The sequence below is a fragment of the Cryptomeria japonica genome, chromosome 9 (genome assembly GCF_030272615.1).
Source record: "Cryptomeria japonica chromosome 9, Sugi_1.0, whole genome shotgun sequence".
Taxonomy (NCBI): Eukaryota; Viridiplantae; Streptophyta; class Pinopsida; order Cupressales; family Cupressaceae; genus Cryptomeria; species Cryptomeria japonica.
The window spans coordinates 278,221,041-278,365,219 of NC_081413.1; the positions used below are offsets into that span (position 1 = coordinate 278,221,041).

The window sequence follows — 144,179 nt, forward strand, 5'->3', positions numbered from 1 at the left end:
AAATAAAAAATAAATATCAATTTGATATGAAGCGATGAAACTAATATGCCCCTAGAAATTGATTTGATTCAGATAAAAGACAATATCAGTTTGATATGAAGCAATGAAACTGATATGCCCCTAGAAATTGATTTGATTCAGATGATTGAGAAATCTCAACTTGATATAAAGCGATGAAGTTGAGATGCCCCTAGTGATGAGGATTTGATTCATTTTCTTTAGTTGAAAAAGATTTTTTCTTGTCTTTCGTTGAAGATTTAAAATATTTCTCGACATTTGAAGATGTGAGGTCATAAGGTCACAAGTATGCCCCCTCGGGAGCGAAATCGAAAGACAGCGAGGGTACATAATGATTATAGGCAATTTTGAGTGATGATAATAATTTTGAGCACAAATGGATTTAGAGGATTTTTTGAAAATTTTGCGTTGAGTGATAAGATTAAGCGCCAAGTTGATCGTAAAGTTGATGTGTAGAATGAAATTGATATTCAGCGTTGAAATTGAGCGCAATCTGAAGAAAGAATGAGCTTTTGATGAAAAGAGCACTAAGTGGTCAACATCGTGAAATTTCAATTAGAGAATCGACATCAGATTTCGATTTCGATCCCGAAAATGGACTCAGGACAGCCGATTTACAAGCTCGTGATTTGATTTCATCGTACTTGTGTTGAATCGCTTATGAGATGTCTTTTATATGCTTTATTCTATTTGTATGCATTTCTTTTCAGTATAGATGAATGAATGCAAATGGAATATGGGTTTTTATTTTTCTTTCTTTTCATATGCAAATAAATGAATGTGAATGAGTAATAAGAATGAGTAATGCAATTTTTTTTGTTTTTCTATGCAATAAGATGAATGCAAATGAATGATAGTGAATGTATGAATCTATATAATATGCTTATATATGCAGCTAAACATCTCAAAACACAAGTACTTGATCAAAGAAATGATGAAAAGAGACCACTTAGCAAATAAATGATGACGCTCCAACTCTCATTCAGCAGACAAAGAGGAAGCATTATTACTATACCGAAATCATTTGAAATGTATGAGATGTAGAATGAAATGCAAGAATGATATGCAAAATGAGATGCAACCCTAAACCTAGTCACTGGACTTTGAAAAGCTTAATTTTCATCATTGAGTGTTTTACAATTATAGCAGGCAGAGTAGAGTTCCTTGCTTTTCATGTGCAATATTAATGATCTTGTCCGCAATGACCCTTTTTTCTTGTTCATATCCTTGGACAGATTACACATGGACGTGGGTTGCACAATGAAGAAATTCCCTCAAAACAAACAAAGAAATGATGGGAACCTCCCTGTAGCATTCAAATAAGTGGAGTCGAGGTATGTGAGGCTATTCCACCTGGATGTGAAGGCTCTTATCACAAACACCTAGCTAATTTAGATGTTTCCAGATCATTGGGATCATTCCTACAAGCAGAAAACAAGAAAATATTATGCCCCCAATCCTTGCTCCTCTTAGTCAAGATAGACTTCCTCGAGTTACTCAGAGGGATAATAATCGAAAACCAATATAAAAGACAACACACAAATAAAATTTTCATGCATAGCTCAAACTGTTTAGTGATTGTTTTCAGTTTTGTTGTTTTGTTTGTTAGCTCAGTGATAAAACTCTTTAGTAGTCAGGAGACAGGTAACTGACTCGGAGTGGATGACCAGGTTTCACTAACGTAAGATTGACTTGGTTGACACTGCTTAGGACATGTAATGTGCTCTTGTCGATTACCTAAGACTAGGACATTGATCAGTTTCAAGCCATGAGGGTTCCAATGAACTAGGATGTCACCAAAGTGACTGAAATATGTACAAGCAAAAGGAAAGATGCATGAAAGTGGGAATGTCAACGTTACGTTGATAAATGGAGCGCTTGAGTACAAGAGGCGCCTGTTTGCCAGGTTTTCACCTGCTTGGCAGAAATTCATATATATATTTTTTTTACCAAGGTGCCTGTTTACCAAGTTTTCACCAAGGCATTTTCTCTCTTTTTTCCTTTTTTTTTTTTTTGTTCTTTGAATTTCTTCAGGACTTTTTCTGATTTTTAGGATTTTTTGAGGATTTTTTCCGATTTTTTAGGATTTTTTGAGGACTTTTTCTGATTTTTAGGATTTCTTCAGGACGTTTTCTAATTTTTAGGATTTCTTCAAGACATTTTATGATTCTTATGATTTTTTTTTTCAAGACATTTTTCGATGTATAAGCTACTGGAGTAGAGAATATTTAGGTGAAGAATTTCTTCAAATGGATGGTGTTAATCGGTTCACGGAGCTATTCTCCTTCCGATGTTGAGAGTTGATAAGCACCAAAGCCAAAAGCTGTAGTAACGATATAGGGACCCAGCCAGTTGGGTTCAAACTTCCCTTTGTTGTCTCGAAACTGTTGATTTTTAGGATTCTCTCTTAAAACTAAGTCACCTATTTGAAATTCTCGGTGTCAAACTTTCTTGTTATATCCTCTATACATTCTCTTTTGATACACTCTAATATGATCAAACGCCACTTGGCAATGCTCATCCAACAATTCGAGCTCTTCCAACCTAGATATTCTATAGTCTTCCTCAGTAATAAGACCTTGCAAGGAAACTCTTAGAGATGGTATTTCTACCTCAATAGGTAATACTGCTTTGGACCCATACACCAAAGAGAAAGGTGTAGCCTCAGTAGGTGTTCTGATACTTGTCTTATAAGCCCATAATGCAGGATTGAGCTGCAGATGCCAATCCTTCCCGGATTTGTTCACTGTTTTGTGCAAGATAGTTGGTAGGTTTTTGTTAGATGCCTCTACTTGTCCATTACCTTGGGGGTAATATATTGAGGACCAGTGTTGCTTGATTTTAAATTTCTCACAAAGTTCATCCAGATCTTTGTTCTTAAATTGTCCTCCATTGTCAGTTATAATGGACGAAGGTATACCATACCTACAGATGATATAATTAAGAATAAAGAGAGCCACTTGTTTTCTTGAAGCCTTGATGAGCGGAACTGCTTCTACCCACTTAGTGAAGTACTCAGTGACGGTGATAATAAATTTATGTCCATTAGATGACGTGGGATATATTTGGCCTATTAGATCGAATGCCCACTGTTGGAAGGGCCAATGCATTACAAATGGTATAAGATCCCTTGCAAGAGCGTGGATAAGGTGCCCATGTAACTGACACTTTTCACAAGTTTTAGCAAATTTTATGGCTTCCTTCTCCATGTCTGGCCAGTAGTAGTCAGCCCTTAGTAGTTTTCGCACTAAATTTAGACCATTCAAATGAGATCCACAAACACCTCCATGAACTTTGGATAATGCGCATTGGGACTCCTCATTTTCTAGACATCTAAGCAAAGTATTATATAAACCTCACCTGAATAAGTCGTTAGCAATGATGATATACCGTGACACATTTTGGATTAGGTTTCTTTTTTCATTTCAGGAAAGATCGGCAGGGACAACTTGGTCACGTAGGTAAGAGTAAATGTGGCTATAACGAGATGAGTCATGTCCAATAATAGAACAGACTACCTGGGACTCGAGAGAATCATAGGCAGGGTAATGTAACTCTTCCACCAGGAATTCAAAGTGAAAATTAGACTCTTGTAGCTGTGGTATAGATGCCAAAGTAGCCATCGCATCCGCTGCTCTATTTGTTGTTCTAGGTATCTGCTGAAATGATACAAAAGTAAAATATTGTTTGAGGTCATCCATCATCCTCTTATAAGGCATTAGTTTCTCATCTCTTGTCTGATATAGATCATTGATCTGGTTGATAATGAGTTGAGAATCTCCATAGATGTGTATTTCCATGATCTTCCACTCGATGGCCAACTTGATCCCGTTTACCAAAGCTTCATATTCTGCAATGTTGTTTGTGCAAGGGAAGAGAATCTTGTAATATTTTGGAATTGAGTATTTCTGGGGAGTAATAAATAGTATCCCGACACCAGAGCCATGTTGAGTAAAAGACCTATTAAAGAAAATCTTCCATGATTGTTCAGTAAGGTGCATGATTGATTCATCTGGGAATTCTATATGCAGGGGTTGATCATCTTCAAGTGGAGCTTCAACAAGTTGGTCTGCGATAACTTGTCCTTTGATAGTTGTACATTCTACATATTCAATGTCAAATTCTGTAAGGACCATGACCCATTTGTCCAGTCTTCCTATAAGTGTTGCTTTACTGAGAAGGTACTTAAGTGGATCAATCTTGGCTACCAGCTTAATAGAATGTACCAACATATAGTGCCTTAATTTTTGTGATGCAAAGACTAATGCTAAGCATGCTTTTTCTATTATAGTGTAATTCATTTCATATGACACCAATGTTCGGTTGATGTAATAGATAGCTTGTTCCTTTTTATTGCCATCCTACTGTGCCAGAAGTGCCCCCAGTGAAGTATCTATAGCTGATATGTACAGAATCAGTGGCTTACCTTGAATCGGTGGCATTAATATGGGTGGATTAGAAAGATATTCTTTGATTTGTTGTAAATGTAGTTCACAATCTTTATCCCAGTTGTATTGAATCCCTTTCCTTAATACCTTCGTGAAGGGTTGAGCTTTGTTAGCTAGCTGAGATATAAAACGCCTTTTGGACTGAAGATGACCTTGTAGACTTCTCATCTGATTGATATTCTTTGGTGGAGGCATCTCCATTATAGCTTGGACCTTTTCAGGGTCAACCTCAATTCCTTTCTTGGATATTATGTACCCAAGCAATTTTCCTGAGGTTGCCCCAAATGCACATTTCTTCGAGTTTAAGCAAAGCTTGAATCTTTCCATTCGATCTAATATGAGGCCTAGCTCTTGAATGTGTGTAGATCTCTTCATAGTCTTTACCAAGTGTCATCAACATAATCTTCCATGTTTTTATGCATCATATCATGGAAAATCGTGGTTACTGCTCTTTGGTAGGTTGCTCCTGCGTTCTTTAGACCAAACGGCATAACATTCCAACAGAAGGTTCCCCATGCACATGTGAAAGTTGTTTTCTCTTGATCTTCAGGTGCTATCTTGATCTAATTGTAATAAGAGAATCCATCCATTAATGAATAAATCTTGTATCCAGCAGTCATATCTACTATCATGTCAATGTTGGGCAATGGAAAATCATCTTTTGGACATGCCTTGTTGAGATCCCTGAAATCTGTGCAAAATCTAATAGATTTGTCTGCTTTTGATACAGGTACTATGTTGGATATCGATTTGCATAGTCTATAGCTCTGATAAATCCAGCTTTTAGCAATTTCTCTAGTTCAGCCTTGACTAGTAGTGCCACATGAGGATGGATTTTTTGGAGTTTTTGTTTGACTGGTTTAACTCCTGGCATAATGGAGAGATGATGCATGATGAGATTAGGATCTAGTCCTGGCATATCTGAGTATGTCCATGCAAAGTTAATCTTCTTTTCTAAAAATAGATTGTTGAAATCTTTTCTCTTCTGCTGACAGTGATTGGGCTAAATGAATGACATGCGGTATCTCTTGACTCCCAATGTTCATTGGTTGAGTTGGTTCGATCAATATGGAAGATCTCTCCTGGAAGTGGTTCGACAGTATATCAAGTACCTCACCTTCAGGCGCCTCATAGAGGTTTTCACCTTTGGGTACGTCCTTTATTTTCTCTTTTTTAGAGTTTGACACCACCACAATGTGGTTTTCGCTATCAGATCTTTTATTCTTATTTTTCTTGTTTTTGCGACTAAGATACTTGATATCCTCTTTAGTCATGTTTTCATTTTGTTTGTTGGTGGAAGAGTACATGGGTTCAACTACATTGAGATAGTAGGCTAGTGTATAGTCATTGGCAAAAGTAGGCACGTTCAAGGGTTGGTTATAAAGAGTATTATCAATCGGTTCTGGATGTATTAAGGATAAGGTTGGAACAGGCTCAAGGGAGTTCACGATACTATCATCATTGTTTCAGACCGACCAGTCGAGTTCTAGAATACTACCTTGCGTATGTGTCTCGACACCAGGAAGAGTTACGACATGATTATCGTCATTCATGTTAGTATTTATTGGAACTAACTCAACCGACCTACTTCTAGCATCGTCACCTACTTCAAATTGGACTCCATACCGTGGTATAACAGTAGACAGTATCTCATCATTCATGATAGAGTAGTCATAATGCGTTGTTGAATAGTTGTTGTCATAGATAGAGCTCCTGTCCGAGTCATCAGAGTCATAGGATGGATTTGCTAACCCATATTCAAGTGGTTTAGTGAAGGCATATATAGTATCAACACCCACATCCTTGATGCTGCAAGTTCCTTCGTGATTTAGTTCATTGATTGCTTGTACTTGACAGACTTGTGGATATGACTTAGACAGTTCTGTTAATCCCTGTCGTCTATTCCATTCAGCTTCTTCTAGACTGATAACTGGTTCGTTTGTTGTAGCTTCTAGTTCTTCCTGTGTAATTCCATACCTGATTTGTCCTATCTCATTAGGAGGGTTGGTAGGTGAAGGACTTGCTTGTGTCTTTTCTTTCTCTAGCTGTCAGTCATAATCTTCTTGTCGTTTTAATCTGATTTCCTCTATTTCCTTTTGCATTCTTAGGCGTATCAGCCCTTGTGTGTCATCTACAGTGTCCCTGAGTTATTCAAGAGTGTCTGTAGTAGATGTATCTGAGATGTGATCTGGACCCCATTCATACTCATTTGAATCAGTTTATGAGTCATCTACTTGCTATCTGTCAGTATATGTGACTGGAATGTTTAGCGGTGCAAACAATTCTCTGATTCTGTATACCTCATCTCTCATATCCTCTAGGATTTCTACTTCCTGTGGTATGATAGTTGATAGGATTGGAACTTGATTTCCATCTGTTCCCTTTCTCTGGGTAGGCAATTCTTGTTGTTCAGCGTCACCCTCTTCCTGAGTTTGGTGAGCATTAATCTCTTGTATGGTTAAAGGTAGTACCTTTTTCTTCCACTTACATTGATAGTGAGGTGTGCATTTCTGATCTAAGTGCTTGTTTGGATCATATCCCAGTCCAGCTTTATCATTGACAGACTTAGTTTGCAGTTGAATGGGTTCAACGATACCTTGTTGACGCTTACCTAGGAGACCAACACCTGAATATCACATGCGTTGAAGCATCTTATAGCCTGGACCATATTGTGTCAGACAAATCGCACAATGTCATACTTCTTTATCTGCACTGTCTTCTTTGAAAAGTGATTTAAGGACATCATCTCCTTCTATCTCACCTACAAGAGAAGTAGAGGACTGTATAAAGGTGCCATCATAAATGACCTTTGGGGTTGAAATTTGTGGCTTCATACCCGCTGAAGGTTTTCCCAACTATCTTGATGATTGAGGAAGTGACATCAGTGAGAGTATAGGTTCTATCTTGTAGCCATGCATGCCAGTGTTTGTGATTTTCAGTTTCTTTTCCAAATCTTTTAGCAGAGATTCTAAACTTTCAGCTGCAGAAGTTTCTCTATTATTAGGAACAAAAGCATCAGCACCTTGCGTTAATGCATTGCAAGCATAGCTTGTATCAACAGGAATACTAACCTCTACTCCATTATAAGGAAACTTCAGACATTGATGGCACGTAGATGGTACTGCTTTCATTTCATGAATCCGTGGCCTACCCAGTAAGATGTATGAAAGATGAAGATCCAGGACTTGAAAAATGATATCTCTCTCCGCAGGTCCTACTCTGATTGGTAAAGATACTAGTCCCTTAGAAGTTCTTTTTTCTTCATCATAAGCCTTGATTGTTATCTTCTTTGTTGGATCAATAACATTTTCAGAGAATCCCAGCTGTGTTAATAGATTGTAAGTACAAATATTCAACCCAGTGCCTCCATCTATCAAAACACGTTTAACGCGATGTTTATGGATCATGGCTTCAATGTGTAATGGTTGGTTATGTGGATGAGTCAGTGAGTTATCATCTTCTTTAGAGAACATGAGGTAATGAGGGGAGGTCAGGTGACCTACCATAGATTGAAACCGATCTACGTCTAAATCTTTAGGAACACTGGTGGTAAGTAGAGCCTTGTCTAGGACTTCTTTATGAGTAGAAGAGATCTTAAGCAGTTCTAGAATGGAGATCTGAGCATTGGTTCTCTTTAATTGTTCAACAATACTATAGCTAGGAGAAGACGATGAAACTGGTTGCTTTGATTTGGCCATGATTGTGTCTGTTTGTTTATTTGGCAGTTTTGATGTTGTTTGATCAAAAGTGGAGGAACTAGCTCCTGAGAGAGAAATCTTCCTTTGAGTGCGAGTCACAACATTAGCAGGTTGTGCTTGACTTTGGTGATCTTGGACGATGATCACGTTGCAATATTCAGGTTACACAGATTCAATCATGTTGATCACATTATCGTGATTAGTGTAGGTATAATTGACTCTAGCTCCTCCCTTGGATTTGGAAGATTCCCCTTGTTCATAATTGGGTAAGGGATCTTTAAAAGCCTTATGAACAGCATTACTTGCATGACTTCCAACAATGATCTTGCCTGCGTCAATGAGATCTTGAATTTCATGTCGGAGTTTCATGCAATTGCTTATGTTATGTCCCTTGTTCTGATGATAGTCACAGTATTCGTTTTCTCTCCACCATCTGGGTCTAATTTATGGATCGTATGGTCTAGAATTGTCTGGCAATGCTATCAAATTGTTTGCCAATAAAGTTTTAAAAGCCGACTCATATGACTCATCTAGAGGAGTAAAATCACATTTAGGTTTTGAGACCCAAGGTTTGTCTTTGAACCACTCTCTTGTCTTCTTTGGAGGATTTTCCATTGTAGTTTCAATTGCCTTGAGCGCTTGTGTGCTGCTAGCCAAGTTAAATATTGTGGATTTCGCTTTCGTTTGGACGGTATCTACCACTCCGTCATTGATGACGTTCTTGTCGCTATCTTTGCCATATTTCCAGTATTTACTCTTTTCTTTAGAGCTAGAACCTGACTGTGTTTCCTTCCAAAGTGAGATATCCCCTTTTTTTATGAGCACATCTTCCATTCTGAGGGCGTTATCTACCATTTTGTTGAATGAAGGATGCACTTGCATCTAGACGTTGTACTTCAATTCAGGGACTAAGTTGTTGACAAAGATATCCATTTTCTCAAGGTATGGGATAGTCCGTGAATATCTAGAGAACATCTTTCTCCATCGTTGGAGGAAAGTGAGAAAGGGTTCTCCCGTCTTTTGTCTAGTATTGCAAAGCTCTATCATAGTGACTGGGTGACAAATTTTGTAGGAGTATTGTTGTAAAAATAGTTGGATTAGTTCTTCAAATGTTTTTATCCCTTTGGGTAGACTTGCGAACCATTCCATTGCTTGACCCCCTAAACTCCTTAGGAAAAGGTGCATGAGGTATGTTTGATCATGCATAAACTCCATACAAGCGCCACAAAACTCTCTGACGTGATCTTGAGGATCTGAGGTTCCATCATACTTGTCAAATTTTGGTATCTCAACTCGTGAAGGAAATGGAGACATGTAAAGATTTTTGTCAAATGGAAATGGGCATATTGTGTCTAGAGAATATTGTTTTGGCGTCTTATCCTTGTTTTCTATTTTTGTGACCGCCGTTTGCAATGCTTGCATTTGTTTGCTTATTTTTCCCCATGGTGTCTCTTCCTCTTTAGCAACCAGGGCCTCCACATTATAACCAATAGGGAGTTTGGCACCTTGTTTTGCTAATTCTAGGAAATAGTCTTCTTTTTCCCTAGCCATGATGACCACCATCATTTTCTGGAATTCTTTATTATTTTGACATCTATGTACTTCGTCTTCAGGAGGTTCAGGGAGCTCAGATTCAGTTGATGAATCATTGTCAGTGGCCTAATTGCTGAGATCTTCATGGCTGTTTCGTTTACTGGCTTCTTTTTCTTGTCTTTCCCCAGACATGGTGGGAGATAGGGGTTGGCCAAAGATGGGATTGAAGTAAACTGGTATCTGTGAAGAGGATGGTTTATTGTAAAAGGGATCTCCCACAAAGAATGGATTCTCTTTAGTCGAAAAGGGTGTCTCTTTTGCTTTGTTTGTTTTGCTGCGAGAGCTTCTGGTTTCAACAGGCATTTCTAACCGAAAGGACCAAGAGCGAGATGTGTTGCAAAAGTCGAGATCAAATTGTAGATAGTAGTTCGTTTAACGTAGTAATTAAGAGAAGTAACTTAAGATCTGGTCTGGTTTTAGGAACGATCTATCCTGTGTAAGACGTTATCTAAGTTAACTTAGGTTTGATAAGATGTTTGTTTGAACTAGCTTAAAGATGATCGACAAAATCATGCAATGCAATGGCAGAGGTACACTATCAAGGTTGTTTATGCTTTGAATTACGATAACCAATTTTATGCTCGTTGTAGACTGATCTGGGAAACTTTGACTGTTTTGACTAACAAGATCAAGAATTCATATGACAAAGGATTGGACAGAGATGAGATTCTGACAGACAGAGTTTCAATGACTGACGACTACTAGTTTTTTATAAGGATTGATGTTTCAATGACTGACAGAGACCAGTTTGGACATAGACAGAGTTTATCACTGATTTTGTTTGTTGTTTTCTCCAGTTTTGGTATTCCAGTTTTAGTTTTAGGGATGAAAACATAGAAAACACACAAGATATATAATAATTCAATCACAGCACGCTAACCCTATGGAAGTTGGCTTAGAGAAGAAAACCTTTGCTTGCTGACTTAGGTACACACCCAATAGCTAATCAAAATACGACCGTTGAGTCTCACGCAATGGATTCTCGACGCCGCATTAGCCGACTCCAAATGCTAATGGGGGCACGATATGGCAAGTGTCTTGGGAGATTTACTATCTCTCTTGCACAAAGATTATCAACCTTTCGAAGGTGAATTGGGTAACTTCTATTTTATAGTTCTTAGTCAAGAATTTCGTTTAAAATTACCCCTTGAAGTCATGCAAGCATGATTGAGGCCTATAGCCCAACAAGGTACCGAAACAAGATGTAGTCACGTAAACGTGATTGAGACCACGAGGCCCTACAAAATGCTCGATATGAGAGATCTCAAAGAGAAAACTCAAATAATCCCATCATCTGAGACTTTAATCACCAGAGGCCTATTTATTATAATGAGTTGGAATGCTCAGGTCCAGTTGTACTTACTTGGGTCGTTCTCACAGGGTGATTACTTTTTCCCACTGTGATAGGCCCGCTAAAGGTACACAAATCTCAAAACTTAGAAAAAAGCTTCGAGAGTCTAGATTTCTGATTGTCTATAAAAGACAAGAGCATACTCTCCTACCTTTTAGATTTTTTTGAAAACACGAAAGACAGATTTGTTCTTTAACCAGATAGAAATTTAAGTGCCTAAGAAAATACTAAATCAATACACAATGTTTAGTCGATTCTCCTTAGGCAACCTACAAAACCAATATGTCAACAGTCATTTTCTTCTTGATTCTTTGGCAGGCGTATGTTTGATTGATAGATTCTTTGACAAGCGTCCTGAAAAAATTAAAATCCCAAAATTAGTTTCCAAAATAACATAAAAAATAAATATCAAAAGAAAATTCTAGTATGCAAACTATAAATTAAACTAATCTAACAAGAATTTCCATTTTTTACGACTATCCTAGTTATGACAGTTTTGATAGTACTGCACTCTGTCATTTATAAATTTTGAACTAGAAATAATTTGGAAAATCTCTTCGGTGAAAATGTGGAAAACTTTTATTTAAAAATCATATTAAAATTTGGGTTAGATCCAACGGTTCAATAAAAAGTTATGCCTTCTGAACCGAGACCATTTTTGACTGTCACAAAAGAATAAGTAAAATGATAGTCCTGCACTATGTCAATCATAACTTTCAAACCCAAAATATTTAGGAAAATCCGTTCAGTGAACCTATAGAAAACTTGGTTTTCAACAACATATAAGAAATTGGTTTAGATACAACGATTCAATAAAAAGTTATGCTCTCCAAAACGAGACCATTTTTTACTGTCATAGAAGAACAAACAAAAAGAAAGATTTTTATCTGCAAATTTAACACATGTTTATTGGTTATAAAAAACAAACATTAAATTTCTTCAAGAAATATTAGAAATCTTATAGTTGTGGGTTCGAGCCCCACGATGGGTGCCAGAAATGTGTGTGTGAAAAGTGAACCTGTATCTGTAAGCACAACACTTCAATTAAGTCATTACATGCATGGTTAATTAGATATAATCAATGAATAATAAACCATAACAAATCGACCCATTGCCTTCTAAAAAATGCGAGTATAAGATTGCTCTCAGATTATAGGAAATACCAGTGACTAGACAACATCAAGACGAAGGATTTTATCTATATGAACATGATGAATGCTAGATGGATGCAATATTAATCTAACAATATTTTTGCAATATTAAACTAAATGATTTAATCAATATGAAACAATTAATATGCAATATCTCAATGAAATCCTAGAGCAAAAACAATATAATAACAATATATTCTCCAGCCTCCTTTTGAATGAGAGATGAACCTGAATTTATAGAAAATTCAGAAAGAAACCAACGGCTAAGATCAACTGATGATGAGCGGTCAAGATTTTCCAAGAGGAAGCACAATCTAGGTGAATTGATATAGTTGGATGCTTTTCTCAGTTTTAAAGAAAATTGAACTAAAATTAAGATAAAATCAAGAAAAAACTGATTTATTCTCTATTTCATTCAATTTTGAGATTTAATTGTTTTAATTGCTTTCTTTGAGATTATTTATCAATTTTTAATTTGTTTTTTTCAAGATTATCTCCAATTGATTTCTTTTCTCAAATTTTTAAAAACTTTTATTTGTCAATTAATTCCTTTTTTGATTTATTTCCATTTTTGAAGATTTGTGCTCATAATTTCTAATTCCTCTTTCTTGATTTGTTTCCTTTTTTGAAGATTTGATGGAAAATTGATTTATTTAATTAAATTAATTCCTCTTTTTGATGATTTAATGACAAATTGATTTATTTATTTAAATATGCTAAGATATTTAATAAAATAAATAAGATAATTGTTTAAAATGATTTACTTAGAATGATTTAATTAATTAATTAAATATTTAATTAATATTGAGTGATTGATTTTGCCATGTGACATTTGATGCTTAAAGAATTAATTGTGTGCTCAAGATTCATTTAATTGCCTTTGGTTAAGGCTTTGGTGACGTTGTCGAGATTAGGGGCTCATGTTTTAGATGACCATTTTTAGGGTATTACACCTGCATCTTAGATTGTTGATGTTGTCTCTGCCTCTCTAGATGTTGGCTTTGTTCCTCCTGATGAGGGGAGGTCCTCTATTTTGGACCCATCCTCTTGGCAAAAGGTTGCTGCTAGGGTTGAGGAGGGATGGATTACTATTAAAAGTAAAAAATCTAAATTATCTTAGTCCTCTTTTGATATGACCCTTTGATCCCATAAGGGCAGGTCAAATTCTTGATCCTTCTTGGTTGGGTTAGGGCTGCTGGTTTTTTGCAACATGTAGGTTTTTGGTGGGGGTTAATGTTGTTCCCCTTCTTTTGATTGGCTGGGCCAAATCTCTTTTGTGTTCTATTTCTTTGAGTGGTCTTTCAAGTTTATCTTTCGGTTCAGGTTGCAGGTCCTTCTAAAACATGTCTTATAAACGGTTTCTGGTCCCTTAAAAACTTGTTTTTCCTTAATAAAAAACAAACAAACCCCAAAACACCATTCAGTATACTACCGGTTCACATATCACATCAAACCTACCGGTTTGATCACAAAATCACTTCACAATATCATAATGCATCAAGATATGCAGATTTATCTTACCGCACACCATATAGGGGGGTCCGGAAATGGATCTGACATTAAGCTCCCCCTAAGCCTTTTAACAACTTAGTTTGTTAGTGATGAGTTCTCCACAATAGGTGAAGAATTAGGATCTTCTGATGGTTTGTCTTCAGTTTTCTCATCACTCTTCTTTTTCCAAATCGTGTTCATCTTTGCTTTGGTCTCTTCCACATCAACTTTCTTCTTCCCTTTCTGGTCAACAGATTGATTTATCGGTTGACTCGTTTTAGCTCTACAAAACTTTGCAAGATGTCTCAGTTGGTGAAAATGAAAACATGCCATACCAGATGCTCTCCACAGTCCAGCATTGCCACTACCATTCCTTCTGCATTTTAGTGCTACATGACCGTAGTTATGACAGATTGTGCAAATCACAGTCATTCTCTTTTCCATCTCATAGGGACTAGACGGGATAGCATAAGGTCTCTGCCAATTTGCATTTCTCTGGTCATTAAAAGTTCTAGGCCAATCTCCACCAGATGTATGATTCATTTGGGGTGTCGGATTATTTGCTCCATACCTGCATTCAATAGCTCTATGCCAATAGATGTTGCAAGTGTAACAATATCCATTAAAGGTTCTAGGTTTGTATCCTTGATAGGTATTAGGTCTATAATCATCAAAAGAATTAGATCTACAAACATTAGCAGTATGTACTGGCTTATGACAATTAAAGAATACTGGTTTGTAGGGTTTCTTACCGGTGGATTTTTGGATTTTAAGTGTAGATTTACCTTATTCAATATTGTCCTTTGTACTGGAAGGCTCACCTTTCTCAAAAGTAGTGTATCTTAAGCCATGCGTATCTCCATTCTGCCTTTGTGACTGATTTGCTCATCAAGCATAGTAGAGCTCTTGTTAAACTTTGCAAGTGTTTCATTATCATCAGCAAGTTCCTTTGTAAGATCTTCATTCTTTTTCATACAGGGTTTTCATGTCTAGATCAGCCTTTATTTATTCTTTTTCTTATTGTTCCTCACGAAGATGAGCATACAGGGTTCCAACCTCCTAGTTCAACTTAAAGATCTCATGTTCTTTTTCTCTAATCTTGTCTTTAGTTGTCCTCCTTGCTTCAAGCTCTTGACTCATCCTGATGGTTAGGGCTTCCAACTCTCTCTTCAAGTTTTCCTTCTCATCATTCACTTTTTCAACTTTAGTAACCAATGCATCCATGTTTGCTTCATCTAAAGAATGATTTTCAATAAACTCCATCAATTGTTCTGCAAGCTCTCTTCTCTTAGCAAGTGAGGCTTTATACTTGTCTTTCAATGTATCTAGGGCTTCTTCATCTTTTGCAAGCCGGTTGGACATCTCTCTATAACTCATATCCCCCATGATAGTCTTAGGGATCTTTCCCAAGCAGTTAAGCCTTAAGGGAATTAGGCTCTGATAGGGGGCGTGAATCAGTGCAAGCAAAAACAATAACACAAATCTGATCACAACTTTAAATAACTTAAAGGTTAATAAACATTAAAGAAAATATCACCACATAAGCTAACACCCAATATATCAAGCTCCACGTAACACAAAGATTTATATGTGGAAACTCAAAAGGGAAAAACCATGTTGGGAGTTAATACCCACAAGATTCACTATCTGTAGAATACAAATCTTTGACCGGATAAGGTCTTACAAATATGCTCGGTTAGGAGCAGACCATGTTAGGAGTCACCCGGTTAAGGGATTTACCTCAACCCTGTTAAAAGCTTTGCCCTGTTAGGAGCAACCTCGCAAGAGGAATTAGACTCAAGTTAATGAGCTACCTTGTTAGGGGATTTACAATTTCAGGCATGTTAGCACCTACCCGGTTAGGGGATTTGACTGTTGCAGCTGTTAGGAAAACAATAGTAAAATGATCTGCATGTAGCACCTCTGTGCTTGATAGGATCCGCTTCAGTTTCACTCAATACATCAACAACACATCAATACAGATCTTCTCATATTACCGCACAATCAAACTCTCAATATTCGCTCACGATCTCATAGTCCATCTCATAACTCATCACACTTTTTATAAACATCAACTTAGTCAGCTACTAACCTTGGAACAATTTCCTAGGTTCAATGAATCTGGACAATCTTGCACTACACACTTTACTTATGTTGGCCATTGGCATAACAACTCAAAAATAAAATATTATGTGTATCTGTTTACCGATCTTAGTGACTTTGTTCTACCGGTTAGTTGTTCTTCATGATCGATTGCTTTGTACATCATAACTCGCTCATCTTGTTGAATCTGCCGCTGCGGTGTGAAACATAGCTACCTGATACAATCTCCAACACTCTTGTAAAATCACATCACCTAACTCTTCATTGATCACTCATATCAGTTGTTTGAATACAACTTTGTTCATGTTTACCGATTGAAGTCTTATTTGCAGGTTCACTGGTAAACTGTCTCCTCTACCGATTATGATTTACCAGTTGGCCTAAAAGACTCAGATAACTATCAAAACATAGTTGTCATCAATGACAATATAAAACAAGTCATCAATCACCATATTACATCAAAACATCATCATCAAGCCAACAGGATAAGTCTCTCTCAAAGAACACAACAATTAAATAGAAGTAAGCCATTTCTTAAAAACAAAGAGTACAGATGAGAATAAGATTTACACTTAAATCCAATCCAAGAAGTAAACTAACAAGTCTAAATGATAGCTAGGAATCATGTTGAGTTGAATTCGTCATAGGATTAGTCAATCAATAAGGAGGTTTCTTTTTAGTTGAGATTCATCATAGAAAAAAGAATGGTGTAAAAATTCTTGTATTTGTTTTATATATAATTGTTTAGTAGCCATTTAAAACATCCTATCTAGTAGTTTGAAATAACAATGTGACTTTAACATCTTTGTCATGCTAATCAGATTAATTTGTTTAATGTAAGCTACAGTGGGTTACATCACCCACAAATCTCAAGATTATTTTTACACTTAAAATAAGGTAATACATTGATCAAAATTACACTTTTTTTTAATAGGCTTTGAGTTAGGACATGACAAAATTTTACACGGGGAGAGACAACCTCTAAATATTTTTTATAAAGAAATAAATATTAGTGTAAAAATGTTATACATGAACTTAAGTGTTCAAAAATTGTATGTGTGAATAGTTTCCTATTCTCAAGATGTTAAATAATATTACCATGGTTTGTTTTATTATACTTTGTTAATGGATCTAATAAACCCAATAACTTTGTATATGTTTTATAAAGTAGTGTATTAAAAAAATATCATTGGATGTGGTATCATGACATTAATTACCCGAGTCTATGACAAGGTGATATATGTTGAAAGATGTTTTGCTTAGATTAGGTGTTACAAATACCCTATTGATACTAATGAACTATTTAATATTTCTTTCTTATTAGATTTGAACTTGCCTCAAAACTTTGTCTGATAAGTATGTGAAATGGTATAAACTTTATATAAGGGTAATTGTATACCTCTTTCTATAGACACATAAATATGACCAACAAATTAAATAAATATTTAATGTTTATTTGATGGATCTGTTTCTACCCTCCCTTGTTGTTGGATCTGTTTTTGCTATTGTTGTTCTGTCACAAATTGTTGATGTTGTTGTTTTGTAGCCCCCTATGGCCCTCTTCCAACCCTCTGCTGCCACCAGTGTTCTTGACCCTACGGGGGCCCTTCCGGTGGATCTTAGCATTGCCTGGTTTGTCGTTGTTCGTAGATGTAAGGGGAAATCTTCTCCCCTACCCCATACCCCCCCTCATGGGGGTTTGGGTGGCCCGTTGCCCACTTGAGTGGGGTTTGTTCCCTGGTTGGTTAAGTTCCTGTGTTTGTTCCTTTCGACCTTTGGGTTGTGGTTCTCTTCCAACATCATCTCTCTTGATGTTGTTTTTTGTTAAAGGTCATCGTAATGCTGGTTTTTGATAAAAAAAACAATTCTTCTATTAATTAAATTAATATTTTAATTCACCCCCTTCCTCTATTGATTAAATAAATTATTTAATTTATTTGATTTAATTCATTTAGCCAAATTCTAGCCTTTAATTAAATAAATCATTTTTATTTAATTAAATCCCCTTTTTGACATTTAAATAAATCAATATTTATTTAAATATATCCAATGCAAGTTGCACCAATAAATTGAAATAAATTAATTTTATTTCAATTAAATCCTAAAAATCCCTCCCACTTGCATTCTCCTACAAACCCACCCGCATGCCTAAAACCCTTCTAGATCCTTCTAATCACTTCCAATTTAGCCTAGTCCCCTTTTAATCATTTACACATTCCTTAAGAAAAAGGTCACTTCTCAAAAACTCCCAAAGTCTTCATAAAGCATTAAAATTTTTATTTCTTCAACAAGATAACCTCCAAAGTCTTCCAAACTTTAAGGCTCTTACATAACCATTAATGATTAACTCAACCTTGACCCTTGGTTAGAGACTTTCTCTCTAATTTAACCATCATTTTAACTCATGGGTCTCTTCAAGCATTCATTGCTTTGACTATGCTTATCCCTTTAACTCTTGCACAAGAATTTATCCTTTGGATAAAAGCTTTATCCACTAACTCAACCCTAACCCAACCCCCTAGGGTAATCATCATGTCCCTTTAGGCATTTAATGCCTCTTTTATCTCCTCTCAAGCCTTCTCATGGTGACACTTGTCAACATGAGATTGGGTTGAAAGTATCACGTGGATTGAAGATCCTTCAATCCTAACCCTTGTTAAGATTACTCAATTTTAACCATCCATTTGCCCATTTCTTCTATAAATAGGCCTCATTTCTCTCATTATCCATCATCCAAGTTTTTATGCATCCAGGTTATTGTCTATCAAGAATCCACATTTGCTTTCTTTGCAAGCTTAATCATTCAAGAACATTTTAGCATCTTAACATCCCATCGAACTCTTTGGTGGAATATTTGTACAAGCAAGAACCCTAGCTGATAAAATAGAGGACAAGGATGTCCTCAATTGGCTCTACAAAGATGAGGAGCAATCTAAACAATTGTTCTTAACATCAAAGTACCCACATAACAATATGGTAAAGGTTTCAAAATCATGCAAAACATGGGATATGATGGTTATCGTCCTATTGGCAAAAGAAAAGAAGGTATTCTAGAACCCATACACCTTCCTACTCAAAGTGTTAAAGACAAATCATGACTAGGCTTTGGTCAAGACATTCCAATTCGCAGACAAGAAACAAAAATAGTGCACAAACATCAAGAACAAGAAGCAACTCGACAACAACAAAATGAGGAAACAATTCACAAATAGCAAGAAGAAGCGGTTTGTAAACAACAAGAGGAATATGAACATAAACAAGAAGAACTTGCCATCAAAAAGGAGGAAGCTACTCAAAATCTCTATGAACAAATCCATAAACTACAAGCCAATTCTGAAACAGACTCAAATGAGTGGGAATGGGATTCTTATTCTGAGGAAACTTATGACATTGATATAGATGTGGTTCATACATATGCCCCGGTACCTTATGAAGGACAAAGCTCGAGATCTAGACCGTTTGAATTTGGATCACAACCTATCGATGGCTCTAGTGAGGACAATCAGACTCCAAGCAAGATAGACAATACTAAGGAGAGTATTATCATAGACCTTGACTTTTCAATCACAAACCTTGATAATACATCTATCATGACCCTCGCTACTTTAGATCTTAACCCACCTAACGATTCCTTACCATTAATACATCCTGAACTCGTTGACTAAAAACAAGCAAAACCACTTAGTATCTCTACCTTTCAAGATGATGAAGCCATTATCCATTACCTTTGTTTAATAAACCCAGAAACACGTTCCGCTAGTGAATCTCATAACAAAGCTCTCAACCAAGGGAGTGCCAAGTCTCTTTAGTCGCAAAATGAATAAAGCGAAAAATTGATCTAATGGTGAAAACCATTCAATGGTAGTATTAGATCATAAAAAAGTTATAAAAAAAAAAAAAAGCTGTATCCAACGGTGAAAACATCTCTAAGGCACTAACGAATGAAAGACTTGATACTCTTCTGAAACATTATCAGGAGAGATCACCAATATTGATTGAACCAACTCAATCAATCAACATTGGCACTGAAGAGGCAATAAAGACCATACACTTGGCCGAATCATTGACAAAACAAGAACAACCTCATTTCATCAAGTTATTCAAAGAAAATCAAATCAATTTCGCTCAGTCCTACGTAGTAATGTCAGGGATAGATCCAAATTTGATCATGCACCACCTATCCATAGCTCTCAAAGCTAAGCCAGTAAAGCAGAAACTAAGAAAGATGAATCCACATGTTGCGCTTCTGGTAAAAGCAAAACTAAAGAAGCTGCTAGATGTAGGATTCATCAGACCAATCAACTATGCAGAATGGATTTCAAACATTGTACCTACATCCAAACCGGATAAAAGCATCAAAATATGCACAAATTTCAAAGATCTTAACAAGGCTTGTCCGAAGAATGATTTTCCTTTACCTAGCATAGACACCATTATGGATTTAATAGCGAGACATGCCATGTTATCACTCATGGATGGTTTTTCAAGCTACAATCAGATCAAGATAGCACCAAAAGATCAAGACAAAACAACCTTTCACCTACCCATGAGGTACATATTGTTGGAACGTCATGCCTTTTAGATTAAAGAATGCAGGAGAAACTATCAACTTGCAATGACTACAATTTTTCATGATATGATTCACACATTCATGGAAGACTATGTAAATGATCTACTAGCCAAACCATTCAAAAAGGAAGGACATTTGGAGATCCTAGATAAAATATTTCAATGGCTGGAACACTTCAATGTGCGATTGAATCCAAAGAAGTGTGTATTCGGAGTCACATCAGGAAAAAATAATCTCTTAATATTTTTTTTAAAAGAACTAGATATTAATGTAAAAATGTTATAAATGAATTTAAAAGTATTCAAAAATGGTATATGAGTGATAATAGTTTACTATGATGCTCGATAATATTATCATGTTTTGTTTTGTTGTACTTTGTTATTGAATTTAAACCCATAAACTTTGTACTTGCAATAATAATTCCAAGCAATACAATTATGCATTTACGTAACAACTCCAAACAATGAAATAAAATATATTAAATTGAAATATACAAAATCAAGAGGGATGTATAAGTGTCGTTTAGGGCAAACTTGAACTGTACACAAAGAAGGCATTTTTGATTGCGGTCAAAAGAATCAGCCATACACATTGGTGATTAAAATAGTCAAAAGTTATGTTCTATCATATTGACCTTCCTGTACAGATAGATTACATGGAACTGCACTTCTGTGCATAGTTCCGAAATTTATTCTTGAAAGTTTATTTGTACAATAAATGGAGATGAATTCTCGCAGTGAATAAGATACATATGGATATGCCCACTCTAATTTCTGATTTCCACTGAATTTTCTTTAACTTAAAAAGGGCAGATCATATATGAAAATCAACCCCTTCATTGAAAGTGATGTCCTCCTTTAGCTACAATAGGACAGCTAGGGTGGTAATTAGTGCTCCCACGGTGCATATTAAAGCCTGCATTAATTTGAACACATGCATTACTTATCTCTGGTAATAAGTGCTATTAAAGACAAGCATGCCCATATAATTATCTTGCAATATGAATGCAAAACAATTAGGAAGAAAATTACTAGAGAAAACAATAAAGCAACAATTAAACAAAGATTACAAAACAATATAGACTATATACCACATACAGTAACCATGAAAGTATAAATGAAAACTATATTTACAAGATTAAAATCTATGGAGGATATTTAATGTTTCTCAATCTTACCTACAAACTTCCAACAATACAACTCCTTTATAACTAATTTCATTTACAACAGCGACTTGCAAAAATCCATTAACACACAATACTATATGTTTATTTGATGGTCAGAGTTACTAACTTGGAACTTTAATTTATAGTTGCAGGTAAATCAATATAAACTAAGCCAATCTTTGCAGCAACGCAAAACAATACAGCTACTGTAAACATGCAATTAAAAATTTAATCAGAAGCATATTTGTTGGATTGCTTAGGAAAATAGAAGCGTGAGAAACTTTTTGGTTTATTTTTTTCTTGGATGAATCAAGACCACAATACAATTAATGCATTTCACATATAATTCCAGGTAAGCAACAACAAACTTATAATGAGAATGATATATCCTAGAATTTGAAGTTCTTTGTCAATGCCAAGAGGATTCTCATAGTGAGATTCAAGCTCCAAAACTTAAGGATCTATAAAGCAAATTATCTTTGTATTAAGGAAACAGTAATGTAAAGGAAAGTAAGTTGGATCTAAGGAGTCAAACTCCATAATAGGATTAGTTAAAATCGAGTTGTTGGGTGTCCTTGCTTAAGAATGGACCGTATGGGAGGAACTGAATCAAGAAGAGAAAATTACAACATTAAGCTGTGAAAATTCCTTCTTGGAACCATGGGGAAACTCATTCAATATCAGAACCCATTAACAAGTAAAGAAATGAATAAGCAATATGGAATTTATCATTGGTTTGCTGATTTTCAAATTACCACAAGGAAAAATATTGAACTATGGTTAAAGAGATATGGACATGCTTGGTGTGGTATTGATGGTCATATCCTATGGATGCAATAATTAATGGAGGTCGCAGAATGGTAAAGTGATAGTCAAAAAATGTACAATATATTAACATTCCAAAAATATACCCTGCAAAGATAAAAAGTTCACGTAAAGACTAACCCTAAAGGAACAAAGTCAGAATGGATACTTTAATCATTAATGAAGCTCATGATCAAACACAAGTGGTTCAGGCCAACTAATAGGAGTATGCATCTCCCCTACACTTCTGGCTTTATTATGCCAAGGACAACATTCCAAAAGATCTCACAGGACAATTAAAAAAACATTAAAAGAACAGAAAGTGATAGTCAAAAAATGTACAATATATTAACATTCCAAAAATATACCCTGCAAAGATAAAAAGTTCACGTAAAGACTAACCCTAAAGGAACAAAGTCAGAATGGATACTTTAATCATTAATGAAGCTCATGATCAAACACAAGTGGTTCAGGCCAACTAATAGAAGTATGCATCTCCCCTACACTTCTGGCTTTATTATGCCAAGGACAACATTCCAAAAGATCTCACAGGACAATTAAAAAAACATTAAAAGAACAGTACAATAGTATGGTCACACAACTTAGCCATACCCTGTGCACAAGAGTAATCCAAAACATTTCCACTAATCACCCCTGATTCTAGCTTAATTGACTTTAATACCAAGGATCTTTTAAAATAGCAAATTAAAACTAGGTTACAATACAAATGAAAATGCAAAATCAAATTTATTTCCCCAACTATGATGCAATCAGAGTTTCTTACTTCATATGCAACCTGTGAAAACCCATAATATGCACAGCAATCTAAAGATATGGCAAATAAGTGTAATCTCTCTAAACATTTGGTAGAGGTGAGTTTCTATGAGCTTATACAAATTGGTTGAGACTCAACTTGTAATAATATCTCTGAAAGAACAATATTTGAAAGATTACCAGTGGACCATTTGTGACAGATGCCTACTCCAATGGGAAACAAAGTCAAGAAGCCAAGAAAAGGGGTAAAACATTTATGCAAAGTCCATTTTAGGTAAACTAGAATTTAATTCTAGAATCTAGTCAATCTAGCCAAAAACTCATCCAAAATAAAACTCATTGAAATCAAAATACATCAGCCGAACTGGGACTCATGATCAACAATATCCCTTATGCGTGTACGGAAATAAACATTTACAACTAGCATTCAAGCATCCTGTCACTACTCAGCAGTAGAGAATAATCACAATCATAAAATAAATCAACAAATATCACCCCAAAAACATTACAGAAGTACCTACTCCCAGAAATACTACACTAACTGTAGTAAATCTGCTCCTAATGAGTGGATCTGACTACAAATCCGTCACCAAACACCACAACAACATTTACAACACCCTTTCACAGCTTTGACATGCCTTATTTAATCACCCAAGAGCACTCTGAAAACTCCCTGTACACAAATACAAGCCAAAGATGCATTCCTCTCTAAAGAGAAATATATTTATACCCAAGATCCATGCCCAAATTTCCTAGATAGATGACACATGTTCATTTCTCCACCATTGCACATGCTAGACACCATTGAGAGAATAAATTTTGTTCATACACAGCTCTTTTTTGTTTATCTCAAACAGCAAGAATATTTGTTTCGGGAAACTTTAAATTGCCTACACAAACGTTAGGCTCCAAAAAGTTAGTGGCACAAACTTTAATTTGTAAGAGCAAATTTTAGTCTCAAACATTTACTTTAGCATATAAGAGGTTTATGTTATGTTCATGCCAAAAAAGTAATTTGAGTAACACACTTAATCCCTCTCGTAATATTCCACAAGCTAACCAACGTGATAAAATTACATGGCAAACTACCATTTGACCTCCCAAAAACATCCATGGTCACTTAAATCCACATTATAACAAATGTAAATATTTTATTGAGGTTCACTTGAAAACATTATTAATAACTGCCAAACATTACCTAGAGGCCCAATAGTCAATAATATACCCACCATTCATAACAAACTCACTACATACTATATGATATCACTACCTGAAATTTAAAATTTGAAATTACCAACTTTAAATTTCATGTTGCCAAATAATAGATGAACATGACTTGTATGGTAATTTTATGTCTAGAGCACAAAGAATGTTGACCTGCTCAAGATATTTATGGTGCAAAATAACTAATGTTGAGGCTATGTCCAAGGGGTTGAGCTCAATTGGTTAAATTATTGGGTTGTCATTGTTGAGACCCAAGTTCAAACTCCATAAGACATCTAATGTGGAATTATAAGCCAACTCTTGGTCTTCCATAGTTGGCTTCTAATGTGCATGTAGTTTCTAAATAAGTGGATTTTTATGTAGTGACTTCCATAAGTGATTTCTAGCATGTTTGCTTGTAAGGAGCTTGTTTCATCTCTAAAAGTCCTCAAAAGAGCTTGTATTGGCCTCACATTGCTGCTCATGTGAGCAAAATATTTGTGAAATATTTAATATAAAAAAGAATTTGAGGGTATCACTAGATAACTAGGTAGCATAAATGTGTTGTACCCATTCAAAATTTTTGTATTGTGTCAAGTTTTCAAACTGAAGCATTTTCATTGTTTTCTTGCTAGTCATGTTTCAAGTCTTGTCTAGTTTGCTTGTTTTGTTGCGTCTTTCTGTTGTTTTCTTCTTGCAAGATCATGAAACAAAGTCTTCAAGTCATTCATCATGGTGGGAAGAAGAGGTTCTTGTTGGAGAAGTTTATAAATATGACCTCAAGAGTGCACCTGAAGGAAGGATTAGTAAATATAAACAGCGATCAGCATAACAATATAAATCAATTGGTAAAACATACACCAATCGGTATTAGTAGTATACGATTCTATGCATAATTAATTAACAATGAAAATGTTATTATTAATTATGCATAGAATCAGTAATACTTAATTAACCGATTCAATGTTTATATGATACAATATTAATTTGTACAATGATCAGAAAATTGAATTTACTGATCTGTAGTGTAAGAACAATAAAGGATAGAGATAATAGTTATTTATACAAATGTCTAAGGCCAAAGGCCAATTTGACATTTGCATAATTAAATGATTATCCGACCGAAGCTATATATATTTTTTCAACATAAAAATACAAACCATAATGCACAAATGTGCACCAAGGTCCAAGGGTGCACCTCACAAAAGAAAGGGATTTTGAAAAGAGATATCACATACATGAGAATGCACGGACCTTTACAAGATATCACCAAGGAATTTGTAAAAAGATTGCCAAGGACTTAAAGAGGTAACTATTCAATTTTTGTTGTTGTTGATAGGATGTTGAAGATGACAAATTTTATTGCTTATCAAACGACTTATGATGCTTCTCGTCGGTAATTTGTTCTTCAAGAAGATAGTCAAGCTACATGGGTTACCCAGGGGCATAGATTTTGATAGAGATTCCAAGTTTGTGGGTCATTTCTGGAGAACCCTATGGAAGAGTTTGAGAACCAAGTTAAACTTTAGTAAAGCTTAACATCCACAAACTAATTGAACTATTTAGGTGGTGAACCAACGTTTCAGTAACTTACTAAGATGCCTAGTCAGTGATATGCCTGGGTGGTGGAACTTGGTGCAAGCACTAGTTGAATTTTCTTAAAAAAACTTTGTAAACATGAGCAATGGTCAGAATGGTGACTAAGTTGGACTTTAGCAAAGCTATATCATCCATAGACTAAGGGAAATATTTAGGTGGTGAGCTGAAATTTCGGTAATTTGCTAAGAAGCTAAATTAGTGATATATTTGAGCAATGGAACTTAGTGCTAGCACAAGCTGAATTTTCTTAAAACAATTTTGTAAACAAGTGCATAGTTGTGTGGAAAAGTTGAGGTACGTGCTTGAGGTGAAGCAAGCAAATGACTTGGCCAAGCACATGCATGGTGTGTATAAACAAGTGAGGGAAGTTTCAAATGAAGAAACTTAGAATACAAGGACAGTGCAAATCAAAGGAGAGAGGAGTTTCAAAAAGGTGATTAAGTTTTAACTCACCTAGTAAGCGAGACATTCCCAAGGGATCAACACAATAAAGTTTATTGGAAAAATATTGAACCATGCCCAGTGTTCAAGAAATTTTCTACTGATGCTTATCAGATTGAGTTTCCAGGAGACATTGACATTATACAAATTTTTAATGTGTCGGATTCTTATAATTGTCAAGAGACAAAAGAAGGGGAAAGCACTAAGACAAAAACCCAAATTGAAAGGTGTAGATGCCAAAATGAAAAAAGGAAGAGTGCATTTTTGAGATAGAGGAGAAGAGAATATATTGAAAAGCAGGTAAAATGGAAGAATTGGGTTAAGGAAGATGCAACTAGGTAACTCTTATAGAAATAATTAGGTATGGTTACACCATTAAAGATCTTCAAACTTATACATGAGTGGGGTCTTATTCCTTTACTTACTTAAAGTGTTTGGTGCAAAAGAATCTCAGCATTAAACAAAAAATGTTTTTTTCTTTTATTTGTTTGTTTGCTAAATAATAACCCTTAACTTCCCGTGGATTAGAAATTCTATAGATTTTCATTATGGGTTTTGATGCTTGAATCTTCTTGTAAAATGGGACATTCCATTTGGTAGGAATATTGGATTTCACCTCCTGCCACTTGTTACACAGTTCATGACAAGTTATGATACCTCCTCCTATGTGAGATTACCTATGACAGCATCAAAGACATGTCAGAAATAATAAGTTACATTAAAAAGCATCTTTGACTTGCCTATTTTGATTCTAGAAGGTGAAGAGCTCCAGCTAGCTATTATTAGCCAGTTCCAAGAGAGTAAGTGGAGGAGCACCATTTCCCACGAGAAGTGATGCCTTACCTGGCTATTTTTAGCCAATGGATACGATTATCTTGGGTGTGAGCAATTCATTTGACTTGGCAGACATTCTTGTATTTGTGCATGCTATTGGGGAGGAGGAAAACTTGAAATAGGTAAGGAAGATTGAGGAGAGGTGGCTTCCAAAGGTGAATGTTACCAAGAAAGAAGCAAGGAGGTCTTGTTTTGGAGGCTCAAACTTGGAGATAGTTGTGTTCTATGTTGATGATATTTTGTGATTCTTCTCTCTTGGGGAGACTGCCAAAATTTCTGTAGATCTCTTGTATTGCAGCCTTTTAGTCCAAGATTGGAGATGTACACTGTTGCAGATTTTTGTTGCGATTTTTCTCTTTCTTGGGAAACTCTGGTAAAATTTCCCCAAAATCAAGTGCATGTACATCTATCTTGTATCCTGAATAAAATCAGATATATTGTGGAGTAAATCCCTACGACAAATTTAATCAGTATTGTAGTAACGATTGTGAAATCCTGTGAGAGTTGTATTTTCATTTCTGCATAGTTGATAATTCTGTGCGTATCTATTTGATGTTGGCTGCAAGGACACGTCCACTTCATTTGCCTCTCTATCCTTGATTTCATCATGATTGAACTGTGGAAAAATTGAACAAATTTCTAAACATGAACATTTAACAAGTATACAAGAATTGGATCAATAATTGTCATATCTTCAATAAGCATATACATCTCATATCAATTTGATTTAAAAATATGATCTGCTTGTACATGATGAATACACATACTGATCTGTGTAGTTATGAAATCTTGTATATAGAGATACGTAGATGGCTATGTTTGTTATCACTTATATGATATATCCCCCATATAAACCAACAAAAGAAAGAACCATAACTAAGTATTATATTCGGATTCTCTAAAATTTAAATGATACTCTCAAAACTAGAACATCTGAGCTGTGATATTTCTTGTATAGAATACTTAAGACGATATCTAATCTTCTATTGAATATTCAGAATGTTTTAATGTTGGTTAATGGTAAGAACTGGAATCGAACTTAATAACATAATAGCATATTCAATTCATAGGCATGTCAAGGGATCATTATTGCAATCAGATAGATACTAGCATACCTATCTTTAAAGGAATATAGTTAGAGTAAGCCGAAAGATCTCATATTTGTTCATTATAACATGCAAAAATTAATTATATTATTATATTGTAACTAATAAAATAACTATTAGGATATGATTATATTATTACGTTTTAATAATTCTTATTTTTATATTTCCATTAAAGGCTTTACTAAAATAAAAAGCTTTCAGTACCATATTATTATTACTATATTATTATATTTTTATATTTCTATTAAACTTTTGACCAAAGCAAAAAAATCTATTAAGACTACATTATTATTATTATATTATTCATATTATTATTATATTATCATATCATTATAAAGTGGATTTTATATAGGGACACTTTCAATCCGCCATCATTGATAATTAGATTGAGATGAATACAAAGTAAATGATTGCATGATGGAGATAGACAGAGTGGATCGATCAGTTTACCTCAGAGTGAGTGGTAGTTGAGAGATGGAAGTAAGATATAATTAGCATTATATAATTACAATTTATTTAATTGAATGCGTGAGAGGAGAGAATAGATTAAATTAAATTAAAAAATTATATTAAAATGTATTTTTGCTTTTCATGCATTTAAGTGTCACAAACATGTCAAATTAAATGCTTCTAGTTTTTATTGACAGACGTTTTTGCATCCATATATGAGTGTAATACGCCTTCAGTGTAATAAAGGACTATTGTATAAAAATTACTAAGTTGTACTTGGTTTTATAGATTTGGTTGTGTGGCTTTTAAACCAGACTACTTAGATTCAATCGGAATATTAATAAAGAGATTTTGGTCTCTGCCAAAATAAAAACCTAAAGATGACAAGATCACTTGTAGGTACCGTATAATCTTATAACAGCCTGAAATCTGAATTCTTGTCAAAACAATGTATAGTTACATCAGTCAACTTATCTGCTTGAATAGAACGATTTTCATTTAAGATTGTGAAATAGAGTTTGATTGTACAGTAAATAAACTTGTTATGTTATAGTGGAATCAACTTATAGAGAGCTGTCAAATAGATCATCTAAGTGATGAAAGTATAGTATCAAGCAAATGAGAGTGTGTGTGTGTAATCCTAATCTTTTGAATTGTAGATATTTCTAACATAATGTTATGATGATCCCAAAATCTATTTGCTGGAGAAAGTATATGTTACCTCATTATTTTGTCAACAGTTAAAGTCTTTGTCTTGAGCAAAATAATGTGTCATTAATGTTGTTTTTCCCTTTTCGGCTTAATTCGTCCTTGGCTTTGTATCTTCTCTTTGCAATTCACTTTTTCTATCCCAATGAACCTGAAGGTTGAACCTGCGTCATGGTTCAAGGTTCAAGGTTCAACCGGTGCCTTCGTGTGTGTCGCGGCTTTGTTTTGTTGTTAAGCGGGTGAGCGTTAATGTGTTAAGTCGGTTTTGAACTTGAACTTTTGAACCATTCTTCAAGCGGTTCAAGGTTCAAGGTTCAAGGCCCTCCTTTATGTTTGTTAAAAGTCTTCGCTCGTTCCCAGTGTTGTGTTGAGCCGCAAGGTGGTAGTCCTTTTATTTTCTCAGGATTGAACTTGAACCATTGAACTTCTTGTTAAATGGTTCAAAGTTCAAAAGTTCATTTCAAGTTGGCCTCGAGGACATTAATAAAGCAAAGGTGGCACAACAAAAGGAATATTCTGAGCATATCATATTTTAAAATTCTAATTATGGAAAGAAATCATGAAAACTCAAGTGGTTTGTGTGGAGTTGATATGTAATAAAGAAGGTTGTCAGAATCCCATCAAATCATGGGTTATCTCACACACTCGAATGAATTATCATGAGGCGTGCGTAGGTATTACTTAGTTTCTTCCGCCTCTTAATATGTGAATTCTCAAATTGTGAAATCGGTAGCTATTGTTGTTGAAGAAGTGAAGGGCGCCGAAGGTAATTTCAACTCCATACTTTTGAGGGTTTCACAAATTTGATGGAGATAACAGGTGAGTTTTGATCATTTCTTCTCCACTGTGTTACTAGCTCAAAAAGTCAGTATAAAAAATTCTTTGTTTTGGAATAAAATTATGTTCTTTCTAGAAGTTGTTTGGTAAATGCAAAAGTGGCCATTATGAGGCCGACTCTTCCAAAGCTTGGTCGCACATCATGCTTAGTCAATACACTTCCAGAACTAGGTGACACTTCTTTAGCCCAAGCTGACTTAGGAGATTTTTTAGAAAGAGCTAGAAACCTTGTGGCTAACTCAATGATGGAAAGAATAGTTAAAAGAGGCTTGATTGAAGCTGCTGCATTCCCAACTGCCACCCCTTGCCCAGAATTGGTGATAGCATGTATGAACAGGTATGATGCCGATAACAGGTGTTTTAGGACCAGCAATGGTGAATTGTTAGTAGAAATTAACAAGGAAACAGTGATGGCTGCAATTGGAATTCCTCATAAGGATCCGTATGAAGATTGGTCCATTGGTACTTCATACACATTCTTCTCTGAGAAGAAAAGCACTAATAAGAGCGTCATTGCTAGGAATTGGCTCCTAAAGGTTCAGAAAGGGGGTACCCGGCTACCCAAACCTCTTACAAGAGAACATTTCATAACGGGGGTGAGGGAAATTATGATTTTGTTAAATAGACTTAAAGGGAATTCACACGCCTTCTACTAGGAAGACTGGATGTATTTCTACATTCAAGTATTGTTAGCTGGTGAGAAATATCTTGATTGGGCACAGGTTATTGCTGAAAGGCTTCATAAGGGTTTGAGTAATTTTGTTGGAATGTCTAGTTTTTATATGTCCTCATATTTATTTTATATACTGGCTTGTACCAGAGAGTGGCAAGGGTTACATCATGAGCCTTGGGGGGATGACATGAAGGTCTACAATTATTATCCACACATGCAACAACAAAGATATGCTGAAAATTTTACAAGATGGAATGATGTTTTCACAGGCAGACTTGTCTTTGAACTGTAGGGAGATACAAATAAAAGAATATCAGCCGAAGCCATGGAGCTGGTCAGTATATATGGAAGCTATTTTATCCAATTTCCCAGGTTTACTTACATTAGAGTGGGGGGCTTTGAAGGTGAACCATTCAAACTGCCCAGGTATGCCTTTGATAGTTATGTACTTATTGAAGTTTGCCGACAGCTTGCCGGCATTGATAAATTCTTAGGGGCGAAGAATAAATCTGGAGTTGCCTTCCCAATTGAACTTGGATATTATAGTTGCAAATCCGTTTCTGATGCTTTGAACCTAGAATTAGAGTTCAAGAAACTGAATTTACAGCCCTACATTGCCCGACGTAAGTTTGATAGCGGAGGCTATGTTGTAGAACATCTAAATGTTGATGTCAATTTCTTTCATGAACCCCAATTAGAAGATTATTGGGAAAATTGTTGTGATGAATTTGAAGTAAGAAAGACATTGTGGTCAAGGTTCACTCTGCAGCAGATTGTTACAATGAGGTTGTCGATAAATGTGGCAGGAATACAAGAAGAGGAGGGGGAAGATGTGTTAGATCCTGAATTCAATGTAAGGGTTCAAGGGCAACCCATCTCTGAAATTGACTAGGATAGAAGAGAAGAAGAAAGTATCCAAGCCAAGTCCTTCAATGTTATAAGGAGAACCAAGAAGTGGTTAAGGGACTACAAATTCAGAAAGGAGTCAATTATTACTCCTAAAGAGTTAACAAATGGTCCACTTCATGCTACAACACAGATTCCTACTTCCTCCTCTAATGTAATTGTTGATATTGCAGGTGCCACAAGGTCAAAAATCGAAGAGGTTCAAACCAAGAGGTCAAAGAAATCTCCATTGAGTTCCTCAACAGTTCGAGTCACTCGTTCTAGGAGCAGAAAGAAAAACAGGGAACCAGTGACGGATCAGATTGTTGTGAACTTAGATTCAAGTGAAGAAACCCAAGTAGATATGGATGAACATGTTGGTTGAAAATTTTGTACACTTGGGGAAATATACAAAATTGTGGTTTCAACCACAACACATGAGTAAAAACTCTCCTAATTAAGGGAAGGCTCCCCCTATCTAACTTCAACTTTGAAAATAAAATAGGATGGGACAGAAATCTTTCTTCTTCCTTCAAGAAAGACAATATCCTTTTCTCTTCACAAAAAAGGATAGCAATTGAATATAAACAGCAATAACCACTTTCAAATGAAATGAGAGAAAGGAAATGAAGTTTCCTTTCTGCGCAAAGACTTCCATCACTTCCTTTGGGATGGGACAGCAATATCAAGCTCAAAGACTCGATTATGTGAAGTCCTATCTACCCTTTTCTATACTAATGCTATAAAGAACAAATTATAACAGCTCAAAGACTGAGATATCTTATTCTTTCCTACTTTAAACAATGGGAAGTAGTGTAAGTGCAAAGACTTACTGCTATTTCTCACAGAATCTATTCCTAAATTCTCTTAAGAACAAGTGAAAGCACAAAGACTTGCAGCTTCTCTCAACAAAATATTTATTTTAATCTATATTAAACTCAACTACTTGCAGCACAAAGACTGCAAATCAAATGTGATTAAGCTCTTTAGGAACACTTGCAAGAAAGATAATATAGAATGCTAACTCAAGAATTTAGCACAAAGACTCAAAGCTTGAGCAATTTCCTTCTATTCCTTTCAATTCTTGAATTTACACATATAAGCTCAAAGACTTCTTTGCTATAAATTTGGCAGAGTTTTTGCTTGCTTTCCAAAAAGATGAAGATTACAATAAACCCCTCAAGTATTTATAGAAGAGGAACCATGAGAAAAAGGTGGGAGGATCCCAACTAACTTGAAAAATTCTCTCAACCACTTTTATTCAATAACTAAGACTTCAATAACTAAATAAGACTTATTCCAACTACAGTCCTAATTGGACACAACTTGTAGTTGTCTTACATGTAATTACAAAAGTGCAAGTAATGTGTAACTTGCATTTTACAAAAAATACGTTTACATGTAAGTTGTCAAAACAAAATTACAACTAAAGATTACAAAAGTGGAAAAATACAACTAAGTGTTGAAAAACACTTAAGTTGCATTACGTGAAGACACGAATCCTTTAAATTTCTAGATGCTCATTTGTAGTTCCTCGGGATTCGGTTCATGGGTGTTCTTGGCAACAACCATGGTCTTCACAATAGTGTCATGACACCGGAGGAGCGCAAAGTTGTTTTTATCCAGGATGGACTGGATTTCATACAAAAAGGCTTGGTGTTTCATCAATATTTGAATGGAAGCGGCAGAGAATTGTTCGCTCCTCCATTCATTATGAATCCTCATCTGTAAATCAGCAAGAACTTCTTCTTCTGGAATCAGCTCTCCATCCTGACTTACTATGTTGCAAGAAGCCTTTTCACAATGTGAGACAATATCTCGAAAAACTTCACCCTGGAATCTCTTTGCATCATCGATCTCCTCAATGAGGGATTTAAGAACAAGGGCCTTGTTTTCCAGGAGCTCTTCAAATTCCAAGTACATAACCCTGGAAGAGATGATGGCATGCTCATGTAGAACACTCAGCTGTTGTTGGGGCATGGTACGCCAGATTGTCAAACTTTCTTCAACACTTTCTAGATTCTTTTTGAAAGTATCAAAAGTTTGATCCAGTTTCTCCTCAATGGTCTCTAACTTAGACATCATCTGGAAAATGTCTTTCATTACCCATGCACATAGATCATGAAGCTGATCAACCCAAGAATCCAGTGCTTGTACTTTCTGAGCAGCTCTTTCCACTCCACGAATTGATTCTTGGGAACCAGAAGAACCTATGGAGTTACTCCCTTCAGTAGCAGGTTTTGTGATTTTATGAACAATTGCCATAAGTTGTCGGTTTTCATCTTCTAGCTTGTCTTTCTTTGCTAGAACCTCATCACACCTTTGCACCAGCGAAGCAACAGAAAACTGAGCATCATGTTTAATGACCTCATGCGTCTATTTGCCCAACTCTATCCTTGTAACCTTATAATCGGCAGCTGACATTTCCTTAAGTGGCTTATCTGCAATAGGTTCCACAATTTTAGCTACCTTCATCTTGTTGTTGTCAACGGTTACTCTGCAGATAGTCTTGGCCTTCTTAGCAACTTTGGATCTGGACTGTTTCAATTGCTGATAATCAAAGGCATCAGGTGAGATTTCTTGCTTCTTCCTTTTCGGAGTAAAAGAGCTGAACCATGGAGGCAAAGTCATCAACTCCCCTTCAGTAGCAGTTGTAGGCAAAGGAGAAGCAGTTTCCGTTTGAATTTTTGTGGTCATCCTGGGGAGGAATATTTGTTTGGACAGCGACCACGATTTGCTCAATTACCAACGGGTAGGCAGAATGCCTCATAAATTCTTCAAAATCAAGAGTGGAAGTATCAATTTCTGATAACTGGATGCAAGTAGGAATATCCTCAGGAACTTCCAACACACTCTCTTGTTGATGATCAGGAGGTGGCTCGTATGCTGAAATGGGAATGGCATTCTGAGGAGATTCGTCCACAAGCAAATCAGGAGGAGAAAGAGGCGTCTCAATGGAAACTGGGGGAATGATCTCATGAGGTGAGTCTGAAACTGGAGACTTAGGAGCATCATCAGATTGCAGCCCCTCTTCTGAATCATCTAGATCAACCACTTGAACATGAAATCGTGATTTTTCCTTCCCACGAACTGTCATCTCCTCAGGCGGAAGCACTACTACACGACTAACTCGCAACTTGATCCTTGTGCCCGAAGATGATGCACCTTCCTTGTTGTCAACTTGAATCTCAGACTTACGTCCAAGAGGCCCAATAGAATCATCTTCTTTTCCAACCTTGATTTTTATGAGTCTAACAACATTATTTTTCACCCATGTGTTAGTGTTAGCCAAGATAGGCTGAAATCTCTCAAGGATGGATATGCACTCTTTGTGCGACCATTGGATCAAAGGAAGTGGAGCTTCCTCAACCCTCTGAGAAATGTATTCAGGATCAAGTATGTGCCCATCATCAATCATCCCTTGTGGGATATCCACCAAGTTCAAATCAACAATTTGCTCAACAGTGAGCCTACAGTAATCCATCTTTAGAACTTCGGCCTCTGTGCGGAGATCTACCCAAATGTCTTCAATGCGATGCACATGCACAAAAGATTTCTTGATCTTCTCCTTCATACCCCTGTAATCAAAAGATTTCTTGATCTTCTGCTTCATACCCCTGTAATCAAAATCAGCTCTGGGTTTAAACCTTTTGAGCTTGATTTCCTGCAATTCAGTCTCCATGGCCTTAGCTTTCACAGATATGACAAGATAATACCGGCCAATTTTCAATGGATTTGTGGTAGAGATCCCCATTCCAACCTTGTGTCTAGCAGACTGAAAAGTGTGGACAGCCATGATCTGTCTTCCCAACTCCATAAGAATGATCTTATCAGTTGGGTATCTGGGAAGCATATATGGCTGACCACCATAGCATCCGATTCTCATATAGGTGAAGGTGGGAAACTGTAGAAACAAACATCCATATTCGCACACCCTTTCCCATGCCTCATCTGATACTCTTTTGTTCTTCAGAGTTCAGTCAAACTAACACATGAAATATCTGAAGATTGCATCTTGAATTCTTCTGAAATGCAATTTGCTGGGTCTCAATGGCAACTGGTCATAATATTCCCAAACTGGTATAAGTGAGCGATCACCCTTGGTAGAAAGACCTGGAAAGTGTCTAAGTGATGCTGCCAAGTATACCAAATACGAATTCATGAAGAAAGTCATGGTGGTAGGGACTGCTGCAAGTTGTTCACACAAGGCATCGTTGATGACTTCTCCCCATGAAATGTGATGAGACTGCCTTATGAACATGATGAACTGATACATCCATGGCTCAAAGACATTAGAATGCTCGAGGCCCATTATCCTACTAAGAAGGGTTATGGTGTCTCCTATCTCCCATTTGAAATCGCAGCGGTACAACTTAGCCCACCTTGAGAAGGAGGCTCGTGGCTCTTGGATCCACCTGTCGATATGTTGCTTGCAATCTTTTTCCCTCTTTACGTAATACTCTGCTGCACTTTCTTTGGAGATTTCCATGTAAACAGGTGAAGGAGGTATTTTGAAGGCCTTCTTGATCGTATCTGCATCAAGACGGATTATAGCTTCGCCATCATCATTTTTGATGACTCTTGTCTCCTTATCAAAATGATGGGCGCAAGCAAGAACAAACTCAAGTTCTAGGGCAGCCACCGGGAAAGAAGATGCATGATGGATATGGCTGTCCAACAGCCGCTGCAAGTTATTATCCTGTGGATCTTCTACCCTCTTGACAAATTTTGACATATCCACGTGCCCTATTTCCCTATCTCTGATACGATCCAAAGGGGAAGAAACTTGGGAAGGTGCTACCTCGTTCTGATATTTGTCATATTTGTACTTCATCTTTTTTGAAACTGGAGATGCTGGCAAATCTGACATTGATTAAGAACCTGGAATACTGTGATGAAGACTTAAAACAGTTAAGGCAACATTATAGTCAGCTGCGAATATCATTCTTCCTTCTTCAAATGGGAATTCAAATAGGAAAAACTTCGATTCTTGAACTTCACGATTTTGTGAGAGGAAGTGGGGAAATATATAGAAATGGGAAAATCTTGACTTTGACCAATTTCGGATCTTGGGGAAATTTTTGCAAGTATACAAGTTGGAAAGAACATACATGCAATCGGGGTTTTAAAACCCGAATGTAGGTACACTTATAAATTTGCAAATGGAGAAATGGATGGAAAATGAGAATTTGACTTGCGGAAAATGATGGAAATGGAAAGTACAGATATGGGAAACATGAATAGATAGAAATGGGAAAATCTGGGAATGTCATTTTCATGAAAATGGGAAGAACTTTTCAACATGTAATCCAGTTTTTAAAACCTGAATTTGAAAGGGGGGGGGGGTATTTCACATCTTTTCAACTTGGAATTTCAACCATAAATGGTTAAATTCATTAACCGTAAGGGAATAACAAAAATTTCCAGCCAACTTGTAATCGGGATTTAAAATCCCAAATACAAGTGAAGAGGGAAAAAGGGGGAAGAACAATGCACTTCAAAAATTGCATACCAAGGGGAAGATCTCTCTCACAAAAACCGATTTTTGGGGGAAGAAGAACGTTTACAAAAATGCAACTAGAAAGGAAAACTAAGAAAACAAGAAAATAATAAAATGAAACAAAGAAAGAAAAGAGAACATACCTTGCTTCAAACTGAAAATGGTTCTCCAAAAATGCAATCAAACTTGGAATGAAGAAGAATATCCAATAAATAGAAGCAAACCGCAATCCCCAAACCTTTGCCACATTTTTGGAAAAACGTTTTTAGTTGCAAAAATGTGGTTATAGATGCAAGAAAATAGGGCCAAATCCTTGGGAAATACCATGTATGAAAGTGTCAAAGCCAAACGCCCAAGGAGGAGATGAAGAAATGGCATTAAATCCTTCCAATACGCAACCAAAGGTAGGTCACGTGGAAAAAACGTGGCAACAAATGCTTCTTGAATGGCTCATTAAATGACTGAAAACTTATCACAAACTCCACGCCTAGGTAAGAGAGGTAAAAATGAACTAAGAGATTGCAGCTTAATGAAGTCTTGATCCCCCAAAATGTGGCATTTTGGAAACACGTGGTTGTTGATTTGGACCAAAAAACCAGTAAATGCAAACCCCAAATGGCGTGATAAGTGTTTTCAAATGCATAAGAATAGGGTGAAATCCAAAACGCCTCTCCTTCCTAGAAGATCTCCACAAAAATCGCTTGAAAACTTCAACAAATTTGCTTCCAACTGAAAATCGGGTTTTTTGGAGACAAGAACAAGTTTGAATTTGCACATACATGTGAAAATCGGGTTTTAGAGAAGATATGACAAGTTCGAATTTGCACTTTTTCACTTACAAAGCCAAATTCGGGTTTTTGGGAATGAATTGCAAGTTTAAAATTGTCAAAAATGCACTTTGTGTAAAATCGGGTTTTTTAAACCAAAGTGCAAGTTTAAAATTGTCACTTTTTCAGTTGCAAGGCAAAATCGGGATTTTTGGAGAGAGGTGCAAGTTTTACTCACTTGTAAAGGGGAAATAAAACCCCTACAACAAGTTATAACTTGCACATATGTAATAGGGGTTTAAAATCCCTTTTACATGTAAAAACCATTAAAGTAGGGGTTTTTGGAGAGAACTACAAGTTTACTTGTAACTTAACCAAAAAATCCCTATTTTAACTAAAAAAGCCAAAAAACAATAAAAATAATAAAAACAAAAAAGGGGAAATTTAAAACAAATTACAAGTATTCATCTTTTAATAAAAGTGCACATGTAATAAGCTAAAAATTCCCCTACAAAGACCAAAACAATGGACATCATTAAAACTTGCAGTTTGAAGCAAATTCTCAACCTGCAGTCGGGATTTTAAAACCCGAAATTGAAGGAAAGACATAGCAAACGAACCCAAAATTTGACAAAATTCGAAACGCAGTTCGAGGATGGACTGAGGATTAAGCCAGTCCAAGGATTAGTCGAAATTATGCCTTGGGAAGCGTGCCATAGAGTAAAAATTTTCATTTTTTCACAAAAATTTCATGTAATGGTCCTTCATTTTTTATTTCAAAAATGAGGACAACAGAACAGGTGTCAAATAGGCCTTCAGTATAGGATGCGGATACAGAGAAAGAATCTGAAGAAAATCCAAATCCAATGAGCACCATGAGTGTTGCCAATCCAGCTGATTATCAGACACCTCCGCCCAAAGAAACTTCCAACATTTCTCGATGGCTTGGAGCTTCAATTGGTAAGAAACGCAATGTGATTCCCATTACCATTCCCATGGAGGATATGGTTAGTAAGTGCCTTGGAAAAATATCCAAACCCAAAAGGCTTAAAACAAAGGCTATGAGGAGGTTGATGATGAAACAGGGCACTGGGTAGCAAATGTAGGAAAGCCTATCTCAGATAAAGACCCAGAAAATGCCATTGAAAAGGATTTTATTGTTGAGAAAATTGACATGGGAGTTGCTTCAAGAGTTGTGGATGCCAAACATTTAGAATCTTCCACCAAAAGAATGATATCTAGAACCTGAAAAGATGAGAAGGACAAGCAGGAATTGAAACAGGTCGTTACACAGATGGCAGAATATATAAATGCCATACATCACCCGAGTCCTCAGCCTCTGACACAGATGTCATTGTCCTTCAACCCTAAATCACCAGTAAACCAAAAGCTATTGGATCAAGTTCAAAGAAGCCATATGATAGCTGAGATTTTTTATGAATGGCTGGACTCCATAGTGCAGCAAGGTACAGATTACATTGCTAGCTTAATCAAGGTGTATGATAATGCTATAACAGTGAGTAAAGAGCTGGAGATGGAAGCTACAACATGGGACAAAGAAAGAAAGAAATGGGTAGCAGTCTTAGCATAGATGAATGATGTGCAGAAATTTGGGATCATGAAATTTCTTGCCAAGAAGACTGTGGATAATTTGGATGACAATGTATTGTATGTGTCAAGGAAAAACGTTGAATGCAGAAACTCAATCATTAAACAGGGTAACGAAGAATCCATCAAATTGTTAAAAAGATGAAAAGAGTTCATTGATACGATGCAGAAAGATTTGAAATGCATCAATATACAACTCCTGAAGAACGATGGACAGACGATCGAGCTCGCAGCAGACATGGTCAAAAATTTTAAGGAAAGAGTGCAACTCGTTAAAGAAACAAAGTCACTAACTACGGATGACTTCTCCAAGGTGGCTAGGATAGAGTCAATATTAGCAATTTGCTTTGATCATTTGGAAGCGCATAAAATTAAGGTGATGCAGGTAAACATGGATAAAGAAGTCTGGAAACAACGCATTTTGCATATTGGGCTCCCACACTATCAGGTCATCCTCAACTTCTCAACGGCACAATTGGAGTGGCAGAATGTACGTGGTACTGTGGTGAAACAGGATAAACCAGTCGTTTCCTCTACAACGTCAGAGTCTTGATCGGGTTACGAATGAGCTGTTATTCTATCCGTGGCTCTTGGTCATTTAAGTTTTATACAGTTTTAAGTAACAGTTTCTTTAAACCCTAGGATAGAGTTTAAAAAAACTCGGGTTATTTCAAAAATTATTAGCCTGGAGGCTATATATGTAATGAAGCAAGCTTTTATTAAGGTCCGAAAAACTTTTATTGGGATTAGCAAACTTAATTCCCTTTGGAATTTTTAGGGAAGATATTTTATCTATGAATGGAATGATATATTTTGCATGGCTTTTCTGTGTGTTTGAATGAAAGAACAAATCTTTGTTGGGATATATGTTTGTGTGCAGAATATTTTACTTCTTTGATTATCCGCTTGCTATAAGTCTATGAATTCATTTGATTAAAGAAATTAGCTCTTTATTGTTGTTTGAATGATTTTGATCCCCCTTGTCCTTTGAGGCATGAGTGAATATCAATCAGCATTCATACTACATTGAGCATACTTTGTGAAATAAGTTTTATATAAGAGTGAAAAATTCAAAGTTAAAGTCTGTGAACTTTACATTTATGAATTATTATTTTGTAGCATTCATAGTGTATTGACAAATGGATGTGAAAGCCTTTCTTGCTTTTTGGTAAAAAGTGCATTTCTTTGTGATTAATTTGCATAAAAATTTGTTGAATATCATATGGGGAGCTGCACTCTTATGCAGAGGGTAAGCCAATAATTGGTTCACCCAACTGTTGGTTTCTTTTGCTTTTCAGCAGGGGTATGCATGAGTCATTATAAAAAAAAATATTAAAGAAAGGCAAATCTGTTAACCAACACTATAGATTGACTATAATATGTTTGGTGAGGTTGAATTTTTATTTGGGTTGCAACATGTAGGATGTCAAATGATTTGAGTTGCCATGAAGAAAAAGAAAAAGAAAAAAATACTAGCTAGTGCTGTTATAATTTGACTTGAAATGGAAATGTGGATTTTCTGCATGTGATAGGTTATTTAACCAAAATCCCGTTGCACTAATAAACAACCATATGTACCAGTTGAGAAAAAAATACGCAAAGGGGCAACTATTACTTGGTTGTCCTAACTTGACAAAAGGTAGCGTTAGCCTTGACTTACCTCATCTTGATAAGCAAGAGAGCTTGAAATTGGAAAAATAGATTATCAATGGAAAAGTGTAATTGTATCCAGGTTTTTAAATGTTGCAAGATGTACCAGTAAGAATAAAACTATACGGGAGGATCTGATGTATTAATTGTTATTGACTTAAAATTACCAAATTGATTTGGAAAAAATAAATAATAGCAGCTCAAACTCCCTTATGGTCTAATAAGTGAACCGTGGACTAAATAAAAAATGTTATGAATTAGGTTCTGTGTATGGACTCTAAAGAAAAGTTTGATTATATGATTAGGTACTCTCAAACTATAATTGACTTGTAGATTTAAATCATTATTATTGATTTGAGATCAATATTGAAATACAATGAGTTTCTAGACCCAATTACTAAATTATGAATTTGCTAGAAATTGGATAATATATGTTTCTGCCAATGAAAAGAACATTAGTGGTGACAGGCATAACACACAGAAAATACAATTATTAATCTCTCAAAAAACTGCAGTTACACAGATTCATTCTACCAGGGTCCAGAACCAAACAAATCAAATATGCTAATTATGTTCAAAACACCAAAAATCATATGTTCACTCTGACTTAAAGTTGCTAGCGATCCTATTTGTCAATTAAGGCTAAGCTAGTTACTAGCAATTCACTTCAGGTTTGGACCACATGTGTGCACGTATAGAGAGAGAGAGAGAGAGAGAGAGAGAGAGAGATGCAAGTCTCAAGGTGATTTCCTTAGAATATCCATGTATTGTTAACCAACCACAGGGCATAATTACAAATCACCATGTTTAGCTTTACAAGCACTACAGTGCAAATGACCAATGTCTTTTTCAACAATAACTAACTATATTACAAGAAGTGTGTCAAAAATTGAAATTAATCTTCATCATTGTATCAACCACTGAACAAATGATAATCAGTCATTTTAGAAAACTAAACAAGAACAAGAAAGATCATTAATGTAAAAGATTAGATAAACAGACAACCTACGAGATATAAACACCAAGCATCAATGCTTTGTATTCTGGAAGGGAAAGTTTAACTTACAGCAATTGCACATGCTGCAAGACCAGGTCGCTCTCGTGGCTGCTTGCGAGAGTACCTTCGCAAGTATAGGAAGGTAGCGTAGTACCAAAGTAGCGGAAAAACAAATCCCAAAAGAAAGCTGCCAATAATATCCAGCATGATTTTCAATACTCTTATAAAAGATAAATGAAGACAATTCTCAAAATACTTACAAAAATGCATCTTTCAAAACTTCTGACAATTTGTTGAAATAAAGGAATGAAACCAGAACAAAATTAATTAAAACTCATAACATACTACCATGTTATGTTAAATGACAGAGATAATTATAATTTAAGATTAAGAAAAAAATTAAGGTGATCTTAAAATATCCACACACTAATGCGTACCTTTCCTAATGTGTTGAGAATCTTTAAATGATTTATAGTCAGTTGCCTATGATAAGTTTCTGGAGGTTGATTCTCAGAAAGGGCGATGGAGTCAGAATTGTACTTTGTCAACTTGCTGACTTCTTTCATGTTTTAGTGCATGTCTTCTATTGTTTTGACTTCTTTACATATCTTATGAATTCAAAGTTATGTGTCATCTATTTTTTTTTTAAATTTCAAGCTCGTGTAACTAGCTAGGTAAAGTAAAAATGAAGCAACAGAAGAGATACATTGTTTATAACAATGCTTCTAGGAAAAAATGTGTTGAAATTTTTTGTCTCAAAAAGCAACATAAGAAAATTTCGACAAAGTTTTTCCCAGAAGCTTGCTATCATAATTTCATGGCCTGTGGAAACATCATGCCTTTAATAGATATATTTGTACATGTGATTAGTTTGTGATATTGACTGTGGAACTTGTCTTCAAAGGCCTGGGGACTTGAATGCAAATCCTGCTCTATGCATAACCCAAGGGTTGTGATATTTAAATTTGATGAAAGCAGATTGTTTTTTGGAAACATATATAAAATTCATAATGACAAAACTGTGTTGCTTCTTCAAAAACTTGAACCTTTAAAACTGTAACCAGTTTATCAAATAATATCAATCTCAAAATATAAAACAAAGCCAGCCAACTATATAACAGCTGGCAAGGAATCAAAATCTAAGTTACTGGGTTCAGGTTCGGGCACCAGTTCAGGTTCGAAGAACCGGTACGCCGGTATGGCAAATTTTAGAAAAGGGGTTTGGGTTCGTTAGTACAAAAATAATAGAAAATATATATATATATATACATATATATATATATATATAATATAATATTATTATATTATATAATATATAATATAATATAATAATATATTCTATAATAACATATATTTTTAAAATGTGTATAAAATCATAAATCAGTGAATTATGCATTTACAGAAAAGCTTTTAAAGTCTAAAATAATAAACCGAAAGCCAATTAATTATCGAAGGCTTCACTGTTCGAAGCCCACCCTTCTTCGTCGAATCCCTCCCTTCATCGACAGCAACTCTATCTCTCCCTCCATCGACAATCAACTGCAAACTAGTGTCAGCAACTGCAAATGGGTGTTTTCATCGACGGCAACCTGCAAACAAGTGTTTTCGTCGACAACAACTGCAACGGGGGGTGTATTGACTTCACTGACTGTTGTCGAACTGAACCAGACGCAAACCGAACTCGAACCAGGACTAGTATTTGGGCTCTGAGTGCTGAACCCGGTAACTTAGATCAAAATTATAGAGGAAATGCCAATCAAGCAATAAGACATCAAAAACTGAGGAAATATAGACTCCAACATCGAGGGGTTGCTGGAACTTGAACTCAGATAGGGCATCTAATGGAAACCAGGGACTACCATGTATGCAGGAAGGCAAACCAACAATATGACCAAATATCTAAGCATGACAAAATGCCCATGAGATATCTTTTATGACACTTTATTTGGACGTGAGTTTATGCTGGCATGTGTGTTGAAACAAGATCTGAATTGTATGGCTTAATCACTTTGTTTTATTATAAAAAATATTATACCCATCAAATGGGATGAAGTCAGATGGTAAAAGCATCGAAGCTTTAATAGTTTATGCCCAGGTTAAATTCCTCAAGAGACATTATCAAAAGAGATCTAGAAAATCAAATTGTTAACCCTAATAAAAAAGGTCCAGTGAAAGTCACATGGGAATTTGGTGGAAGAAACACCCCTCAGTCATAGTATAATCTGCAGGTTACCTGCAAAGAAATTATTATATTATACCAAATCAATAAGAATGAATACCCATATTTAGTTTACTAATGATTTCATTCATAGATAATCATAAGAGAAACTTGATTCATTTTGGCCATAACTACCAAATCCTATTGTATCTGTCACAGATCCTGTCCAGTCTGGATTATTGAGACATCTGCATTGACCAGACCTGATCTGGACTTTTTTCCTATTTTTGCTTTCCTGTTCTTGAAGAAATTTCAGCTCTTTACAATTCCATGTCCCAGACCATTCAGTCTAACAATTAAACATATTTTAGTAGCGTAATGGAGGTAAATGATGAATGTAGATGACATATAATTGACTTCCATCATTTGCCAGCAGGCCTTTATATTTTAATCCCTTTCTCAGCGAGTAAAGCTTCCCTCTTTTCAATGTAATATGTTAAAAAATTCTCTCTTCAAAATTTCATCATTTTTTAATGATTCTTTGAAGATTACTGACATTAGTAATGAATCTTTTTAATTGCCTGCACTTGGCACAAGCTTATTACCTTACATGTGGCTTTTGTGAAGTAAATTTGTTGTTTCTTCACAATCCTTGGTATCTCTTTGCTTCCGTTGTACTTGTGCTTGAGATCTAGAGAGATGTCAATACACAGAAACACAGATTTTGTGCATATTTTGTGGCAATATACCTCGATATTGGAACTGTAAGCTAACTGGAATAGAAGTGTTGTTTTGGGCAGACTTTCTGTTTAAATTGCAATCACCTAAAGGCTAAAACCACATATCAGACTAAAGGACGGAGGGAAACCTATGTCTATTTAAAGTCTTTCATAGCAGGATTGAGGTACAAACGTACACCTGACAATTGGAAAATATGAGTGAAGCATTAAAGTCAATACAGAAATGTTTTCAAAAAGAAAAGTCCGTATGTCAATGGTTGAACATGGACCATATAGCATAAGAGAGCAGACAAATTGAAAATTAACAAAATTTTGCAAGTTTATAGAGGCACGCCCCTTGTTAAAAGAGGAACATAGAAGTTTAAATGAACAAAGCACCATAGTTCATCTGCATGCACTAGGTGACACCCTCTATAAAGTGCACACCATGTAGTATAGAGGGTGATTTTTTAAAAGCAAAAACATGCAAGTGTCTGTATGGGTGCACTCCATTTATCGTGTGGACCAAATTCACAGTAGTTAAAACCAACAGGACTGCAGTAAGGCATGTACCTAAAGCTAGGAATACAGTTTTAAGACAAATAAATCTGCACCCGTCTTGAATGGAGCACACCTTACTAAGTGATACCAAATTTTGATTTTTATACAGTCAAAATTGCAAGTTGTGCTAGAAGTAGTCCAAGGGGATGAGCTTGATTGGTTAAAGCCTTGAGTTCTCAATGTGCGGACCCGAATTGAAATCCCAAAGGGATAAGTTGTGACTCTTGGTCTTCCATAGTTCACTTCTAACATGTGGCGGTTTCTAAATAAGTGGATTTCTAAGTTGTGACTCATGGTCTTCCATAGGTGGTTTCTAGTGTGATTGCTCAAAAGGAGATATTATTGATCTCATGGTTGTGCATGCAAGAGCTTGTATTCTTCTCATGTTAAAATATTCGTAAATGATTAGCAATATAAAAAAAATGTTGTGCTAGAAGTATGTGCCAGACATAGGATAAACAGAGTTCTGAAACAAAAATTGCAGTAATGTTGTGAAGCACACACCAATATGAAGGAAAGAATAAATTTGGAATTCAAAAATCTGCACAGACCTATGAAGCCACATGCCTCATTATATAGGAACATTTTTTCACAAACACAAATTACATATACAAGTTAAAAAGAATGCCCCCCATAATGTGTTTGTGAACCTTTCAAAAAAATCAGACAAAACAGTGTGCAATCATATAGCCAAATGTGTGTACGATGGTGCATGGGCACACGACAGTCAATGGTTAATAAAGTTTGTTTCATTAAAACGTTGTGAGAGCATGTAGTGTTGTGCTCCATGCAAACGGATTCAAATTTTGATTTCGAAACAATGTATGATATGAAAGGATGATCAGTTCAAAGAGTAGGTTATAGTTTTAAATAGAAATAAAAAGACCAAAAGGCAGGAAAAATCACTCGAAACGTAGGTGTGAGAGGTGCTGAAAATAGCAGAGTATCACAGGGTTTTTACAGCAGTTTTCAGTCACCTAGAGCAAGGCTTAATGTCAGATTTCATCAAGTCCCAACAGGGGCATCTGATTTAAGAAGTTATTGAAGTAATTTCCATTGATTTTCAGTAATTGATTGGTATGATCTTCATCAAAAGTGCCTGATTGCAAACAATTTCCATAATATGTCTTTATCCCCTTCTTTTAAACAGTTTAACTGGTAAACATGAACTCAGGAGCAAATCAATTGGAGATGAAATAACAGAATTATAATGTTGCAACTTTTATCCCTGCTGTTGTTTGATTATTTTTGGTAAGCATACTTGTTTTGTGTGTGGGAGAGATGTCATCACTTTTGTATTAGTATAGAAACCGGAGAAATAATAACATAAGGTTTATCTTCCAAGTAAATGTAAATTATATGACGATAAGAGAAGGTAAATTGTATTGTCGTAGCTATTAGAAGCATGCTTCTCCTGTTTGAAGTACTTCCTTATGGTTTATATGAGATTTGTAGATAGGAGTTCACCTTATAAATGCAGATTTTATTTATAGTTTTCTAGCTATGGTTTTAATGCCCCTTTATTAGCTTCAGGTTGAGGTATCCTGATTTCCTACAGGTAATTAGCATGCAGGATTCAACACCACACTTAGATTTCCTTTTACAGAAGGCATGGATCATTAAAGCATGTGAACAAGCTTATATCAATTTTGTAATTATACAATGTCAAATGCCAAGTACAATGATGCAAGGCATCTTCTAATCATTAATGATTCTCAAGATCTCTTTGGCATTTCACAACTTCATGCTAAAGTTCTCTTCTGTGTGGACTTCAGCTGCTTATGCTGATTGCTATCTTTTCTGATGTTCTATTTAATAGCTAGACAGTCAGGCCAAACAGGGAAGAAGCATCAGCTGTCAGGATACATGGTTCAAAGAGATGTGACTTCAAGAATGTCTCTGGTTTTAATTGGAATGAAGTAGCTGTGTCATAGAAGTGAAATTATAGGAGGGAACTCAAAAAATTGACAAAGATACTGAAGAGTTGACCTGTAAAGATCCATGGAGTGAGCCTCATTAATCCCCACAATGCCAAAGGCTATCTTTCAATAAACTGTAATGTTTATCTTACTTCCATAAATTTAGCTCTTGCTCTAGGGCCTGTTCTACTGGAAAATGCATATGCAAAGCAACCAATTTCTCAAGCCAATTTCACTTGCTTGAAAAGAAAATTTGATGACTTCCAGAGATATTTGTTGGAACTCGTAGAAACAGTAAGTTGTTTGTGGAAACCCCACTGGTTGATAATCCCGAGTCTTAAAATGCTTTCTCCGAAGGGTAAATCTGCTGGTGCTTCGGGATAGAACCAAAGGTGCAGGCTGTTGATTTTGTTTGTTGACATCAGATTATGGAGGATGGTTTTCATTGCATTATTTGTTGGATCCAGGGTGAATGCATGATATGTAAAAAAAGTGATAATTGAGATGCAAAAATCAGCTATGGAAAGAAGGACACAACTGTTGTGGACTATAACCCCCATTCAAACAACCACTTGGCCTTTGAATTCCTGAAGGATAGGACTGTTACTCATAACAGCCATGAAGCTTGATAGCCTTGTGTGCTTCTTTCGCTGGTTGTTTTATGTATCTGTATATTGTTACCATGTATTCTTCAGACTGTCAACAGTTTATCTACTTGGTGGGCATCACTCTTGGAATAAAGTAAGTGCAGCCATAAGCAATGTGTGCAATGTCTTTAGCCTCCATTTCCTAACCTTTAATGAATGTCAAAACTAAAACTACTAGTTTTATTAGATATTTAATGCTTCCACAGTCCATAATATTTAAAGAAAATAGCTTTTGGAAATTTTCTGGACCACTCAAGTGATCTATCATCACGACAGTATATTTATACTTAACATTTATTAGTTTCATTAAGAGTTGTCCTCAGAAGCCTAAGTTGTCAATGAATGAGTGAAAACCGAACAATTTGGTACATTACACACGAATAGATAAAAAAAACTACCTAAAATAACTAGATTGAATGTCTGAATTAAAAAAAAGTTAAAAACTTGTATTTTCCTCACTTTGAACAAAAATTATTATAAAAAGTACTATAAAATGCACTGCAGTATTTGTGACCCTAAAAGAATTTTGATTAATTTTATGAAGCAGACCAATTATACAGCTACACCTTGCTTTGAGAGTTAACATCTATCAATCCAATTCCAAAGACAACTATCTCACTACCACTCTATACTATGTTTCAAAAACAATAAAATAGACAGTTTTGCCCACTAAACCCAACGTCAAATGCAATTACGTCAAGTTTCTGAAGTCATCTCTATAAAAAAATAAACTAAGGAAAATCTAACAAGAGCTATTTTTTTAATTCAAACTTTACTTTATGTGCAGCTAAATGAACAAACACGTGAAAGTTTTTCTTCAATTTACTCAAGGTCAGAAGGAATTAGCTTACCAGAGCCAGCCAATTCCACAACCAAAGCAAGGAAGTGGTTCATCATATAGTTCATAAAGATGCGGCTCTGGTATATATCCATCACTATCTTGTCTAAGCAACTTCTCTTCCTCTGGCTTCATTTGTTTTGCATTCTCCAGATCTGCTCCTGAACAATATTCAAATCAGGGAATGCATCTTTCATTTTTCTATCTAATGCATAGTCATCGGGTGACAAGGATGAGGATGCAAACAGAAGACAGGCAGGGACAGAAACAGTGACGTGGACTCCAATTTTCAATCACTAGGTATATAGATGGAGATGCCAAAGAATTAACAGTGTATACTTATGTATTCAAATTTCAGAAAATTAAATACATCAAATTCTGAATTCATACAACATAAGCATTGAAAAATAAAATAAAATTCAGAAAGATACAAAATGCACAAAAGGTTTTAGCACACCACATAATATGCTGAAGAAAGTACAAATCAATTTCATCTAAAATATTAATTTCATAAAAAGTAGTGTCAAAGGTACCTACTGATATGTGTCAACAAATTGGCATGCAAACAAAAAAGGTGAAACCTACTAAATGCACAAAATTCAGAAAGATACAAAATGAAAAAAAGGTTTTAGCACACCACATAATATGCTGAAGAAAGTACAAATCATTTTCATCATAAATTTAAGTTCATAAAACAGTAGTGTCAAAGGTACATGCTGATATGTGTCAACAAGTCGGCATGCTGTTGTCCTCATTTTTGGATTCTCAAAAATGTGACAACCCCTACAATTTTCTGCCTAAAAAGTGTCATTTTTGTCTCCAAGGCACGTTTTACGAGGTACAAAACTCACATTTGATAGTGTCAAATCATTGGGGGGTGTCTTTGCCATCATTGTCCAAGTTTTGGGGAGTTTTGGTCTTCCTTTTCCTAGCTTTCTGTGCAATTTCGGGTTTCAGAACAGTCACTGCAGGTTGAAGATTTTACTCTATGGCACGCTTCCCGAGGCAAAATTTGCTTCGCCCTTGGACTGACATAATCCTCAGTCCATCCTCGAACCACGTTTCAAATTTCATCGCATTTTGGGTTCGTTTTCTATGTCTTTCCTTCAATTTCAGGTTTTTTCTCCCTGACTGCAGGTGGGAAATTTTCCTTGAATTGCAAGTTTTAATGATTTTCTTTGTTTTAGTCTTCGTAGGGAAATTTTTGGCTAATTACAAGTGCACTTTATTGAAAAAAGAACTTGTAACTTACTTTTTATTTCCCCCTTGATACTTTTTGGCTTTTTGGCTTTTTAAGTCATAATAGGGATTTTTTGGATAAGTTACAAGTTAATTTTAAATTGTATATTTAAAAGTCACTTGTAATTCTTTTGTAAAACCCCTATTTTAATGTCTTTTGCTTGTAATGGGAATTTTATTCCCCTATTACATGTGTTGAGTTATTAAAATTTCTTGTAGGGATTTTATTTTCCCTTTACAAGTTATTTATAACTTGCATCTCTTTCTAAAACCCAATTTTGCTTAGAAATGGAATAAAGTGACAATTTTAAACTTGCTATTGTGCCCAAAAAACCCGATTTTCTCCATAGAGTGTAAATTGAGGAATTTTAAACTTGCAATTGGATTTCTAAGACCTGATTTTGCCTTGTTGAGAGAAAAGTAACATTTTAAACTTGTAATATGGAAATTAAAACCCGATTTTCACTATTACACGTAAAATGAAACTTGTTGTTCTTTCCCAAAAACCCAACCAGCAATATTGGAGGATTTTGTTGTCAATTTCCACCAATTTTTGTGGAGAAATCTTACGAGAAGGAAGGCGTTTTGGATTCCTTGCTATTTTTATGCATTTTCCAACTCTCTTCATGCCATTTGTTAGACATTATCGCTGGTTTTATGGTGTTTTAATAGCAAAAACGTTTTTGAAAAATGCCACGATTTTCTTATTCAAGTGCCACGAATCTTGTCTTTCCTAAATCGTTTTGGCTTGTCTTGCCTAGGCATGGAAGTTGGGTGCTTTACTTGACCGATTCTTCATGCTTTTAAGGGGCATTTCGATACATATGGCATTTTTTCAAAAACGTGGCTAGGGTTTGAATCTTCTTCTTTTTTCTATAAGAGATTCTTTCTCTTCATGATAGTTGTTAGTTTTGTTTTGCTCTTTCCTAAAATCGGTTTTTGTGAGAGATTTTCCCCTTTGTTCCAAGTTTGCAAAGCAATTTGTGAATTGCATTGATCTTCCCCATTTTCCCTCTTTACTTGTATTCGGGATTTTAAATCCCGATTACAAGTAGGATGAAAATAATTGATCTTCCCTTATGGTTGTAATATTTTAACCATCTTTTGTTGAAATTCCAAGTTTCAAAGATGAAAAATACCCATTCTTTCAAAATCGGGTTTTTAGAACTGGATTACAAGTAAAAGTTCTTCCCATTTTTCATATGATCAACAAGGAAAAGTTCTTCAAAAATCCATTCATAACCATCCGCACTTGTTGTTTTTGGTCATAAGCTTCATTTCCATCATATCAAGATCCCTATTCCCACCATTGCGTCCACTCATTTCACACCTTCATTCATTTTCCCCATTTAAAGTCTACCTGCGGTCAGCCATCCAGAACCCGAAATTGATCCAAAATGCACTCAAAAACACTTGAAAATGAGTTTTAAAGGTCCAATTACAAGTGCAAACTTGTGTTTACCCATTACACATATGAAGTTGCATGTTTGTTCTCCACAATTGCAAGTTAATGCTCTTGTTTTCTCCACACATGTAATGCAGCTTCCAGAACCCGAAATTCACCTATCCGGTTTGCACACACAATCTACCAAATCAATGGATTAAGGCATGGGCCTTATTTTGCAAGCAGATTTCAAGAATGGAGGATGATACAAAGAAGAGATACAACAACAATTCATGGTTGAGAGCATAAAATGCTTTCAAGACAAAGACGGTCATGACATGAAAAGAGGAAGGCAACCCTTTCCCTCCTGAAAAGATAGTACTACCCCAAGCAAGAAGACAAGGATGTAGGTTCCCGTTCCGATTCAAGATGTCTTTACCAATCCAGAATACTTCAAGTTCTAGCATCCTAAAGCAACATGAAAATCATCACAGACAAAGGATGATGCAGTTAGAGTCGTGTCTTTAAACACATGGAATAGTTTTTGTTATGCATTTGTAATTTTGTTTTGATAAGTTACATGTTACAAAAAAAAAAACTTTGTAATTGCAAGTTAACTCATTACTTGCACTTTTGTAATTACATGTAAAGCAACTACAAGTTGTGTTCAATTAGGACTATAGTTGGAATAAGTCATAGTTAGTTATTGAATAAATCTTGGTCGTTGAGAGAATTTCTCAAGTTAGTTGGGATCCTCCCACCTTTTTCTCATGACTCCTCTCCTATAAATACTTGAAGGGGTCTATTGTAATCTTTATCTTTTGGAAAGCAAGCAAAAACTCTTTCAAATTTACAGCAAAGAAGTTTTTGAGCTTTCATGTGTGAATTCAAGAATTGAAGGAATAGAAGGAAATTGCTCAAGCTTTGAGTCTTTGTGCTACATTCTTGAGTTTGTGTTCTGTATTATCTTTCTTGCAAGTGTTTATTAAAGAGCTTAATCGCATTTGATTTGCAGTCTTTGTGCTGCAAGTATTTGAGGTTAATATAAATTAGAATAAATATTCTTTTGAGAGGAGCTATAAGTCTTTGTGCTTGCACTTATTCTTAAGAGAGTTTAGAAGCAGATTTTGTGAGAAATAGCTGTGAGTCTTTGAGCTTATACTACTTCCCATTGTTTTAAGTAGAAAAGAATAAGATATTTCAGTCTTTGAGCTGATATAATTTGTTCTTGATAGCATTAGTATAGAAAAGGGTAGATAGGACTTCATATAATCAAGACTTTGAGCTTGATATTGTTGTCTCGTCCCGAAAGAAGTGACGGAAGTCTTTAAGCTTTCACGAAACTTCATTTCTTTTCTCTCATTTCATTTCAAAAGTTGTTACTGCTGTTTTATGTTAAATTGCTATCACTTTTTTGTGAAGAGAAAAGGATATTGGCTTTCTTGAAAGAAGAAGAAAGACTGTTGTCCCATCCTATTTTATTTTTAAAGTTGTAGTTAGATAGGGGGAGCCTTCCCTTAATTAGGAGAGTTTTACTCACACACTGTAGTCGAAACCACAATTTTTCTATATTTCCCCAAGTGTACAAAATTTTCAACCAACACATGCAAACAAAAAAGGTGAAACCTACTAAAAGCATGAACAATTCTGAATTCATTCATCTACAAAATGAATGCCTTCAACAACTCTCTTCTCCAACTCCATGTCTTCTGCTAAGATACTCTTCAAATAAAAATTGCTCTTAAGCTCTAGCTCCTCTATAGGTAATCAAACTATGGGTAAATCATTAAAGCCATCTGGTTGAACTACCCATCCTCCAAACCCAGCTCATCTCCATCAAACTGAAGATGGTCTATTTGTTATTGTTTTTTGATAAAGTAGGGTAGGAAACATGGACTTTCCTAGGAAGCACCCGTAGGAGATGCTAAAGACTACAAATCAGGCCATCATACCTTAAGGCTTAGAGATGTCTCCAACTCCAACTCCATCTCCATCTTGCATCTTCAAGATGCATCCTTGCACCTAAGATGCATTATAGGCATGCAGAAACACATCTTACTATTTCCATAGCCTGATTGATCATAATTTTAATTTTTTTTGATATTGTGAAAAGGTTAAAAATATAGTGCAATTGAGAAACAAATATATCTTGTCACCTGATAAACAAAGAGTCACAAAACAAAAAACCAAGTATCAACCTAAAGGTTAAATACAAAAGAGGGGATAACCAACAATCATAGGATCAAATTATGTACATAGACATTTATACCAATATATCACTAGTGGGAAGGGAGATGTGGAATAGAGCCCAATATACCAATATCCAAAGAACCATACCAAGATAAAAAGCTAGCATTATGAAGAAGGGCACATAGCAAAAGCTATCCAAATCTAGTGGGCAAAGGACAATAACCTCTAAGTCATTGCATGAGGATCTAGCATGTGTGACCAAATGCTAAAAGATAAAAAAGGTAAAGCATGTCGGTGTCATTACCCAAGCTGGGATATTAACTAACTTTGCAAATTTTCTAAAGTAGAACACAAAACCTAGCTTGTCAATGATGATGATGATTTTAATTTTGACGAAGACCCATAAGCACTGATTAACCATTGTATTATTTAAATACTAAACAAAGAATATCTATCATGACATTTGAGTTTGCCAAATTGATATCAAACTAGTATGTTGTATTTTTAAATATTTGGTGGTTTTATTTAGCATATGCATAATATGTGGTGTTCTGAAACTTAATAGTACTTGTACTTGTTGATGTGTCTTTTATACACGATCAAACACAGAATAAAATACCCAAAGGTACCTTATCCTCTCTTGAACAAAGCTTCCCCAAATGCTGAAGATTTCACCTAGGGATCAATCGAGGCAACTCCAAGGTTCTAATATGTAGGTTCTCTACTTGCAGATAAGCACCACTGTTCGTTGTGTTTGCTGTTTCATCAAGGGGCCTTACGTACTTTCTATGAAAGTTGGTTCTTGCAACTACTTTACCAATGAGGAACTGGATTTTCTTAATACCATCCGATGTTTCAAAAAAGGCAAAAGATAAGGGATTCGAGAGGGCTATGCTAAACTAAGCCTAAGAATGACTAAATGGAGGGTGATCTTAGTGAAACTCCACCAATCTCAGTATTGCCATAGAACAACAACTCTACTGGAATCGGTGCGATCTTCTAAGGGAATTCAAAGATTTCCGAATCATGAATGAACATAGATACTATCAATAGAATACATATCAGTATTCAAGTAATGATTGAACCCTAAACAATTTCAATATCTCCAGTTGACCACACAGGGCACACTTACAATCAGTAAGAGGCTAGTGGTTTGGACTATGAGCTTCACTAAAAGATCAAACACAACATTTATCACTCAATCTAACTCTAACATCTAAATGCTATCTTCAATAAGAGTGATTCAAGAAGATGAACAACCATGTAAAAAGCCACAAAGATTGCAATAAAACACCATAACTTTAATATTTCATTGATCTCATAGCAAAATATAACAACAATTGTTCAACTTTCTCTCTTCACCAAATTTGTATTCTCTATGAATAACTACTCCTCTTCTCTGCTGCTAATAAACTTATTCCTCTTAACCTTAACCTTCCAAAATGAAATGAGTGACAGCTTATATAGCATTTTCAAATACTATGAATGGCCCAGATTTAAAGAAGATCGAGGGCTGAGATTTTGACACCTACACCCTAGTTAGGGTTTGTTACAAAAATACCCCTAATTAGATAAGCATTATCATAACATAGCCAATAGAAATTGGCACAAATAACAAGGAAGCATCATCCACCAGGGATTGAATCGCCACATCATTTCATAACAACTTCTCATCTAGAATTTTGTTCCCTTTTCCTTGTTCCTTTCTGGCATATTCAATGAATATGGACGTAATACCTTCAACCTCTGCAATAGGAATCTCAGGCAAGTTCTTCATTCGCTCTTCCAAGTGAAGGACCTCATCAAAGGCCACAAGAAGAGTCATCTCCCATCCGTGCTCCAACTCTTTTGTTTTCTCAATCAGGAACATAGTAGTATACATCTGATCTTGCTGCTCTTCTGTGATTACGTCTTCCTCTCTACAAAAGATGACCTTGATCTGTCCTCCAATTCTTGGGCGTCCGCATCTGTTTCAATCTCTATCCTTCTATCAAGGATTGTACACGATACATCAAACACCTTATCCTGAATAGGATGGATAGTGTCCTCAACTTGGCTGCACCTACTACTTATGTCCTTGAATAGAGCTTCCTTCATTTGGAGCAAAGTTGACCATTGTAGGAGATTATGAGTTCCTCCATCAATTATCCTTTCTTGTGCTAAAAACTGTCTTGATGTCCTTACGACTTGCAATACTGGGATGACAATGTCTCTAGTGTGAGTGAATGCATCGACAGCTACCACTAGATTATGAATGATCTCAAGGACTTGGATGGCCCTGTGGACTGTTTTCATCATTCTTCCAAAAAATTCCTTAGCTACCATGTAGGATCTATCAATCCATGTATCCATGAGTCAGGCTAAGTTCTTCATCTTTTCTGCCTAATTTATTGACTCTAAGAGGGAGTGTCTGCAAGGGTGAGACTACTGGATCCTGTCGCCTTAATGGCTGATTAAGGTGGCTAAAATAATTCCTCCAAGCATTAATCTCCTTTTCCAACCTTTTATTCTTTTCTATTTCTTCTTTTAGTTTATCATTAACTGCCCTCACTGAATCAGTCGCATCTTCCATGGCTTGCTCGGAGGTAAGTGGGCCAAGATCAAATGTCTCTAAATCATATTCTTCTGCCATGATCTCATCATCGTACTTGTCCACTGCTGGTGTAGCTATCTGTATCTTTCTAGATCCTATATCATCTCTGATTACCTTTGACATCTTTGTAGCTTTCTTCCTTTCAATCTCCTCTTGAGAATTGCCTAGAAGGCTTTCCAAATCAAATACTTGCTCCTCATCTTCAACCACAACTACCCTCATAAGTCTTTCTCTAAGCCAATCTAGAATGGAAGATTTTCCTTCTCTTACTTGCACTTCCTCAGGCAATGGCTTCTCGCCTCTAAAAGGAGATGTCGCTTCATCATCATTTCTTTCTCTTTGTTGCTCATTAACATCAACTTGGAGAGGAAGAGATTGACTTGATGAGTGCTGAGGTGTCCTTCCTTTGTCTTGTTTGTCATTTTGTACTGTGGATTCCATAGACTCATCTATCTCATACACCTTCTCTCGTTGATCCTCTCCTTGACTTATCTCCTTTTCATGTTTAGAAGAAGCACTCGAGGGATGATCAGGATTTACCTTTTGTTTCTTCTTGGACGATTCTCTCTTTTCAAGTCCTTTTCTCTTCGACCCCCTAGAATGAGAAGTGTTCTCGCTTGCACTCACCTCTCCTTCTTCTGTTCTTGTTTCTAAGCTGAATGTCATAGCTATGTTTTGTTCCTTCAACTTTTGATGTTGGACATCCACCCATCTGCGAGTACAACTCAAGACTGGATCCATCAATGCTCTTAAGTCTGTGACCTCTTGCTCATCCCAATCAACTTTCATTTCTTTGTCTTCTTTCTCATAGGAAGATTGAAGATATCTGCCACTGTCTTGTGCTTGATCTACTACTCTATAAACTTTGCATTTCCTGATAAGATCTAAGGGCAATCGAGGGTGCATCTTTCTTTTTACCTCTACATCATCCTGAACATTCATCTAGAAGTCCTCTACTTGAAATACATGCTTGTACTTCCCAACCGCTTCTTCCATATGCCCATTAGGATCAAAATTTTCTCTCGAGGCAAAAGATGTGAATGAGTAGAGAGATAGCTCCTTTTCTGCATCTTCAACTGCTTGAGAATTAGGACATACTTCAATTAAATTTCCAAGTGAAATAGGTATAGGGATACCATTCCCATGCTTATGTCTTGATGCCTTAGCACAAGCTACCAGTTGTCTAGTCACTTCAAGTAGTACTACTCTATCCGTAGGATACCTCGGCAACATATAAGGAGGTGAAGGACATCCATGGATCCTGATGTAGGTAAATTTAGGAATTTGAATGAACCACGCACCATGTTTCTTCACAAGCTCTTGTTCTTCTGGAGACAATCTTTGGTGAATTCCTCCTTGTAGTGTCCTGGTGATATGCATTGTGAAAGTATCGTTGACTAGCTTGTAGTAATTCTTAGACGAATGATGCAATTGAGCATAAGAATCACATACTCTTATCTCTCCAGGCCCTCCCCCAACAACTCCTCTGTGTGGTAGTCCTACATACTCAAAGCATCTGGCTAAAGAATATATAACATATGAACTCATGTGGAATGACTTAGTAGGGACTAGCCTCCTCAACTGCACATCTAGGTTGTTACTGATAATCCTGGCCCAGTTGAACATTCCTTTCCCTTGAACGATCACTTGTATAAACAAGAACATCCACCTGTCGAAAAAGAAGGCTTGAGAGGCACCCACAATTCGATTAAGCATGGTTATCAAGTCTCTGAAATGTTCTTGGAAATCAATTCCGTGAGGTGTATTGGGTATCTTTTTTAGGAGAGGCCTACTCTTGAGTAACCAATTCTTATTGATGAAATTTAGACAGGTATCAGGATCATCTTCGTAGATAGACTTGGCTCCTTCTAGGCTCTTGTAGATCATATCCCTCTGTTCTGGAAGATGAAAAGCTTCACTTATAGCTCCTTCTGAGAGATATGCAAGGATAGTCCCATCTTTGGCCACAATTGTCCTTGAATGTGAATCATAGTGCCTGGCACATTCAATCATTAGCTCATGGCATCTGACTGCAGGAGGGAAACCTGCCGCCTTGACGATTCCACTCTCAATTATCTTCTTGGCTATGGGTGATGTCTTGCCGATGTAGGGTGCTTCTTGAAACTTCTTCACATTGAAGTTTCCTAAGTTGGTGTCTCCAATATTGCTCCATTTGGATACGATCCTCATCTCCAAGTCACTCTTTTGATCTTCTTTAATGAGGGCTTGTCGGGTAGAGGATCCACTTGCCTTGGGGGCCGCCTTTTGTTACCTATAAAAAGGGGTTAAGTTAGGTTTTAGGTATGGTCACAAAGATAGGCAATTGAAGACCTTAAAAAGAACAATTGAACTTCAATTTGAACTTAAATGAATAAGCATTGAAATTTACAAATTGAAATTACAAATGAATTAATCCAAATCATGAAGACTTAACTCCAAAAATAATTGATATTGAACTGAATCAGATCTTCAAAACTCCTTCAAATAAATCAGATTGCACATACCTTAATCTTGATCTTTGAGCCTTAAAAGGAATGAACCTGAAAAGAGGGGGAAAATAATGCCTTGCTATTGAATTCACCTCTTTCCAAAATGCTGTTCAAAGAAGTTTGTTCTGCTAAAAGCTTCAGGTCTGCACCTTAAATTCACCTTCGAAGGATTGCTGATCTTCTAATTTGTCCTTGAGAGGATCAGGTCTGAGATTAAGAATGTTGAATCTGCCTTTATATGATATGATTTTTGCCTTCTTAAACCTGAAATTCACCTTCTATCTGCTGGAATTCGCTTCTCCAAGTCTGCTCTTTAAATTCGCTCCAATGAAGAATGTTTGATTGAATGACTAATGATTTTAAAATCCACCTTCCTTTATAGGCGCTTTCACCCCTCCTCTAAAAGGCCGACTTTGTAAAAAAAATTTAAAAATGCTTTGGCACCAAAGGGTAAATTTTATGAAGTTTTGAATTTAATAAGTGCTTGAATTAGGCGAATTTTCCCTAGTTGCTCAAAATAAGGTTTGATGAGCGATTTGGGTGAGGAATAAAGTGTTTTGAAGAAATTCGCTCTTGTATCTTTGAAAGGGTCAAGAGCAAACTAGGGGTATTAGCCTTGGACAAGCATTAAAACACTTTATATCACCTTCATCCATGTTGTTTCACCCTTGAAGCTAGCTAGGAAGACATCTTGGAGATCTCCTTGCACAAATCTTAATGTTAAAAGGCAACTATAAGCAAACTTGTTTGTGTATCTTGGGAAGGACAGGCCCTATTGGGAAATTTCACTTTGGACCCTTTGGAAGGGTCAGGAGCGAAAAAGTTATTTGCACTCAAACCTTCACCATTTCTTTCAACTCTGCTTCTAGGCTTGGCTTTTGGGTCCTCTCCCCATCTCAATCTAGCCCATATGCCTTCAAAGTGATGTCCACTCAATGCATTTGGTGGGAAATTAGGCTATCTTAGGATTTCACTCTGGACCCTTTGGAAGGGTCAGGAGCGAAATGAAATTCGCTTTGGACCCTTTGAGAGGGTTAGAAGCGATTTTTGCTCTTTTGCTCAAATCTTCCACTTTCTCATCCTCCATTTGCTTCCAAGGCATGATAACGTCTTAGCTAAGGCTCCAAGGCACAAAATTGTCCAAATTTGAAGCAAAAGGGAGGATTCTATGAAAATTCGCTCTGGACCCTTTGGAAGGGTCAGGAGCGAATTTGCTATTTAGCCTCAATTCTATCATTTTCTTTGCTCCAAATCACTTCTCAAGGCAAGACTTAACAATTCTCTCCAAACAATGCCTTAGGAATCAAGATCTTGATCTCAAACATGAGCAAAATAGAGGTTTTAGGAATTTCACTCTGGACCCTTTGGAAGGCGAAATTCTTCCTTAGGCTCAATTCACACTTCTTGTCCTCTCAACTCACCTCAAACTTGACTTATCAAATCTCTTCTTACCATAATCAAGTCAATTCGCCATCTATTTAGCTCAAAACAAGGTCTTTTTAGTGCATTAGGCAAAATAGAGAGTCTAGTTAAGGATTTCACTCTGGACCCCTTGAGAGGGTCAGAAGTTTGGAAGAATTTTGCTCTGGACCCTTTGTAATGGTCAGGAGCGAATTTTTTCTTTCTTGACTCAATTTACACTCAACTTGCCTTGGACTCGCCCCTTTGACTTTTACCTCATCATACTCAAGCCAACTTGCTCTAAGGTGATGTTCTTTTCAACGTTTTTGGTGAGGAAATAAGCTATCTTAAGGATTTCGCTCTAGACCCTCTCCAAGGGTCAGGAGCGAAATTCATGTTTTAGGCTCAATCCACATCCAATTTGCCTTAGCTTTGCTTTAAACTTGATTTTTTTGACCCTTTTCCTTCCATATTCTTGCAAATTTGCCCAACCATTCGATGACTTTGGTGAAGAATGAGGTCTTTTAGGGAAATTTTGCTTTGGACCCTTTGGAAGGGTCAAGAGCGAAATTTGCAATTATGCTCAATTTCTTGACCTTTTCATCACTTTACTTTGTTGTACACATCAATTCTCTCTTAATCATGCCATAAGGACAAGTTTTATGATGTAAATTTGGACCAAGAAGGGAGTTACAAGGAAATTCGCTCTAGAGCCTTTGGAAGGGTCCAGAGCAAAATTGAGGTTTTAGGCTCAATTTTCTCATTTTCCCCTCAACTTTGCTCTCAGACTTGGTTTTTAAGGTCCTTCCTTCATCTTAATGAAGTCTATTTGCCTACAAGGTGGTGTCAATTCAATGCTTTTGATGACAAATTAGGTCTTTCCAAGGATTTCGCTCTGGACCCTTTGAGAGGGTCAGGAGCGAAATTGATGTTTAGACTCAATTTCTTCATCCCCTCTCGTTCCAAGTGTATTTATCCCCTTCAAAGATGCCATGGGAGCAAGGTTTGTGATGCAAATTAGGACTAAGAAAGTAGGTATGAGGAAATTCGCTCTAGACCCTTTGGAAGGGTCAGGAGCAAATTTGCTCCTTTTGGCTCAATTTCCTTCTCCAATATGGTTGCAACTCATTCCAATGGCAAGGATCAATCATTCTTCATTCAATTGAAGCTTGGGAGGAAAATCTATAGCCCAAGTTAGGACCAAGGGAGGTTCTTAGTAGAATTCGCTCTGGACCCTTTGAAAGGGTCAAGAGCGAAATTTTTCTTTGAGCTCACATCCTTAACTTTTTCTCAAATTTTCAAGCCAATTTCTTATAATTACATCCTTCCAAGCTTGCCCATGCTAGCATTCGTCTTTCGTGCCTACACTTCGATCACTTGCTTCTTCATAACAACTCAGACACTACAGAAGACAAGACTCTGGCCTAATAACTCACAACCTTGATTCATCTTGACTCAAACTCCTCAAGACTTCCTTGCAAAATAGACATTCTCCAACTTTCTAAGGCAAGATCCTGCTAAAATTATATTAGGGTTCGAGGCAGAGAAAATGACTTCCCCAAGCTTAGGCCAGACTTGGCCTTAAAAGGAACCCTAGGCAAGCCCTATGAAGGAAACCCTAACTTATCAAACCTAGGCCACCACTAACTCACTCAAAACACCTAACAAGCAGAGAAAAGCTAAGCAAAGAGAAACAAGACACAAAAAAGAGAGGGGGTCCCCATTTTGATGGGGCGATGTGTGAAATGGTCACAAACAGTACCCAATTTGGCAACTTAGGGCTTTTCACTGATATTAGGCTAATTGTTTCATGGTTTTTGAGCCTAACCTAATATTAAAACTTGAAGATAAGTTTAAAGGGATAAACATTATTAGAATATAACTCTCCAAAGCCCATGGCAAGAATGTATCAACTAACTGGAGTTGGTAAGCACTGAATGCACCAGTAATCAATTGTGTATGCAGGAATGATGACAGTTTTATTCCTATTTGTTTTAATGGAAAGGTGTGCGCAGTCAACCAGCTCAACACTCATGCTAATGTAGACTTATGTCATTCAACCCTAGTTGCATTAGGGCACAAATATTTTGGCTATATATATATATATATATATATATATATATATATATATATATATATATATATATATATATATATAGGTTGATTTGGGAATGTAGGGAGTTTTTCAATTTTTCTCTAGTTTTGCGGCACAGGTGGTGCTCGAATTCATAAAATGGGGTGGAGAGCTTGTATGTTTTTATAAATCGATATATCCAATAGAGTTGAAAAGCTCTATTTATAAGAGATTACAAGAGGATGTTTCTAAACAAAACATCCGTTTAACAGAATGCAGAAAAGAAAACTTCCTAATCTAACTACGATGACCATTATGAAAACATTACAATATTTTAATACCCTCACTTAATGGTCATCATACTAAATACCCTATAGAAGACAAACTGAAGACTTTTTTTATTTTTTTTGGTCACAAAAGCATTGAAGGCTGCTTACTTTGCTTCAGAATGCTTTGCGACATGAACCTACTGCTGAGACACTTCCCTGATTCTACAGAACTTTTGGAGACGACCAAGATAGGCACAATCCTTCCAACCTAATGTTGGGTAACAAAGTTGTCCCTCCCTTTATCTAGAGACATGAAGATCAAGTTCTCAAAAAGCACTAATTTTTGTTGACAAAAAATCAGCAAAAAACTGAAACCATGATTTTGTGAAAAAATCGTCAAAAACTTTTGCAGATGAACACTATGACCCAAAACAAATTGCAAAGTTGTCCCTCCCTTTATCTAGAGACATGAAGATCAAGTTCTCAAAAAGCACCGATTTTTGTTGACAAAAAATCAGCAAAAAACTAAAACCATGATTTTGTGAAAAAATCGTCAAAAACTTTTGCAGATGAGCACTACGACCCAAAACAAATTGCAAGAAACCGCGATTTTTGTGGAAAAATCAACAAACCCCTAACGCGATGTTGAGATCACCCACGATTTTGCAAACAAATCAGCAAACCCTTCCATTATCTTTTGGAACAAATTAGAAAACCAAGACACGACTTTGAGGAGAAAATAAAAAAATCCCAACAATAAATTTTTAGGAAAAAATTATAAAACCCAACAATAATTTTTTTAGGAAAAAGAATATAAAAACCAACAATAATACCCAACGAAATCATAATAAAATACCTTTGTCGTCAGCACAACCCTACACAATCCATCGCAATTGTCGCGACCACAAACACGGAGCTTCACATAGCTGAAGGATTTGCAGGCATCAAAACTCAGAGAAAAACACCATGAAGTTGTGCAACACAGAAAAACACAAAAGCAATGACAAAGAAACCTTCACTTGGAGCAGGTTCGTTAAAAGCCAGACACAAGCCAAACAGATCGTGAGCAAAAACCCTTACCCGTGAAAACTCCTAAAAAACTCCATCGTGCGTGGAAATAAAAGGCAAAAGACACACGAGAGAACAACAGATTGACAGTGAATGAAAACACACGTGAGCTGATAGAAATGTCTAAAAAAATGTCACTCACCAAAGATAAGTCCAAATCATGTGGAAAACTATGCCCACTATCTGCCCTCGACAAAAGAAGATCTCGATGCGCAAAAAAAACACAGAGCCGACATGAAAAAAGAAACCCTCAATCTTGAGACTCATCACAAAAGAAAAAAAGATCACGTCCCGAGTAAAAATTCGAAGGATCCCGCACGGATGCAGAAGCCCTTGAAACGCAACGACAGAGAAGAAAAGCGTCACAAATAGAGACCAAACACAAAAAAAACGTCACGCGTAGCAAACAGGAAAACACACAACTTCAAACGAGCCCGTGATTTCAAAAATCACACGATACAAAAACCCTCGCGATTTGGATTACACCAAAAAACATGATTTTCAATAAGAAAAAAACCTTCACGAATTTTAGAACGGAAACCCTCTGAAAAATACACATAAAAATTTTTTCATAACAAAAATTGGAAAACTTCCATGTAGGATTCTACAAAAAAAAAAATTAACTTTTTCCAAACAATCCTAACCCGCTCTGATACCATGCTGATATAAATCAATATATCCAATAGAGTCGAAAAGCTCTATTTATAAGAGATTACAAGAGGATGTTTCTAAACAAAACATTCGTTAACTAGAAAAGGAAACTTCCTAAACCAACTAAGATGACCATTATAAAAACATTACAATATTTTAATACTGTACACCCTCAAATGGAACCATACATTTTCCTCCTCATCTTAAACTTGGAGTACAGTTTTATAAGGTAAGAGTGTGACTGCGAAAATCTACCCTTCCTAATAAAAGGAATCATGTAAAGGTAAATCGGTTGAAACTTTTCTAAATGGAAAAGTTCTGGTGGTATATGATGATCAGTTGTAATGGAGAATGGTTTGTGGGTTGTTTCAATACTAAGGGTTTTTGAATGTTGAAATAGTTTAAGAAGAAAAAAATGTTAGGGATATCTAAGAAAACCTAGATTTATGTAAGGGACTCTAATGCTTATGGGTTACTTGTAGTAATTATTCGTTTTAATCATAGGAATGGGAATTTTGATGATTCAGTGGCTGCTACAGTGCATACACATATAATGCTTCTGTGTTACCTTGACTTTGCTGCTATTTGTAGATAAGACTTAGGAAGTCTAATTCTTGATCTCAATCAATGCTATCCTTGTGTTAGGGAATTGCAATTATGGACTGTGAATTCATTTAGATGTTCATGATTGCTGCATTATAATGAAATGGGTTAAGATGACAATGAATGTTGTCAATATAATGTGAAACGTGTCCCTAGGCCATTCATTCTGTGATTGAATGAGATGAGACATGTTGGACATGTTGGACACCACTGCCGTTACGCCAAAAGCTCGAGTTATTAACGAACGCCACAGCAGACAGAGACAAGGATCCATGGAAGGCGGTTAAGCACATGTCTCAAATCCCGAGGACAGCACTGAACGTCTATTACAGACTAGAGGGTAACAACCCCCCCCCTCAGAGTGACCTGTGGGATTCGAACCCATAACCCAGCACTCTTATACCACTTTTTGGACACCGCTGCTGTTACGCCAAAAGCTCGAGCTATTAATGAGCGCCACAGTGGCCAGAGACAAGGATCCACGGAAGGCGGTTAAGCACATGTCTCGAATCCTGAAATCAGCGCTGAACGTCTATTACAGACTAGAGGGTAATAGGACAATTGTTAGTTGGTAATGTGCCGGTTGACTACGTTAGAAATGTTAACAGAACTAGGGAAAATATCTTGTGCAGTTTGTTAGAGTTGGTGCATTCTTGTGTTGGGATCAATGAGATGCTTCCATGAGCTGAGCAAGTAAATTGCCGGTATCATTGTATGTTGCAACTGTCAATAATGTTGTTCATTGATATAAACTTGTGAGTTATCTCACTATCTGAATGGCAGTATCTTTGATATTCAGCTTATTGCAGAGTAGATATAAGAGTAAGCATAGCTATCTCTATTGACAACAAGTTAACTGAAGTCAAATAACTTCCTATCTACTCTAAGTGGTTGGTTGAACTTAAGGTTCTGTTATATTAAAAAGGTTTGATATGACAGCTTACTGTTATAAAACTTGAGGTGCTTGGTTCTAATAGGATAACACTGCTAACTTGATAAATGCTTATACTACTTTCCTTGGTACAATGGAATAGACTACGATGCTTTAGCATGATGAATTTTTAGGTAAAATGCAATCAATTAATTACATCATCAGAAAATTGTCGTAGGGTTGGATTTCTTATAACTGGTAAAACCAAAACCTTGTGCAGTGACATCCTAAAGTAGTTAAGATTGGATGTATGAAAAAAAATTGATGGGCCAGCAGTGTTCTTTATACAGGGTATTGGAAGTATCCCTGTATATTGGGGACCATGATACTTATTATCAGAAATACTGAAGGAAGGAATCCATATGTTGTCAAGATTTTCTTTAGCATATGACTGTCACTGCAAGTTGAGTTGGCAGCTTCTTGTAAGGGCCTATGGTAAAGGTTGCTACCCTTGTTTATTAAGCAGTGTCCCATCTGTAGTCAACATGCGTAAGTGTCATACAAATGGTAATTTGGAAGGATGGTACTCTAAATATTATCATACTTGACATACTATAGCTCAAGATAGATATTTGTGGAGACAATTTTTATTGATAAATATATCACTGCAAAACTGGGCCTTCTTGTGTGTGATATATTTTTAATTTGAGGCTCATTAATCAATGTGAATGTAGGGTTTATGCAATGAGATTGTTTCCTTTATTGCTAAAGTATTATTGTCAAATATCAGGGTGATGTTGATTGTTGATGCTGTGGACCCTGTTCAGCTGGCTAATCATCTGGTCAGGGTAATATGTCTAATTTTAGAGAAAATAGTACAAGTAGAGAAGTAAAGAACCCTTTTCATTGTATATTGGCTGAGTTAATGGAGTCATATGATTATGATACGTAGTATCATTTAATCATATTACAGTATGGTGGCATTTTAACCCTTTTATATTAGGGCTATACGATAGCCGCAATGTATACGAAATCTCTGTGGTTGGAAAAAGTTGTTATGAAGCCTTTACAGAAGGTCCAAGTTATGCATGTTAGATAAATTGTATTACTATATAGTATATACTGTATAAGAATTGTTATCTTATAAATGTTGGGCCACCAAAGTTGAATTGGATAAAAGAAGTCATATTGTAAATATCCACAGGACAATATCTTATCAGTAGCAAGGATAATTGTGATCGTTGTGGTAAATAACATTGGGACTCAACGAGACTGGTTGGAATGTGGTCTTTATACCATCAAAGCATGGTACGAATTGTACATTTGTTGTGATTTATGGATAGTTCTATATTCAGATTTGTACATTGGGACACAATGAGACTGGTTGGAATGTGGTCTTTATACCATCAAAGCATGGTATGAATTGTACATTCGTTGTGATTTATGGATAGTTCTATATTCAGATTTATCATTTTTAACATCACAGCAAAGTTTAAGATGATATTGACCTGAATATAATGCTATCATTGCACTTGGAGTGTTTCATGTGTGTGAAAGTCAGAACCAAATAATATTTTGATCTTGTTTGAAATGGATATGTAGGCAGTTCTGTCGCAGAGGAAGTCATAGGAAACCAAGTTAGCAGTGTAGTGTAAATGGAAAAGTTCTAGGCTTTGATTCCTTGGGATCTTTCTTGTACTCATTATTGAATGTAGGGGACCTCAGTTATTATTGTTATTTATTAAGCTTTTCAAACATCTGCCACTGGTATAGATGGAAGGTTGTATTTTTGTGGTCATCTTTCTTTCTGAAACCCTGTATTCCTAAGGGTTAAATATAATCTTCTATCTTGAAAAGAACTGTTTTATTGCACATGGCTTGTGAGATTGTGGCAATATTAATGAGTTGCATGGTACTAGACTCACTGGTACTTACTCTTCCTTCATAGTTTTGGTGAGCTAACCATGATGGACTCTTCCTTCATAGTTTTGGTGAGCTAACCATGATGGTGGGAATTCTTTAGACAATATGGAAGTCCGGTAAGTTCTCATTCTGAAAAGGATAATGGTATGATGATCCAGATCTTTTAACCTTGATATGGTTATATATAACTTGATATCACAAACTAATAATAATCTACTGTTGTGATAGGAGTGGAAGGTTCTTGGAATTATGAACCATGGAAGGACCATTGATTCTCATGGAGAGTAAAGTACTACTAAACATGTTTTGGTGGCGGGAACTAAATACATTTTCTGCCAAGAAATGTAAAGGAATATTAAATCCTTACTTTCTCTTGCTGAATTCTTATGGGTAAGGTGTAAACTGTTACAAGATAAAGCACTGTTGAAAAAGTTTCCGATGAGTCTTTATAACATGCTTAGCCAAACATTGATGCTGCATAAAGGGATTCTCTGTAAACCTTTTGGTTGAAGTGGTATTACTGCACTGGAAAGTTATCAGTGAAGAATAAAGTGATTTATGAGTTAAACATTTAACTTAAAAAAGGAATCTATAATGAATGTTGATTATCTTTAAGGGGAACTAAATGTTCAAGTTTTTGTTGTCTACCACTGATAGACCTTACTATAATGATATGAAAGGATTTAAAATAGAATTCATTGTGTACTTTCATGTAAAAACAAACAAGCCTTTTTGTTAGAATCAAAAGCATGTGTGAGGGATAATGAGTGAGAAGAACGTAAGGTGAACAAAGCTTAACTTAGAGTTCAGGGACCTCATACTCCCTCCTACGTGAACCTGGTAAAAGAGAGCTAGTCAGTTTGAAGGTAAATTATGTTTTAAAATGGAAATCCATAAGGAAATGAACAATTAAAAATTAAGGGTGAGTAAATCAATGTCATCTAAAGTTAAACTACTCTAATGGATTACTTGTGTTCCTTCTCATATTGATTATAAGTGTGATTAAACATCACAATTCAAGTTGGGATTAACTATCACCACTAATCGTGTATAAATTCAACACACTCCAAGCAGAACAATAAACTGTCCATCACATGCACTTTTCACATTTGTATAAAAGCATAATGAAATACTTAAACCCACATAAGACAATTCATGTTCTCATACAAATTGAGAAAGAGTATCAGCTGAACCATTAGAGTATAGTGTAGTATGCCAAATATACACACCATTAGGTGTGAACCTTTGTCTTAAATTGGAGCACAATAGTTTTTATGAGTCATTAGTTAGGTTTGAATATGAATACTAAAATAAATAAATAAACTAGTCCCACTTTTTAGGCTCATGAGGCTCCTGTCATCTCTCTGAGCTTTGAAGTAATTCCTCACAAAGTGCCCTACTTTGCATGACCCATCATTCCCTTTAATATTCAACTATTCCTTGATACTAAAATGTACCAATGATAATTCCTACTTTCAGCATTGACACCTTATTCTTCTCATCCTTGCTGCTCTCATAAGTGGCCAATAAAGACTTTGATTTATTTTTCAGAGTGGAATCTATCATAGATGCATCCTTCTTTGTTTCTTATCATTCTTGGTATGGTCAAGTCCTTTCCAGTGCCTAAATATCATCCTCAAGAGGATTTACGATAGATTCACGCATACCAAGTACATCAGTTTTTATCCAATCTTCCAGAGCAACCTGAAGTTATTGGCTTTTGATTGTTTCTTAATTGCACTAGTCTTAAAATAAGTAGAGCCATCATTACCAGAAAAAACATTATGTACTATATCAGAATCATCATGGACATCATTGATGGAAGCATCACCAAGATTAATAGGAGTATCATCATCATGAGAAGCATAATCATCAAAAAAATCTAACAATAATTAACAATAGTTTCTAGAAGCCCATTAGTAAAAATTGATAGATCCTCAACATCGAGTTTATAGAAATAGAAGCATCAACGCCATAAAAATCAGTATTACAAGCATCCACAACAACAAAAGAAGCATCCTTATCATCAAAAACAGTAGAAGTGGAAGCATCTTCATCATTAGAATCAGCAGAAAAAAGATTTGGATTTGCTTTAACAAACTTCGCCAAAAGGAAATCATCGAGTGTCCTCAAATGCTTATACCCCACACTAGACACCCCACCATCATCTCCATTAGACGTTAAAATCTCCCATCTCAAAAAAAAATTCAACTCTCCACATTTTTTTAGGTTTCTTCAAATCAGGAATATGATGAGGATAATGAATGTCAAAATGACCAATTAGAATTGCTGCTAAGCCGTTCTTATAATCAAGAAACTTATTTCTTCTAGTAAGAGTTTCACATGAGCCTTCAACAACCATCCACAAGAATTTTGCCATGAGTCAATCTCCATAGCCCCATTGTCTATAACTTGGTCCCATAAGAATCAGAGGATCAGGGTGTTGCCTTTGGCATACATCTTTAAACATCTCCATGACTCGCACAAGCCCTAACAAGAATGCCAAACAATTATAACCAAAAAAAATCTTAAGCATAAAAATGAGAATTCCAAATTTTCCAGCAAAATCTCCCAAAAAGGCCTGAATTTGTGTTATACAGGACCTCTCAACACATTCCAAAACAATCATTTATTAATAGATGCATTTTAATCTTGAAATGATCTTAAGTTATTTCTAAAACCCTCCCTGAAAAATATAGAGAAATGATGGAAATAACTGATTTTGGCAGTTGCCTTAGGTGAGAGAAACCCTAAAATGCATCCAATTTTCCAGATTGGGAAAATTGATGCTTTTTGGAGGCCTTAAGACAAACCCTAACCAGATCAGTGGGGAAAAAAATACAGGACAGGTTTTCCACGATTTGCAGTTGAAAAGGCCCCATAAGTTTGACCAAATATTTCAACCTTGTCAAACCCCAAATTTGGAAAAAATACATGATGGAAACTAACCCTCAAATTTCATAATATTTTATTAAAAAAAATAAAACAAGAGCAAAACAAATAATTACCAGTACTGCTTTGCATCATTGATGTGTGATCATGATGATGTCTAAAATCTCACCAAACAGGTTTCCCTGCCTACATATCTGCAGATTCAAAATGTCATTCAAAATCTCGCCATAAACCCTGGATTTGGATATTCAATTCAAGGGAAAAACAATTGGCTTGTCTTCCTTGGTTTCTTGCTCCCCCAATCCTGCCCAGAAATTTTATTTTCACTACTTGTTGGAAACGTCTCGAAGCATACTTTCCAATGAAATCAGAATCACTTCTGTTTTTCAAAGTTGCTCTGATTTTTCTAAAATATTGTAAGAAATTAGCCCATGTTCCAAACTGCAAAGTTCACTGGTCACATCTCCTTTAGTACTTCTTAAAATCTGTATAGTGACCACTCGTCAAAAGCTATTTAAGTCTACTTTTCAATACTATAAGCATAGTATAAAAGTTTGCTGAGCACTTGCAAGTTGAACCTTAGAGCACATTACGGATTGCATAATCAAATTTAGAGCACATTTCAGCTTAGAAGCCATGTCAAAGGGGTTGATGTTCCACCAAAATTTGTATCGGGCTTGTACCCAAGCCACCTTTCAGCTTAGAGGCCATGTCAGAGGGATTTCTGTTCTGCCAAAATTCATCTTGGGCTTGCACCTAACCTCATCTAAGTGTGGCCCACTTTAATGCAATGACAATACCCAGCTGAACTTGAACATAGGTTACACCATGGCAATTGTTTTGGCTTGCCACTGGACCATGGACTAGAATAAAACAAATAACTAATAATTATGCTTAACCTTATCTTGATATTTTAATGATTGCTTGTCTTTCCAATTCATTTTCCAGATATAAGAAGCACCATTCCATGGATGCAAGTTTTGATACTCCTCTAGCAGGAGGCGGCTTGTATTACAGATGTTAAAACCAAAAAAGGGTATAAATTTTTATATTGGTGAAAGCAATGATCATTGGAAACATTTATGTTGGAACATTTGAAAGCTTAGACATATCTCACAAGATTAAGTTCCAGTAGATGAAGAAACTAAAACATATTTTTACTATACCAAATTAACAGTCCAAAAGGCACTGATGGGTGAAAACATTGTTATTTGCTATTTGTTAACTGAACTAGTCAGTTCTTGTACTAGGAAAAAATTATTAGTCTATAAGTCCTCACAAGTTTGTTATTATTCAAGAGTCAACCTACCAATGATATGGTCTTTGTATTATTTTGTGTTCACTGAGACGGGGTGACACAATGAAGATGTCTCCAAAGGCTACATTGGAAAGGATCTTCCGTCATTTCACCCCTTCTTTCTTGTATCTCCTGTGATGACCAATTATTTCAGTTTGAAACATTCTATATTAAGATGGAGAGACATTCCTAGGTCCAGTGCTCCTCTAGATTTTCCTTCCATGGTGGACAGAGTCTCTCTATGGAAAACAACTCCATTTGTAGTTCAACTCCAGATTTCAACTTCTTGAGGGATCAATCTAGTGATGTTCTTGTATGGACCATTTTCCTAAACACCGCCATATCATTGTCTGCAATATTCCCACTTCTAAAAAAATTACAATATTCCCACTTTTAAGAAAAGGGTCTATATTTAGATTTTTCATTGTTACTCAAGCTTTCCAATGACAATTTTTGTTTTTTCTTTCCTTTGGGGTTCAATACAGTATAGGCAACCAATTTTCCTTCTCTATAATGTATTCTTTAACAAACAGCATTGTGCATTAAAAACAATAGAAATGGTAATACATCAGACAAACATAGTAAAAGCAATCAAAATCTATAAACAAATACAACACATATGCACCTGAGAAGATCAAAACATTACAGCATTGGGATTTTTTTCTTAACAAGTGACAAGTATTTCAAAAATTACCACAATGTATAAAAGGAGAACCAACAATTTGTTTGTTTTTACATAAAAGGAGAACCAAAAATTTGTTTGTTTTTATCTCTTCCTCTAATTTAATATTTCTAGGCTGCTATTGAAATCCAAAAACAATATATATAAATTTATCATCAGCGATATCCTTGTCCATCAACGTACAGAACTGACTAAAGGAAACATAAGGATAATACATATTTGAAAATTTCCAGTAATTTCAACAAGATTACCTTGCTTCATCTTTTGCCCTTTGGAATCCCTTTTATACTAGATTAATTTTGATGAATTCAGATAGTCTCCTGTGGCAGTTAAAAGTAAAATTAGAATAGGTTCAACAATGAATATTTCAGCTATAACTCAAATAAAATTACAACTTCTTATGCCCCATTATAATCCACAAACAAGAACATTTCAGCATGCAAATATATTGAACATGTAAAAGCAGCTAATTGTAAAGCCATTTCCTATAAAGCATCACAAAGTTTTCTTCAATTTAAAGATGACACAAGATTGCATGACTTTCTAGTTTATATTTGCTTTAAAGACACATTTGAGAAAGATTTATGATAACTTGAGTTCAATATTCCTTTATATTTAACAATAAACCATCATTGAAGAAGCATCTATAGATGGAGTGAGTTTTTAATAAACAACCAATTTTAAATGCTGCATTCAAAACCCATGATAATAATTTAAATAAACGCTATGAGCAATGTCATCATTTGTAAAATAAAGAAGGGTGTATCATGCAACAAAATATTAGAGAGTGCCAAAAACTTAAGTAGAAGAATGGTCATCCACTATGTGTAGTGCCCCTCCATGATTCATACTCTATGATGGTTATGATAAATACTGGTGGACTCTTTTCATGTCTTGATACTTCTTGTTTTCATGCTTTGCTCTTTCATATTTTGAGATACTTCTTCATATTAGTGGATACATTAGGATATTTATGACGATGATTCTATATTTAGGGCTACTTGATATTGTTAGGGTTTACTATTTTCTGGACTGTGCGATTATACATTTCCTAGGTGATATGGTTTACGTTTATTACTTATGGTGTTATATCTAGTGCTAACCCTAATTCTAATAATCCCATTGGATACGGATGACGGTTGTGTCATTTGGTTATGTTATATCTATGATAATGATGTTTTACTGTCTGCAAGTGTGTAAGGGATGATATCACATCACTCATCATGAAGGATGTGATGTTATAATTTATCTTCCCCTGACTATGATGATTTGATGTATATATATATATATATATATATATATGCACATGTTTTGTCCAATGTTGATGTTGTGTAGGATTGCAGGTACTAGGCACCGGCTCCACCTGATTCCATAGGTTTGAGCATGCCTCCTTTCCCAATGGTAGTTGATCGGAGGTGACACTAAGGCCCTACCACATCTAACCCTAGTCTGTGCCTTTGGTTTTGTTCTTTGGTCTTGATTGCATTATCTCTGAGCTAATCCTTGCTCAAAATGTGAGGTCTTGTGGATGGTTATGTGAGTAGTTGTGCTTTATCATTTTTATTCTATTTTTTTATTTTATTTTATTTATTTATGATTTATTATGGGTTAAGGTTAAGTATTATTAATATTAATTTATTATATAATATTATATAAGATAAGGTGTAATTATAATAATAATATCCTTTGTATTAATTGTGTATTTTGGTTAAGTGGTATATATATATATATATATATATATATTTGTGTTTCCTATTTTCCATCCTATTTACTAGGATAGAAATTTATGGTGAATTATTATGTTTCTTGGTGGCATTAAATATTTATAAGCATAAATTAAACCTGAGTGGGATATTATGATATATGTTTACTGTAATGTAAAGTTTAGATTATATTTAAATTTTGGTTTTGATTGGTTGAGGGGAATTGGTTGTTTCCCGTACAAACACCAACTCCCATTTTGGGAATGGTATTTGTCCAGGAAATGGGATAGTTTTGGGGGATTGATGGTTGCTGGAAAAATTCTTTGATTTTTGGGGGGGTAAGATTGTGAGATGCATTGGCAGTTCTTTTGTGTTGAATTTGAAGGAAAATAGGAGAGGGTTTTTGTGAAGATTGTGAAGGGTTTTTGAGTGGCTTTTGCAAGAGATTGGTTGTTGTTGATTATATGTTGGAAAGCTTGCTTGATTGGCTGGAGTTGTTGTTTGTGTGGAGTTTGTATGTGCAGGAGTTGTTCTTCCTTCTTTCTTTGTCTGTTTGCTTCAATTTCCAAGTTGGATTTGTATGCCCATTTGATTTTATAAACTGAAATGAGTATTGGATTTGGAAAAATTGTATTCTTTGTGTCTTCAATGTCATGGTTTCATTCTGGAAAGATATTGCATTCGTTGTTATTTGTTTGATTGGCTATCAAAGTAGGTGTTCTCTATACTACATTTTTCTGGACTGTTTTTAGAGTTTTGCTTCTTGGAGTTTTGTTTTTCATCTTGGGGTTGATCAGTCAATATTTCTAGGAAGGGGACTCACCCATGTCAAATAGGTCTGAGTCAGATTCTGCATTTTTTATTGTCTAGATGTCGGGATTTGAGCCCAAAGTCAACCCAGGGTGTCTATCCCAGTTTTGTCTCAAAAGTGTTGAAATAGAGTGCAAAAGCACTAAAAGATATTGCAAAAAAATCACTTTAGGTAACAGATACACAGTTTCAAGGTTGGATGCACAAAAACCCCAGTTTGACCCCCGGATCAGTTTTTTGGAGCCCGTACCAATTCAGATCAGTCCAAAAGCTAGTTCTTGGGTCTGTAAACTTCTGTTATGCATTTCCAAAGGTTGTATGATTGTTTTAAGATGGATTCATGTATCTCCTTTTAGTTTCATGTGTTCATTCATTATGGTTCATTGATTTTGCATTCGTGATGATGCCTTGAGAGCATTTGGATAAAGGAATGATATGTTGATCAGAAAGTAAATTATGGTTCAGATTCTGGTAATAGAACCAATGTGATGTCAGTTATATGGTGCTTCATGAAATCTTGTTGGTAAGGTTTGATTTATGTATGGATATTTGGATTTGGATTGGTGATCATAGGCCCAATCCCATGCTTTGATGATTATGAATTAGTGGATTCCGAACTTAACCTTTTTGCTAGTCGGGGTCTTATGGAAGTTATATTTAAATTTATGAGATCTTTACTTATGAGATGAGGTTGTGATGAATCATTATGTGTACCATGGATGTTATAAGGTTGTTATGATCCTCTTTGTTGTACCCATAGGTTAGTGGTGTCTAGGTGCAAGTTAGGGGGAGTGGCTCTCAAGTGGATGTCGAGGCCCTAAAGTGGCTACCAAGAGATCTCATTGAGAGTTGGATTAATCAAGTGATAACATTAAATTAAATGAATTAAGGGGGTGGGTGGAACAAGCATTAATAAGATAATTGGCGGTGCCTCACTCATGGCTTGGAGAGCTTGTTTAGACTCAGGATGAGATTGGGAAGGCTTGTATGGTAGATCGAACTTCCTTGCCTCCATGGAAGGTTTGTTCGGTTCCACATGTGCAATCAAATGGGTGACGAGATCTAGAGTTTGGAGAGGGTTAGACCGCCAAGAAAACTCATGTTGATGCCATGTGATGACACTCTTCCCTAGTTGTAGCTTGGTACCCTATCCTATGTGGAGTGGTGGAAGCCTCTAGAGATCCTATGGCATGCAATGTTTTCAATTCTTATGTATGTGAAATTTTGTATTCCCTTGTATGTGTTAGTGTCAGCCTTAGTGGTATGTTTGGTGTGTGGGGCCTTATGTCATTCTCTAGAGCACAGGGGGTGGACCTTTGTGTTCCACATGGTCAGGTGGTTGATGCTTTCTTCCATTGGGAACATTGATGATGTGTCCGCGAGCTTCATGGATGGACTATGTCTTCTTCGGTTGCAAGTTCCTTGGAATCAGGATGCAAGTTGTATTCTCTTATGTAATGATTCATTCATGTATTTAAAATATGTTTCCATTTATGTTCATTATGTGGTAAGAATACCCTCTTGAGAGGAAGATGTAATGTAAATTTAATGTAATAATGGTTAATCATTTGATTGTTTTATGAGTTTAATTAGTACGGTGTTGGTATCGTCTATCCTTTATGAATGATTAGATTCTTAGTGAGTAAGATGTCAGTTGTAATTGTTTCATAAGCATAGTATCATTATTTAAGTTTAGTTACTATGTTTATATGGTAATGTGGAAATTAATCTTGGGAACATTTGGATTTTGGGATTTAAAGTGAACCTAGTTCCTAGGAGTAATCATGATGCTTAGTTCTTATATATTATCATTTCTATGTTAAGATTCATTTATTTATGTTAAGGCATTATGTTATGTAATGGTTAGATTAGATTTGATTCTTATGCTTTAGTATGTTGTAGCATTGCTTGGTAGTGACGTTAGGGAACCAACAAGAGGACTAGTTAGAAGAAATATTATCTTCTGCATGTGCAAATTTTGTATTTAAATTTTAAACCATGATGAGTTAGTAATGTTATGCAATATGTTAACTGGTTATTTAGCTATTGTCCTCTAGGGTTCCTTAGTAGGGTGTTACACTATGTCTCTAGCAATGTAATGTCCCCTCTTCCCTAGACAATCACTCAAATGTTGAGATTTGTCTATTATCCATCTCCGTAGGCAAATCCAATGGATAGGAGATGTTATTCCTCGCATGGGAAGACTTTACACCAATGTTCCACGGAAACGCGTTTCCCCTCTTCAGGCCCAAGTCCCCCCATCCTCGAAACTTGTCCCCGAAGCCCGTCCCCCCGTCTCCTCGTCCCCAACGGCCATGGAACAATGCTTTACATGCTAGAGATTGGCTTTTGGATGCATATTTAATGAGCAAATAATGTTATTTTATTATAAAGTTACTTTTTCTAAAAAATAGAAAAAATTCATTAAAGTAACTTTATGAAATTAAATTATAAAGTTACTTTATAAAGTCAAATTATAACATCATAAAGTAGCTTTATAATATCAAATTATAAAGTTAAGTGAAAAATTATTTTATAAAGTGAAATTACTTAATTCCACTAACTTGGGCGCACCCCTCACTTGGACGCACTATTGGAAAGAAGGCCAAATAAAATATGATTAAAGGAGGCATTGGAGTCCAAATTGAGGAGGGATTATTAAAAGAGAATTCATTCTCTTATTTGCTCATTATGTACGTGTATTTTGAGAATTCTTTCTCAGAGCAGCTTTGCCGGGTATTTTCCAAAGGACGAAAACCCATGGAGAATCATGAGTTGGACGAAAACCCAGATCACCATTGAGGGAAATCTACACAGGGTTTCCATTTGTGCTTCATTAGAGAAATTTTCAGTCAGATTTTACAGGTTTCTTACAGCAATAAAGCATCAAGGATTTGGTGCATTCAAATCAGTCTAATTCAATAATAATAAATGCTTCCAAGAGGTCGATTTATTCATTGATAAGTGAAATTCTCTGCAAGGGCTTCAATTAAATCTGGTTGCAGCAGTTATTGGTTGATTTGTGAGCAGATTTGGAGGATTAGAAACATCCTCTTGCCAGCCGTACACTTCCCAGGCCAGCCATACATCTCTTGCAGGTCGTACCATTCAAAGAGGGCACTGGGATTTGTGCAGATTTCTTGATCAGTAATAGTCAGCAGAAAATTCGGAATTCATTCAGACATCAGGAGCCTTTTATGGATCAGTTTGTTTTGGCCCCTTGAGAATTTCCAGTTTGATTCAATAAATTCGCCTGCAGGCCAGGCATAGGGCTTAGTAAATTCATTGTTTCTTTCAATATTTGTTTTCAGTAATTAAAGTTGATGCAAATAAAACCAGTGGGCACCACTGTAGCAAGTTGGACGCACTTATACTGTGATCTCCTTGGATTCATCAATAAAACTCCTCATCTGATTGGGCACTGGATTCCGGATATGCTATTCATCATTTATGGTGTCTCAATCTTTTACTGTTGAACATATGTATTGCTGTTCTAAATAAATCAGAACTCAGAATTTTCTATCAGTCCTCTATAAATTTGTATTTTGGTTCAAAAAGCATTGCTATCTTGCATATGTTTCATGGGTGAACTCCAAACTATCAATTGGCATTGAAAACGCAAACCAAACTTTGGCAAATAAACTGTAAACCACTTCAAGAAGCACTTAAACAAATCAGAAAAAATTGGATCAGAATTGGTGGGGATCTTTCAAGCAACACCCATACTAAATGGGAAAAAGTCTTCTAAGCAAACATATTCATCCTATTCAAAAGTCCTTTGCACTTGGGATTCTGTTACTTAAGAATTTTACAATTTGCAACAACCATAGACATTAAGAAAAAAAATACAGGAGTTAAGTATGGCTGTGTCATATTTGCAATAAAGACTATAAGTGTAGCCTTTGAAGCATTAATCTGCAAAAATTCCCGATTTCGCGATTAATCGACAATCAGGAAGGCCGGGGACTTTTTCCCCAAAAAAATCGCAATAAATCAGTCAAGGTTTTTTTTTCCAATTTTCAACGGTTTAGTATGGCTGTGTCATATTTGCAATAAACACTATAGGTGTCACCTTTGAAGCATTAATCTGCAAAAACTCCCAATTAGTTAAAATTAATCGGCAATCGAAGGCCAGCAACTTTTTCCCAAAAAAAATTGCAATAAATCGGTCAACGTTTTTTTCCCGATTTTCAACGGTTTTTGCACGGTTAATCATGAAAAAATCGTGCAATTAATCTTGATAAAAACGTCTTAATGGTTTTCGGACTATTTTACTTGAAAAACACTACTAATCGTCGAGCTAAGACACCGCTGGGAGCAAACCACCGTCAAGCTGCATTTTCTGCACGACTCCTACCATTTCTGCTGCGTGATGATTCTTGTTCTGTGATTGCCCTGCCATTTCTTCCACTTCAATGCGAGCTTGTTTGCAGCAACTTCCATGTGAGCTTGTTTGCAGCTGACTCAAACTTGACAACAATTTCTGGATGTCAAAAGACCACGAACTTTATTTTATGATTTTCTTCTTAGAGTTTTTCATTTATAAAGCTTTACTGTTTTGAATTTTTAATAATATTAAAAAATGTCATTCTATATTATTAAATATCTAACATTTATTTGTTATTTGATTTTTGAAGGGTTTTTTTCATCAATAAAATTTAATGATGTATTTTAAATTTCCAATAATATATGTTTATAACTTTACAAATGTCAAATAGTATTTTATTTTATTTTACAAATGTCAATAATATTGTTTTATTTTATTTTTATAGTTTTTAGTTTTAAATATTAAAAATTAATAAATTAAATTGTCTGTGCTATGGAAATGGCCTTAAATATTTTAAAAAGTAGTTTTTGACATTTTTCTGCATTTTTTTACCTTTTTTTGTAAATCCAATTTTTTCCCAATTTTTTCAAAAAATCTTATACTTTTGTTTTGCCAATTACTTCGCCAAACGATTAATGCTACTATGGATGTAGCTACACAATTCGTCATATTCTTAAGGCTATGTTATAGCATGTTATTTAATCATAAGATTTCATTTGTCAGATTTATCATGTCAAGGTTGTTAGGGAAGCTCAACTTGTATGTTCACCTTCTTCCATGAAAAGTGGCATGTACAACCATCAAAGTGATTTTAATGTCTTTGAAGGTGGTTGACAAGCATCATGAGTCATATACATACTAAGTTAATAGAAATAGATTTACTTCAAAGTTCAACTGATATATAAAGCAGTTTTGAATGCCTGGAAAGCAATTTCAAAACCTTCATATGTCTTTTTCTTAAAGGGACTTTTAAAATAACATCAACTTTCTTATCATGTAACATATCACATGTTTATGACTATAGTCGGCAAGCAGTAAAAATTCCAGCTGTTTATAGGAGACTGCAAAGCACAGAATCAACTTTGCAATAACACTGTACATGTATGTAGAAAGCAATTCAACTTTGCCTTTATAGATCCCGAATTAACATTCTCAAAAATCTAAAGCTGCATTGTAAATTTTGTTTCAAAGATGTCAAACTTGCAAAAAGCATGGTCACCAATGACCCAAGAATTAACATTCTCCAAAACCTGAGCTTCATTGTAAATTTTGTTTCAAAGATGTCAAACTTGCCAAAAAACATGATCACCAACTAAATTCTAAAACTGACAGAATCATCACAATCACCCTTGCCTATGTAAAAGCCAACAGTTATGTAGCAAATGAAAAAACCAAGAAAGCTAAGCATCTTTACATTATTTACTGAAAGTCATTGGTGGTGATAAATATAATTCTTAGCGGATCAACTGTGATTTATTGGAAGCCTTGATTGAAAGCATATATAAATCTTCCTACACAAAATTTGACTTTTAAGTCACGTTGAAAACTCCTAAAGCTGTATTCTCTAGACTGAAGAACATTATTGAATAGGCTTTAAAAGACATATTGATAGATGCCAAAACCTGTATAGCACTTTGTGCCACCCTTCCTACCATGCCATTGCATTTCTCTTCATGTTCTGATTACAGCAATTTTACTTTCCCACAACGCTTGGAGATGTTTTGTGTTCTTTGGTCATCCATAGACATGACTAATTCAAATGTGTGGAGTATGTCCTTAAAAAAACTTATCAAGGATTAGAAGAATTGCACTGGAATAGCAACAACAATCGTGTAGTCTAGTTACAGAAAGTTTTATGAAACTTCAACGGAAAGTTACTAATCCCACAATTTCAAAAAATTATTAAAAGGCTTTCCTATTCTTCAAAAGATCTTGCACTAATTTGTTGCTAACAAAGGAGATCGAACAATTAAAGGTATGTGATTGATTTATTAAACTAAACTAGGTTAGGAAATTATGTGTGTATGTATATGTATTACCAATAATTTAATGTCTTCTGTTATTAGATAAGTTGTATAGTGAAGCTCATATGATTGTAAGCATCATTGAAAATAATTGTAATTGGTTTGGCTCTAACAGAACGGATATACAGAGTAAAACGTTAAAATAAAATGCATATCATATGTAATAAATGTGTGAGTATTCCCTATAGTTAAACAAGGCCCCCTTATGTGCATATTCTTGATTGATATGAATGCAGTGCATGCCTAGAATATTCTCACTCTAGAGAGATTGATATCATATAAAAGTTTCAGGTTCTCTTTTCCTCCAAATGTGATCAGATTCTTGGAAGACAAACAAAAAGTAGACTTTAATAACAATAAAAAAGAAAGCACAATGCATTCAATATGAAATTTATCCTTCTCTCAGTTGTGTCTGAAATCTCTATGTAGACATGAATTAATAAAGATAATTTGAGAACCTTCTTTCTGTAATGTCCCCTTTTTTAGGTGACATGAGATGAGCAAGGGTTGACCTACCATTCGAGTTCCCGTAGGTCAACGACATGGTTAGGGGATTCATTCTGAGGGTCATGGAGCTTTGCAAGGGCTCTGTGAACCGTTTCGGACCTTCGGACGAGGTCTCCTATTTTTTAGGGAGAACTGGCAGTTGACTGAATGACCACCTGGGGGACCAAGGAGTAGAGCAGGATCCTTTTGAGCAGTTACAGGTGTTTGAAGAGAGGTTCCTCCTTTTTAGGGGGATTCCCTACCTTTTAGGAGGTTGTGGTAGTTTCCATATTTGAGGTTCCACGGGACCATACTATGGTTTCAATTTCAGGAAGATTGGGTGTGTTTCCTAGTTTCTAGGAGCATCCCTAGATTTTAAGGATGGGATTGCAAGTTAGCTCAGCTTTTCCGGCATCAGTCACAGATAGGTGACAAAGTTATATTCATGATTGTTTGGATATTTTGGGCTGTTATTGGATATCTGGAGATATTTTAATATATTTAAATATTTCCTAAGTTAGCGATTTAATAAATTAAAATAAGGCTATGTATTTAGTCATTTTGGAGTAAAAAGGGGTTTCTGGATTGATATGCCTATGTGTTATAGCTCGTTGGAAAGGTCTTGAACTTTGCTACATGATTCTCACCTTCCGGAGTCTTTTTGGATGCCTGACGCTATTTATTTGCAATTTAGTGTTATTTTCCTATAGTTGACGCCATAATTAGAAAATAACACTCTTTTCATAATGCACCAACTTTACTCCCTTTTTAGGGTTTGGCTTGGAAAGGAAAGGAGATATAAGGAGATGAAGACCTAATTGTTCATTATCTTTTTACACAATCAAACTTATTTGTGAATTTGCTTTGAGTGAGTGATTCTTCATCTGGGACGCAAACCCCAAGATCTGGACTGGTTGGGATGTAGCCCTCAGCAGTTATTAGCATTGGATTCTTCAGGCAGAGTGCATAGTTGACAGAGATTGAGTACGCCATTCTTCATTGTGGATTCAAGTTGCAGAGTAAGGGTTTCAGCATGGCAAATTGATTCTTCAGCTTGGGCGTGATCCTTGCAGCCTTAGGGCCGCCATTTGCAGCAGGTACATCCCACGTGGAATGTAAGGAATGCATGTATTCCGCCTTAGAGGTATTCTTGATTCATGATATATTATTTTGTGAAGAACTTGGAAGTTGCAGGTCTGCAATTTACAACAGCAAGCAGGTTTGAGACGGAAACCTCAGACTTGGTCTTCAGGAGGACGAAATCCCTTCTACAAGAGGCACGTGGAACACATCAAAAGCTTGTTTCAAGCATATTGAGGGTCATTTCAACAAGCAAACTCAGTAATCATTAGCAGCAAGGTCATTACATCAGATCTGAGCAAGAATACATTCAATTTCAGTGCATTACTTATTTCTTTTGGCAGCTGTATTGTTTCCCAAGGGGACCGTACCATTACAGATGGTTGTGGAGTGATAATAAATAAAATGGAGGGTTTTAACTCCATTTCTTGTTCTTAACTTCATTGTTAGGATCAGCAAGGACTGTGTAGAAGAAATCACAGTCATCATGCTTGAATTGAGATCGGGGTGAGCAAAACAGTGAGGATTTAAGGCTAAAATTGTATAATTTTGCCTGGCAGAATTTGGATTTCCAGCTGGTAATTGGGTTTTTGGCCCAATTTGTTATTGGTAATTCATTTGGAGGTAGTATATGTGTATTGGTACATCTGGACTGCCCTTGTACCTTCAACTCATGCCTATATCCATTTCTGGATAGCAAATCAGCAACAAACCCCAGCACTAGATCCGTGGTATGTTTCTAATTGTTTTGGTGAATGTATCTTCACTCCTAGTTGAATGTAATCTGCTGTCATAAATAAAATCAGAAGCTGATATCTTATTTTGAGTTGAATTCTATGTTATTAATGGTTAATGGTTGCAATCCCCATCACCAAAAAATAAACAACACTTTCTGCATCTTCTGTCTAGTCTCTAAGAACACCAAAAGGCTCTGAAAGATAGTTTATTAATTAAAACTTATCCAGGGCAGCAAAGAATCCATTTAGGGATCTTTCACTTTCCTACAGGCTTGTTTGATTTACAACATTAATAAAGGAATCTTGAGTATAATCTGAAAAAGGCAATTTGGATAAACTTCATGACCACAAAGTGCAATTCAAGAAAACACTTTCAGTGAACAAAGAAGAGGTTTCAGGGCAAAATAGGATACTTGGATGCTAAGAATGTTCAAGATGGTATAGGAAATCTCAAAGTAAGCTTTAAAAGACAAGAAAACAAAGACAAAATACTGTTTCTAGCTTTTGTGGGAAACTACCAATTTGAGACAAGCAGTGGTTTTGTTAGGCACAATTTCACATCAAGATAAGCAGCCGATTTTGTAATCACCTCCTTATGAGAAGTAGTAGTTCCATTACATGATACAAAACAGCTCCAAGGATTCTAATTCCTCAACTGCGTAACTTCATTCATCTATTGATCCTTTGTTCTTGCTTGTGAAGCATAATAATACGTTATAGGCCTGATTTATGAATTGGAAGGCATATTATTCGGATAAGAACAACTGCACAACTTCATTCATCTAATGATCCTTTGTTCTTGCTTGTGAAGCATAAATAATATGTTGTAAGACTGATTTATTAATTGGAAGGCATATTATTGGGATAAGAAGTGAATTTAAGTGAATTCTTAGTTCCAATAAATTGTTGTTAGGCAAGAGCACAACTAATGGAGGGAAAGGTCAAAGAACCCAATCAAGGGTTGTCTAACCAAGCAGCTCCACTACACAAATCACTTGCACGGTGGAATTATATCAATCAACACATTAGAAAGACACAACAATGTTTGAAATGATATCTTTTATTGATCAAAAGTGATGCATCAAGCTGCTAGGCAACACAATGAGGCTTGAAGCCTTATAATCATGCATCAAGCCACTCAGCAATATATAAGAGTCCTTAAAGCTTATGATCTATACACATAGTCAAGCCTTGAGCCTTGCATCAATATCAACTTTCAAACCTTGAAACCTTACAAAAATCACTAGTTCCAAACCAGCTACAAACTCCACATGAGGGTTCTCGACTTGCACACTTGCTCACTTGCTCAAACAAAAGATATTCTATTAGCATTACCTTCTTGCATGCCCACTTTGTTGGTAATTAATTATCTCTATTTTGTAACCCCATTACACACTCCCAAGGAAAAAAGAGGAACTCCAATGTACAATTTACAATTCGTAGATATCTTTTCTCAATTTTGAGGCTAATTAGGTTCTCTCTAGCTGCACCATACTATAACTACCCGTAAGGAATAATGCTGGCCCCGAAAGGATCAAGCATGTGTTTCTGCTACTTTGAGGAGACTTTCCACTTGGCCCATCCTTTCACACATTATGAAAAAGAAAAACAAGATAAGAAGGCTCCAAAACAAATGCTTCAAACTTTTGAAACATCAGGTTAACCCAAAATGTAGAGTATGAGCTGATCGACTCACTATTATATGATGTGACCTTTAGGCGAACAAGCCCATTATTGCATAGGTTCAAATTGTACTCGGCCTCTATTCTTTGCACAGTGACAAAATCTCACCCAAAAGGCTTTACATTACCAAAAGATATTAATTCTGCTTGATACAAAGGACTGTGAGAACCACAAACTCTAACTACTACTCCAAACCCAAAAAACATAAGGAAATGATAAAACATGTTTATTGGGTGATGAAGTATTTCTCAAAATCTAAAATGCTCATGCATCAAACACCCCAAGCGGAAAAATTTTGCAAGCTCAATGCTCACAAATATCGGTCGAGTGTTAGGACCATTCTTTCGACTAGCAATCCTATTCACACTTCAATTTTTCCTTTTTAAGACAACTCAAACAAACATAGTGCATGAGGACAATAAAAAGACCCACTACTAATGCACATTCAATTTATATTTTGAGATTTTGTATGAAAACAAAATAACTTGAAAGAAAACTTGACCTATCTTTTTGATCTTGAAGATTTGAGCACAAAACTTGAAAGTTCTTTATCTCACCACACGATAATTTTGTTTATGCAGCTAAACAATAACATGAACTAAAAACAAATGCTTTCTACTAGTTAAAGCAAAGATAAACGAATTTGCATCAATAACAGGATTCAGTTATACTGACAGCAAGAAACAGAGTGCAAGAGTGAAAAGAAGTCATTACTTAAATGCATACAAGGCTACTTCAAAAATTAAAGACAAGTGCTACACAAATTTCAACACAAACTTCTTATTACTAAATTATCAAATTCTTACATGCACACCACAGCGATTAGACTTCAAAGTTTGAATGAAAATTTTTGCAAAGTTACTCTGGCATCCACTCTCATTAAAAATTATGTGCTCAAAACACTTATTTAAAAGCTCTCAGATAAAATATTAATAAAATATTCTAAACAAACACCACTTAAAAGTAATCCTATCCCTATTTGCAAAAAAAGAGGAAATAATATTCTTTTAAAGCAAACTAATTCTAAAACAAATAGCAAAATTCTAATGATACGCTCATGTCTATCTCCCTAGAACAGCCACTGCTTGATGATGACAGCTGCCAGATGTAGCTATGCAGGGAAAATAGAAATTTGACACTAAAGATTTTCAAAAATCTAAAATGACTTGATTCAAATTTGATTGAATACTCTAAACTTGGCAAAACTTTCCCTGGAGCCAGTGAAATTTGTTGAAAACTCATAACTTGATGAACACTCCTATGATAATCCCAATCCTTTGAAACTAGAAACTCAACCTCAACAATTTTTCCAAGGTGGATGCCATGGTGAATATCATGACACTTTCAAATAGTTGCACCACATAATTGTGCCTTCAGGTTTGAACGAAAACTATATAATAACATTCCTCATCACTGTTAATGCATGATAGCTTCGGTAAGATAAATGATTTAATGAGAGATAAATGAAGTCTCTCATTCAATCATTTATCCTATCGATAGTTATGATGAAAATTTCAAGCTATTAATCCTTCATTTGATGACCATTCTTCATTCATATACGTTCAACTACTTAGTTCGATCAATGCTTGACTATCGATAATCATCCTATAGCATACCGATTAATATCGGTTTATATTCTAATGTATGAATCCCGATTAATATCGGTTTGTCTTATTAACTGTGATCACCGATTATTAATCGGGCTAACCAATGTATTCCTATTTATATCCGTCAATGTATTTAACAGTAAACAAAGAAAATTATCAAATTAACTAAACACCGATTGGTATCGGGTGGCAATTTAAATATATGCACCGATTGATATCGGGTTAACATACACCGATTGGTATCGGTGGCAAGGTAAATACACACCGATGGTTATCGGGATGTTAAGATAAGTATTCACCAATGGGTATCGGTTTGTTAACATACACCGATTGTAATTACTGCGATAAGCCAAGGGGCACGATCAAGTAATGTCTTGATCAGTCATGTCTAAAAGATATGACCGGTCAAGGCATTGCTTGATCGTACCCAGCTTGCATATACATATCAATTGGCATTTGTGAGAAGGACATCGAAATCAATAAATGCTCCTCTCACCTGCCATACAAAAGAAGATAATCAGATTTATCATATAAATAGATAATACATAGATCAAGAAAATATAAACTAGAATATATCTTGCATATTGAATTGAGAATTGAACATCATTTACAATCACTACTAATTTTCTAGCCCAACTAGATATAAAATCTCCTGATTCCTTGGTGAGATGAAAATTCTTAATCACCATGATTTGGAACTTGTAAAACTGTCTTGAAGTTGTCTGACCACTGTTTGGCGAGGCTGAAACCCTAGACTGATATACCCACTACAACAAAGGGAAAGAACCTTGTTTCAGCTGCAATTAGCACAGCCTGAATAACACTCTCATGGGTATTGCTACATACTTTGGACTGCCTTTTGCTTAAATCCCAACTGAAATCATGGCAAAGATAGAGGAAGGCAACATCAAGGTGAAGACCCTCTCTTTGGCTATGTTTTAGGTATCAGAAGCTTATCAGATGTAGGTGCCACTTTCTAGAGGCTAAGCCACAACCAGAACATAGCAGGACTTAAAGATGGTAGACTGCAAGGAAAAGTGTGTTTTATTAATGTGTTTTTGCAGTTTCCAAGGTAGGCACATTTACATAGCAGACATGCCATAGTTTGGGCATTATCATGATCTTACCACTCATAAATGGCACCTGGCTTGTTACTTTGCATTAGGCAACCACAGAACTAAATAGCACACTTGACCCTGTTTTTATGATGTTGGCAACATTGAAAAACTGATGAACAATTACAGCGAGGATTTAAGATAAAGTGCTCGAATCCAGTTATCCAAAAAGATAAGCATGTGATTAACCATTAAATGTAAAATGGAACATAGAGAAACGTGACAACAAACAGAAATCAGCAAAACTCATACTAATCACATTACACCAAAATTTACATGGAGAACCTTTTCAAGGAAAAATATCCCCCACCAAACAGACACCAAGTTTGCATGAATCAAAAATAAATCTCTACAACAGTTTTACAGAGTTCCATCAACATAAAATTACATGTAAAATAACCATACAAATCCTCTATGCTATGCCTTCGATGTATAGGGCAAATCAAAACAAGAAACCGTAAATACCTTTAAAACAATGGATCAAAACCATGAGCACAAACCAAGCACCCATATCTAAGTCAAAAATCCAATGCCCTATTCATGAAGAGTATCTTCCAAGAACAGACAGTAGCCCCCAAGTGTGTAAAACCCTACCATTATGCATGAAAAAGCCAACTTGTAACTCCCAAGTGCCCCATGAAGGCCCCATTTACAAGGCACAAACCTTCATATTCTAAAGTGACCTTAAATCTTCCTTTTCCTCTTTCAATGTCTTCTTGCAATGATAATCCAAAATAATTGGAGGATAAATAATTAGTATTGCTGCCCCCATCACACAAGAGCATACAAGTTCACCCATTCCATGTAGTAAGGTCCAAATACATTAATTTCCATCTACACACATGATTAAAAACATTAGACAGCGCGATTTTCAAGGTAGATAGCCCTACCAACTTGTTTTAGTGCCCAACTTGAGTGTTTCTCTATGTTTCTCAATTGGGAGTTGATCACTAAAGGTGTTGTCACTTTTAAAGTGCTATTTTTACTAGTACTGCCACTATAAACCTGCACTCAGCATGCCTTTCAGCATTCTTTCCCTCTTGGCAGAGTTTTTACTTGTCTTTGCCACATTTTCAAACATTGACACAACTTTGTAATGCTTTTGCCACTTTAAACTTGCACTACTTATGGTTGATTTGTTCATTATCCTCTGAAGGTGCAGTTTTAATTTGAGTTTACCATCATTGGGGATCATGAACACATTTTTACCTTGGCATAGCCACTCTAATTTGGCAAACTTGACAATCTGTCCATACTTTTGATTAGGCACACTATCAGACAGCCATTGCCACCTGTATTATCCTTGGTCAAAACTTCGGAGTGTCATTACCATCGCCAATTTTACCAATATTTAATTTGCATTCCAATGCTTCTATTAGGTTCATCTAGACAATTTCCTCATGCTTTGTTGTCTGAAGCTTCTCCCACTATTTCTCCCTAGGTATGCTAGAAGAACTATTGCATCCAGCTTGGTTGGGTCCTTGACGTCTCAATCATTGTCATCATTTGTAGCTTTGTTGAGATAATATTTTTCCCTACAAAATCATTAATTGAAAAGACACAAGGCAAGACAAACTAGGAGGACAACAACTAACTAGTACTCGATGTGATTTTGAGGATTTACCTACAAATAACTAACAAAAGGTGGCTTAAAAATAAAGTTTCATAGGGATAACAACAGATCCAACCCCAATGCACCCTCAACACTAACACAAAATTTAGGAAAGAAGTTTTCCCTTTTCCCTTCACCTCTTCCATCTCCGAGTGAAGGGTTGGGAAACAGTCCAACCTTCTCCACTAAAAGTGGGCTCTCCTGCACTTTCTCCACTTCTTAAGGATCAAAACACTCATTGGCCTATCCACCTCCTCCAATTGTTCCATCTAAACTTTCCTCTTTTGTAATATCCTACTCTTGCCATCAACACAAGCGTCAGGATTCCTCTAACCAAAATCCATCGCAACACTTCTCTAAACACATCTATCTAATTGACTCATACATGGGCACTACTCAACCTTCTACTTCACTCTCCTAACTTCTTTAACAATCTGCAAACGTACTACTAGTTTCTACTCAAGAACTACTAACTTCCAACACCCTTCCTCCTCTTCCTTCCTTTTGCCAATATTCTTTTCTTTCCTTTCATTTGTGTTCTAAGTGGCATAAACTTCCTTGCGCCTCTTTGATTCTTCCTCATCTTGCAACTTCTTAAAACACATTTTGTTACAATCTTGCAACTTCTTAAAACACATTTTGTTAGCATCTTTGCTCCCATAGCAAATTGCAGTGTTCCACAAACCCATCTTGTGGGCCTCAATGGGTCCTAATTCACAACCCTTCTCACATCTACTACTACTCTGATCACCCAAACCTCTTGGACCCCAGCTTGTACATCCTTCATATGGCAGTCTTTAGTTGCCACAACCAACCATTTCTTGACCTTCATTTCTTCCTTATTCCATCATTTGGTAGATCTCATCCTACCATGAATCATCCATCTCTATTTGAGATATTTTTCCTTCCTTTCTTTCCTATGCGCATCTCCATGCAATCCCTTCTAACCTCTTTCCCATTTTCTTATGCCACTACTACAAATTATATCCACACCTCTCCACCTGGATCCTCAAGTTCATATTTCCTTTACTAATTTCTTTCTCCCTCTATTTGGATTCTTTCCTCCTAGTAACTTTGCTTCTCTTCACACTCGGTACCATGAGAAGGTACTCACCTAGTGCACTCTTCTCTACAACATCTATTGCCACCTTCCTCTTCATTACTTCCAAAGGACATGACCTTGTCATTCTTCTTTTAGCAACATGTATATCCTCTTCCACAAGGATCATCTCATTTGTTTCCCAAATTGTTTCCCTTGCTACCTCACTGCCTTCTAGAGGTTGTTCCAAACCTCTTTGCTTTTGCCTACACTAAACAATACTCTATTACACACCCAACAACTGGACACTCCCCCTCTCAAGTGCATTACTCTGTACACTTATTTGTTCCTCCCTCAAGTTCTTCCCAAGACAAATCTACACCATTTCTTCAAGATTGACCAATAAAATTGTCTTATCTCCATCTCTCATATGAAACCAATAGGGCTTTAGATCTTCCCATCCCTCCTACATTGAAGAAATATCCTTCAACCAACTCTACTATTAGTCATCTCACCACATCTCTACAAAGCATTTCATGATATTGCAATATGTCCAACCATTACTATCTCTATTTCTATAAAATCTCTATATTTTGCATCCTTTCTATAGCCAACTCCATCATTGGCACGAACTCCAAGTTGTCACACAAATTCCTTGAATGCACCATTAACAACCAACTCCATATAAGGCATCCATTTCAACTCCTTTGATGATGCTTTCTAGTTGACCCATCCTTCCACATGTTATGGAAAAGAGAAAGAAGATGATTACAAGGCTCCAAAACAAATAACTTTAGCTTTTGAAATCTCATGTTGTGACTATAGAGTATGAGCTAGTGCACTTGCTATGACATTGTTATCCTCAATTTCGGCTCGCTCAAATCATGGGATAACCTCTATGAATTTCGCCCATTTTGTAGCCCACACCCCTAAGCACGCATGTCGAGGCACTTGTCGAACCCCCTCGTGTGTAGTCAAGCTCTCAAGAAATCATCCTAATTCGAGTCTCAATTTTTCAATCTAAAAGATCGACAATTTATCATTTTAGGAGTTAGTTTTTATTTTCTTTGTGCATTGTCGAAATTAAACCCCGATTTTGTATGTCTTATGAATAGATGCATTTCAGAGTTACAAACCCCAAATGCACATATTTATGGTTTTGGTGTTGTTCGGATTTGTTACTTCGACCAACAACCATATCTTTTTTGATTCATGGCACTTCCCATTTTTATCAAACATGTAGTTCAAGCTTACATCTCCAAACTACATGTTCCCAATGTAGTTCGGATTTGTAAGTCCGAACTACATGTTTGTTTCTTCCAACACCTGCGGTGTAGTTCAGAGTTACAACTCTGAACTACACGTTTTATCAAAGTCCTATCACAATGTGTGTAGTTTGAAGTTGTGACTTCGAGCTACACCGTAGTCTTTCTCTTTCATGTGTGGTTCGGAGTTATAACTCCGAACTACACCCAAGTACCACTGCATACTTTCACAAGATGCAGTTCGGGGTTGTAACTCCGAACTGCACCTAGACATCACATACATAACTATGGTTCAGTATTATAACCCCAAACTACACCTATCCTGCCATTTCACTTGTAAACATAATGTAGTTCGGAGTTATAATTCCAAACTACACTATTTCAAATATAAACCCGATTTGCATTGTGTAAATCGGTGTTACAAGTCCAATTTACACCTTTGTGTTTCCTAAGTGTAATGTGGGTTTTTGAATCCAATTTGTTTAAATCCATAATATGGTTGTGAATGATCTTCCTCAAGCAAGTTATTCAAATTGAAGAAATATTTCTCATGAGGCCCTGGAACATAATAGCATGAATACTTTGGAGCGGCTTATCAAGGATATGAGAAAAACACAAAAGGAATGAATTGATGAGGGAAAAGAAATTGTTGAAAAGGTATCAAAATTCCCATGCACGTTCCTAGATGAAAATCAGAAGACTCTTCATGTGGATTCAATCATCAAAGAATTTAGTCTACTAGTGAATGCAGGGGCTGACAATGAGGATTTTTCCATATTCTCAATTGACAAGCTAGTAGATTTTCAAGTAATTCTAGATAATTTGGCGTCTCTCCTAAAGAAACATAAGAAATGTATTGGTTTGGAGGATTCCATCACTCAGGGTTGGGTCATTACCAGTCACACCAATGGACCTGATGAATCACAAATGAAGATTGCCTTGCAGAAGTTTGAAGAATTTTTTCAGAATGGAAATTTAGTTAATTTTATGCCTTTTAGTTGTAGCTGCACTTTTGTAGTTTGCAATTGGCATCTTTGATGTCATTTTGTGTATACATTTTTACATATAGGATTGCACAAGTCCTAAGTCAAATAGAACTCTACTTTTGACTTAGTCGTAGTTAGTTAAACTATTTCCTAATTTTGCTCATAGGCCCTCTCTATATATATGAGGGTGCTCATTGTAAATATTTATCTTTATGCATAGTAACAAAACTCTGCCAGTTTGTGTAGCAACTTGAGACCTTGATCTTATTTTGCAAATCATTTTCAAGTTAATAAAAGGAGCAATTGTGCATTTAATCTTTGAGTTGGAGCATTCTCTTATGTGATTACAGTTTTCTTATGTCATTGTGGTTACATAACCTGAGTTTAACTTGAGGTTTTGTGTAGTAACTATTGAATTTAAAGTGAGTTTAAATCTGATTTTGATAGTCTTTGAGCTGCAATATTGGGTTTAGATATAGTAATCAGCAATTTAGTTGAAGAGAATTTAAAGTCCTTGAGTTGCAAATTATCTCTTCTTTATAAGTTTAGAACTACAATATACTTGTGAGTCTTTGTACTGCTATATATTGTAACCTTGTTATTTAGTCTGTAAAAAGGGTTGTAGAAGTCTTTGAGCTTGTGCAAACTCTTTAATCATATTTCGCAACAATGCTACACGGGGCTATTCTTTTGTTTAATCTCGTGGTATCGCTTATTATTGTTTACTACTGTTCGTAGTTGTGAGTCTTGAAAGAAGGACTTGTTTTGAAACAAGAGAATAAGGGGAACATCAATCTTGAAATAAGAGGAATTGAGAAAAGTAACATCCAAGTCAGTAGTTTAGTTTTATTTCCTAATCAAAGCAATAAGAAGGCAGTCTCCCCTCCGTGAGGAGAGATTTAATCTCATACACTGTGGCTGAAACTACAATTTTGTAAACCTTTCTAGTTTACAAAATTTTCACCCAATAGACATCACACAACCTTCAAGTGAACAATTCAATCTCCAACCTTACCACATATATTCAAATTTTGTTTCATAAAAGTAGAGGTGTAGAATACACTAATCTATGAGAGGAGGAATGTACAAAAATTAAACTAATCATACAATTACAAGGAAATAAACACAAAAGTCATGTACCATAACACAATGACTTATGTGGAGAAAATCCTTTTAGGAGAAAAACCTTGCACTACAAAGCAACTCGATGTATTATTCAATAATCAAAGGTTACAATACACTTGCAAAGTCTAAGCCTTTACATGAATATCACCAACAAGAGATTTCAAGGAAACATGATAGTACAACAATATTTACAAAACTCCCTATACTACACATACAATACTCCATCCTCAAGTACCAATAAATAGGCAAAATTGAAACCACAAGTTGCAAATGGTTTACTGGAACCATGGGTCAAAACAATGACCCTAAATGGCACCATAATTGGCCCAAATTGCAACGTAAGGTCACTTTCCGCAAGTAGCAAGAATAACCCATTTAACCTACTTAACTACCACAAGCTAATTTCAAGACATCGGGGAATAAATTAAATTAATTAACTAAAGTTGTCCAATAAAGTACTTTTCACAGATAGCTTTATTTTAATTAATTTGATAAAATGACTTAAGTGAAAATTAAAAGGAAATATTAAAAGTCACTTTATTAATATACTTTAATGAAAATATTTTAAGCGAGAATGTGAAATGACCTTCGGCAATGTTATAAGGGAAAATAGAAAGGGAGATTGGCAGCTCATTTGCATATGCTTGTTTATTTTCTCTCCTGTGGATTTTGGGAGGTTCTTCTTGGAGCCAAACCCCACCACGAAAACTCTAAGGGAAATCAGTTTCAGCAGTGAGAGATCTACCCTAGTTATTTGCAGGTGGAACTGCACTGGTTTCATGCATGGATTGAAGTATTGAACGATTGAGAATTTATAAATTGTGAAGTGTTGCAAGCAAGACAATTTATATGAGCAGTGATATGGATTTCTAGTAGCGGTGCCGTTTTTGGACATGTAAAGTAGTGAAATGTCTCATTCTAGCTGCCATATTCCTATTTATTGTAAGTGCATATGGAGGCGTGAGTTTGGATATTGAGGGTGGCAATTGCTTACATATTTCTGGTCACCTTTTCTCATTGCTACATTGGAGGTTGAATCATAGCTGGTCGTGAGAGCTGAAGCTTGTATGTGAGCATTGAACTTCATTTCTGGTGTGATAACACTATATGCTGGTTGCAGCTTGGAAGTGTTGGCCTTTCCTCTTGATTGGCGCTAGAATCATATGCATTTAAGTGTGATAAGTATTTGGCTGGGCGCAAAGACTAGGGGATTGATTTGTTGATATAAGTTCAAGGTTGCTGGGCATTGGGAACCATTTTTGCTGGGTTCATCATTGCATGAACTAGACGTAGGTTTGTGGTATACTGAGTGCCTTAGTTTCCCTTGTTTGGCATGGAATCATTTCCTTACTGGTCATGGCACAGTTGGACAGCATATTAGGCTGATAAAGAGAGATTAGAGGCATCAATGTTGGCTGCGATAGTCGACATGGTCCAGAAGAAGAGTTGCAGGTATTGAAGGACAGTGTGTGGAACCTTGAAAAGCCATGAACAGCATATCCCATCTTCCCAGAAGTCTGCAAACTGTCCTAATTTCTGCATAGCTGAGTTATAGAAATATCAACTACTTATGCTGTCCCAAAACCAGGATATGGTAAGTCTAATATTTTGGTTCTGTACATAGGCAGTCACACTACTTTCAAAGGGTGGGATTTTTTATGCTCAATAGAAGCATAAGCCCCGCTTTTTCAATTACAATATTATTAACTTTATTCAATTTCAATATTATTAACTTTATTAAAAAAAATGATCATCTCCAATAGAATTAAACAAACACTCGGTGCCAGATATGATGATGAGAATTATACTGAAATGCTATAACCCAAAAAAAGAGATTCTTTTTTCCTAATGCTTTGCTCCTGGCTTAGAAATCATGTTCATTAACAAGTAGCGGAAACTTTAGCAGATTGATAATTTTGTAGAGATGGCTAACCCCTTTGATTTGGTGAAGTTGCAAGTCTAATTCAATTTATACGGCTAGAATGAGTTAAAATTCAATCCTTTCCTTTTCACTCTTCTTGTCTTTCCAATAAAATCACAGTTCTTATGAAATTTTAAGTCACTGGCAGTTTTTGGTAAGTTTAGTCAATAGCTTCAATGTTCTATGTAAGTCCTTAGGAGTTTGACGCTGGTTGGCATAATCATTGTATCATCTTCTTCCTAAAATTATCAAGTGCTTCATGGAATACAGTATAGTAATAATTGTAAATAGTTATAATCCACTTGAAGAAACAGAATAGGGTATTGCCAAGGCAATAACAAGGAAATTATTGAAAGAAACAAAGAAAGAAAGAATCCTAATGTTCACAGATCACCAAATGGGTCAATGGGACTGCAAAAGAACAGCTACTTTAGAGTATACTAATGCAGGTTTCAACATGTCTCCAACGAACCATTAAGAGAAAGAATAAACAGAAAAAATGTTCAGCTAAAATATGTGAACATGAAAAAATAGCTAATTAGAAACTTACAACACAATGTTGACCATTCACCAGTGAATTCAGAGCATCAGTCACACAACCAATTTGAAGAATGTCTCCAAAAGAAAATCAAACGGCAAAGTGACTAGCTAACTTATTACAAAGAGAGCACTGCAGAATACTAATGGGAGCTCTTATGTTTAGGTCTTAGCTGGTCCCAGAAAAATAAAAGATGAAAAGGGAGAAAACTATTCATACAAAAGCAGAGACAATTGCATGTGCAAATGCTCCAGTAGTTCCTCAATCAAAAAGCACAAGATTAAGAATTCAGCAATAAAATGAAACCAAAAAATGTAATTTTTTACAACGAAAATTTAACCAAATAGGAAAATTGTTGGAGAAACAAAGCAGACTTTTGACCCTAAAGAACAAGAGGTAAAGAACATCTAGGAGGCGATTGGTTCGATTCCTAGCCAGCTCGTACAGAATTAACAAACAAAACTGAATTTAACAACAAAAGCAAGCACACAGCAAGCTCATATCCCGCCCCTAAGCAATTGGGCAGCAGAGCATAGCCATGGAAGTTGAGACGATATACAGGTTACAAAAACATAACTTTTGTCTATAATCCAAACCAGATGTGAATGAAACAGATAATAAAATCACACAACTAAAATTCAACACAGGCCAAAAAACCTTATAGATGGTTTCTCACTCCTTATTTGGAAGAGTATGTACAATTAAATAAACTTCAAGAAAATGGGGAAAACACTCAAAGAACATCTGCAATCAAATAATCTCCAACAGGCTACAACCCAGTTATAAGTGTGTTTTTACTTCATGGGGATTTCTGTATATGGAGGTTCATTATTTATGGTGTTATTTCCAATTTGCAACACTTTAGATAGATAATCTGGTTAATTCGAATGTATGTCTTGGTTTTTTATAGAAATATCAACTACTTATGTTGTCCCAAAACTAGGGTAAGTTAAGTCTAATATTTTGGTTCTGTACATAGGCAGTCAGACTGCTTTCAAAGGGTGGGATTTTTTGTGCTCAATAGAAGCATAAGTGCCGCATTTTTCAATTACAATATTATTAACTTTATTAAAAAAAAGGATCATCTCCAATAGAATTAAAAAACACTCGGTGCCAGATATGTTGATGAAAATAATACTGAAATGCTATAACCCAACAAAACGAGATGCTTTTTTCCTAATGCTTTGATCCTGGCTTAGAAATCGTGTTTGTTGGCAAGTAGCATAAACTTTAGCAGACTGATATTTTTTTAGAGATGGTTAACCCCTTTGATTTGGTGAAGTTGCAAGTCCAATTCAATTTATACAGCTAGAATGTGTTAAAATTCAATCCCTTTCCTTTTCACTCTTCTTGTCTTCCCAATAAAAATCACAGTTCTTATGAAATTTTAAGTCACTGGCAGTTTTTGGTAAGACTAGAGAGTTTAGTGAATAGCTTCAATGTTCTATGTAAGTCCTGGTTGGCATAATTATTCTATTATCTTCTTCCTAAAATAAACAAGTGCTTCATGGAATACAGAATAGTATTGATTGTAAATAGTTATAATCCACTTGAAGAAACGGAGTAGGGTATTTCCAAGGCAATATGGAGGAAATTATTGGAAGAAACAAAAAAAAAAAAAAAAAATTCCTAATGTTCAAAGATCATCAAATAGGTCGATGGGACTGCAAAAGAACAGCTACTGTAGAGTATACTAATAGAGGGTTCAACATGTCTCCAACGAACCATTAAGAAAAAGAATAAACAGAAAAAATGTTCAGCTAAAATATGTGAATATGAAAAAATAGCTGATTAGAAACTTACGACACAATTTTGACAATTCACCAGTGAATTCAGAAGCGTCACTCACACTACCAATTTGAAGAATGTCTCGAAAAGAAAATCAAACGGCAAAGTGACCAGCTAGCTTATTACAAAGAGAGCACTGCACAATGCTAATGGGAGCTCTTATGTTTAGGTCTTAGCTGGTCCCAGAAAAATAAAAGATAAAAAGGGAGAAAACTATTCAGACAAAAGCAGAGACAATTGCATGTGCAAATCTTCCAGTAGTTCCTCAATCTAAAAGCACAAGAATAAGAATTCAGCAATAAAATGAAACCAAAAAAATGTAATTTTTTACTACGAAAATTTAACCAAATAGGAAAGTTGTTGGAGAAACAAATCAGACTTTTGACCCTAAAGAACAAGTGATAAAGAACATCTAGGAGGTCGTGGGTTCGATTTTTGCATAAATTAACAAACTTAACCGAATTTAGCAACAAAAACAAGCACACAGCAAGCTCATTATCCCGCCCCTAAGCATTTGGGCAGCAGAGCATAGCCATGGAAATTGACACGATATACAGGTTACAAAAACATAACTTTTGTCTGTAATCCGAACCAGATGTGAATGAAACAGATTATAAAATCACAGAGCTAAAATTCAACACAGTCCAAAAAAACTTTGGCTCACCTGGTTAAACGAAATCTGAAGAGGACTAAGAACCGTCGACAAAGAAAGCGGAATTTCACGGTAGAAACCTTTTCTAATTATAAACTCCGAGGACTGAATATTAGCGGCTCATTTTTCTTTAACACGGTTTGTTTCCCGTTTTGACCACCTCGGAAGTTCCCTTACATACTAAAAGACAGAATTTGATCCACCGTCAAAATATAATCAATTGATCAGCAAATTCAAGAAAGAAAAAAAAAATATATATTATTAAATAAAGGGAAGGTAATAGAATTCCCGATTCATTGGATGTCGATTTGTATTATTTTATTTTTTAATTATCAAGAGGAATCAAGAATTTAGTCTAGTCTTATTTACAAGTTTTCTCTACAACCTTTCAAATAATGTGTAATGGATCGTTACATCACGAGCAAATCAAGAGTCGGGCTCATTACAAGCTTCCCAACAATCTTTCGAACAATGTGTAACAAACCACTATATCACAAGCAAATCAAGAGTCGGACTCATTACAAGGTGAGTATTCCCAACAACCTTTTCAACAATGTATAAGAAACCACTACATCACAAGCAAATCAAGAGTCGAGCTCATTACCTAGACTACCTAAAATGACAATTAAGATCAAATTTCAATTATTTTATAAATAACAATTGTTATATTACAAAAACTACATAATTAAGACCTCACAAATGATGTCCCAACTAACACTACATTAGCTCCTTATTACATATTAGTGAAGCTTTATAATATAAGAGTTGTTTACCGACTGTTTTTGGCTTTTTACTTTTAAAAATAAACTCATTTCTTGTAAGTAATTAATAAAAGATTTTTTACTTTTATTTTACTTTTAAAAATAAAATCATTTCAAAACTTTGTTTTCAAACGTTTAGCTGTCAAGTCGGCGTTAAGGGGCCCGCAACCCACCTAATAGGTGAGGTGGCATTCGTTTAACAAATGGGAAGTCTAAAAAAAATATCCAATTAAATAATTGAAAACGCTTCCTCATTTAAATGATGTGAAATATTGATGCCCTTTAACTTTAAAACAAAGAAAAAAGGCCGAGTTAACGTTGCTTGTGGGTTTTGAGCTTAGAACTACTCTTCCAAGGGAAGTCAAGGCAAGGGCCACTCCATCTATTTTTTAAAAAGTAGTTTAGGAGGGTTGAAAATATTAGATTTGATGTTAAAGTACAGGGTCCATAATTTAGTTGATCTTTGGGAAAGGACATGAAAAATATCCCAAGGGTGAGATGGCAGGGAATAAATTTATGACTTGTGTGAAAAGCTTGTTAGTTGTTTGTTGGACATTGTTTTCCATTATTGTAATAATGCTTCAATTTGGTCTGAATATTTTATAGAGAGAGACAAAAACTAAGCAATCATGGCTCCATAACCAAGTAATCCCATCACTATTGCAAGATATGCGCATCAAGATTTGACCCCACTGAATGAAAAGTTTTGTAAGAGATTTGTACCTAGAGGTGAAAACTTGAGAACATTCTATTCTTCATAAGGGAACAAGTGGTAAATACTAAATTGGATGTGGCATGGTTTTGCAATGTTATTTTATACATTTATGAGTTGATTTAGAGGGTAATAGTAAGATGAAAAAATGTTGGTGGTGTGTATGTTGGGATTGAGTGTTGTTTATTTTGTGTAGCATATGGTATTATGTGTTTATATGAAAATGGGCGTTATGTTTTATAATTTGTGTTTGGTAAGTTATAAATAGTGTTTAGTGTCATGTAAGTTGTTTGATGCAGTTTGACATTTGTAAAGTGTGAAAAAATGGTATTTTGGGTAGAGTATGAAAAGGTCAAGTTAGTGTAGATTGTCAAATATGGAGGGTTATTTGGTCAACAAATGAGATTATTTTGAAAAGAGGTGGATTCATCAAAGATTTTGTGTAGATTTGGGTAATGAAATTGCCCATGGTTTTAGCCCAAAATATTGGAAACTATCATTAGTTTCCAAAAAATAACTTGCTTATATATTGGAGGTATATGTTGGTGGTAAAGAAAAAAGAGAGGCACATGTAGGATTGGTATGTAATGTCCCCACTTTGAAAAGGTATTTAATAATAAACAATAATAATAATAATAAAATTAATATACAAAAGAATTAAAAATTAAAAAATTAAATTAAAATATAAAAAAACTATAATTAAATTAAGTAAAAGTTGATTAAGTTAATGAATGGTGAAAAGGCATAAAATGGAAAGTTGTGACTCCTTCAAACATGAGATATAAAAGGGAGAAGAGAACCACATTTTAGGGGGGTAATTTTGGGAATGAGATTTGCATATCTAATTTAAATAAGAAGTGTGGATCTGATTGTGAAAGGTTGTGTACATTTCAAAGGGCGGAAATAATGAAGAGTTGCATAGGTGTATGGACCTGTGTTCTTGAAACCTTGGGGAGCATGCTTGTAGATTAGTTTCAAAGTGCCCTAGCATAGTAATTCCTCATCCTCTATTAGGATTAGGGAAGTAATAAGGATAAAACCTAAATATAATTGTTTATTGATTGTACTATTAAAAATTAGTTGTTCTCTAATCTCGAATGCTTAATTTAAAGCATAATAAAATTTAATTACATATGTAAATTATTGGGAAACTAGCAGCCTCCTAATAAGGGACATTACATTGTATGAGATCAAAAATGGGAATCAGTGTGAAACTTCAATGGGCAACCACAGACCCTTGGAAGCACACTATTGTTGTAAATCTCAAAACAATTAGACGAATATTTAAAGGCAATGCAAGAAATTAAATGAAAATAAGAAATTATACCTTTCAAGCAAGCACCAACTTCATTGCTCTTCTCACTTTCAAGTATGGGTAGTATGTTGCTTTTAAAATTGTATCTTAGCACTATTTCAGCAACATGATCACACGACAATTATGGGTAGTATATTGCTCTCAGAATTGTATCTTAACATTATTTCAGCAATGTGATCACACAAAATCTTGAAGATTGTGGTTGTTTATGATTGATGATGAAGGTTGCTTTTATATATTTTCTAATATCGATCAATGATGGAGATCTGATGAAAAAGATTGAAGATCGGTGGATAAGTTTGACAAGAAGAATTAATTGAGATAATTACAAAGTTAATTGATTGTGTGATGGAGATAAAATTGATTGATCGGCTACGTGAATTGATTAATCAATTGAACTCAAAGTGAGTGTTAGTTGAGAGGTGGAAGTGAAGACATTATTAGCATTAAATAATTAATGGACTGCATGACAGGAGAAAACAAAACAAAATAAAATAAAATAAAATATTTATGTTTAGAAAAGTGAATAATTAAATAAATTAAATAATTCATTCAATTATAAAAGACATTTTTAGCTAACTAAATGATTAATATAATTATTTAATTATAGATGACAAGAAAAGAAATAATTAAATAATTATAATGATTTAATTAATATTAGAAGAAAAATAATAATGCACGTGAGAAAAAGAGTTAAATAAATAAATTATTTAATTCATGTGTATGTTATTTTTTTTGGTAACCTCTACCTTTATGGGGGTAGATCCCTCTATTAAAAAACCAAAGAATTACATAGACAAAGACACGATAGCTGAGAAAACAACTTAGATCTAAACTACAAATCAAGAACCCCATCTACAGTCTTCTTATATGAAGCTTTTACAAAAGTATGCAATTCTCTTACATAATTTCAAGATCCTTCATGCAACTGGAGATGGAAAAGGAGAGTTCTATGAGTTCAACACTTTGTACAAGCTCCCAAACTCATTCTTTTTAGCCCCTTTCTGAAATTCCTTCCAAACAGCTCTTATAGTAGTTCCCCTATTTACTCCTTGTGAACCACCCTCAAATTGTCCCTTGGAATCCCCTTCCTCCTCTTCCACCCCTTGAAAATAAGATCTCCATCATGTTGATGATCTCCACCAATACTCATGTGAAGAATCATGTTTAAGCCTTCGTCTTGTTGTCATCCCTAATGGTGAAAAGGATGTGGCATTTTTCTTCCCTTGTCTCTTCTCTACATAAACATCCTAATCCATAAAAGGCCACTGCTCTCAAAATTCTTGCTCTGAGTTTGCACCAATCCCTACGGCTCTTCTCAGCTGAAATAGAGATGTTCCCTAAACTTCAATCCTCAACACCCATTAATGAAACACCACTCTCTACTTTAAGTGGCAACATTGAGGATAAGGCTGGAGAAATTTATACTAAGAGATTTGTTTTCCTCAAACCAAGGATCAACTAGAATCACTTTATCCCCACCATACTCATTTTGCATACTCAATATAGAGCCTCCATATCTACTAAGATTACATCAATTATCTGTTGCTTGCCAAGTTCTACAAAATCTTTTATCAAAAGATCATCTCAAATCTTTCTATATCTTCAAATTTGATAATGTCACATTTTTCATACTTTTCATTTCAAACAGAAATCAAGAATTGATCGGATGCCCAAGTCCATATCGACAAAAATATGCTCACAAGGATGGACATTGTGTGACACCTACCTACCAGCACAAGAATAAAATGCAATAGACATAATTCCCCATCTCATCGAATCCATCCATATTTATGATCTACACTAAAACTTTGTCCAAGATGGTGATCCTATACGAACCACAATTCTGAATGCTTCTAAAAATCTATCAAAACTTTTACCATTACCATACATAACTCATGACCATCCTTCCTTTGTTTAGCAGCCCTAAAAACCTTTGATAGTATGCTTCTTAATGGGCAGTTCTGAGAATTTTGTAACTAACCAGTTCCCCTACGCAAAGAGATTGAGTTCCCATTCCTATCTTGGATCACAATTTCATTGTTTTGTCCATAAACTCCGCTCATCTAGGATGGTTTCTCCAATTTTGTTGTCCACTCCCTTATTTGCTAGATAATCTACTCTATTAGATTCTTTATAGATATTTAATATGTTAAAATCTATAAGTTTCTCCATCCAATGCTTAATAATTGAAACCCATTGTTTTAATCTTCAATTTGTGATTTGGCCCTTCAAGATGGCATTGATACAAAGTTTAGTCACCTTCGATATCAACACTAAAAGTACCCTTATCCACTATAAGGTGGTGAAAAAATAGGGTTTCCACCACTAGATGTAGTAGACCCCTTTTTTTTGCTTAGGGACCAATTACATTAAAGAGGGGTGAATCCAATAGATCTACCCTGAACCCAACAAGGAAAGCGCTGAGAATTCTGATTAGATTCACTGGTGGAGTTTGATTCCATCTTTTAAGTTGAATTGTGAAAATGTTGAAATTAGGGTAAATAGGTTGATATTGAATAGATTATGCATAAACAGTGAGCTACAATCATCAAACGGAGTCACAAACCTGGATCAGAGCAATATGTGAATGTTTAGATCTATTCCCAAAAGGTCGACCTGAATTATCGGGACCAAAATGCCCATCGCTTTGGTCCTCCACATTTTTCATCATCCAAAGGGGAACTTATTTGTCTCTATGAATAATGTCAATCCTGAAAAAATTACAGCTCCATACATGTTCCTACACATAGTAGAGAAGGGGGAAATGGTTGGGAATAGGGGTTTGCCTAAGTGAAACCTCGGCTTAGGAATCAACCTTGAATGAAATAATGCAAATATTGAAATAAACAATGGAAAGGTATACTTCATATCTGCAATTGTTGACAATGATGCTTTGCTTCTTGAATATAATCGAATATGTTGTATGAAATGGCATGAACATGACAAAACCCTAGTCACACACACATTCTTGCATCCACAATGGTTGAATGAAGAATATGTAGCCTTGAAGATCTTTGAAAATGCTTGATGAACACTTCACAAATGCTTTAGGTCAAATGTAGATGAATACTTATGATGCTTTGATGAAATTAGGTTGATCAAATGTCATTATATAGGGGTACCTAGGTCATTTATTGATTAGGCCAACCTTTAATGGTCATATGGAGCCACAAAATTGAATTACCACCGGAGAGATAGGACCCTTGCCCCATTTCAAAATAGGGCCCAATTAAGAGGGACTGGGGCGAGGGCGCTCTAGTCTTAGGACCAGGGTCTGGGCACCCTAGTCCTTCTTAGTTAGGAACCATCATTAATCTCCATGGAGAAGGACACCCCTCGAGGAAAACAATTAGTTGGTGTACATGGCATCAAAACTAGTGATAAGGCACTAAATGAACCTAAATAGGAGATGAGGGTAGGAGATGTTAAAAAGTAGGGGCACAAACATGAGGTTTAAATTTGTCTATGACAATTTACAATGCTACATCCACACATAATCTCAAGCCTCTTGCTCATACCTCCAATTCCATTTCATTATTTGATGCCACCTTGATATAGTTGTATAGAGGCCAAATACACTTGCCTTCGAAATTTTGAATAATGTAGCCAATCCCAACTTCTCCTAGGCTAAATCTGGCCGCACCATCAAAATTCATTTTGTGATTTTCAGATCTTGGGGAAACCAATGAGCATCCTAATTCCTATCCTTTGAATTCCCAACAATATTAACTTGTAGATCTTTTAAGAAGTCCATAATGACTGAATATCTATATATCCCATTTTGAAAAATAAGAAATGTTCTTACTTGAGATTTTAACATTCACCACCTTGTAAATACTTGCTTTGATTCCTGAAATAACATATTCCAAAGGAAAAACCTTCTCACAGAAAATCCTTCTTTTCTTTTCTTTTCTTTCCACAAATGTCAAACCACTGTGGAATGCCCAACCAGCCAAATATCCCTCTTTAATAAAGGCCCACCACACATAAAATAAAACAAGGATTCATTCTTTGCTACTCACCACCCAATAGATTCTAAGAACCAAACCCAACAAGTTGAGGCAAATGGACACGAGAACAAGATATGGTTCATTGTTTCCTCATTCTCCTTACATAGAGGGCAAATATTGGGACCTTTAATGCCTATTGTTTTGATCCTATCATGGGTCAACACTCGGCCATGAAGTGCAATCCAAATAAATGCTCTGGCTCAAGGAGCGACACTCTTATTCTAATAGATCATTGTCGACTATTCCTTAACACAATATTCCTCCTTTGCACCTCATAACCAACTTTGACACTATATTCACCTAATTTATATGTGCACCACACAATTTCATCTTCCTCGGCTAATAAATTAATTTTTCTTTTTCCTTATTTAAATATCTTTTAGAAATTGATAATCCTCATTAGAGAGGAGCACCTCATCAACTGATCTCCATTCAAAATCACAACATTTAATTTATGCCCTAACCACATGGATCCCAAACTTCCTTTTTGCTTCCTCCACCCAATCAGAGTTGTTGAAATAATCTACCATGGCCACTTCTCCATTCCAAGAATCTCTCCAAAAAAATTCTTTTCTACTATTCCCAATTTTTCATGTAAGGTGCTTAATAATAATTTCTCAGCTTTCCCATATAAATTTTCAGATCGTTGATCCTTCAAAAGAATTTGCCATTATAAGTATTCTTTCGAGGTCATTGGAGTCTATGTACTTTTTTTGCATGATTATGCACTACAACTTGTTGGGAGATTTGAACATTTTCTAGGTTAATTTAGCACCTAAGGCTAAATTTTGTAGTTCAATTTTCATTAGCCCAACATCTCCTTCTGTCTTAGTAACACAAGTTGTATCCTAGTTTATGAGTGATATCTTTCTATTATCCCTAGCTCCTTCCCAAATAAATTTCTTCAAAAAGCTTTCCAGAGAAGAGATGGCCTTATGGGTGAGTTTAAAGCGTGACATGACATAAATTGGGACCGCCTACAATACAACTTTAATATTTAATATTTTGCCAGCTTGCGATAACCATTTATTCTCCCAAGAAGCTACCTTTGAATTACATTTATTAATAACCCCTTCCCAATTATTGTTTCAGCATGGACCCACAAACAAAAGGAGCCCCTAAATATGTGGAAAGCAAATATGAAATCTGGAAACCTAACAACCTTACAATATTTCTTTGAGTAATTTCATTGGTATTAAATAAATACATTACCAACTTATCTTTATTCATGATTTATCCAAAATTTGTTGAATATTCCTCCAAAGTTTCTTTAATCACCTCAACTCTTTAATTGAGGCCTCTCCAAATAGTATGGTGTCATATGTAAACTAAGAATGTGAAATTGGATCTATTTCTTTGTTGACCATAATTCCATTCCACAACCTCGAGTCCCTCCTTGATTTTATTTGCCTACTTAAAAATTCTCCCATTATTACATAAAGAAAAGGTGAAATTAGGTCCCCTTGATGGATGCCATTCAACGCCTCAAAAAAGCCATAAAGTGAACCATTCACCACTATTGAAAATCTTGGAGAGGAAATGCATGTACAAATAACATCGTTCCATTTTTCATGAAATCCAAATCTTCTCAACACTACTAGTAAGAATTCCCAGCACACTTTGTCATACAACTTACTAAAAACACCTTTTATGACCATACCTTTAAAACAATCTGCTATAATTGAAAGTATAGTTTTTGAAGCAAGAATGATACTATCTACTATATGTGGCCAGGAGTGAAGCCATTTTTCTCCTTTGAAATCATCTTGCCCAAAATTCTCTTAAGTCTATTCACTAAGGCATTCGAAATGATTTTATTTATTGAATTACATAAAGAAATATGCCCAAAATCACCAAATGTTTTACATACTTATTTTTTGGGGATGAGAACAATAACTGTATTGTTCATGTATTTAATAAATCTTCTTCCTCTTCTAAAATCCTCCACCAAATGTAAAACATTTGCCCCAATGAAGTGCCAACAACTTTGATAAAATTTTGTTGGAATACCATATGGGCCTAGGGCCTTATCCAAATGAAGCTAGAATGTTGCCACCTTTATTTCCTCTTGCAAGAAGGGTTCAACTAACATAGCATTGTTGTCTTCATTAATAATACTTGGGATTACATTTAAAATCTCTGCCTAACTCAAACTATTTGGATGGGTGTCATCTCCCAAAATGGATTGAAAGTAATTAACTATCGCCTATTCAATGTTTTCACTGTCTTCACACCAATGATCGTTTGCTACTCTAATTCCATCTATTCTATTCCAATCTCTCCTCGCTTTAACAAAGGCATGAATTTTTTTTGTATTAGCGTCTCTCAAACTGGTCCATACTTCTCATGCCTTATCCTTCCAATATAATTCTTCTCCCACTAGCAATTCAGCAGGCTTTACCTTTAGTTCTTTTTCCTTCAAATAATCTTCCTTCATCATACCATAGATAATTATTTTGTAATTAAAATTGCTTAACTCGGTTTCTACCAACACCTTCTTTGTGTAAATATTTTTTGAAGTCCCCTTATTCCATGCTTTCAATTTGTTTTTAATAAATATAATATTTTCACAAAACAAAAGCTAACTGTTCGTCTAAAGAAATTACTTTCTTTCCACCACTCTTATAGTTTACCTATGAGTGTGTAATGGTTGGAAAATTAGGGTTTCACAAGTTAAGCTTTTTAAAGTAGGAAATGACCTAACTTTCACATGCATCAAATTAAAAGGAGGATGAACTCAATAGATCCAACCTCTCTCTTATTATGAAGAGGGTTGAATGTTGATTGGATTCATATTCCCCTTTTGTTTGAGTTGAAAATGTAATTTAAAAGATGTAAATTGAAATTCAAATCTAAGGTAGGAAGGTGTAAATGTGGGAAAATTAGGGTTTTCACAAGTTATGATTTGTAAACTAGAAAATAACCTAGCTTTCACCTCCAAAATAGTAAAAGGAGGATAAATACAATAGATCCAACCTCAATTCTATTAGCAAGAGGGTTGAATATTGATTGTAGTCCTTATTCCCCTTTTATTTGAGTTGAAAATGTAAATTGAATTGTATAGTTTGAATTTAGAGCAAAATGATAGATAATTGAGAGGAAACAACCAAAAAAAACTGATACAAATATCCAACAAAGCCATAGATAAGGATCTTGGTAGAAGAAGATGAAGCACCAAGGTGAGGTCTAGGTTAGGATGAAATAGTATTCAGATACAATTCTTGACGCTATAGAAGGTACATGCATGAACTAACAACTTGGATTAATTATATTAGCTAATAATGAAACAAACTTCACAATGGGTATAGAAATGGATAAGGAATCTAATTGTGCACCTTTGATTGCAATCCAAATTTGAATTTGCAGGACCAGGATGCTTAGAACGCCCTGGTCCTCTGAGTATGAGTCATTGTTGGGAAATTGACAACCCGAGCTATCTAGGATCTATCTGCAAAATCTGATGAAGAACACTAAGGACATGGAAACCCCTAACACCTCGGTCTAAATAGGGGCACCCCTAACACCTTGGTCCCAAAAAATTGTCCATATTCCTAGAGCAAGTCTATACCAGGCTCTTTATGTTGTCTAAAGTCTTCTGACTCTAGTAGGTACCTGAAGCTACACACAAGAGGAAAGAAAGGGGGTTGCGGATAGGGTTTTTCCTTAGGTCAAACCATGGGTTTTGAATTAACCCTAGTTGAAATAGAAATTGAATTGGAAAAGCTTGCCTTCTGAGGGCAAGGCTAGATCTCAAATTGAAATGCTATAATGTAAATGATTATAGCTTCAATATGTGATGCAATGCTCTTGAGATAAGTCCTCCATGTGTTGATGCAATAACATTATAAACTGCATAAATCCATCATTAAATCATAGATAAAACATAAATGGAAGATGTCTTGATGTAGTTTGTTGCTCCTTGAATCAGGTTTTCTCTTGAGGAAGAGGAATTTCTCTTGAATTGATTGTAATGCTAGCATAAGATGTCCAAAATTCTGAAAATGAATTGAGAGAGATGCCTTATATAGGGATTTGTATGGCCAAACTTACACATACCTAAAAGATAATATCCTCCCTCCTGACTTATCAAAGAATCAAAAGAGAAACTTTACCCGCCAATCCTCCCATTATACTCTTGTCACGGATACTCTTTTTAAACGAGATCTGGATGCTACTCTTTTAAGATGTCTCGAACAAGAAGAATCTGAGTAGGCCTTAAATGAAGTCCATAATGACATTTGTGGCACTCAGTCAAGTGGTCTTACCCTTTCAAAAAAACTCATACGCTTGGGCTATTATTGGCCAACTATGGAACGAGATTCTTTTCAAATAGCTAAAACATGCAAACAATGTCAGATCTATGGAAATTTAATTCATGCACTAGCACAAAAACTTCATGCTTTGGCAACATCTTGGCCTTTCTTCCAATGGGGTCTTGATCTAGTAGGAAAGATAACTCCTTCTTCATCCAATGGTCGCAAATTCATCCTTGTAGCTATAGAATATTTCACAAAATGGATTGAGGCAATACCTCTAATCAATATCACAGGAAAACAAATTGCTGCATTTATCTTGAACTACATCATCTGTTGCTACGATATACCTATGACCATTATCACTGATAATGGGAGACCGTTCAAGAACCAAGATGTCCAAGAGATATGTGACAAATTCATGATCCAACACAGTTTTTCAACACCCTACTATCCACAAAGGAATGGGCAAGCAGAGGCATCAAACAAAACCATTCTGAAAATCCTCAAAAAGACAGTGAATGATGCTGGTAGAGATTGGCATATTCAATTGAACCCTGCTCTATGGGCCTACCGTACTAGTATCCACTCACCAACAGATGCCACACCTTTCTCTCTTGTCTATGGATCAAAAACAATACTACCAATAGAAGTAGAGATACCTTCTCTACAAGTATCATTAAAAGGCCTTATCCCAAATGAAGAACAACGAGTATCTAGATTGCAGGAGTTAGAATTAATCCATGAATGAAGACAAAATGCCTTTGATCATTTGAAAGTATATCAACAAAGAATGTGTCGTAGTTACAATCACAAGGTCAAACCGAGAGCATTTCAAGTTGAGGAACTAGTACTAAAAGAAAATCCACACAACTAGGCAGATCGAGAAAAGAAAAGGAAGTTTGAACCAAACTGGTTAGGTCTGTTTGTAGTCACAGTAGTATTATGGTTAGGAGCATATCAACTATCAACACGGGATGGGGATCGGCTTGAGGAACCCATCAATAGCATGCATCTGAAGAAGTTTTATGTCTAAAAAAATAGAAAATCCAAAAACAATGAAAAAGCAGAAAATCCCAAAACAGTGGAAAAGCAGAAAAATACAAAAAAAAACAATGGAAAATCAGAAAATACAAAAGTAGCAAAAACATTGAAAAATAAGCAAAAACAAAATCAAATATGAGAAAAAGTGCAATAAAAACAGATGGTGAAAACCTGGCGAACAGGTGTTATCTATTTGCTAGCTCTTCCATCTATTAGTTCATGCATCCTTCCTCTTGCATTCATTTTCCATCAGTGTTGTTCATATCCATAATAAGAACCTTTGTACATACGCAAGCATCGCAAGTGATTTCTCACCATGATTTGGATCATTGGGTATATCATAATGACTTTGTTTCTAGGCATGGGGCAAAATCCTGCACCTAGATGGGGGCAAATTTTTTTATCATTTTGGGCTTCATCAAATAGGAAGAACAATAGTTAGACTACTCTTGTCAAGTGAAAACTGAGACACATCCAACGTTGAACATAAGAACAAATTGTCCACCATTAAACTATCGCATGTCAGTCTAAGCACATCACACACTTTTCAGTGGATGATATATTTTGGATAATGATTTTAACATGATTGTTCAACTTTTCTATCTTGATTTTCGCTATCATGATTTCTGAGTGACTCCATGATGTCTCTGACTAGAGGAACAAGGAAAGAACATGATATTTTTCTTGTCGGTTGTCTGTAAATTAATCATTAATATGTGCGGATTTGTCTTAGGATATGATCATTGGAGTATCATCGAAGACATTTTCGATTTGCTTATAAAAATGGTTAATACTGCCCATTTTACGCAAGCAACACTCAAGTCATCTTGGTTCAATTATACCTCGATGCTTGTGCTAACTTGCAATATCAAAATCTAGGAAAGTAGTGCTCAGGTCATCATGGTTTAATTATACCATCGATGTTTCCACTCACTTCCCACATTTTAAAAGCAAAATCTCAATGATGACAAAACGTAATAACCTAGTGACTGGTCCGATCATAGCTTTGCATGTCATTTGCATTTAGCTTCCATTTCATTCTTACATGGGATCCCACAAGCTCATCTTATCCAAGGCAAAATCTATTGCATGAATCATCAAGGTATCATCATAAGTGTATACACAATCAGAATGATGACTCATCTCTCTCCAGATATTGTCGACCTAGCGCAAATATTATGTTACCCCCTCAACAGAACCAACATCAGCATATCTGAATCTTTCTACAACCTGATATCAACAAAATGTCAGTTCTTTATCCACTCAACCTTCTCAATTCTATCAATCGATCGCATCTAATCTATTATATCATGTCTTATACAGGATATATCATTCCTGAAATCAGACGCTTTGATCATATTTGTCTTATATAGGAGGTGTCATTCCTGAATCCAGACTAAATCTCGATCTTATCGATCTAATCAGTCAAGATTTATCAATCATCACATCGAGAACCGCATCATCGTGATCAAAGAACTCACACTTTCATCAACCACAGTTGCAGAAATCAAATCATTTCTAATCGAGAAATCAATTTCGCAACAATTCACACACTCCAAAAGTCAATTATCTCAATTGATCTCCTGAGGGGGCATAATCGTACCACAATTTATCAATCAATGTCTAGGGCATCCTATCGAACCAATATCATCATCAAAGTGAGATTATTCTTTGAATCAACACGTCATCACACCTCGCTTCAAAGAGGGGCAAAATGTATACACCTAAAAATGGTCTAAAGATAATTAATTAAATAAGCAATTATTTAATTAATCCCCCTTCCCAATTTAATTGAATTCATTAACAATTTGATTAAATTCTCCCATTCATCTACTTATTAATAAATCTAAGGATTTATTTAATAGGTTCATTTCAATAGTCCCCTTTGATTAATTAATTCAAATTAATTAATCCTTCCCCTGTTTAATCAATTCTTCTAATCCCCTAATTAATTAAAACAAATCAATTTATGAGTTGTTGAAAATTAATTAGTCTTTTTCTATTATTTGAATTTTTAAATTCAAATTACCCACATGCCTCCTAACTTCTAACCACCTAACCTAACCATCCCTCTAACCTAACCCATTCCACCTAACCTTGGGTTTAACTAACCCTATCCTATCTTGCACATCCTAACCTCCTATGGTGTGGATATTCTCCCCTTGAGACACATGGAACTTTGGCCACATGTCTCCTCTCTTGGACACTTGCCCTCTTATGAGCAAGGCTCCTTGACACTTGTCACCATAGAGATGACAAGTGTCCCTTCCTCCAACTTCTTCTCCAACCTCCTCCAATTTCACCCTTGATATCTTCAGACTCAATCTTGACCGTTGATTCCTACCACCTCACCCTTGACCTTGGAAATCCTATAAATATCCCCCATTTTAGAGCACAAAGGATCCCATCTCATTATCAATTTAGGCATTGTTACTATAGGCATATTCATTCTAGCATATCATTTGAGCATTGTTATTATAGGCAATTGCATCTTAGATCTAGCTTCATTTGATCATTTTCTAGCATAATTGTTGAATCATGTAGCTTAATCAATCTCTTTTCTATCTTAATTGCATCATCATTATAGCTTAATCATGTATATCATTAGCTTAATTAGACTCTTGGATCAATGTAGAATAATCAATCTCATGTAGCTTGCATATCATCATTATTTCAAATCCTTCATCTAGGTGTAGTCAAGTCACCGGGATTGCTTATCCAGATCTGAGAGAAAATCCATACTCGCATCTCTTAGGAGGTGATAGGTCGCTTTGTCATGGTTTATCTTTCATTTGCTTTTAATTTTCTAACCATGCTTGTAATGATGTATTGAGTGTTTGTGTTGCAGCTGCAGGTACCACACTTCACAGGCACGACACTATGATACACCATGGCTTCTAACTATACATTGATTGTCTTGGCTTTGAGACCCACAAATTATTCTTCTGTCTTCTAGGATCCTTGCCTGTTACAAACCTCTTTGGGTATTTAACATGGATTCAAACTATCAATTTCCGTTTTTAACAATGAAAACAATTCCCTCCAAGCAATGAATTTATTCATTGAATAAATGGTAGACTTGTTGCTTTAAGTACCTTCTTTTGTCACAACTACTATCCATTGGGCTACTTCCTAATATTTATTTCTTCAATCCATCTTTGAAGCTTAGCTTTGTCTATCAAGGGTATAAGAGAATTGCACCTTCTAACTTGGGTTGCCTGTATTGTCTCAATGCTTTGGACAACATTAATGGGTGCTCATGAATCCTTAGATAACACTTTGTTCTTAACTGCTACAATATACTTGGAAAATTTGACCCAGCTCACTATGTATTCATCTCATCTCAAACCTTATACATGTTGTCCATATTTTTGTATTCACAAAAATGGACCCCTTTAAAAAATTTGTTAAAAAATTAATAAAAATTATTCTAAGGCATGCTTCTCGACGCAAAATTTTGCTTCGCCCTTGGAATGGCTTAATCCTCAGTCCATCCTCAATCCACATTTCAAATTTCATCGCTTTTTGAGTTCGTTTGCTATGTCTTTTCTTCAATTTTGGGTGTTTTCTTCCTGACTGCAGGTGGGAAATTTTCCTTTGATTGCAAGTTTTATTTTCTCTTGTTTTAGTGTTGTATGGAAATTTTAAGTCAATTACAAGTGCACTTTATGTAATTTTTTAAACTTGTAACTTACTTTTTATTTCCCCCTTGTTGCTTTATGTCTTTTAAGTCATTGTAGAAACTTTTTGGACATATTACAAGTAAATTTAAAATTATAAGTTAAAAAGAACTTGTAATTTCTTTAAAAAGTTCCTACTTAAGTGATTCTAAGTTGTAATGGGGATTTTATTTCCCTATTACATGTTTTATTGTCTTTCTAGTCACTTGTAAAGGGAATTTTATTTCCCTATGGAAAGTTCTTTTTTAAGTTAAGTCATTAAAACTTGTAAAGGGGATTTTATTTCCCTCTTCCAAGTTATTTTGACATGTTCTTTTCTCTCACAAATCCGATTTTCCTAAGAGATGAAAAGTGAAGCAAATTTAAACTTGTAAGAGGGTTTCTAAAACACAATTACATGTCTTTTACAAGGCATTTTAAACTTATTTCTTTTCCTCAAGAACCCGACTTAGCTCTTCTCCCTTTAGAGTTCGATTTTGCCACAACTTCTAATCGATTTTGGTGGAGGAATCTATGGGATGAGGGGGCGTTTTGAATTCAAGGTAGATTTGATGCTTTTTGAAACACGTTGCAGCTTGTATGGTTGTCATTTCATTGTTCTTTGACTGTGCTTTTCCCTCCATAAGCCATTTTTGGAATGCCATGATTTGGAGTTGGAATGCCATGTTTTGCAGTTGGAACTTAGATGTTTTGGTTCCTATTCTTCCTATGTGGGTTTTCCATGAGGGTTTGACCTACTCTTCCTCCATATTGCAATTCGTTTTTGTTGCAATCTTGTTTCTCTTTGGACGTGGCAAGGGTTTTAGTTTTGTGGTTTTATTCTCTATTTAAGGAATCGGTTCTTCCATTCAAGGATTGTTTCATATTTTGAAAAGGCATCTTGATTAAGCAAGGTAAGGTTTTTTTTTTTCTTTGCTTTCATTTCCTTTTTTTTTTTCATTCCTTGTTTGATCATTCTAGATGTATGTTTTGTTTTTGTTTTAGTTTAGGTTTGAGAGAGATCTTCCCCTTTCTTTCCAAGTCATGAATGTAATTTAAGGATTGCATTGTCTTTCCCCTTCCATTTTTCCTTCTTTACTTGCATTTCGGGTTTTTTAAATTCGATTGCAAGTAAGATGAAAAAGTGAGTTTTTCCCCTTTGGTTGAAAAGACTTAATCATCTTTTGCCAAAAGTTCAAGTTTCAAAGTTGTTAAAAAGCACGTCTTTCCAATTTCGGGTTTTAAAAACTTGATTACAAGTGAAAGTTTTTCCCATTCTCTTGAGGTTAAAATAGAGATGATCTTCCAAAATTATTTCTTATTTCATCTGCATTCATTACCCTTGTTCACACATTCCATTCTCATTATCTTTTCCATGTCAAAATTCCATTTTTCACACATTCTTCCATTTTTATTATTACAAGTATACTTGCAACCGGGTTTTACAAACCCGATTGTGAATATGTTGTACCCCACTTACATACTTGTAACATATCTCCCAAGATCCTAAATTGACCAAAAGCCAATTTCCAAGTGTTCCTATGTATTCATAATTTTCCTCTCAAAGAGGAATAGAGTTTTTCCCATTGAAAAGAAGAAATATGTTTTATTCGGTTGATCTTGATGTTGCTTTGACACTTCTAGATCTTCATCGCAGCGTGCCAAGCTCTTGTTCAATGACCGGTCTACCACCATCTTCCTCTCACAAGAAGATGAAATATAAATATGATAAGTAACAAAATGAGATATCTCCATCTCAAGTTTCCACTTCCATGGAGCATATCAAAGATACGATAATAGGGCACATTGACATGTCAGAGTTTGTTAAACGGGTGAAGGATCCCAAGGATATCAATATGTAGCGCCTATTGGACAACCACATTCACCATACTTTTTCCTTTCTAGTGGCTTCCCTAGAACCCGAGTTCGTTCTTGCTTGTGCCAATGATTTTGACAAAGAGACAAGAACTATCAGGAATGATGACGAGGAAGTGATATCCGGCTTGATGCAAATACTATTGAGAAGGTTTTCAAGATACCACCTACACCTGTTTACATAGAGATCTCCAAAGATAGTGCAGATGAGTATTATGCTTCAAGAGAAAAAGATTGCAAATGTCATATCAATAGATGGATTAGTGAGCCACAGGATGCTTTTACAAGGTGGGCAAAGTTGTACCATAGTGATTTCAAGTGGGAAATCAGAGATACGATTACTCTTCTCAGCAGGATGATGGGTTTAGAACATTCTAATGTTTTTGAACCATGGATTTATAAGTTCATCATGCTCATATGGCAGTCTCAACATATCTCTTGGGGTGAAATCATTAGTGATACCATTTGTGAACAACTTGCAGCAATTCCTTCCACCATGACATTCTACATGAACTCATATTTGGTGTATATAGCAGCATCACTCAGACACTTCCCTGGTCTTTCTACCAAGGGTGATCGCTCGCTTATACCGGTGTGGGATTATTATGACCAATTACCTTTGAGACCTAGCAGATTGCACTTCAGAAGGGTCCAAGATGCCTTCTTTGGTCATTATATGTGCTTGTTTGATAAGACATTGAAAAATAAGAGAGTATCAGATTCTGCCTGGGAGAAGGTGAGTGAAAATGGCTGCATATTCCTTCAATTCCCAACTTTCACTTACATGAGAGTTGGATGTTATAGTAGCCAACCATATATGCTTCCTAGATATCCAACCGATAAGAACCTTCTTATGGAGTTGGGAAGATAGATCATGGTTGTCCATGCACATCAATTTGTTATACATAAGGTTGGAATGGGAATTTCTACAAATAACCCATTGAAAATTGGCCATTATTCCCTCATTACATCCACCAAATCCAAGGCCATGGAGATCGAAATGTGGGAAATAAAACTCAAGAGGTTCAAGCCAAGAGTAGATTTTTATTACCGAGGCATGAAGGAGAAGATCAAAAAGTCCTTCACTCATGTGCATCGGATAGTAGACATTTGGGTTGATCTCCATATAAAAAAGGAGGTTCGTAAGATGGATTATTGCAGGCTCACTCTTGAATAGATTGTTGACCTAAACTTGGTAAACATTCCAGAAGGAATGGTTGATGATGGAAAGGTACTTGATCCTGAATGTGTTGAAAAGAGAGTTGATGAAGCACCACTTCCATCAATTCAATGGTTGCATAAGGAATGCACTTCCATTCTTGATAGATTTTAGCCTATTTTAGCTAATACCAATACTTGGCTCAAGGGTAACGGTGTAAGACTCATTAAGATCATGGTTGGAAAAGAAGAAGATTCTACAGGACCTATTGAACTCAAGTCTGAAATCAAAGTAGACAACAAGGAAGGTGCATCATCTTCAACTATAAGAATCAAGTTGAAGGTTAGAAGAGCAATGGTACTTCCTCCTGAAGAAGTGACAATTTGAGGGAAAAAATAGCCTCAGCTTCATATTCATGTAATTGACGCAGAAGATCCAGAGGAGGAACTACAATCAAATAATGCTCTCGAGTCATCCATTTCAGAATCACCTCATAAAGCTCCCCCTCATATTCCTTTGGAATTATCTATGTCATCTCTTGATGCGAATGTGGATGCTTTTTCCACTAATCTTATGGTTCCTATTTCAGTGGGTGGATCTCCTCAGAGAGTCATTCCGATTTCAGCAATAAAGTCGTCTCTTGATCATCCTCAAGAGAATTTGATGAATATCTTTGAGGATAATCTTGCATATGCCCCCTTGTCAGGGATTGATACTTCTGTTTCTAGTTTTGATGAGTTGATGATGCACTCATGAGGGCCTTTAACTAATGAGTAGCCTATAGTTGTTGTTGTTCAAACAATAACTTCTGCCAGTATGACGACTGTTGTTCAAACAGAAACTGCTTCTCCCTCACTTTTAGTCGTTTCTCAAGGAGAGTTGATGACTTTACCTCCATGGCTTAGTTCTTTTATGCCTAAAATAAAGAAGCAAGAAATATCTCCTGACATCTTTGATTTCCAACATCTCAAGCAATCAAAACCCAAGGTTGCTAAAAGGGATAAGACGATCTCAAGGGTTATGGTTGATAGTAACAGGATGAAGGTGGTCGAAATTGTTGAGCCAATTGTAGACAAGCCACATGAAGAAATGAAAGTTGTTGATTATAGGATTACAAGAGTGGATTTGGGAAAACAAACACATGAAGTAGTCAAACATGATGCTCAACATTTTGTAGCTTCATTGGTGCAGAGGTATGATGAACTTCTAGCAAAGAAGGATAAGCTAGAAGAGGAAAATGTGCAACTTGTTGTGGCAATCCAAAAGATTACCAAGTCCTCCAATGAAGATAGCAATCCTTCAACTTTCACTAGTACACAAGAACCAGTCCAAGGATTTGAAAGAGTTGCTCAAAAGGTACAGGTGTTAGACTCTTGGGTGGATCAACTTCATGATTTGTGTGCACAAGTGCTGAAAGACATATTTCAAATCATGGTTAAGTTAGAAACCATTGGAACGAAAGTTGAATCAGGATTTTGAGACTTTCAAACAAGACCTGGAAAGGGTTGAAGGTAGCTTGATGATTTGGCGCAAGATCCTCAACAATAGTTGAGTATTCTTCAGGAGCATGACAATATTCCTTCCAGGGTCATGTATCTAGAATTTGAAGAGCTCCTAGAGAACAAAGCCCTTGTTCTCAAATCCCTCATTTAAGATATGGATGACACTATGAGATTGCAAGTAGAATTATTCCAAGGTGTTGTTTCTCACTATGAGAAGGCCTCTTGCAATATCATCGATCAGAATGGGAAGTTGCTACTAGAAGAAGAAGTCCTTGTAGATCTACAAACGAAGATTCATAATGAGTGGAGAAGTGAACAATTTTTCAGCTGCCTCAATTCAAGTTTTGATGAAACATCAAATCTTTTTGCAAGAAATCTGGTCCACTTTAGAGAAGAATAAACCTATGCTTCTTCAATGCCATGATACCATTGTGAGGACCATGATTGTTTCCAAGAACATCCACGAGATGAATCTTGTTGAGCTACGAACGGTTATCTAGAAGTTCGAAGGATTCATGTCTAAACATGTTGCAACTTAAGTGTTTTTCAACACTTAGTTGTATTTTCAGATTTGTAATTTCATAGTTGCAATATCCTTTTTGACATGTTTACTTGTAAAAGCATTTTTGTAAAATGCAAGTCATCACTTGCACTTTTGTAATTACAAGTAGGTTGATTACAAGTCAATTTAGAATAGGACTTGTAACCTTGAATAAGTCTTAGTTAGCTGTTGAAGTTGATTAAGTCATGGTGGTTGAGAGAATTTCTCAAGTTAGTTGGGATCCTCCCACCTTTTTCTCAAGACTCCTCTCCTATAAATACAAGAGGGGGTCTATTGTAATCTAGATCTCTTTTGAGAAAGCAAGCAAAAACTCTGCTAAACTTGCAGCAAAGAAGTCTTTGACCTTTTATGTGTAAATTGAAGAATTGAAAGGAATAGAAGAAGATTGCTCAAGTGTTGAGACTTTGTGGTACATTCTTGAGTTTATGTTCAATATTATCTTTCTTGCAAGTGTTTCTTGAAGAGTTTAATCAAATTTGATTTGCAGACTTTGTGCTGCAAGTATTGGAGATTAATTTTAGTAAGAATAGAACTTCTATTAGGAGAAGTTGTAAGACTTTGTGCTTACACTTGCTTTTGAGCGAGATTAGAAGTAGTTTTTGTGATGGGAAATAGCTGTGAGACTTTGAGCTCACACTAGTTCTTGTTGTTTTGTGTAGGAAGGAATAAGTTATTTCAAACTTTGTGTTGTTATATTTTTTTCTTGCTATTATTAGTATAGAAAAGGGTAGATAGGACTTCACATATCCAAGACTTTGAGCTTGATACTGTTGTCTTGTCCCGAAGGAAGTGACAAAAGTCTTTGAGTTTTCAGGAAACTTCATTTCCTTTCTCTTATTTTATTTCAAAAGTTATTACTGTTGTTTTACGTTAAATTGCTATCACTTTTCTATGAAGAGAAAAGGATATTGGCTTTGTTTAAAAAAAGAAGAAAGACTGATGTTCCATCCTACTTTAGTTTTAGTATTAGATAGATAGGGGGAGCCTTCCCTTAATTAGGAGCGTTTATAATCACACACTACGGTTGAAGCCACAATTTTGTATATTTCCCCAAGTGTACAAAATTTTCAACCAACAATACAAGATGCTCAAAGTACTAATGCATTGTAATATGACCGTGACATCAAAGACTATGATACTTGATAGTCTCATTAATGTGATTGCACTTGTATTTGTGAGTTTATTACTTATGATGGTTGCATTCATTGTCTACTTCTACGGATCTGCTTGGACTGCCCTTGACCATGTTGATTGTCAAAACACTTGTGTTCTCTCATTGTTCATTACTCCATAGACTAATAATGATTGTGCATTTCTTTGACTATCATAAATAGTGAAGAACTAACCTTTGGGAAATGGTCTTATCACCTTGTTTTGAAGCCGAGCTTGCTCTTACTTGAACAATGAAACCATATTGCTTACTGTAACCATCACTTTAAACTTCTAAGAAGTCTACGCCCTCTTTTGACATGAATATTTGTTCCCACAAGGGCAGTACTAAAGGAAAATCTTGAGGGTCCCTATTTGTGGATGTTTGGATTGTTACCCATCTGGGTTTTTGCTAGTTCTTTGGCTGCCATATGTATTGTTCCATCTTCTGCAGCCTGTTTCATCTTGGATTTTTGTTTTGTTGTTTTGATTCTAAACCTTTTAGAATCTTCTTTGTGAAGGGTTTCAAGGCCCCTTCAAAACCCATTTTTGCCTTAATCCAAAATAGCTAGTTTAAACTGTATATGGATAAAGGTTGTCCTATGAATGCTTGGTATCTCCTGCAGTCACGGTCTTTCATTTATACTTGGTAATGGTTTTTTCTTCTTCTGTCACATAGACCCCCATCGTTGTTCTTGGTACTTGACAGTGTAATTGTCTTTCGTTAGGTGTTGATGCATTGATGTATCACTATCCTCCTTATACTGCTACTATGAGGTGTGCAAATGAGCTCTTTGAAACTTTCATGGATGCAAATCTTCTATCCTTTATAATTTGCCCTAAAACCGCTGCCATAAAACCTTGTCTATTTTATACCAAGGGTGTCTCAAGGCTACCTTCTTTGTGTGAAATGCTGACATTGACCCATTTGAGTGTCTAAAACTGTCTCTACAAGTCTGTGAGCTGCACCATTTGAGATGAGCTTGTATGACTACAACCTTGTAGCATTTGATAAGGGCTACCCCATCATTGTTGCTTTGTCTCAAGGTCTAGAGTCTTCTATTCATTAATTTGTACAAAAACCCTCCACTGTCATGCTCTCAAGGACTATTATAATGAATGCTTTGTAGGCTTTTGACTCCCTTGGCACCGTTGTTTATGAAGACTGCACTTTGACTCCTCATTGTTGTGACTGCCACATCTTCATTGCAAAGACTTTCAATGGATTGAGAATTGCTATTTAGCATTGATTTTGGGACTGTACTTTGACATTTTCCAATGAGCTCAATGATGAAATTCGACATACATTGGGTCCATTCCTCTGCTCTTTCCACTATTTTTTTATTTTTTTGGAAATGCTACAATTTTATTTATGGCAACTATGAATATTCCTTTATGCGTGTTGTTAACTGTCTTAATCTCAGAACAATGTGTTCACTGCTTGATGGTCTTGGACTGTGAATGTATTACTGCAATGATAAAGAAAGTGATATAAAGTATTATCTTTGGATTATACCTTTTGGTGACTTTGGCACTTCATTCCATTCTTATAGCTCTTGATGTATATCATTGTTTGAATTGCTAGAGCCATGTTTGGCTTATCATATGATAGCATGCTGGGCTCAACCCTTGTGGGAGCCACATTTTAATTCTCATAGTGAATTTCATGAATCAAAACAACAACATTACTTTTCTTGTATCTGCACATGAAGCAAACAAGTTAGACAAAAACAATGCATATTTGATTTCTTCTTGATGACTTGGTCTGACAACTTTCATTTATCTCTCTTTTGATGATTAAGTTGATTTAATCTGATAGTAAGTGCAAATTATATGTTTGATGATGATGCGTGTAATTGGATTTCATGTCCTGAGCTCTCACAAAATCTACAATCACTGTAGGTTCTGGATCTCGAGAGCAAAGGAGCTAAAGACTGAAGATATTGAAGATCAAGTTGGATCTGAAGAGTCAACCCCACATCGACACTTAAGGCAATGACAGACATGACCTCCTTTTATATGTTTTTCCAATCTTTCAATTGATCTTCAGATGTACACCTATTGTTGAATTAGATCAACTTAGTCATTCCCACAACTTGTGTGGGACATTATCCAATTACATATCTATAAAGATTACTTTTCTCTAAATTTGTGCACTCTCTCTTATGCATCTACATTTGCAAATGTGACAGTTTTTTTTTGTTCTATCTTTTTGCATGTGAATGTGACATAGCAGAAATAAAAGGTACCTTTCCACTCATTGAAACATAAAAGCTCTACCTGATTGAGCTTGTTAACGAAAATAGGTAATATGACTACCGTTTCGTAAAAAAATAAGTAGTTGATTTTTTGGGTCAATTTGGTTGAGGGCACAAAAATCAAGGCAAAATATATGGGTAGCTAAAAAATATGGGCACTTTGGAGCGAAATGAAGGTCAACATTGCACACAGAAGGCCTGAGAACCCTAAAATTGCCTTTTCAAATGCCAAAATCTGAACAATTGAAAAAATAAAATAAAATATAGCCACCTAATATTTCCGTACGGCTCCCAGACGACCATATTGTACCTCTATCCTATAAAATATTTCCCAGTATTGGTAACAATTATTTTGCATGCTTTAATATTTTTTGTGTAGGTTAAAAGTTTTTTATTTTATCAAATCAAAGGCAATTCAATTTTTTTTATTTCTTTTTGGTCAAAAATTAAAAAGGTGAGGTGTGATTTTTAAGTGGAGCCTACTTTATTAATTGTAGCAAGTACAATTGTAGACCTACGTAGAGTTGACCTTGGGTGACGTTTACCTCCAATTTGGGGTTTTTCTTCAAAAACAATGCACCCTCTAATTTTAGCATCTTGATAATTTTAGCAAAGAATTTTTCTAGAGAACCTCAAAGGATATTCTAACACATTTTTGGCATATTTTTGGATCCTCAATTTGCATGTTGACTTAGGTGTGGTGATTTTGCCATAACTTGGTCATACAAGCTCAAAATCATATAAACAAGATATCATTGAAAGGTTGGTTCTAACACTAATCCAAATTTGTAGGTGGTTTTGTTAGATTCTGGTCCAATTTGTTGTATCAAGCCTCCAAACTCAAAATTTTAGTTTCATGCTTCTGAGGCCATATTTTACACATCCAATCTCTATTTTTCAAAAACCAAATATCGTCAGAAAGCTCTTAGTGTTTTCTATCTATATCTTAGGTCTATTTTTTTAGATTTTTCTCCAAGTACATTTTATTTAGATTTCAATGTTTTCATTATCAACTCAATTACTTGGAGATGGATTTGTTTGTTGGAGAGGGACCTTGTATTTGATGTGCTTCATAGATGATAAGCATTTTGGGGTCTAATTATTTTATTTGAGGAGGTATCATGGATTTTTTTGTTCGCCCTTATTTTTTGAGCTTGGCAAGGGGCAATTATGATTCTTGGCGAACGGGTATCTTGATAATTCTTAGTTGGCTTGATTTTGTCCTATCTATATGGACTCAACCCTCAACTAGATTTAGAGAAGGGTCACCATGCTTGGAGGATCATTACAGACCTTGTTGTAGGAGTGATTGGTTCTAGTGTTGATGATGACACTATGTGCGCTTTATGGGATACTGAATGTCCCCGCACTCTTTTGAATCTCCTATTGAAGATCTTTGGAGACCCTCATATCTTTCCATTTCTAGAGGATCTTGTAGAAAATTGTGTCATTCCCTTTGCACACGAAGATAGTATACCCTATGATCCTAGTACCTTTGAGATTCTTGAGTATATCATGAGTCTTTCATTACCTGATGGATCCAAGGCTTGTCTCTAAGTTCTCACTCCTCATATTGAGGTTCCATCTCAATCATCTACATCTTTTGTTGTTCCTAATCAAATTGGCATTGGCTTATGCATATCCCCCATTGATTCAGTGTAGTAGGAAATTGTTCTTCTAGTTTCAACTTTGTGGGATGACTTCTAGCTAAATATTGCAGGACTATTTGTTGAGTCACACATTGCAGACATTGGGGACATATATGAGGATCTTCGCTACCTCTTTAATGACAATTTAAGCATTCTTGTCATTGCTTCTTCAATGCCTTTATAGGTTGTTCATCAATTATCTTCATAGTTGTTTGATCTTGCTTCAGTTGATTTAGCACATCATGATTTAGACATGTGGACAGTTGAGAAATATTCCATGGCTTACATCATGAGACTATTCCTTCTATCTCCTTGCATGGAGTTGTTTCTACCTTGACCATTTGATTTTTTTATTCCTAAAGGGAGACATGTGGTTTGTCGTTCTCTTGAATCACCTTCACCATTCATCCCGAAGCCTTCATCATTGGTGTCAGAGCTTCTCTCTTATGGGGGAAATACATTGTCTCTCCTTTTCTCTCTTATGGAGGTAATCTTGATTGTACTTCTATGACCAATTCAATACTTTGGGGACATCTTGCATCCTTCATGCTTGTCACATATACTTTCTTTTTCATTTATTTTGCTCTCTTTTGGAGAGGGATTTTTTCCCACTAGGTTTTTCTCCTTTTTCCCATTTGTGAGAGTTGTATTGCTTTGCATTGGTTTGTACATGAGTACTTGATTAGGCCTTAGTTGTCAAGACTAATTTATGCATGCATCATTGGCTCTTTAGCTTATCCCTAAGTTAATCTTAAGGGGGGAGGCGGGGGGAGGCGGTGTGTGGAAGGGCGCGAGAGGGGTATTGGATTAATTTTCACTTTATCTAATTATTCATTAATTAGGTGCTTTGATTACTTTTTTTCTTAAGCTAAACTTAGGTGATTTTTCCTTTTATTTAGTTAGGCTAATAATAGCTTAACTTGTCTCATTCATTATGATTGTGACACTTGGTGCTAGCTAATTTAATCTTGCATTAGGGTTTTGCATCTAGGGTTTCATTCATCCTTTATAAGGATTCATTCATTCATTGTAATTGTATCTCCATCAATTGTGTGTGCAATAATATAGAATTCTCAGGTTGTTATTAAGCATATTATCTTTACTTGATCTCTTTTGTGTGATAGGTGTTTTGCTTGCAGATAATTCTTGGCTCATGTGGTTGTATCAACAACTTCTACAAAATTAATAAATATTAAGAACACTTTAATTTTTTTGATATATGCATGAAGTTGATCTTAGAATAGAGGCTTGTAAGGATCCATGTGAACTTAATAATCAATGGATAGTGGATAAGAGATAAGATAGATGATAAATCCAAGTCAAAATCTAGGTAAATCAAAGCAATAATCAATGGAAAATGATTTTAAATTTGATAAAATAAGATAAATAAATAACTAAGAAAATATCATATTTCAAAGAAGAAAGTAGGATAAGTTCCTTAAGATTCATTGACTACAAGTAAGAATAATAAAAAATGAACCTATATACACGAGATGAGTAAGAAACAATACACAAACATTTTTTAATAAATTGTTTCTAAAATTGATGAAGAACATTAGGTACTTATCTCTAAGATGATGAATAATATTTTGTCACAGATGATGTTTATACATCTAATACTTAGATCTTTTCATGTGGCTTTGGTAATCTTGTGTGGAATATTTAGAAATATGCATTCACCTATGTAATCTAGACTTGGTGTTTCCTAAAGACAATGTTAGAACTAGTTATATTAGGTGTGAGAGTCTTCCCTTCTTTTTCCTTAGTCAAACCCTTGGATTGATTCAATGATTTTGCACAAAGTTGGAAGATATGCCAAGTAAAATGTAGATGCCAAGCCTCCCCTTCTTCATTGCAAATGTTGATGCTAAGTGGATTTTGTAATGAAAATGTGATCTTAGGTCTTGGTGGTTTGTGAATTGATTTTTAGATGATGACAATGAATTAACATTTTTCTTTTAATGCAATATCTTAACATGCAAATCTTTTTTGTCTCAAGATGGTGGTAAGAAATAGCTGAGATTGAATCATTTTGGAACCATATTTAAATTTGATTTTAAAAAATTGACGACCAAATTATAACTGAAGTTAACAACCAAATTCAATTCTACTCCTTTTAAAGATTTGACTCAAAATAGCTGAGATTGAATGATTTTAGAACCATATTTAAATTTGATTTTAAAAAATTGACGACCAAATTATAACTAAAGTTAACAACCAAATTATAACTAAAGTTAACAACCAAATTCAATTCTACTCCTTTTAAAGATTTGACTCAAAATAGGGACTAGAGAATCTAAAGATCAGATTTAGATCCTTGGAATTGTAAGAATGAATTGCTAACATTCATATAAAATTACATCAAATATGCACTAAGCACAAATCATTTAAAAACTTTAAAAAAAGATCTTGATATCTAATTTCATTTAGCACAATCAAACAGTAAAACAATTTTATCATGAACATATCACTTGTAAGGTTTTAAAACAATAATACATGAGCCACTTTTGTGACTGTCTTAAGCCTATCAGCCCTTTTGTGTGCCTATGTAATTAAAAGATCTAAAAAAATAATTATTAAATTCTATTATTAACAAAATTATTTAAAATTTCTATTTTATTTTTTGGCTGCTATGCTTCTGTTAAAAAAAAAAGAAACAGGGACCTTTTAAAATCCAATTTTTTTCTTAAAAAAAAATATGTACATACACTTTTATATATATATACACTTTGTTTATAGCAAATACTAGATACAAATTGGGAAAAGGCGAATTGAGGGGTTAGAAAGAATCATCTCAAACTCAGAAATAAGTATTTTTATCTGAAAAACTGAATGATCTTTACAAGTTGTTGCCTTGAATTCTATTCTTCTCAGGTGGGTATTTGCTCAGCACAGATCTTAAATTAAAATAAAAAAATCTGGAATCCATCCAATTGCTGGGTATTTAAAAGACAAAAACAGAACTAACCCATTTCCAGGAACTAATTGAATAATCTTTACAGCTAGTTGATCTGAATTCTATTCTTCTCAGGTGGAAATTTGCTCAATACAGATCTTCCTTAACTGGGAATCCATATCAGAAACATTAAATAAAAAAGAGTTATGAAATCTGAGATCCATCCAATTGCTTGATATTGAAAATATCAAAAACAGAACAAAACCCATTTCCAAGAACTAATTGACAGGAATGTCATCATCCTCAAGATCTTCAAAATAGTGGCCATAAATGTAATGGCGGCTTACTCCCTCCTGCTGGTGATACAAAGTGAGAAAGCCATTCCATGCCCACAGAGGGGGATTACAGTAGACACAGATATAATGGTCTCTGATATACACCCATTCCCCACTGTTTGTCTTCAGCCCCTCGTTATCCCCCCTCCTTATCATCTCCACCACCATCTCCTCCACTGCTTCTTCTTCTTCTTCTAAACCCACTCTCTCCGTCAAATTATCTTCCAAAATCTCTGCTACTTCTACTTCTCTTCCCATTGGAATCACTAGTTTTTTCTCCAAACCTGTTAAACAGAGAGTTGTTGCTTGTGAGTTTTGAGTTAAGTGAAAAAGCTTCTTTTGTAAATTGCTTTACGCCCACAATATGGGAGAAATTGTTGGCGGCGGAGGCAAAATGCAATGAGCGGAGCAGATTTCTGTGTGCCACTGCTTTTCTGTTTTGTAAAGGGGATGAGATTTCTGTGTGCTGTTTTGGCAACCCAATTGCCATTGGCGTCAGTACCTCCAAAATCAAGGAGCGTGAATTCAAATACTATGTCCCTTTGCTGGTTTTGGAGAAGTGTTAGCTTAGATTCTTGTGGGGGGGGGGTTTGGTGGGGTTTTATACAAAGTTCAAACTTTGTGAGATATTTTTGGGTGAATGGATAATATGTTATAGGTGATTGTTTAGTCTAAGACGATTTGTTATTTAAATGTATGTTTACTCAAATTGTTGTATATAAAAATATATATGATTTGTTTATATTAATTAAAAAAGATAGATGACATGTACTTTTGGGTGAATTTGATGGACTAGACTTTCTTGCATGTGACTGTTTAGTTGAAGACAACTTGTGATTTAAATTTATGCTTACTCCAATTGTTGCATCTAAAGAGAGAGATGCCCACATTGTGACTTGTTTCCATTAATTAAAAATGAAAGATGGCATATACCTTTGAGTGAATTTGATAGACTAGATGTCCTTACATCTGATTGCTTAGTCGAAAATGACTTGTGCTTTAGATACTAGATCCCCTTACACGTGACTGTTTAGTCGAAGGCAACTTGTGCTTTAGATGCATGCTTACTGAAATTGTTGTATATAAAGATAGAGATGCCACATCTTTGACTTGTTCTCATTAGTAAAAGAAAGAAAGATGAGGTATATTAGTATAGATATAATAAATACATTTACTTGTTTATCTTTAAAAAAGATGACGTAAAAGACATCAAATCTAGTAAAAAAATAGACATGTTCTTTTTAAAAGATAGGCATCTTAGTGGTACCTTAGATTATTTGGGGTTTTGTGGGGTTCTATGTAAAAGGTTCAAATTTTGTGATGTACATTTTGTCAATTCAATTTTCAGGCTGATGGACTAGATCTCCTTGCACCTTAGTTAAATTGTTGTATATAAAGCCATAGATGCCACATCTCTAACTTGTTTTCATTAATAAAAAAAAAAAGATGAGGTATGTTAATATAGATATCATAAATACATGTATTTGTTTATCTTTAAAAACAATGATATAAAAGATGCCAATCCAATAAAAAAAATAGACATGTTCTTTTTCAAAGATAAACATCTTACTATATATATTTAATAAGTCTATCTAGAAGACATCAAGAGATATCGATATTATCATTTTATTAAAAAAATGATAGAAAAAACATTTAATCCAATATAAAAATAGGCATTTTCTTTTTTAAAGATAGGCATGAGATTAAACAAGAAAGTGGTGGCTATCATAAGACCGAGGATAGTAAAGATTTAATAAAATTGATCAAACTTCTAGTAACAATTACAAAAGTAAGCCAAGATTTTTCAAAGCATTATTGATATATCACAATGTATCTACTACTCTCAAATACATAGGAACCACTTCATTATTTTATTTATTAATTATTTTATTACTTAATAGTAAACAACTCTTAAATCACATTTCCAACATGAACACTTTATAATAGCAACTCAAAAAAGGCTCTCTCTCTCTCTCTCTCTCTCTCTCTCTCTCTCTCTCTCTCTCTCTCTCACACACACACACACACACACACACCTATTTTTAACTAAAATATTTATAAAATATCAATTTTTTTAGATATTATTTTATTTCTACTTAATTTTAAAATTTCACTAAATAATTTATTTAATGAGTATTTTCTAAATTTAAAAAATAAAATAAAATATTTATTGCATATTTAACTATATATTTATTTTAAGAGCATTTATTGTTTTCTTTACTAATTTGTATACATTCTTAATAAAGTAATTTTATTAACATTATTTTATTCATTATATTTATTAATTTTTTCTATAGAGGATATACATTTTATTTGTTTTATATATTTCAATTAATTAATATTTTTTTTGTAATAAGTTCACACCATTACATTTCTCTCCTCATTTTCACTATAGTTATGCCTCTTGGTATAATAAATATTTGTGTAGACTCTTGAAGTTTACTTAAATGATAGGCACCTTGATTGTTATTTAGGGATTTTAATATTTTAAATAATAAACATTCAATGTGTTAGTTTTTTAAGTTTAATTTAAATATTAAGGGTTAGAATCATATATTTGTGCAACCATTTTGTATGTTTTGGATTGATGACGATTGGGTTATTTTTATGTAATGATTAGTGTGCATGTTGGTGTATTTTAATGTAGAGGTTAATAAATATCTTTATATTGACATCTCACATCATCACTTATCCCTAAGATCTAGAATTGACTCTACATATAATTAGTTGCACCCTTTAACTCAGATGCGTAGATACAAAATTGATCTAGGGCACTTTGGAGTGTACAATATTGATACAAAATTGATCTAGATCATTTTCTCTAGGTAAATTATGTTAAAACATTTAATTTTAATACAATATTTATGGTGAACTTGCTTTCTTACCATCCCCAGGTTTCATCCTTGGGTTAACTTTCATTTTAGATATGATTAGGGTTTAGATATACCTTTGTATTTCATTATTCTACTTAGATTATGGTTTGGAATTTTAATGTTTCAAACCTGTTTTTATTCTTACCCTCCCACCTTTTTAAATTTATTTTAGGTTTGATTTTTCATTTTTAAATATGACCATTTATGATTTTTTCAATCTTATATTAGATTCAACTTTTATCATGAATCCCTTTGTATGCTTTATTGATTATTCTTTTTCTCTCCTTGATGGTACTATAGGTAGTTATTATATTTTTATGTTGATTCTTTTGCAAATATGAGTTTATGTTGTCATTTATGTCAAACTTGTTGCCATTGATGATAAGTTTGGTTCGAAAGGTTGATCGGTTGTGTTCTAGAGTAATGCAATATCAGAGGATTGGTTATGAGTTCATGCAGAGTGTGGAGATTGATTGTGGTTGCTTCCAATAGAATATTTCATTGTCTTATGACTTTTTTGGAACTTTGGAGGTGTATTATGTGGTTTGCAATTGAAGTTGGCTAAAGGCAACTGTCCTGGTGAATAGTCTGTCAGATTGGGTATAGTATTATGGTCCCCGTTGTGGTGCATTACTTCATCTTTGCATGTGGTTGTAGCATGATGTTACTGGATGCAAATGCTTGATATATCCCAAATTGTATGTTCACAATTTATCTACAGTTCATGTTATGTTGGTTTAAGTATCAACTTGTACAAGTGATAGTGTGATAGGTTGTAGGAATGTGTTGCATTCCTCTGCATTTAGTTGTTTTGATGGTGTGGCTCAATGATTTAGCTATGTTGGTGTCAGGTGATGCTGTGTTGTGCATCTACAAGAGTCTTGGTGGTCTGCATCATTTTTTGAGTAAGTTTGGTTGGTGTGCTTTAATGGTTCTTTACTTTGGAGCCGATCTATGCAGTTTTAGTCCATGCGGTATCATGCGGAGTTGTAGGTGTTGATCTAGGATGGATATAAGGTGTGATACTTTACATGTTTTATTTTTACTTTCATATTTCTTTGGACATTATTTTTGGGTCGATTGTGTATATCCCACATTACATCTAATTAGGTCAACCTAATTGATGTTTCTTTCATTGCGAATGCTTTATATACATATGAAATCTATTTGGAGGATGGTATGGGTTGTATATGTGAGATGTGAAGAAGTGTACTTGTAATTGTGAAGGTTCACAAGTGTATTTGAAGCAGTAAGGAAGTTAGTTTTAGATGTGTAACAATAGTGAATTGTAGTTAGCATTCCAAAGGATGTGTTTCTCCATTATTCAATAATATTGATTCATTGTTTTCATATCTATTGTATCTTACCTTGAAGAAGTGATCTTTTGTGTTTGAAAGTCCATTGCATCTTTCCCTAAGGTTGTGTGACGTACTCTTGCAAGTCAAAATTAGGAGCAACGAGCTTCCTTAGCCTTGAGCCTAAAACTTTGTAACCTATAGTGAGATAGTTCTCATGGTGTTTTTTCTCTTATTGGGTTTTCCATGTAAAATCTTGGTGTTCATGTGTGATTGCTCTTTTGTTTTTTAGTTTTTTTCTTCTGCACATGTGGTAGTTGGAATGAATGGTTAAATTGGTTAATATTTAACATATTTTAATTCACCCTCCCTCTTAGCATCTGGAAGTGTTCAATAGTTGGTATCAGAGCAAGGATCTTGAATAAATAGTCTAGCAACTAAGGTAGAACTAGGATTTGAGTACAATGTTTGAATTTGAATATTTGGATGCTATGGAACAACATGAATGGGATATTGATGTAGTTGTAGATCTTGAAGGAGAATTAAGAGTGGTCTTGCCTAATTTGGAAGTTTATTAGAAAAGATCCAAGAAAGTAGAAGAACATGTTGTCTATTTGAAAAGACAAATTGATGAAGGGAGAAAGACCATTGATGATCTTGAAACAAAGCTACATAAAAAAATTAGAGAATGTACCAAGCTTGAAGAAGAAGTGGTCATGTTGAGGAAAGAATTGAAAGTCAAAAGAACAAATTTATAAGAAACTAAAGCTCAAAGGTGACCATGATATGCTTAATGAGATGTTAAGTGCAAAGACAAAGGCAAACTTATATTTGACAAAGGAGAATGTTCTAAAACACCATGCAAAGATGACAAAGAAAAGGAAAAGATCAAGGATGAATCTAATAAGACAAATGAATATCAAAAGGGTTTCACTCAAGTTCAAAACAAGAAAAAATTTAGGAGTCTATCTCCTGCTCAAACCAAGTACTCTCCATCTTTCAATGGTAAATGTTTTACATGCAATAAATTCAAACATAGAGCTAGTGAATGTGGAAATCAAATTAGATCTCAATCATTTAATGGACAATGCTAGATACTTGCAATAAGTTTGGACATAGGAAAAATGAATGCAAAAGTAGAATGATGTATGGATATGTGAACAGAAACTATGGTAGACATGTTTAGTCTTTCAATGGGTATTGTTATGTATATGACAAATATGGGCAAAAGGTCATTGAGTGTAGATGTAATTTTATAAGTAATGGAAGTAGTTCGCAACTAGGTCCTACTTGTTATAATTGAAAAAAGTTAGGACATATTGCTAGGTTTTGTAGAGGAAAGAATGAGAAGAACTCTACTTTAAAAAAAAAAGATTGATATCAATGATATAAAGGAGAAGATGTAGAAGATATGGGTGAAGAAATCTAATGAGAATATAGATAGAAAGATAGTGGATGGGCCTGTACCTACTGGAGGTGGAGATGCTTCCTCTAGAAACTAGATAAAATGCATTATCTAAGTGGGAGAACTTATTGAAGACCTCAAGGACCCCCTTATTTTGTGGATGCTGGATTTTTTTCAGCATGGCACATGTTAGGAAGGTATTTCTGGAATATTCCAAATATTTGCGGTGAACCAGAGAGGTATTTGTGATTACTAGTATAACAAAGTATCAACTTTTTATATGTATGTCAAATGCATTTAAGGAAAAAACCCTAAGTTGGTGGAGTTAACAATTTAATTATGATTTCGAATTTATTGTGATAACTTGTGATCTTGCAAATTTGAGTGTTATTGTGTGTGAAAGAGATTTTTGGTGCAAACCCTAGCAACATAGTGTTTTGAGGTACCTTACAAAATTTTTGTTTTTAGTTCAATTTGTTTGATCAAGATGGCTACACTAATTGTTGTTGACATGTCTTTGTGTTGGTGTAAATAATTATTCATCATGGATATTATTACACTTACTTAAGTTTACTTAGGATAATGCATTTCATAGTAGTTTGGATATGAGACACTTGGGTGTTTGTGCCACATTGGGATAGTGTGTGTAGGAGAAATTCCACCTCTTATGGTGTTGATCTTGTTATTACACTATCATATCCACTTATTGTGGAGTGATAATTCCACCTTCGGTGGGTGATCCACCTCATGTGGAATATTATATTATTTCTCCTACCTACCCACACATATTTCCTACCTACCCTTGTTTCTTATTGAGCCACATGTCATATTTGTGTGCTCATACATATCCCTAGCCTTGCCTATATAAGCAGGCTCATCTACATTGTATTGAACAACTAGATAATCCAGTTGATTGTTGATCATTTTTCTATTGATGAGAATACAGTTTATTCTTGTCCCATATTATGTCTCTATCTTGTACATTTCAATGACCTCTTGATCTTGGCAAAATCCAACATGGTATCAGAGCTATTGGAGTCTCATTGATTCATCTTGAAGAGGCATTATTGTGACGTCAAGAGGCAGATCTGAGGAGCATCGTCATTTGGAGGCGTCCTAGACCAGATCCGACCTCACCATTGTGTCCGGAAGGCCATTTCCATGAATTTTGGTTATAAAGTTGGCCTATTTTGGTGAGAAAATTTTTTTTCCCCAATTTTGCTAATCGTACGGATTTTTCGAATATTCATATTTTTTTTCAAAAAACAAATTTCATTTTTTTGAATTTGTTTGAAAAAATTCAAAAATAAAAAAAAAAAATTCAAAAAAATTCGAAAAATCAAAACAAATTGAAAAGCAAATCAAAGAAAAATCAAAAAAAAAAGAGGGCGATTTTTTGGGGGGTCCGCAGACCCCCCCCGTGACCTGTCGTACTGCAGGTCTGCAGCACAACCGTACCTGCGCAGACAGAGAACGTACCTGCCCCCAGCGCTGTACACTCGATCTTCGCGCCCTCCTTCCGCGCCGGTTCGCTGTCCACGTACCCGCCGGCACCCGTACCTGTCGTCGGCCGTCCTCCCACTGCGTGCCCTGTCACCCATCGGTCCCTGCCGCGCCGAAGACACCTGGCGCCACCTCCCGCAGGTCTCCCGCGACCTGCACGAACACTGCCGCAGTGCTCCCTCCGTCGGCGCATCTCCCGGCAGCGCCCCACGACCTCCGGCTCCGCCCGTCCGTGCAGGAGCCACCGCCGCCGCGTCCTCCCTCGGCGCCACTCGCCGCTCCCGGCACGCGCTGCTCCGAGCGCCGGCTCCTCCAGTCTCCGGCGCCGACTTCCGCTACTGCCACGGTCCCGCCACCACCGGACTCCTCCGCTCCATGTAGCCCGTCCGTGCAGCGCCAGCTCCTCCGACACGTCAGCCACGTGGAAAACCGTGCCACATCATCGCCACATCAGCCTGCCACGTCAACTATTCCATACAGTACGACTTTGTACAGTCAGCATGCCACACCGATATTCCGTACAGTGACACGCAGTATTGCGTACGCACAGCCATCCGGACACGTCATCCGTCCGTACGGTACAGACGCTCAGTCAGCCAGGCAGCGAAGTTTTGGTGACGGTCATACGACCGTCAAATTTAACCCAATTTTTTGCTGACGTCAGTGCCACATCAGCAGGGTTTGGAAATTTTTTTGACCCCCTCTCATTTGCATTTTTGATTTTGCAGTTCAACTTCAAATGGCCATAACTTGCTCATTTTTGCTCCTTTTTTGGTGCAATTTTTTTTGAAATGGGCTAGAATTTTGTGCTCTCCGCAGTGGTGAAAGAATTTTTTGATTTTGATGCACGGATTTTTCAGAAAATGCAGTTTTTGGTGACTGTCCCTGAGTAATCCCAGTTTTTGCAACTTCAGAGGCTTCGTTTGGGGTCATCCGACCTCCTTTTTAGGTGCCGTTTTTTTTGAAAGTGCGTATTTTTTCATCTACTTTCACATGATGCTATCAGATTGATGTCATTGTAAGTAGAAATTGTACTTTCAGATCTTGGCCATTTTTTAGCTCTTTTGGTACTTGTATATTTGCTTGAATCTCAGTTAGATTCATTGCACTATTGATTGAAGTCTCTTGTATCTCATTTGGGAAGTTGTAAAATTTGCATCATAAGCCCACTTTGCCTTGTTTTGCAAGTGGCTCATTGTAATCGCACTAAGTATAAAGTGCCAAAATCATCACTTTTGGGGGGGTACTTTGATTGATTGAATTTGGGGGGTGTCTCTTGTGCTTTTGTGCTCTTGTGTTCTTTCCTTTTTGCTGCTATGGGTTCTTCTAAGTTTCCTCTCTTAACTCCACATAATTATGCTACTTGGAAAATTGATGCATGGAGTAAACTTATGGAAAAAGGACTCACTCATTACATTGATGGAACTATTGTTGCTCCAGTTGATCCTAAGGCTGATCCAGTTGGTCACTTAGATTGGCTCACTAAAAATATCATGGCAATTGGTACCTTAAGAAAGTATGTATCAAAGGATCTCATTTTTCATATTGAGAAATGTACTCTAATCAAGGATGCTTGGCAAAAGTTTCAAGACTTGTATGGTCAAGTTGATGAGATTAGGGGATATCAAATTGATAGTGATCTCACCATGTTAGATCCCAAGAACTTTGATACTATACAAGATTATGTCACTAAGGCAAATGAGTTGAGGGCACAACTCAAAGATTGTGGCATTGATAAGAAGGATACTCAATTGATATTCAACTTGATAGGGAAGCTTCCACAAGAATATGCAGCATTTGTTTCTAGTTTCCAAACTCATAGGATGACAATGGGTTCAAGCTACAAAATGCCTACATTTGATGCTTTTAATGAAATGTTGATGATGGAACAAACTAAGTTGATAAGCATGGGCATTCTTAAGGCTTCTTCTAAGTCTCAAGCATTAGTGGCAAATCAAGGAAACAAAGGAAATCAAGGAAAGGACAACTCAAACAAGAAGAAATGGAAATCAAAGCCTAAAGAAAAAGCACCATCTTCTCCACAACAAGGAGATCCATCCTCTTCCAAGAAAGATAATTCACCAAAGAGGGAGAGACCTACTTGTGCTTATTGTAAAAAGATTGGTCATGAGGAACATCGTTGCCATACTAAGAAGATTGATGAGCTTACACACATCATCAAAAAGCATAACATTGATTTGCCTAAAGTCTACAAGAAGGATGATTCATCAACTTCCACTTCCTCACATTCAAAAGGAAAAGGGCAAGCATTCATGGCTTCTACAAGTGGAAAGACTCACTCTTTTGGAACAAGAAAAGGAAAAGCTCTATGTGCTACTATCAGTCATGATTCAGAGAGATGGCTTCTAGATTCAGGGGCTTCTCATCATATGGCATCTTCACAGTCTATGTTCTCTACATTTGAGCCTTGCACCATGCCTCAGATTTTGATGGGCAATCATACATACATGGATGTGATTGGGAAAGGATCTATTGACATTGGGGATAACTCCTTCAATGATGTGTTGTGTGTACCCCACTTGACAAACAATCTCCTTTCTATCTATCAAATCACACATGGCACAACTAAGAGAGTTGTGGAGTTCACACCTGACTCAGTTTTTATTAGAGACATGGAGACTAGAGCTATCATTGCAACTGGGGTGGTTGATCATGCATCTCGGTTATACTCTTTTTCAGATTTTTTTGATGATGATGATTTCACATTTGATGATTCTACACATGTTGATCACACTTATTGTGATGATTCAGATTTTGAGGAGAACTTTGGACACTTGAACATGGGGATTCTCACATGTAACCCCATTCTTGAGTCTTGTATTTCATCTTCTCATATTGATATCACATCACCTATTGCACCTGATGATGCAGATAGTGCAACAGTTTTGCCTACATGTGATTCAGTGCAGCAGGATATTCATTGTCTACCAGCTTCAGATTCATGGGATGATTACTTGACAGACATTGCAGGTTTGTTTGTGGAATCCTACATTGCAGATTTGGGAGACATCATTGATGACATTCATCTTCTCTTTGATGAAGATGATCCTTCTTCGATTGTTGCGAGGGCACACTCTGACCCTCTTGTTCATTCTCTACATGATCCTTCTTTCGAGGTTGACATGATTGTGGATACTTATGTACAGCAGTTGGAGGAGGTCTCTTTATTCTTTGAGGAGACACATGAGTCTTTGGATATTGTTCTACATTCATCTTCACTAGATGTTGGAGTTCCTTTTTCAGCAGTGTGGAGCAGTTCACCACCTTTGGAAGGGGTATCCTTCAGCATCGACATGGGGACACTTGAGCAGTTTTCAGAGATTCCTTTCATCATGAGTTTTCTTCATACATCTTCCCTTCATGATTGGGCAGACTTCATGGATACACCTTTGGTTTTGTTTCTTCCTAAGGGGAGGAATGTTGTTCGACGTTCGTGGAGCAGTTTCTTCATACATCGAGCTTCTATCATTGGTGCAGATTCTTCATTGAGGGAGGATCACAGTTTGACTTCTCTTCTTCTCTCATATGGGGGGGACTTTTTCCTCACATGGGGTTTTGTTCCTCACATACTTCTTTGAGAGTTCTCTTTGTATAGCTTTCATCTCTCTTTTTGGGGGAGGGTTTTTTCCCATTGGGTTTTTCTCTCTTTCCCCACTTTGTGAGAGATTTCATTGCATTGGTTTGCATGCATTTGCATTTGTGCATGGGTACCTAACATGGCCTCGTAGCCGGGACCCATCTTGCATTGCTTAGTTGCATTGTAGACTTAAGTGCATTCCCCTAAGTTGCACTTAAGGGGGGGTGTTGGTGTAAATAATTATTCATCATGGATATTATTACACTTACTTAAGTTTACTTAGGATAATGCATTTCATAGTAGTTTGGATATGAGACACTTGGGTGTTTGTGCCACATTGGGATAGTGTGTGTAGGAGAAATTCCACCTCTTATGGTGTTGATCTTGTTATTACACTATCATATCCACTTATTGTGGAGTGATAATTCCACCTTCGGTGGGTGATCCACCTCATGTGGAATATTATATTATTTCTCCTACCTACCCACACATATTTCCTACCTACCCTTGTTTCTTATTGAGCCACATGTCATATTTGTGTGCTCATACATATCCCTAGCCTTGCCTATATAAGCAGGCTCATCTACATTGTATTGAACAACTAGATAATCCAGTTGATTGTTGATCATTTTTCTATTGATGAGAATACAGTTTATTCTTGTCCCATATTATGTCTCTATCTTGTACATTTCAATGACCTCTTGATCTTGGCAAAATCCAACACTTTGAAGCCATGACTGCAATTCAAATCCTATCCTTATGTGGTGAGTGAGAGATATACGGAAGGTGCTTTGTCGAAGGTGCCACTTGATGTAGTGTATGCAGACGATAGTAGGGCTAATATCCATGCACCCTTTACAAAGCTTAGCCATGTGATGTTTAATGATTTGTGGAAGCAGGTAGTGGAAGATGACCTAATGACATTCAGGCAACAATATAACCATATTCAGAATTAGGGTTGAACATTTTGAAGGAGTTTCTTGATTTCAGCTATAAGCATATATGGATTTAGATCATCTTGAGTTGAATTCATGGAGATTTCATATTTATGGATCGGCCACATAAATAACAAAGGACGCTATTAGGTATTTGACATGGTTGTGCATCGTTGGCACACTTCTTGTTCTGAAGTTGGTGACGAATGATATTGTGTCTGAGCTTACCAATGTGAAATCTAATGAAAGGGCCATGATTGCTGAGGACATCATTGATCTAGGTGTTTGCTATGTAACTAAGGGTTTGCAATACAAGATTTACTATCAGGATTGTGAGGGTTCAAGCCACCACCACCACAATAGAATCTGCCTATCAAATGGTGGTTGAAGGAGAAAAGTGTGATTGTTGTGAGCTTTTGAGATAACAATGTCTAGATAACCTAGAAAGGGCGAAGAAAAGCAAGTATTTGTTTAGGCATGAGTTATTGATCATATGTATCACATTTATGTTTATGACTAAGCTCTTGGGTGTTAAAAGTAAAGTGTGGAATAAGCTCACTCCTATAGCAGTGCAAATAAAACATCATGTTAAATTTTTTAATAATGATAGAGAAGCATACAACACTACATATTCATGGTGGTTTAAGAATTTTTAGGACAAGACATGTAGGAAAGGGAAAGGAATCCTACTACTATGATCCAAAAATATAGAAATGAGATCACCTTTCTAGTTAGTAAGGACCATTTCAATATTGAATTCATAGAGCCAAGGACTGCTTGGCTACCTAAGTTACCTTATGAAATATCAGAGGAGTATGTGGATAATAATATATAGACATTATTGTAGTTGTCGATAGATCAAAGTGCCAAAATATTTGGGATTATAGTAGAGATTTTAAACAGGATGATCTGAAAGGAGGCTGAGACCAAACATGCAAAGTGGATGGAGAACCTATACAAAAATAAAATTGTACCCATAGTAGAAGAGGCTTTTGGAAAGCAATCACATAGGAGAATTGGATTAGGGTTTTTCTCTCCTTTGGTGAAGATTGGTTCCTCCAGAACCCCAATGAGAGCAGTAACAAGTGAGAATAAAGGTCAAAGACTTAAGAAGAAGGCAACAAGATAGAAAGTTGGTTTATAGCCTAACATTGAGAAAGTAGATAGCAACAACATAAGTGAAGAAGTCCAAAAAAAATTATGGTTAGAAAGAGCCCCACAAGGATAATAATTAAGAAAGAGGATGTTGTGGAAGAAGAGGACACTGTGCTTCTTAGTCAGAGAAAGAGAACTTTGGTCTCTCCAATAAGGATCCTTGCAAAGAAAAGGAAGGGAGTGAAGAAGAAAGAACCAGAGAAGACAAAGGGAAAGAAGAATAAGGAAAGTTCCCCTCTGGTTGATGTTGATTATCAACCACTTGATTTTGAAAATTTGGTGAATGCAATTTGTCAACATGAGTCCTTGGAGGTGTCTGCAAGATTATATAAGGATGCCCCTTTGGAAAAAAAAGAGAAGATATGAAAGGCTATTATCCTTTATTTGATTACCTTTGACAAGAATGTGAATGATATTGCAAATAAGTTACCCATGGAGTTTCTATAAGCCTTAACAAAAAGAAGGAAGGATGTACTGATGAAAGAATTCAATGTGAGGGCACGAGCTCTAGATATGGTGTGTAGTCCTTTATCCAACGAAGATATAGCCAAGATTGTGTAGGCTCTTAATAAAAGGTTTAGAACAAAAAAAAAGGTAAATATCACAATGGAATGAGATCCAGAGGACTATCAGAGGATAGTCAATTAGACTAAGGATGCAACAACTAAGTTTGTAGAAGAGATAAAGAAGACTTTGTCTTCTCTTGCAAAGAAGAAAAATATAGACAATGGTCCACAAGGGAGTATACTTGGTGTTGGAAACAATATAGTTGATTCAAATAAGAAAAATGTTGAATAGTTAGGTGGTGATGTAGACTCGTAAAGTAGTCTAGGTGATCACATGGAGACTGATAAGAATGTTAAAACAATTGTAGAAGAGATTCCAAAGAAAACAAAACAAGAGAAAAAAAAGGGTGCAAAGAAAGAACAAGAACATGAGAAGATAGAGGAAGAAATGATTACTATGTCTAGTGGAGAATTTTCCAGTCCCTTTGGAGACTTTGCATCATAATTGTTGAAATTGTAGTTATAGTTTTGTATCATCGTAAATCGCACACCCTTAATTAGGGTTGTCCAATTCCACGCTTAGGTTAGCGCCTGCATTAGTGTGCCTCATTGCATATTGCATTTATAGGGTTTCTTTAGGCATTTAATTATTAATTTAATTAAATCTAATGGTCTCTTTCAATAATTCACACATCATAAAACTAGGCCCTTAACCCTAGGGGCGCCCCTTTTTATTCTATTCTAAATTAATCCTAATAATATCCTAATTTTAATCTTCAGGCACATTTTCACATATCTAAACACCTTGAATTGACCTATCGCGTTGGATTTGACTTTATAATCATGGTATCTTGCATCCCTAGAAAATTGGAAAAAACCCAGACAAAACATGGTGCTAGCACTCTAGTCCCATACTTTTTTCCTCGAATTTCAAGAGCTTAATTTGGTGGTATAATAATATTAAAATCCTACTTTGTGTCAATTTTTTTTAATTCTAAGTTAGCCTATTATCAAAATCAAAGTTAGGGTTTTCATATATCTAGCCTTTTCTTTCCCTCATTTGACAATTTGAATCTAGCAATTAAAGGAGATCCTTATGAAGTGAAAGTGCAGGTTTTATGTGAAGTCTACAATCAAAAAATTCATCATAAATCAAGTCTTCATCAACCTTTTTATCATTCATGAAAGCTTTAGGAGATGTTGAAGAATAATAAGGAGATCACCGACGATTGATTGGTTTGTACCTCTCCTTAGGGTTTGGTATGGTTTAATGTTATTTTGATATCTCCATTTGAGTTTCAGATCTACACACCATTAATTTTCAAATTTTCATTATTGCTTTAGATCTACATTGCATTTGTGATTTGAAGCATATAAATTACATTCGTTTTAAGGTTTTTACTCAAAACATAGGGTAGAACTCTAGTTTTCATTTAGCTCATAGGAATCTTACAAACACATGAGATTCTAGGGAACAAACACATTTTCAATACAATATCTGGCTATTTGTGGAGGTGGAAATCACCAAAAAAGGGGGTTTGACTAAGGAAAAAACCTATATATCCACAAACACACCATTTTATAGCTTGTAGGTGCAGTCATAGGTTTTTGTCAGAGCGGGCAATTTCTAGGAGATCTTAGCAAACATGCACACACCCATTATCAAAAATTAGACCTATTTTTTAGGGACCACAACGCCTCACTATCTAGTCCTCGAGAACTAGGGTGATCCATGCCTTGATCCTTGAAGGAGTTGAGAAAATACAACACCACAGGAGCCCAAATGATCTCTGCAAGCTGAAAAACCTGTTACAAGGAGAAGCAAGGAAGCAAATCACATAAGGAACAAAAACATAGGAAAAATATGCTCCTAAAGAGAGAGCTCAATAATCTCCAAAATGTATTGTCAATAATAATCCTTCTTCATACAAAGAAAAGAATGAACTCAACCTTTAAAAGGTCAAGAAACCCTAAAAGGGAAAACCTAGGTTTGCAGATAATAATTAATAAAAGAATTAATTATTATGCACCTAAAGTTAGCTTAAGTGTAAAAGAGATAAAGGGAACTTAAATAATTAAACAAATATTGTTTAATTAATCAAGTAAATACCCGAATACTCTAACACCCCCCCTTAAGCTAGACTTAGGGAGAAGCTAAAACCTAGAATAGCTACTGAAAGCATGAAAGATGAGTCCCGGCAACAAGGCCTGATCAGGTACCCAAATACAATGAAATCTCTATGAACTGGAGAAATAGAGAAAACCACGTGGGAACAAAACTCTACTCCAAAAAGAGATGAAAAAAAAACACCACTAAAGCATGAAGAACCTGCAAACTCTGTCGAAGAATAACTGTTGATCTGAAGAACCTCCATTG

The 144,179-nt window shown here is 35.5% G+C and overlaps 1 protein-coding gene across 3 annotated transcripts; it reads right to left on the reverse strand.

Annotated features, from left to right (window-relative positions):
- Positions 1–20,882: 20,882 nt before the first annotated feature.
- On the reverse strand, positions 20,883–99,564 carry LOC131046588 (large ribosomal subunit protein eL20z). Of its 3 annotated transcripts, XM_059210964.1 has the most exons (6): positions 99,403–99,563; positions 81,355–81,507; positions 73,144–73,212; positions 49,280–49,427; positions 42,494–42,611; positions 20,883–21,338 (listed from the first exon to the last, which is right to left on the reverse strand). In XM_059210964.1, exons 3-6 carry the CDS (start codon positions 73,151–73,153, stop codon positions 21,285–21,287), a joined length of 330 nt encoding a protein of 109 aa, XP_059066947.1. In that variant the 5' UTR covers positions 73,154–73,212; positions 81,355–81,507; positions 99,403–99,563; the 3' UTR covers positions 20,883–21,284. The 3 variants fall into 3 exon arrangements, with proteins under 3 accessions (XP_059066947.1, XP_057836338.1, XP_057836336.1); XM_057980355.2 differs by lacking the exon at positions 81,355–81,507 and having other exon boundaries at positions 49,280–49,421; positions 99,403–99,564; XM_057980353.2 differs by lacking the exon at positions 81,355–81,507 and having other exon boundaries at positions 99,403–99,562.
- Positions 99,565–144,179: the final 44,615 nt, after the last annotated feature.

Coding starts and splice junctions, on each gene's coding strand:
- LOC131046588 (XM_059210964.1), bottom strand. Junction 42,612..49,279: donor TGTGGAATTGGCTGGCTCTG/GTAAGCTAATTC, acceptor TATTATTGGCAG/CTTTCTTTTGGGATTTGTTT. Junction 21,339..42,493: donor TTGCAGCATGTGCAATTGCT/GTAAGTTAAACT, acceptor AAATTAATGCAG/GCTTTAATATGCACCGTGGG.